We start from the raw sequence: 144,179 nt of genomic DNA, 5'->3' as shown, positions 1-144,179 counted from the left end.
GGGTGAATCAAATCTTTAGTGATTTAAAGCTATGATGTCAAACTCAAATAAAATTGGAGGTCACTAATCTATGCATAAGGATCCTTGCAGGCCTCTTATTTGAATTAAAATATAATGTTATCAGTATTTTAATGCATTTTATTTACTTTGATAAACATTTCCCAATTATAGTTTAATCTTGGTATTTCTCTCTCATCAGTTATGGCCCTCAGGCTGTGGGTTTGACATCTTGGATTTTAAAAGTTCAGCATATATATGTATCAAGTATCTATTATGGCAAATATTCAATCCCGAGACTGCAAAGACAAAACTGATTGGGTCAGGCAGATGCAATATACCCAAAGATCGGCATAACATAAATAAATTTAAGGAAAGAGTGAAGAAAGATGAGACAGACAGACTGTGTTAAACAACAATATCATTAATCATTTGAATAATTCAATCAATTTGGAAAGTGAGGGGATGGAGGTGGGGAATGAAACAGAATCTTGTCTCCTGGAAAATAATTAGCTGAATCAAAGCACTTTAGAGACAAATTTGACAATAAGGTGGTTTTTGTGGGTCATAGATCTCTTTGGCAATCTGATACAATCTATGAATCCATCAGAATATTGTCTTTCAATGTTTAAAATTCATAAGGTCATAGAATTAACCAATTATACTTGAAATAGTTATCAGAATATTAAAAAATAATTACATACCTTAAGTTAAGAACCTTTGATATTGTATAGGCTCATCATTTAACATAGAAGAAAGTGGAAACTCAGAGAAATTTACATAACTTATGTGAGGTTATGCAAACATCAGATTTGAAGTCAGCTTCTATGAATATATAGATATATCTCTTTTTCCCCCCTGCATCATGATGACTGTGATCTTTATGTGACCAATTTGCTATATTTCTCCTCTGCATCTCCCTCTCCCCATTTTTGGATTGAACTTCCATATGTTTTTTGAGTCTGTATAGAGAATGACTTTTATAATTCAGAGTTAAAAATAAACCACCTTGTTTTCTACGATTAGTAGGCTGATACGTCTAATTTACAAAAAAAGGAAAGAAGTCACTATAAAAAAGACGGTCATTACAAAATTCTGCCTCCATTGATAGGAATCCAATCCATTTCATTGTTAATAGTTCTTCAAACTATTATGATTGATGTTTTTAATTAAAATTAAAAAAGAATATTTAAAGTATGTAAATATACCAATATATTTATTGTTTATAAAACAGAGCTAACTTTACAGGCTCGAGATTTCTAATCCAATCTTAATTAGTTAGTAAATGGGAGAGATGTGAAAAGAGTTGTGACAGGTGAGGATGAGGCAGGAAAGTATTTCAGCATAAAATTCAAAAGACACATTTAGGGAGAGCTAGGTGGTGCAATGGATAGAGCACCAGCCCTGGAGTCAAGAGGACCTGATTTCAAATTCGACCTCAGAAACTTAACAATTACCTACCTGTGTGGCCTTTTGCAAGTCACTTAACCCCATTGACTTGAAAAAAAAAGAAAATGTTTAGATGGGAAGGGGAGGAATATTGGGATATAGTTGATTTCAGAAATGTCATATAAGATTTTGATAATTAGATGAATTAAAAAATAGGTTTTCAGAAAGGTAAATAAGGTTAGAGAAATAAAAATCTTTATCAGTACTTTATATATCAGAAAAGAAGATAGAATGATATTTTTTCAAATACTGAAAAATGGTTAAGAAGGTATGTTGTATTCTAACAACTGTTTTTGTCACTTACCTGTTAGAAAGGAGGTAGATTAACAAACTAATTTACTTTTTTCAGATAGTATAATATTACAATATTTTGAAGGGGCACAATGGCCATCTTACATGTGAATCACAAAGCTATCCTTACTGTTGGACAGCTGCCAGGAACACATGATAAGTTAGACCATAATAGAAAGAACTTGGCATTTTTATATAATGTAGAAAAATCTAAGTAGTTTCTTGTTCTTCCCTCAACCCATGATAGCATCAAGCAGAGAGAAGAGTGCATGATGTTTTAGCAGTTAAATAAAAACCAAAGACAGCTTCAGGCTCTCTTGCTTCAACTCATCAGGTTATATCTTTTACTTCTAAGACTTCAAGTGAGGGAAATAAAAAGGCTAACTTTTCTCTATTCTAGCATCATGATTATCAAGTTCATAAGCCACTCGTTCACGGGGGCTCAACTAGACAAGTTTGTGCCTTGTATCCTGGCTACTTTTTTATTTTGATGTTTCTTTCCTTAGCTTGTCAAATATGCATGTAACCCATGATGAATGTCTTGGAGTGGTAACCAGAGGTCCACATAATCCACCCCAGACATTTAGGAGTATAATCACAAATAAGAGAATTGATCCAAATCTATCTCTTCTATCAGTAGGCATATACTAACAATTCTTTGGTCAGTTAAGAGTCAATACTAAAAGCAAATACTAATTCCAATGCTCCAAACTACTTTATAATATAATGAGATTTAAGCATCAGTCTATCAACACATTCTAACAGTTGTTATAAATTCTTACTGAATTCTGTTTTTAAATGTTAAATATGTTCCCCTAGTCTTCTATGTTTAGCATTACTTTTGTATGTGCAAATCAATTACCTGTCCCAGAAGAAACTCGAATTGTACATGGCCTAAGTCAGTGGTATCAGAATCAAACAGAAATAGGGTCAACTAATCTATATGTTAAGGATCCTTGTGAGCTACATATTGATTTAGTTTTTAAAATGTAATGATTTACTGCAACTGTGCTTATTTTGTTAAATATTTTCCAATTGCATTTTCATTTGTTTGAACTTCTCAGAAATGTTTCAAACTACATATCTCTAGCTACATGTTTGACAACTCTGATCTAAGTTTTAAGTCAATTTGTTCCAGGGATGCAGGGGTTTAACGAATGAAAAAACATGAGATCAGGGAGCCTAGCTCACACTGCATTAGGGGACAGTCTCCTCAGAACTAAATTCAATCCAAATTCCATTTTGGAGGACAAAATAGGAGCAATATCCTAACCTTAATCAGTCCAGAAATGGTTTCTTGTTGTTTAACGTGACAAGAAGATGTCATTCTCCAGAAATAATTTCAAATATTTAATAAAATAAAAATATATAAATAAACCCATTGGACTAAAATTATTTGAGTATTGGAAGTCAGTTTGAGGGCTGTAAGCTAGGTGATATATTAAAGTATTGATATTGGAGTCAGAAAGACCTAAATTCAAGTTTGGTCTCAATCCCTTCTCTCATGTCTCTCAATCTTCATTTTCATTTTTAAAAAAATATGACAGTAATAGTCATTTATCTTAAATAATTATCAAATGATATATATACATATATACACATATACATACACATACACATATATAACACTTTAATTCTGAATAAATGGTAGCTGCTATTATTGTTATTACTTTATAAAAACTACTTTAGGAGAGAACAGAATCGGAATATTAACACCTCAATCATGTGTATGTAGACTTAAATCCATGATATTATGCCTCACAATTATATAACAGAAATATGAATGACTTCACTCACAGTGTTCAAATTTATGACTGCTATGAAAAATTCTCTAGATGATTGCATGCATTTTAGAAACTCAAATAGAATTTTGCTAAAATTAAATCATAATTTTCTGACAAATCCATTTAACATTATACATGCTTTTGATAGAATTTCAAAATTGAATGTTTGCCTTTTTTTTTCAAAATGAAATAAATGGAATGATGGTAAGCTAAATACAGCAGTTTTGGGGGATTTTTTCCTTAAGATTCAAATATGTAAAAGCAAAAAAAACATCTTAATAAAACAAACCACATTATAGCAACAGGGGAAAAAAGAAATATTGACATTTCAAATTCAAATACTAATAAGAGGAAGAGTGCTATATTGTAAACAGTATTGAATTTTGAGTAACTGAACCCAAATTTGAATCTTGGCTTTACTATTTATTGTCCCTTATCCATTGAGGCATTAGTTTCCATTTTTTAAAGTGGAAATATTAAGCAACCTCCAACATCAAATGAGATATTATTATATAAAGTGATTTACAAAATTTAAAACCTGTAGTCACTTAACCCTGATTGCCTCACATCCAGGGCATCTCCAGTCATCCTGATTGATATATGGCCACTGGACCCAGATGGTTCTGGAGGAGAAAGTGAGATTGGTGATTTAGCACAACACCCCCTCACTCAAATTCAATTTACATGCCTCTTATGTTGTCACCTCCCTGATGTCATAGTCTTTTTCAAGAACAAATTCCAAACAAAATACAAAAAAATACAAATCCAAAAAGTCCAAAAAACCCACATCAATATCAGTTTCCTTGCTATCTTGAGGAGACATGAGGGAAGAGAGAGGAAGGGGGAAAAAATCAGGAGTCAAAATTTTACAAAAAAATGAATGCTGAAAATTAGCTTCATTAGAATAAATAAATGCTATTCAAATAAAAACCTATAAGCCCCAAATTTTTTTTCAATACCTAAGCCCAATGCATGGTACTTTCTTAAAACATGAATAGCAATAAGAACAAATTATATTTAAACAAACTTCCAAAGAACTTAGCTGGAGAAATAAGGGGGATTTAATGATCTTTCAATATTTGTAATCACTTTCAAATGACAGCATTGAATTGTAGATTCATTTCTAACAATATGTAATTCATTGTACCTATCATTCATCTCACAACATCAACATCTTTTCTTCCTCTTTGTGTAACCTATGTTGCCATGGAGATGAGACACTAGCAGATGCCACCTCAGAATCCACAGGCTAGTTTCATTTTTAAGAGCTTGAACTTCTGGGCAGCCTGTGAAAATTTATGGGAAAAACATATGAGAGAGAAAAGTCAGTAAGGGGGAAATTTATTATCTCTATTAGAACCATGTGGATAGGCACTGATGTTCAGATACCCCACTTCTGGAGAGAAACCCATAAGTGACTCTTGAAGTTTTTGTTGCAGCAAATCAGTTCACTGCTTTGCAAACTATGTTTGGTGAGCTGACCCAAGTGCTTCAGCATACATCTCCCCCAAACTATAATTCTACTTCTAATCCTTCCTTCATCTCTTTTTTCCCCATTCTTCCATTATTCCCTATGGATTTGTTTGGGGCTATTTAAATAAATGGCACAAGTGGCATTATAACCACAAGTGGTTATAATTTGAAGTCTAGTCCTTTCATCAGAGAGTGGAAAGCCTCATGCCTGCCTTCCTAGGAGGCTAGAATAGGAGAAGGGCAGACAGGGTCCAGAACTAGAAAGAATGGGTGAGGTGATCTTCCCTCGAGTTTTGAGGATGGAGAGCAGGTTATAAACTTACATCTATTTGCTACCCTTTACATATTTCTACTGGAGGATAACATAGTCCAGGACAGACATTGAATTCCTAATTATCCCTAATCTGAAGAGTAGATCATATCTAATGTTCACTAGTTTAAACCCTTCTTACCAAGACACTAGTTACATAAAATATCATAATGAATAACCACAGTGAGTAAACAATCCAAATAATATCTGAAATCAAAATAGTTTTGTAGATTTAAAGGTAACCATTTACTTGGGCAAATTAGTCCTTTGTAGAGTGAGATAAGATTTCACCTCAAGCCAGGAGAGAGGTGTCCTCTCAGCAGTTTCTTGAGTTCTATTGCTAAATATCACAATATATAATGGTGTGCCTTACTGTCATACATATGTTTACTCCAAACTGCTATTTACAAGTTTTCATGCCTCTCTGTCTCTGTCTGTCTCTGTCTCTGTCTCTGTCTCTGTCTCTGTCTGTCTCTCTCCCTCCTCCCTTCCCCCTTCCTTCCTCAGTCTTTCTCCCTCTCTCTTCTGCCTCCTTAGAAGTCCTATCTCAAAGTCTATCTCGAGCCAACAGTTGTCCCTTATCTACTTGGCATTCTTTTTTACCAATCAAGAAGAAGAAGAAAAAATGTTGATGTTGTGAGATGAATGATAGGTACAATGAATTACATATTGTTAGAAATTAATCTACAATTCAGTGCTGTCATTTGAAAGTGATTACAAATATTGAAATGTCATTAAGTCCCCTTATTTCTCCAGCTAAATTCTTTGGAAGTTTGTTTAAATATAATTTGTTCTTATTGCTATTCATGTTTTAAGAAAGTACTGTACATTAGGCTCAAGTATTGACAAAAATGCTTTGGCTTATAGGTTTTTATTTGAATAGCATTTAATTATTCTAATGAAGATAATTTTCAGCAGTGATTTTTTGTGAAATTTTGACTCCTAATTTTTTCCCTTCCTCTCTTCCCTCAGTCTCCTCAAGATAGCAAGCAAACTGATATTGATTAGCTTTCAAATCACTGTCAATAAAAAGAATCACATGATATATGTATATATATATATTTATAATTGGCATTTAATCTTTGTTTTATGGTTAACATTAGCAAATTTAATGGTATTTTTTGAAGGAAGGGGGAGAAAAGTGAAAGGTTTGAATCTGGGTAGGGAGCAAATAAAAATAAAAGAGACAGAAACATCCCAGTGTGGGGTGACAGGGAAATGATAGCTATAGTAATCTCCCTTTGGGGATCTCAAATACTTTGAAGGCAATTTATGATAGTACTTTCAAGTTGGCTCAAGTTGATAAAGAAGAAAGATTTTAGTCAACGAGGGATTCATAACTCAAAGTGGAATAAAAGCCCTTAGAGGTAGTAATCAGTTTAAGAGTGTGCTCTGAAGGTCCTTTTTTTGGATTATTTCTTTGGCCGATGCTTACATTTAAAAAAAATATTTTCTAACAAGTCCTCCAAATTAACATTTTTTTGACTGTTACTTTGTTTTTTATTAAAGATATTATTTGAGTTTTACAATTTCCCCCCAATCTTACTTCCCTCCCCCCACCCCACCCCCCACAGAAAGCACTCTGTCAGTCTTTACTTTGTTTCCATGTTGTACCTTGATCCAAATTGGGTGTGATGAGAGAGAAAGCATATCCTTAGAGAAGAGAAGTCTAAGAGGTAACAAGATCAGACAATAAAATATCTGTTTGTTTTTCTAAATTCAAATTAACATTTAAATGAGTATTCACATGAGAGGATTACCTTCACCCATACATATCCTTTTTTATTTATTCCATTTGGGAAATGCATTTTTTTCAATTTATGATTAGCTATATTGTCCTGATCACCACTCCCCAATATCTAACCAAGTTTCTGGGTTCAATCACTATCCAATTTCTTTCCCATCATTAAAAGCTGCATTCCAAAAGGCTGTTGGATTAGTTTCAGACCACCATATGGCAGAGAGGAGGTTAACTCTTTGGCCAGCCCCCAGAGGACATTCTGTTGGAAGTTTTTTTTTAACTGCATCTGCCAGAAAATTGCCCACACTTATCATGAAGGCAGTTTCCAACAAGGCAAGGATTCTTCATGATAAAAGGAATCAGAAAGTAATCATTTGAACTGGATAATTCACTTGTATGCATAGCATCCAAGTAGAGAGTTAGTGACACACAGTAAGGCTAATGAGTTAATAATTCAGAAACCATGAAATGAATAATTAACATATCCCATTTGAACCCCAGAGCTAAGATATCTTTCCAGAATAAGTCACAAAAAACGAAACTCAAATACTGTTTTATTCCTACAAGCACTTCTCTCCTTCCCTGGCATGTTTTACAACTGGGTCACACAAGTGCCTTTTACCATTTTGGGCTGTGATATCTACATGTGGACATGTCATCTGATGTGGTCTGGGTAAGTTTTTAACATTTTATGACAGTATGCCTTGAACATTATCTGACTGTAAGAATATTTTTTTTAAAAAATCAGGTAATTCTGGGGCGGCTAGGTGGCGCAGTGGATAAAGCACTGGCCCTGGAGTCAGGAGTACCTGGGTTCAAATCTAGTCTCAGACACTTAATAATTACCTAGCTGTGTGGCCTTGGGTAAGCCACTTAACCCCATTTGCCTTGCAAAAACTTTTTTAAAAAACAGCTAATTCATATCCCTTTATTTTTTAAACATTTTTCACATTTATGTCAAATTGGAATTGATTTAATTAAGTCGGGCTTTGATATATTTAGTACCACAGAAATTTTCCCAGAATCCCATTATTGACTTAAAGGGCAATGTATAACAGAATGTTAATTAACTTCCTAAAATTAACTCTGAACGACTGAAGTAATCAATTTTGTCAGACATTAAGAGTGTCAGAATGGTCTCTGAACCTTTTGTGGGTACCTTTTAACATAATATCAAATCTTCTTGACAAATCTCCAAATTCATTATCTTCTAAATTCAAGTCATCCAGAAATACTTTTAAAAAAAGAACAAAAAAAGCTTGAAGTTGCCACCAGTGAAGCAAAGGGGTTCTCAACGGCTATGCCAAATTAGCACATGCTCCCAAAAAGCAGAAAGATTTTTTTAAAAAGCTAGGTGATTCCTATCCTCTTAGGAGCTCACTGATGGTCAGTGTTGATAGCTTTGCTTAGTTTTGTTTGCTTGCTTGCTTTTGCTCATAGGAACTTATAAACCATTGGCTAAAGTAAAGGCATTATATTTTAAAATGCCAGACAATGAATCTGAATTGATGAAATCATGTTCTTTAGAAGAACAGAAATATATATTAAAATAGGGGTTGATGCCAGTTATAGAATTTGACATTAACTATTTTAGTACATCTTTCAGCATCATTAAAATCATAAAGTTAGAAAAATTAGAAAACATATATGTCAACACCTTCATTTTAAGATTAAAAAAATAAGCTCATTAAAGTCCCCAAAATGAGTTCACAAAGTAAATTTCTTAAAGTTATACAATAAACTAGGCAGTGCTTCTATGAACTTATTAGAATTTATGTGTCTGAGAGAGTCATGATGTAGAGTAGATGGAGCTATCCAGTTGAATGCTCCCAATATTCCTCACCAGACAATTTTAGAATAATATCTCAAATTGAATTCCCTAGTGACAAACCCAACTAACAGTCTGGGTAAGACTTTTTTCCCTAGCCTAAGACAACTTAGGAGTCAGCAGGAGAAATCTGTGTAGGGTCCTGCCTAGAAACAACACAAGCAGCAGACTTTGGAAATAATTGTAACGCTGATGATAGTGGCTTTGGGAGCTATTAGCTGAGAGAAGATGAAGAGGTTGAACAACTGACCCAAAAATATTTATAAGGCACAATTTGCTGGCACTAGATGCAGGCCCCTTTTGCATTGTCCAATGGTAGCTAAAGTTTGCAGTCACAGGGTGAAGAAGAGTAAGAGTTTTGTGGCTGCAGGTGACATGGGCCCCTCATGGCTAAAGGAACAGTGACCACAATTCTAATTGGTAGATCCAACCCTATAAGCACCAAAAATTTAGAGACCCTGAAGACTAGCTTTGAAAAGTATCTGAATGGGCGGCTAGGTGGCACAGTGGACAGAGTGCCAACCCTGGAGTCAGGAGTACCTGAGTTCCAATCTGGCCTCAGACACTTAATAATTACCTAGCTGTGTGGCTTTGGGCAAGCCACGTAACCCGATTGCCTTGCAAAAACTAAAAAAAAAAAAAATATCTGAAGCTTTGAAAAGTACCCCACCCCCACCCATACCCTGGCAACAGAACCCAACTTTAACATACAGTCAAAAATCAATAAATAAGCAAGAAAAATGAGCAAACAATAAAAAAGGATGCTATCTATAGAAAGTTACTGTGCTGACAGGGAAGATCAAGAGAGAAATTCAGAAGAAAATTAAGTGCAAACAGGTAAATGAATGTCTCAAAGAAAAGGAAAAAATGAGAATTGGGCAGAAGGTGAATAAGAATTCTTAAAAGAAGTCAAAAAGGATGAAAAAATCAAAGAAAAGAGGAAGAGGAAAAATGAGACTGATTCATGAAAATTATGACAAAAAATCAATCAGGCATAAAAAATACTGAAGAAAATAATAGCTTAAAAATAAGAAAAGTCAAATGGCACAAAAATTCACTAAAGATAACTCAAAAAAGTAGTATGACTAAATGGAAAATTCACTGAAGAAAATGATTCCTTAAAAATTAGAACTGAGCAAATGGAACCTAATAACTCCATGATACATCAAGATTAAAACAAAGTCTGATGAATTAAAAAAAAGAAAAAAATGTAAAATATCTCACTGGTGAGGAAAGATAATTTAAGTACTGTTGGAATAACTACAATAATTGCTCCAGTTCCTCTTCCTTTTCCTCCTCTTCCTCCTCTTCTTTCTCCTTCTCCTCTTTTCCCCAACCTTCACCATTAAAATCTTCCTTTCTTCTCCTTTTCCTGCTCCTGACACTGCTGTTTTCTCCCCTTTTTCTCTTGGAGCAGACCATCCTGGAGCCACTTTTGGGAAACAGTGGCCGAAGAGAATCCTGGACTCAATATGGCTGATGAGAAGTTAAAAGGAGTCAAGACTGAAAGCAATGACTATATTAATTTGTAAGTGCCAGGACATTATAGCTCAGTGGTGCAGTTTAAGATTAAGAGGCAAACACCACTAAGTAAATCTTATTGTGAATGACAGGGTTTGTCAATGAGGCAGATCAAATTCGAATTTGATGGAAAACCAATCAATGAAACAGAAACACCTGCACAGTTGGAAATGGAGATGAAGAAGTAGTAATGTATTCCAGTAGCATGCAGGAGGCTTTTCCAATAAAAAGAACTTATAACTCTATTCTAGATCTGTGCTCCAAGAAAAAACAATAACACTAAGTGTTGTATTCTTCTTAATCTTAAACTGCATCACTGAACCAACATGCCCTGACACCTTCAAATGGAGATGGGGTGAGGGGAGAGAGGAAAAAACAAACTGGTCTTATGAAAAAAAAAAAAACCCTCTTTTTTCTCCATTAGTGGCGTGCTCATTCAATTTTTATCTTTATATTTCATTGTTATTTTGCTCTCGTTGTTTAAAAACAACAAAAATAAACACAATCAAAAATTCCTTGCATTCTTTGTATGACTAGATAATATCAATGATTTTTCTTCCATCGTTGTAAAACCAGGATTGATTTTCTTTCTTTTTTTTTTTTTGGTTTTTGCAAGGCAATGGGGTTAAGTGACTTGCTCAAGGTCACTCAGCTAGGTAATCATTAAGTATCTGAGGTCGGATTTGAACTCAGATTCTCCTGACTCCAGGGCCAGTGTTCTATCTACTGTGACACTTAGCTGCCCCCAGGATGGATTTTCTAACTTTTTTTTGCACATAACTGTTATAAGTAGAATAATCTTTGTCCCTTAGCAGGAATACATTACTATAAAGAAATTGATCCTAGATAATTTTCCCTTTAAGTCAAACATCTTGTTGTTTAAATAAATTTCCTTTTAAAATTATTTCAGATTTTAAATATTTGAATGTTTTAAGGCATGATCAAATAAAGAGACTAGACATTCAATTTTAAGAAATTATCAAGGAAAACTGCCCTGATATCCTAGAACCAGAAGGTAAATTAGAAATTGAAAGAATCTACCAATTGCCTTCTGAAAAAGATTTACAGAATAAAAACTCCCATTAATTTTATAATAATTTTCTAGAAATCTCAGTTCAAAGAGAAAATATTCTAAGTAGTTGGAAAGAAGTAATTAAAATATCATGGAGATAAATTCAGGATCGCACAATATTTAATAGTTTACAAGGAGTAGAGGGCTTCAATATTATATTCTACAAGACAAGGGAGCATGGTTTATAACTAAGAATAGTCTACCCAGTAACACTAAGCATAATAACTTCTGGAGGGTAATGGAAATTTAAAGAAATAGAGATCTTTCAAGCATTCCTGATGAAAAGACCAGAACTGTATAGAAAATTTGACATTCAAACCCAAGACTCAAAAGAATACAAAGGTAGACATAAGAAAATTATAGGAATTTAATATGGTTAAAGTGGAATGTTATACTTGTAACTCCTAAGAACTTTATCATTAGTAGGGCAATTAGAAAAAGATATGGACAGAAGGCATGGCTATGAGTTGATGATTATTATGGGATGATCGCAAAATGAAGACATAAAACTACTTTAATTCTTAAAGAGAAAGCTGATGTGTGTGTGTGTGTGTGTGTAATCCCTTCAAATTTTAGCATGATGGTGGAAGTTAGAAGGAGTATACATTGACTAAAAGCATGGGTATAAGTTGATTATGCTGGGATGAGCTCCAAAAAAATGAAGAGGTAAGAAAGGACTTAATAGGAGAAGGGGGGAAGGAAAGGATGAGGGAAATTATGTCACATAAAAGAGGCATGCAAGCACTTTTTCTGTGGCTGGAAAAATGGTTGAAAGTAAAGATTTGATACACACTTTCATCTTAACATGATCAAAGAGAGAATAACATACAAAATAAGTTAAGTATAGAAATCTATCTTACTTGACAGGGAAGTAGAAGGGAAAAGGGATGATAAAAGAGGATAAATTAAGGTAGTGTTCAGAAGCAAAATAGACTTGAAGAAAGGGGGGAGAGAAAGAAAGAGAGAAAAAAGGATTAAAAAAGAATGAAAAAGGATAAAAAGAAATACACAGTCATGAAAATTATGATTGTAATTGGGATGAACTATCCATATAAAAAAGCAGACAACAGAATGGAATAGAAACCAGAATCCATCAATAAATTGTTTAAAAGAAATACACTTAGAACATAGAGATGCACACAGAGTTAAAATTAGGGGCTGTAGAAGAACTTATTATGTCTCAGCTAAAATTAAAATGTTTGGGGTAGCAAACATGATCTCAGTCAAAGCAAAATCAAAAAAAGACCTAATTAAATTAGATTAAAAAATGAAACTACATCTTCCTATTAAAAGTACCATAGCCATTAAAGTATTAAAGTAATATCAATACTAAATATATATATATATATATATATATATATATATATATATATATATATAATTATAGTTATAGGACCCAAATTCTTTAGGGAAAAATTTAATTAGTTACATAAGGAAAAAGACAGTAAAATTATGTTGGTGAGAGATCTTAATTTTCCCCTCAGGGAACTAGATAAATCTAAAAATAAAATAAATGAGAAGTTAAAGAGATGAGTATAATTTTCAAAAATTATAAATTATGGACCTTTGGAGAAAATTGAAGGGAATTTTTAAATGGTCAGTCTTTTTAATAAACAATATATGGCACCTTCACAAAAACTGATAATATAGGAGTCATACATACCATACAAACAACTGCTGGAAAGCAGAAATAATAAATGAACTTTTTCATGCCAAAATGTAATAAAAATTACATTCAATAAAGGGTCATAAAATAGATTAAATTTGACTGGAAACTAACAGTAATGATTGAGTCAAAGAACAAAGCTAGGAAACAATCAAAAAATTTCATTAAATAAAATGACAACAATGATACATATACCAAATATGTGAGACATAGTTAAAGCAGTACTTAGAAGAAAATGTATTTCTCTAAATATATTATTAAAATAAAGAAAAAGCAGATGAATGAATTGGGAATGAAATTGAAAAGTAACTAGGGTAAAACAAACTTAAAATTCTTCAATTGAACACAAAATGGAAATTATGAAAATCAAAAATATTAATAAATTTGAAAGTAAAAATAATTTTACTAAAAACAAAGCTAGAAGCTAGTTTTATGAAAAACAAAATGATTAATTTGATTTTTAAAAACAAATATGAAAACCAGAAATATGAAAAATTACCAGTATCAAAATGGGTAAGGGAAAATGTACTACCAATAAGGTTAAAAATTAGAACAAATAGGACCTAGTTTATCAGCTTATATACAAAATACTTGGGAATTTAAATGAAATGGATGAATATTTTTTAAAATAATATATAAATTTTCCATTAATACTACATAAGTTATTTCAAAAAATAGGTAAAGAAAGAATTCTACTAATTTTTTTTATCACACAAATATGATTCTGATAGCTAAACCAGAAAGAGCAAAAAACAGAGAAAGAAAACTACAGACTAATTTCCTTGGTGAATAATGATGCAGAAAATATTAAATAAAATACTTTTAAGTATATTAGACCAATATATCATGAAGATCGTACACTATGACTTAGTGGAATTTAATGTCAAGAATGCAGAGCTGGCTAGAACAACTGTATTTTACTGATTATGGACTATATTATTACTAACCAGAGGAAAACAAAACAAAACACACAAAAAAAACAACCCTTCCAAATCTGATGAACTCTTTTAAAAAATCATCTCATATGTATCTCTTTCCCTTAATCCTAATGGTCGGATTTGAACTCAGGTACTCTTGACTCCAGGTCGGTGCTCTATCCACCGCACCACCTCGCTGCCCCACTTTTTTTCCTTTCTAAAAGATGAAGGCTTTTTGGCTAGTGTCATCACCATGTAGAAACACTTGATTTTTGTGAGCTTATTTTTGTAGCCAACAAGTATATTAAAACTATTGTCTCAATTATTTTCTTTGTGAATTCTATAAATTTTATAAAATAGTCTAATCATGCTATCTCTAGTTCTTTAAGCCTTTAATTTATTTCTTTTACCTTTGTTAGCACTGGAGTAGCACACTCTTCAGGACTAATTCCCTAAATCCTATTCACATTGATAGTCTGAGTCTCCCTGGAGTGGTTTCTATGACTACAGACAGCTCTAGGGATAACCTAAAGCACCAGATCTTTCGCATTCTTGTTTATGAACCCGAACTGATGTGCTTCTCATTAACATGAATCATCAAGACTCAATTTGAATTGAGAAAAAGGTATCAAGTAATATTAGGAATGGCAGTTACCAACTCTACACATGAAGCATACTCAAAGTCCTTGGGGAGAGTGATCTCAAACTTAAGTTACAAAGGTAATTAAGTTCATGGGTAGGGAATACATCAGACAAAATGGTACTTCACAAATGGAACTACCAAAACAATCCCCTTAGATTTAGTTTTTGTGTTGTGTTCCAAGGATCAGTGCCTTTAAAGAGACAAAGTTAGGGTACTTTTTGACATGGGGAAGGGGAGGGAGTCACTCTATGAGCTGCTGCCTGCAGGTTAACTATTCTCTGTCTTTGTGTTTGTTGTTGGAGTGTTCTGCTTTCTGTTCCTGATTAAAGGTGTTGCATATTATTGAGACAATTATTTTGGATTTAATGACACATAATCTACTCATTCTGTACCTTTGTATTAGCTATCCTCCATGACTAAAATATTCTCCCTGGTTACCTCTGTCTCTGAGTCTTTCTGCATTCCTTTAAAGCTCAACTCAAACCTCAACTTCTACAGAACTGCTCTATCTTCCTCAGCTATTAGTGATTTCTTCCCATTAACCTACTTTGTTTATATATATAGTATGTACCTGCTTATTTATATGTTGTTTCCCCATTATATGTGAGCACTCTGAGAGCAGGGACTGTTTGTTTTTCTGTTGTTATCATTGTTGTCTTTTTTGTCTCCCTAAATTTATCATAGGGTATGGCACAGAGTCAGTTTTGATGTTTGTGGATTAACTCAGCTTCTGAAAAGCTGAGTTTGGGCTTCCTTTTCTAACTCATTTCTATGTTATTGCCTTTCAGAATCTTCACACATTCATTCTCTCTCTCCTTTTTTTTTATCTTGTGCCTTACTGTTAGAAATATCAAGTATTTGGGGCAGCTAGATGGTGCAAGGATAGAGCACAGGCCCTGGAGTCAGGAGTACCTAAGTTCAAATCCGACCTCAGACACTTAATAATTACCTAGCTGTGTGGCCTTGAGCAAGTCACTTAACCTCATTTGCCTTGTAAAAATCTAAAAAAAAAATCAAGTATCTGTAATTTGTAATGGATATGTTACACGGTTAGAGCCAATTTACCAATATAGAAGTTATCATGTATTCAAATCATGCAATTCAATTTACCAACTGCCCTCATCAAAGTCATTTCTTTTTACATTGGCTATGTCATTTCATCTCTAAGACTATGTACTTACAACTACCCTTCTGGTTTTTAGTGACCCCCAGAGGCATTTGTACAAATCTACCTTCATGTCTCCTTTTTCTTTAAATTCAGCTTAGATAAATATACTATCTTGTGAATTTTTGACATCTCTTTAATCTCATAACTTTGATTTAGTTTAGTTTAATTTAATCCTTAATTAAATCTTTCATCTTTTCCATTAAAAAAACACCTCTAAAAAGAAATAATTAATTTAATTCTTTTCTTGATAATTGTAAATATTTCCCTTTCTTTTACATTTGTTATTTGAGGTATTTACAATTAAAATATGTTCATACTGGAATTTCTTTTCTTTCTTTTTTTAGGAATATGTTGAACAACCACTTTTTATGGTCGAGTTGAATCAAGATTTCAAGGAATGTAATTTGAATGGCAGTCTGAATTCTTTTGCTTTTTGACATATACAATTAAAATTTCTTCCTGTAGTTTCTATAAGGTATAGGAGAATTTTAGGAATTTGAAAACTTTTTTCTATTTGAAGTCTTTCATTCAGATGTTTATAGAATTTCTTGTTTTCAATTAGAATTGTTAAATTTTATCAATATGTAGGTAGATTGATATTTGAATTATATTTCATCTTACTTTGTTTTAGTTTTCTGCAAGTAATATCGATTTTTAGATTACAGCTTTCATTTCTGGATTTGAAATTATGAATAGTTTTCTTATTTTTTCCACCTATTGATATTCAACTGTTTAGGTCTGTCATATTCTTCTGAGAAAGCAATGATGTACAAATTTGTCTTGGTATCCATCTTTGAACTTTACTTATATAAAAACCCTATATTCTTTTAACGTTTTTGAATTTACTACTTTATTTTCCACCAAGTTAGTGTTTTTTATATCTCAAATAAATCATCTTCCCACTTCTCTATGAAAACAGTGCACTAAGGATACAATTAAAAATCTTCCAATTGCTATTTTTCTCCAGCTATAAATTAGGACAAATAATTTGTTGAATTTATGCTATTTTGAATTTTTTTTCTTAAATGACTCTAGAGTTTCTTAATGTTCTCTTGGTAATCTAAAGGATACTGCATTTTATTGGAAATTAGTTTGCTTTGTTTTATAATATAATTTAAAAGAACTTTGTAATCTCTTTGAAGATATGGATCCTTTTTTCATAGATTTCAGATCCTCTTTCTGGATTTGCCTTTCTGTTTTTATTGAAATGTTTCTTGAAATTTTTTGATTCAAGTTTTGCTGTTTCCCCCACTTTATGTTCCCTGTCGTTCAATTTCTGACTTTTCCTTGCTGACTTGGACATTTTGGGACTGAACTACAAATATATTTCAGCGTCCTTCATCAGTGGAGAATTATTTGAAAATTATCCTGAGTATCTGCCCTAAGTAACCTCTAGAGGACCCAAGCTTGCTCCAACTTGGTTTCAAGCCCCTATCTCTCAGGACTAGTGTATATCCCTACTGATTCCAATTCCTCTTTTGGCTCTCTTTTTTGCTTTTTTCCTTTCTCTTCCTGAAATAAATCAACATCTGTCACTTTATGCAGAGTTCAGGAATTTAATACTGGGAGAATAGAGGAAAGATTTTCCATGTAGATGCTCTAAACTTAATAGTATTTTATCTAGGGAGATTTGGGCAGAGATTGTGTTGTGTATATAAAGTCTCTGCAACCAGAAAGTACTTTAATCTGGGCTCTACACAAGTTTTAGGAATAAATTTATGTTACCCTATAATGTACACGGCGGTTGGTTAGGGAGAAATGAGTGAATGATTTAAGGAGAAACATTTGCCAATATTAATTCAAAAAGATTTTATATATTGGAATACTTCTGTGTGCCTCTCATTCTCTGTCCTTCTATCTCTGTCTCTGTCTCTCTGTCTCCCTCTGTCTCCCTCTGTCCCTCTCTGCCTCTCTCTGTGTGTGTCTCTGTCTCTGTCTCTCCTGTAGATTCAGATGTATTTGATCTATATTTTACATTTATTCTCATATGTACATGTGTGCATGCATGCACCAGTGCCTGTCTATTCTTCTGTGTGTGTGTGTGCATATATTATATATATATATATATATATATATATATATATATATATATATATATATATGTGGGTGTGTGTCCTTGGGAAACTTGGAGAAAGGTTGGTCCATCATCTTGAGCTACTCTTTGGGGGCAGCTAGTTAGAACAGTGGATAGATAGAGTATCGGCCCTGGAGTCAGGAGGACCTGAGTTCAAATCCAGCCCCAGACACTTAATAATTGTCTAGCTGTGTTTGACCTTGGGCAAGTCACTTAGTCCCATTGCCTTAAATATTTTTTAAAAAGTTGTTTTTTCATCAAACCAGTGAATTTACAGAGAAGTACAAATCTAATATCATAAAAAAATCTGAGTAGCTCAGTCATATCTAATAGACAATGATAAATATGAAAAAGTAACTCTAATTGAGTTAATGTGTACTTCCTTATCTTGTCTCACCCGTCTTCAAATTTTGCTCTGGATTGCTCATTCATGTGTACATGAAGTCTCTACAGGAAGAAAGGACTAAAATTGGTCCAGGAGAGTTCTGGAGCCTGCCTAAACTGATTTATGAGAGCTGATTGTTAAATTTTCAGTCAGAGCATTTAGACTTCAAAAATTCACAACACACAGCAGCAGTTAGATGGCACATAGGTTTGAGTACTGGGCTTAGAATAGGGAAGACTCATTTTTCACAAGTTCAGATATGTCCACAGACACTTATTAACTATGTGAACCAAGCAAAACACTTAACTGTTTCTGCCTTAGTCCTTCATTTAAAGATAAGCTTAAGAAGGAAATGGTAAACCAATTTAGTTTCTTTGCCAAAAAAATATCAAAATAGGATCATGGAGAATTGGACATAACTGAAATGACTCAATAATAACAATAACAACAAGCAATTCATAACTTGATTAATTCATTTTGCTGATTCTCAATGCTTAAGAAAGTAATGGAGAAAATGGTAACAAATCAAAATAAAATTGAAAATATTATGAGTATATATATATATTTTTTTTTCTTCTTCAGAGATTGTACTATTGCTTCTGTTCAATATGTCTATCAAATCTTCTCCACACTAGATAATTAACCTTCTCATCTCCTTTATTTCAGAATGGGAAAAAAAAGAATGAATTAGAATGAGATTATAGGGGGATATTTAAAATATTCATTACAAGTGGTCATTTTCCTGTAGCAACTACTTCATAGTGTTGATGGGAGTTATAAATGAAGTAATGAGTGAAATGCTTTGTTAAAATTATATAGAGAGAGACATATATATATATATATATGGACATATATGTGCATATATATATAGACATTTATATGGATATATATGTACATGTTTATATATACACACATGTCAGCTTTCTGCAAATCTGCTTTAAATAAATTAGATCGAACTCAATTTTATAATTTCCTCAGTTTTAAAATAGTGGGTTATAATAACTCCTTTCTCACAGTTATGTTGTGAAGATGAATTGAAATATTTGTAAATTACTTAACAAAGTTCCTAATACATAGTAAGATCTTAATAAATGCCTATTCTATTCTTTTATCCCTTTCTTCTCTTTAATTTTAAAATATGGTCATGATATTTGAGTGGAATGCTGGGAAAGAGAGAAAATTAAAGTGTCCTTTGCAGTTATAAAACAGGTCCTGGGTACAATAACACAATGAAATAGTTCACAGAGCTCACAAGTCACAGATAATCAACAATATATTGGAAAAAAAGACAAGGGTTGTGAATGAATAGAAAGCATATTAACCACTATTTCAGAATGAAATAGCAAGAAAACTGAATCTGGAGACAGGATATGATTTCTGCTCTCAATTTTGATTATTCCTGAATGATGTGAGGCAAGTTGCTTAATTTCTTTGAGCCTCAAGTGTTATCACATATAAAATAAGGGTGCTGGAACAGAGAATCTCTGAGGTATCATCCAGTTCTAAATCTATTATCTGTATCCCCATTTTTTTTTCTTCAAATGAAGAGGTTTTGCTGAATTACCTATATTCATTGAGACTAGAGCTGGTAATTATTGTGATTTTTACCACAAACCATGACTTTTGCTTCAGTTGAATGTCATTAGATCAAGACAGCTCAAAACAGCTTTTCCTTGCATTTTCACTGTACTTCCAGAAGTATGTAAATTGTTTTTCTGATAACTCAAAGGTCAGTTTTTTGAAACAACTTGCTCTTCAGTATCATCTATTCAATACTCTCTCTGTTGACAGCTTCAAACATTTTTCCTCCTTTTGTCAATTTTGGGTAAATAGGTTCTCATTAGTTCCTTCATAATTTCTTCTTAAAAACCCATTTCCAGCTTTTTCCTTTTTCCATTCATGGGTAAAATGGCATATTGTTGTGAAAACTGATTTTTATTGTCTAAAGATGATGACTCATTCTTAAATCAAAAGTTGAATTGGATCATTATATTGCTAAATTCTAAATGGACTTACAAGGTAGGTGTTATTCATTCATGCATGCTGTGCATTTGTCCAATAGGGCTAAAGGTCATTTTCTTAACAGTCAAATATATCCCTTTCAGGGGAGATAGATGTTTATTCATACTGGTGCCTTTTATTAGTGAAGGAGGAATGAGAAGAGACAAATTAGGAGAAAAGGGATTGTCTATTATTCTTAACCAAGCTTTTCCCCCAGTCTGACCCTGGCTATAGGTATACACTTAAATCTTGATTGAAATGATATAAAATCATGCTTTTTAAATTTAGTTAAGAGCTGTTAACCATAAAAACATAATGTTCTCTTTGATGGTAAGGAAACAGGGGCGGCTAGGTGGTGCAGTGGATACAGCACCAGCCCTGGAGTCAGGAGTACCTGAGTTCAAATCCAGTCTCAAACACTTAATAATTACCTAGCTGCATGACCTTGGGCAAGCCAATTAACCCCATTGCCTTGCAAAAATCTAAAAAAAAAAAGTAAGCGAACGATGATTTTGAATTATGTGATTGAGAGGCACCTACATAATGTTATAGAAAATCCAGATAATATATAAAACATAATGATGACCATTAAAGTCCAACATTTGTCACTAACATTAGTATAGCCCTGGAATTCTTGGAGACAAAAAGAGTCTGCATACAATCAGACATGATCCCGCATAGAAGGGAAGCCTCCATTCAAAACAATGACCTCTGAGACTGAAGAGAGCTTTTCCCTTTGCTGATGGAAACATAAACCCCTATGTAATATATTTGGTTTTTATTAAAGAAGCAATTTGTCCAAAGAAAATGTCCATAATAAGAAAAGATGATTCCTTACAACTAAAAAATGTAAATTAAATATAAAAGCTACAGGTGAATAATGCATGAATGATCTCCTGAGCTTGTAATATTTCTGGATTCACATTTTCCTGACTAGGCTAATTTTAAAAGCATACATTACTGACCATCTCCCTGTACCCTTCAGATTTTAGTGTTCACTGAGTTTCAGTATCTGATGGCTAGCCATGTAACTGCATAAAATTTAGAATTCACAGGTCCCTTGAATGAAGATTATATCATAAGGTGGATGTGAGATTGTTTTGGCCTTGGGCCATTCAGAATCAACACTGATCTATTCTAACTTGTGTCTGCACTCCTTGGTACCACTGAAACAATCTCTTGAGCTTATGATATCTGAGCTACAAGTGGATTAAGTTGATCAGATGTCTCCATTAAACTCAACATTAATATGATGCATCCCTAAGAAAAAAAGGGTCACTTGGTTGCCTAAATCAGATATAGTTGATGTCAAAACTCTATGCTGATTAGAAAAGAATTAGGTCCCCGAGTGGCCCGTTCACTTTCATCCTGAATGAGATAGGAAGACCTAATCTAAAACAAAACAAGTAAAATCTATAAGTCTTTAATGTCAAAAATTTCACACAATTGGAAGAATGGTCTATTGAATTATCAAAGTATACTGAAATTTTTCTCAACCCTATTATTCCAACAGTTCCATGTTGAAACTAAATACAAATCCAACAAAATTTGTAGGGTCCAACTAAGGGGCCTCTCCATAAACAGTTTCTAGGTGGGTTGTCTTCAAATCTTTAAACACCAAATAAAGCAAATACCATGACAAGCGTCTGTATAACACATAATTCAAGGGGTGGCTAGGTGGTGCAGTGGATAGAACACCGGCCCTGGAGTCAGGAGTACCTGAGTTCAAATCTGACCTCAGACACTTAATTACCTAGCTGTGTGGCCTTGGGCAAGCCACTTAACTCTATTTGCCTTGCAAAAAACTAAAAAAAAAATAAATAAATAGAAAAGACAACAACAATATGCATGGGTTTTTAAATTTTTCATAAATTACTTTGTCCAGTTTGAATGTTAAAAGAAAGTATAAAATCCTCTGTTGGAAACTGAGCAAAACATGTGCATATTATTATGGCAACACTCCTTCATCACCACTTTTTTTTAATCAGTGTTCAAATGTTTCAAACATCTTTTGCAGAGAAAAACTAATCTTGTTTCAAAGTGCTAAAGATGTTCAGAATTCAGTAGCTTTTTCGATATATATATATATATATACAAAATGAAATGAACAGCAAGAAGCAGTACAAAAGGCATCCTTTCATAGATGTTTCCATTTCACATCAAATCAAAAGCTGTGACAAGTCTATTTCTATTTACATATCCTTCACCATCACATATTTACATTATCTTCACTTGAAAGAAAGCATCAGAAGAACATTAAGCATCAAAAAACACAAGGATCATTTTCACTGATGGACAGTTGAAATATAACAGGAAAGATGAGTTTAGCAATGGTATCTCTGAAATTATTTTGACAAACCTATGACAGAACTATTCTGTTCCTTGATAGACACACATAATCCATGAAATCTATTATTTGATTCCTTGGTCTTCACCACATCCCTTTCAGGGCTGTCTTTCACCAGAAATCAAATCCATCTAAATGGCAAACAAATTATCTTTTTTTGAATGTCTTTACTATCTTTTGTTTTTTTCAGATACAACTTAACTATTTCATCTTGCTGGTTTCTATTTTAGTTAGCATAAATATTCATGCTATAACAAACAAAGGACCTTAGAGATCATCTTTTCTAAACTTTTTACTTTTCAGACGAGGAAATGGAGGGTCTGAGAACCTTAATGACTCTTCTAAAATCATACAAGTAGTCAACAACAGAGTCAGAATTTGAATCCAAGGCCTCTGATTAGACATTCAGTGCTCACTCCACTTTACTACAATGTCTTCCAACTGTAACTTTCTAATTATATCAATAATGAATGATGTTCAATTATCATCAGATAGCAATCATTTGAATTTTGCAATACTGAAAACCATTTTGAGGGTTGTCACAAGATATCTATGAGACCTACCTATCAAGCAGATCCAAATAGCTTTGTTCTTGTAATTGATTCTCATGCTATTGGTAAACAATAGAGTACATTATTTCCCAACATTTGTTTGTGTGGTGAAAGAGATTCTGCATATGCATCTAATGAAATTCATATATTAGAGTACTTGCCATTTCTGTAGAGCCCAAGTACCAACTTTATTTTACATTTTTTATTCAGCAGAAAGAACACTGCAAAGTATAGTCTTAGTGATATGATTCATGAAGGCTAGGAGCTTTAATTCAGAATCGAAAAATAATTATATTTCCTGTCTTGATATTAATATCTAGTGATTTGTGTCCCCAGCTAACAATGAGAAGCCAGCATGAGACACCAAATCTATAGAAACCTGCTGGTACTGAAAAAAAAAGTCTGCTTTAGCAAAGACAGTCTCCCTCAAAACAAAGAAACATACCTTTTCCATTCAAAAATCAAATCACTTTTTTTTCAGAGGAGACACAAATTCCTGTGTTCAAATGAAACTAAGTCACGCTGAGAGAATCATAGTCACCTCCTAAATCTCAGAGGAGTTCAAGAGTGATGCCAAAATAGCTGGTGTTAAATTATGCAACACAGATAAACATTGACATAGAACAAAAGCTCTGAAAGTCAATGTGAAGGTAAGCCAGAGGGGAATATTGGCTAGATAAGAGGGAATTTTGAACAAACATTCAAGTCTGAAAAAGCACACTATAAGCAGGGGAGAAGGAAACCGTAGGGTACAGCAGCCTGGTTATAAAAATTTTGATGCATATGAAGTCTGTAAGCATTGGAAGACTACTTATTCAAAGAAAAAGAATGACCTTTAGTCACCATAATATTTGTGGTAGTAAAGAACTGGGAAAGAAGGTAGATAGATGCCTTTTAATGGGGATGACCAAACAAGTTATGGGGCATGAGTTATTGGAAACAGATTGTGCCATAAGAAACAATGCTTTTCAAAAACATCAAAATACATGGAAAGACATGTGAATCAAGGTCAACTGAAGTGAGCAGAGTCACATAAACAATCCAAGGAATGACTATGGCAATGAAAAAAGGTGGAAAATGATTCAAGTATAATTATGATGTCTGCGGTTAGTCCAAGAGAAAAAAAAAAAAGAAAACTTTCTTCCTTTATTTTCAGAGGAAAGGGATGATGTGTGTCGAACACTTTTGTGCCTTTAAACTCAGCTATTGTATTGTGTTGTTTAAATTTATTGAACTTTTTTTTTACTTCTTGTCTATTTTTCCATTTAGATATAGCTTTGTCAGAATGGGGAGGGAGGAGAATATGATGATGTTTTCCCTTCATTCTCGAAGAAGACCATGACATCAGGGAGGTAATGCCATGACAAGCACATGAACTGGATTTGAGTGAGGGAGGGCTGTGCTACCAACTTCATCTTCACTTCTCCTTCAGAGCCATCTGATTCCAGTGGCCAGATATGAATCAGGATGACTGGAGATGACTCTGGATGGGAGGCAGTCAGGTTTAAGTGACTTGCGCCCAAAGTCACACAGCTAGTAAATGTCAAGTGTCTGAGGCTGGATTCAAACTCTGAAAGAATAGGTATATAAAAACAAAAGGCATGGGCCATTAAAAGGATTCCCCTGCATGGTAAGGAATTGAATCATTTTAGTTTTATTATAGACATTTAGCAATAATATAAAGGAAGAAGAGGAAATTGATACTCCTTGATACCCAGAGAAGCAAAATGATTGATGCAAGATCACAAAGGCGGTAAGAATTCAAGCCAAGATCACAACACATTCCTTCTAATTTCAAATATAACACACTTTCCATTATACCATGTTGCCTCCCTTGAAGTTAGAAGACCTAAATTAAAACAATTAATCTTTCTCGATCTCAGGGAAAAAAAAAACAGATTGTATAATACTGAAAGTTTCTTCCGGGTCTAAATTTTAATCATTCTTCTCATTCCTGTTCATCAATGGATTTAAAAATATAAAATGAATTTGGACTAAGTGCTTAAGGCCAGAATATGCCCAACAATTTCTTCACTTCTATCTGATATAAGCCAGGTAATTTGAATGATTGAAAATCTTGTCAAATCATTAAACAAATACTATTTTTAAGGGTTTTTTAATGTTTTTTTAAGATTTCCCAGTATAATACCACATAACCAATTAAAGCTAACTTATTTATTTTATAAATACAGGGAACTCCAAAAAATTCTTCCTTGGGTAGAAATTGAATTTTAAAAAAAAATGTCTAATGTCTCTTTTCCCTTCTTGTAATATTTGAATTGTGTATGTGAGTTATATCTCTAACTCAGACTGCAATCACTTTTATCTAATTTTTTTGCTTTTGAACATAACAGAAAAATATAAATGATAAATATGGTTAAACATGAAAGTGACTAATTTATTTGAAACAATTTAAGTTTCATAATATAGTATATAAGCATTTTATTATGTTAAGTGTTTGTTTTGTAGTCTAAGCTACAATATTTTTTGCTTTCTCTAATTCTGTATCTTCCCAATTTTTCTACCTTTCCACAATTCTGTTATACAAATGTATGCAGTAAAAACTGTTTCCTTTACTGCAGCTTGCTTTATTTTTTCAATGGTGTCCTCTCTTTGTCCCCATTTTTTTGAGAGTCAATCAATATCTGAAACTACACTACCACTTTACTGATTAACTAGAAATTCAACTGAATCTTTCCTTGAGTTCAATCAGTCTCAACATGTTTGTTCCATAATGCTATTTTTTCCTCAAAAATAATGTCCTTTTAACATTGTTTCAGCATAAGTCACTTATAGATTTATTGTAAAACCTTAACATGTGATTCATTACCAAAAAATCTTGGATATTATATGAATCAATTCATGTTCTTTCAAATGAATAATTCTTACACAAGCCTTTTATAATACATCTTTAAAGTAAATTGAGGAATTGTGATAAATCAGAAAGCATTATTTGTTCTGGAATCAAAGAAATTGGGTTCATATCCTATTTCCAACATTACCTGTGTGATGTTGGGCAAGATTCCTTATTTCCCTCAGATCTAGTTTCTTGATTTGTGAAATGATATTTTTAGATTAAATAGCCTTGTAGGTCTCTTTGTGCTGTAAATATATGATCATAATGCTAAGTTGATTTTCTATAATTGAGAAAAGTTCTCTTTAGTTATTAAATTTCTGCACTTACCCTTTTGGTCATTCGTCAGCACTAGAATGAATATATGATGATACTGAGGACAAGACAACAGTCATTTATTAAGTGCACTAGGAACAATCAGCACACAGTGTTCATGGTGATTCATCTCTTCTTTCAAATTGCATATGATTCTTTCATATTTTGCCACAAGTCTTAAAGGATCTAATCTAAATTTCAAGAGTCCTTCTTAAAGAACTGAGAGAGAGAGAGACTGTCCTTTAAAGTATGTCTCTAGAAGAAGTCAAAAGAAAAATAAAGTATTGGAAAAAATGTGTTTATAATTAATTCCAAAAATTTCCCACTATTCATCTTTTTTTAACCTCTTTAACATCTGGACCCCAACCTTATTATATTGCTTAAAGTCCTTCAATATCTTTTGATGCAAACAAAACATTCAGAAGTCTATCTGTTGTCTTTCAACAAATTATGATTCTATATCTTTCTCCAATACTACTGTGTAGTATGTTGTCAGCCACTTCCAGCATATTTTTTCATAATTGATGAACTGCTCCATTCTATTTATGTCCAAAACTTATTCAAAACTCTATGGATCACTTATAGTTGGGGGGTTTGTGGTATTAAATGATCCAGAGACATTAAATATGAAGATATTGGTATTTAAAAAGGTAAGTTTGTTTGTCAGGAGGTAAGTTGACCATGTGGCTTTAAAATATTTATTTTTCAATGGTATTCTGGAGAGTGTTTAGTTTTTCAGATAATTTACTCTCTATAGTCTTCACATATTTTTAAGAATCCAGCATCATTATCATTCTTATCCATTTTTCTGGTTCAAGACTTGATTTTTCTATAATGAACAAAAACTAACTCCTCTACCTGAATTTGGGATTGTGTTTTGTCCTCTTTATTTACAGAACTTGGTCAGCAGTAGTCACTTTTCTTTCTCATGGCCTCATCAATCTATCTCTAGACTCTTCCAATTCCAAAATAGGCATAGGTCTTTTCATCTTAAATAAATTAGTAGATAGGTAAATAGATGGATGGATATATAGATAGATGGATAGATAGATAGATAGATAGATAGATAGACAGACAGACAGACAGACAGACAGACAGACAGACAGACAGACAGACAGACAGATAGATAGATAGATAGATAGATAGATAGATAGATAGATAGATAGATAGATAGTCTAAGTAAATAAGTTTTTGTGAACTGATCCAACCTTTTTGGAGAGCAATTTGGAACAGCACCTAAGGGGCAATAAATCTGTGTATATACTTTGATACAGAAATACTAGATGCTAGGTCTATATTCCAAAGACATCATAAGAAAGGGGAAAAAACCACTAGTACAAAATTAATTTTAGCAGCTCTTTTTGTAGGGGCAAAGAAATGGAAATTGAATGGATACCAATCAATTGGGGAATGACTGAACAAATTGTGGTCTGAATGCAGACCAAATTTTCAATTTTTTAAATACTTTATGCTTTATGTTTCTCCTCTCAATTTTTTTCCTTTTGTTCAGATTCTTCTTTCACATTCCAATGAATATGAAATATGTTTATCATACTTATACTTTATTAGATTATTCTTTATCTAGGAGTGGAGAGAAAAGCAGAAGGGAGAAAAATGTGGAAATCGAAAACTTATACCCCAAAAATGATTGTTGAAAACTATCTCTACATATAATAGGAAAAATAAAGAAATTTATTTCTTTAAAAATGTTAATGTTTTTCAAACCTATATTCCTGGTAACAAGTCTGATTGCTTACTATTGTAATCCCATGTGTAAATTGTCATCTCAGGAAGATAGTTGATTAGAAAGCCACTTCTTTTCAGGAAGGAAAGATTCTTTAGATAAAGATGGTATTCAGGAGGGGTAGCATTTGTACAACCTAAAAGACTGGTTTCCAATGAAGTTTAATGATTCCTTCAGTCTTTTCTATGTATAAATATTTCTATCTCCTTTTGCTCGCTTCCAAAATGATTTCCACCTACAAATTTTTTAGAATTTATAATTTATACTTTAAAAATCTTAGAGAATAAACTTCATATCTAATCTAAATTTACTTTGCTTTATTCTTAAATGTAAAATTTATGTTAATTCAGTAGATTGATATATACATATAGAAATATACAAAATACAAATATACATTATAGATGCATTATAATAAAATACACATATAGTATATGCATTATAGATACAGTATGATTAGACAAGGCTCTTTGACTCTTTTTATCCTCATAACTGTCGACTCACCTCTTGCAGTCATTTTAGTGATCAACTTCTTGAAAATTTCATTTGTACCCATATACTGGGAGTCAGTGCCTATCTGTATAGGAATTTATAGTAGTTTTAATTTTGATAGAATTTAGGAAAAGCTAAATTAAAAAAAAAACTCCTAGAAGATCACCCTGACTGATCCATTGTAGTTAATATTAATCAAATGTTGTTTCCTAGGGTCATACTATTCTCCCTAGTAATAGAGATTATGAAGCCCGTAGTATCTAACTATCCCATTCACTATCCTACTGTCCCATATCTCCATCCAGTGAAGAAGTTTGATGGTAGGTAGCAATTCATAGAAGATTGGGGGAACTCAATAAAGTTATTCTGCCCATTTGGATGATCATTCTTGACTTTTTAAAAATATGTCAGCTCACATAGCTCAAGCCCTTGGCAAGATAATTATTGCCAGTGCCAATTCCTATTTTCTTTATTGCTATGACTAATCCATTCAGGAGTAGTTTGCTTTTATCTAAGAAAGAGATCCATATAAATTTCCCATTTGCCCTCAGAGCTACTAGAATTCTACTTTATATTGTGACAATTTGACAAGGAGAAACCTGAAAGAAGTTCTACTTCTTGACAACATTTAGGTTTCCACATCATTGAACAACAGAGGACTTGAGCTGGGTCATAGTATTGCAAATATTGTTTGTAGGGTATGTTGGTGCCTATTAGAGCCATTATATGCCCCCTAACAATCTAAATAAATTAAGTTGAGAATGTAATGGCTATAACAAATTGGTGACTGAGTACATCGTCCTTTTCTACATGGAGACTCTAATGCTATGTGTAATAACAAAAGATCCTCTTAACTAAGAAGAAATCAGGTATTCCTAATCGATAATGATTCTTGGAGAAATGGACTAGTCTATCTTGTCCTTGACTCATTTATTAGGCAATTGGTTATATTGCCCATCTTCTCTCTCAAGACAAGCAGTTTGAACTCAATTCAGTTTATCATTATTTAGTGTTTCCCTATCACTTAAGTCTGCTATTGAAGTAGCCACTATAAAAATGCTTAAAGACATATTATGTTCCTGGTAGATCTCCCTATAACACTGTCTCTAATTAGGTAATCCACTTTATCGCCAAGAAGTTAGGAGACTCGGTCCATTACCATAAAATTCAGTGAGATTTCCATCTTTCATACCATCATAAGGAGACTAATATCATTGAGTGCTGAAAGTGAACTTTAAAAGTTTGGATTATAGATCATAACAACTCTTAAAGTCTTGGTCTTTGATAAATCAGTGCTAAACCAGAGAGGGAAGACTTTTCTCTATCACTGTAGCAGTTTCTCGGATCTAGACTTCAGATGAGTCTCTCTTATAGAGAAACCTGCCAGATATATAATTCTAGTTTATATTCTCTAGACCTTCTTCATTACTGCTTCTTTTGAGGTTTCTTCCTCTTCAAACCAGGGAAATCATCCAGGCCCCTTTTCAGACAGATTATTGTCCTTTCAGGATATTTCAGGGTATTTCTTTCTAGAAAGAGTCTAAAAGAAAAAAGGGATAGAATTATGGAAAAGGTCTGTTTTTTAATGATTTGTTTTTATTGTTATTCAGTAGTTTCAGGCATCTCTGACTCTTCGTGATCCCATTTGGAGTATTCTTGTCAAAATATTAAAATTAAAATATCTCTAAGAAACCACCTCATCCCTAGCAGATTAGCACATTTGACAGAAAAGGAAAATGACATATATTGGAAAGGATATGGGAAAATTAGGATACAAATGCACTATTTGTGAAGTTGTGGATTGATCCAACTGTTCTGGAGAGCAGTTTGGATCTATGCCCAAAGGGCTATAAAACTGAACTTGTCCCTTAACCCAGAAATATCACTACTTCATCTGTATCTCTAAGAGATTTTTATTTAAAAAATGATAAGAACTTATAATGTACAAAACTATTTATAGAAGTTCTTTCAGCAGTTACAAAGAATTGGAAATTGAGGGGTCCCCATAAATTGGGAAATTATTGAACCAGTTTTGGCATATGATTATGAATAAATGAAACTGTACTATGCAAAATAGTGAACAAAAAAAAAACCTGGAAAGACTTTTAAGAACTGGTGCAAAATGCAATCTATCTCTAGAGAAAGAACTGATGGATTTAGAATGCAGATCAAATAATACTATTACTTTTTACTTTATTTTTCTTGAGCTTTTTTTGTCTGTGTTTATTCTCATTATGTGACTAATATGAAAATGTACTTTGCATGACTACAAATGTATTGCTGTGGTTGAGTCATTTTTCAGTTGTGTATGTCTCTACAGGACCCCATTTTGAATTTTCTTTGCAAGGATCCAGGAATGATTTATCATTTCCTTTAACAGCTCATTTTATAAATGAGGAAACTGAGACAAACAGGATCAAGTGACTTGCCCAGATTTGAACATCTAGTAATAAGGACAGATTTAAATGAATAAAGAGGAATCTTCCTGATCTCAGGTCAAGTGTTCTAAACAGAGTTATCCTCCTACCTCTGCACAAGTTTAACTTTTATCAGCTTTCTTGTCTTTTCAGTGAGGGTGGTAGGGAGGGAAAAGTAGGAGAGAATTCAAAATTCCAAAACTACAAAAAAAAGTTAAAAATATTTTTATTTGTAATCGGAAAAATATTAAGAAATATATGGTATGTTATATTGTGAACAATCCTGCTATAGATAATAATTATTTTATTTCAATTCAGGGAACTCTGATTTTCCATAATTGTGCCATGAGATTATCTGAAAAGTTTTATACTAAAAGGAAAAAAAAAGAAAGTCTGACAGACATTGTAGGAGACAGAGCTTTGCCTGTATTTTTCTTGGATAATCAACATCTCTAAAAAAACATACTTAAAGCCTTTTCAAGGTAGAATACCTTCATGACAGTCCATTAATTCATCATTGCTATCAATGTACTTGCTCCTGCATTCCTAATCATTTCTGAATCATGATGAAAACAACATTTCCAAGTCTTTCTGACAGGTTTTCAGAAGAAATCACACATGCAAAAAGACATTGTACAACTGATGGGGGTAGAGTTGCTTTGTTGATTTTTGTTGCTTTGAAGTCATTTTGAATTCATTTATAAATTTGCAGCCTATCATATTTCAGTCATCACTTCAGTTTAGGGGCGGAACACCTCATGGTCTGCTTGTCATTGAGACCAAAAAAGAAATTAGAAATGGTATAAAAACACTTCCTTGAACAGAAAAAAGATAGAGACTGCATCTTGACTATATTTCCAAAGAATCTTTCCTAAAGCCATTACCTATCATAAATATGGAACTCAAGTTACTTCTACACCATTTCTTGACCTTCTTGAAAATATAAAGTGTCGAACATTTCCTTTTGTAACACTTTATATTCACTCAAGAAAGCAAATAATATGCAAAAGATGCCATTTGGTTGGAGCAGCCAAGTTTCGAATAATATATATATATATATATATGCATACAGATGATATCAATAATTTTATTCAATAATAAAAATATTACTAAATACCAAATATGCAATGGTACTTTAAACTAGCTACCTCACAAATTCATATGAAAACATTTTAATAAAATAAATCACTGTGTTAAAAATAGGTGACCATTACTGAAAAAATCATATTCATCTTCAAAGAATTCGAAAAAAGAAATAATCCTGGAAAAAGAAACAATCCTGTAATATTGTATTTGAAAGTCAATTGAATATTCTGCTACAAAATAACTTTTGAACTTTCTTGAAGCTAAAAGAACTTCATCTAAAAGTTTCCATAAAGTATCAGTGTAATTCCCAGAGCAGATTATTCTCAGTTGATTTTTGTTTTTCTGCTAGGTTTCTATATTTTTAGAGATTTTAGTTCCATAAAGATTGGCAATTAAAATTAAAATTTTAAATTTTGTTATTAAGTTCCTAGAGATCATTGTTTTGGGGCATAATCTGAATATTTAGCACAGATTATTATAATACTTGCCTGCCAGTACAATTCATTGGTTATCTTGGATATTTTGAGATATATTTTGATATATCCTAGTTTTGTATAGTTCATCATTTGTATGTACGTATATATGTATGTATGAATGTATGTATGTATGTATATATGTAAAAAGGAAGCTTCTGATATTTTGATTCTATTTTCTAGGTCATATTTTGCTAGTTACTGGGCAGATGAAAAACATTCCTATGATGTAGTAATTCCTAAATCCAGACTCTTCAAGGCTAATCCCTTTTTAAAATTACCAGTGAGTTGGTAACTCACTAAACTATCATCACAGATTCCTCCATTTCTTAATGGGGTACTTCTTCAATGACATGCTTCAGGTTTATATCGCATATGTAAAACATATTTGATCTCATTCTTCTGTCCTGGGGTGGGGGGGGGGGGCGGGGAGACAGGCATGTTATAAATTCTATCCAGAGATATATCACTAACATTAGCATTCCCATTAAATATTGAGAACTGGGTTTAAAGTCATAATAACCGAGTTTAAATTCTTCCTAAGATATTTCATAGTTGTGTGATTTCCCCCCTCAAAAAAAAGTCAAACACTAATAGGTTCATTTTCTTAATCTTTTTTATAGGTTTTTTTTTTTGTCAAGGCAAATGGGAAGTGGCTTGCTCAAGACCACACAGGTAGGTAATTATCAAGTGTCTGAGGCCGATTTGAACTCAGGTAACTCCTGACTCCAGGGTCAGTGCTCTATCCAGTGTGCCACCTAGCTGCCCCTCATTTTCTTAATCTTGAAAAGGTTTTACATGATAGCACATGTATAAATTATGTCAAACTGCCCACCATTGTCAAAAAGGGGCAGTGAGGAAATGAAGGAGAAAAATTTGGGATGCCAGATCTTATAAAAGTATATCCTAGGGGTGGCTGGGTTGCTCAGTGAATACAGCACCTGCCCTGGAGTCAGGAGTACCTGAGCTCAAATCCAGTCTCAAACACTTGATAATTAGCTGTGTGGCCTTGGGCAAGCCACTTAACCCCATTGCCTTGCAAAAACCTAAAATAAAAAGCATATGTTCAAAATGATCTTAATATATAATTGGGGGAAAATAAAATACTGTCAAGAAACAAGTTTTTTTAAAAAAAAAAAGTGGGATCAGAACAATTTTTCTTCCCATTTGCTTTTGGACTTTTTTAGACCTCTCCATAATGCCATCTCACTGGGTGCCCCAGTTTTTTCAACTACTTTTGTCTATTGTCTTCTCTCATTAAATTGTTAGCTTGTGAGAAGTCAGAGACTCCCTTCCAATGTTTTTCATTGATATTTGTATCCTCAAAATTTAGCATAGTACTTGAAACACAGCAGGTACTTAGTTGTTTGTTGACTGACAGATGAGATAACCAAGCCAGAATAGAAAGAGAAGAAAGAGTATAGGCACACACACAGACCAAGAGACCAAAAGTGAATTCTAAAGTGAGTAGAATGTGACTAAAATAACAGATTATTCCCCAGAGGAAACTGGAGAAATGTTATATTGAGTCATTTTTCAGTCATCTCAGACTCTTCCTGGCCCCATTTTTAACCCTGCAAGGATACCGAGGGATTTGCCATTTCCTTCTCTAGGTCATTGTATACATAAGGAAAACCAAGGCAACCAATATTAATTGATTTACCTGGGATGACACAGTTTGTGTCAGAGACAAATGAAGATGAATCTTCCTGACTCTAGGCTCAGTGGACCTAGTTGCCCCTTAAAAATGGTTACACGTGTAAGCAAATGATAATTATAATATTTATCCATGTGATGTGTGCCTTGTATGTAATTGCATATGTTTATTCTTACACATGCTAATCACTACTAATTATTACATAAGTCATTTTATAATGCTAGAACTATTGCATGTATTGTTGGTATAACTTTGTGAATGGTACTTATAACAATTAACTAGAAAGCTCAATTAATCATCGTGATTCTGCAAGATGCGACATGCGATTATGAAGAAATATTATTATTATGCTATAAGAAATTATGAACGGAGTATTTTCAGAAAAACCTGAGAAGATATAAAAACTGATACAGAGTAAAGTGAGTAGAATAAGGAGAACACTATAGGCAGTAATAGTAACATAACAATATTCAACTATGAGAGACTTAGTCATTCTAATCAATACAATGATTCAAGACAATCTTGAAGGAACCCTAATGAAAAATTCAAAAAATCTTGGTGCAGATTAGAGCATACATTTTCACTTTTTCTTGCACTAGAACTAATATGGAACTTTGTTTTCCATGACTTCACAAGTATAGTTGATATATCTTGCTTTCTCAATGAGTTGGAGAGGTGATGCATAGGAGAGAATTTGGAACTCATATTTAAAAAAAAAACTGCATGCCAAATTAAACCAAGTATTAGAATAAGGGGAATTTTGTTTAAGTGTATATGGGAAGTATGAGTTTAGAAGGTACCAGTTAATGGGTATGGTTGAAAAATCCAGACAGCCAAGAGTGGAGTCTTGAAGAACTGACCCCTTTCTCAAGAAAAATGGCCTCCTATCCTTCTTCAGGGTGAAAAGTTAATCAAGGTGGGAAAAGTCTAGAAAGTTAGGAGTGGAAATGGCATAGAAGTATCAAATTCATAATTTATCTCTTTTTTTTTTCCTTTTTTTTACCCCTGGAATTGTCCTAAAACTGTTTTTGATGCATTTAGAGAAGACTATGTTTGCATAAAGACAGGTTGAAAAAGAAACTTCTTATCAAAGATATAGAGAATTCTATTTAAATCAAGCAGTAGAATTCCTCTATTAATCTGTATATGCTATACCATATCAAGTGTTTTAAAAATAATTAGCAAATTATGCAAGAATGAATTCAACAAGGATTATATTGATATCAAATTTATGATCATGGGAGCTATTCATGAAGCTGATCTGGAAGGCAGAGATCTGCTACCCATGTGAGTATAAGAGTTGTTTGCATTATTAGGCACATCATGTATAATTTGTTAATGAATGTATATTTATAATCTCTACTTATTCTTCATTACCATAAAATGCATCAATGGATCTAGAAAGGATAAATAGTTAAAAATAAAAAAAAAAACTGATCAGTTGTTTCAAGTTTCATTTCACAATTTCATTTGCTTATATATGTTTAATTTTCATGGCCATATATTTAGTTCATATAAGGGTAGTCAATCTTCTGATTTTTATTCAATACATGTTTTATATTTAATCATCACTTATCACTTACCTTGAGTACATTTTGTGTGTGTTTTAACATAAGAGGAAATTAATACATTATTCCCCTCCTCTCTTTCACTCCATGAGGGAAAAAACATTAATGAAATGGAGATAGGACATAAAAAAATCTTTTTTATACAAATGAATCATTTTCAGTGGTTAAGTGATTTGGCTTGCCATTAGTCCCCTTGAAGTATTCAATCACACAGTACACTAACATAAAACCATCTTCAGCTGATGAACTTCAGAACTACCTATAGCAGTCTGTGCTGTAACAACTTACAAATTACATCTAAGTGGGTCTCTGAAAAGATTAAGTGGTTCTGTAAAGGGGAATCTAGTGCTAAAATTTCAAGTCAAATATAACCTGATTCAGATAAGGCCTTGGACTTTTTATACCTCTTAGGGAAAAAAAATTTATTCATATATGCCTTTAGGACATGAAATGCCTCTGGGTATACACATTAATAATGCATTGTTCTAAATCATAACTTGAATAATGGAAAAATTCTTTAGAAGAGAATATAATTAGATGATCTATTTTTGCAATGAAGTCCTCTACAGTAAGAATATCCAGTTGTTCTAGATTATGATTTAAAAGGATTCTCTCGAAATATGTTTGATCATATTAGGCATGGTCTAAAAGTCTAAGTTGAACCATCTGTATAAAAAAAAGATCTCCTATTTTAGAATTGATTTGATGATTGCACCTACAAATTATCCAAGAAAAGAGAAACAAAAATTCTCGTCAATTTTCTTCTTTTAAACAATCATTGGATGGACGACTAGAAGATATTTAAGAAACCCAACAATTGAGTAAAAAAACTACAACCTAGTCAAACTTTAGCATTACTAGAGCTTATCCTATAGCTATCAAAAAGATGGGAAATTAATTTCAGCTGAAATTAATTAAATTTTTTTCTAGTCTTCCTTCTTATGGAGACTTCCTTCCTTTTTCTTCTTTGCTCTTTCAAATCTTTTTGTTGATTCCTTCCTTACAATCTTTCTAATTTTATTCTATCCTTTTGTGAAAATTTTAAAAACTGCTTTTGTTTAAGCAAAGAATATTAGATTAGAAAGGATAGTCATTTTCTGTTTAATCCTTATGTCTTCCAGTAACACTCGAACTCCACACCAACAAGATAGAAATGAAATTTCATAGCTGCTTCATGACATCAAATTTCTGAATTAATTACAAAGGTGCTATTTTATCTTGAGTCCATAATGTTTTTCCTGATAGAAAGTGAATTCACAGAAAGTACTGTATTTTCTTCATTGATGACTTGAAAAAATTATTAGTGGGACTGCCATTGGTTATGGCTCTTTGTAATTTACTACAGAATTTTTTTTTACCAAGGCAATGGGGCTAAGTGACTTGCCCAAGGTCACACAGCTAGGCAATTATTAAGTGTCTGAGGCAGGATTTGAACTCAGGTCCTCCTGACTACAGATTGTTGCTATATTGATACACTGTGCCCTATAACTGCCTCCAACAACAGAATTTTTATAAGTTCTATACCAAAGATATTATGATAAATTCTTTTCTAATCTAATTCTGAATATATATATATATATATATATATATATATATATACTTTCTTTTTTAAAAAATGTTTTGAAGTTTTCAGAAAGGAGTGGAAAACTCTCCAGAAATAAATTCTGAGTACATAAAAAGAAACAATAAATGTTTGCTATGGAAAGTCATACCAACCTACTCATTGACCAACTTAGCTTTGAAAAACGTATGCATAACAGGTAGGATAATGTAAGAGGAATTTGGTCCCCATTTGCAGAAATGAAAAGATCCGAAAAGCAAAGTATAATGAGGCACAAATGGATTAATCATTAATGGTAACACCCAGTGATATCTTTAAAAATTTCAAATATGTTTTTGAGATATAATTTAAAGGAATAGTCATATTAAAGATACACACCGTGGTGAACATTGATTTACTAAATCCAAAATGATTTCAGAACTCAAGGAATTAAGAGGAGAATCCAGCATCTTATCCCATTTGTGGAGGGTAGGGAGAAGAAAGGGAATTCTCTGTCCTTTACCTAAATCTGGTATGACACTATGAATTGACTGTCCTAGATGAACCCATAAACTACTCATCAGATTCTGAGAGATTTGACTGCTTGACAGCAGAGCTATCAAAAAATATGGCAAAGATTAGAGAAAACAAAAGAACTACCATGGGACATGGGAAAGGCATTAGTTACCCTAATTTTCCAAAAGAAGAATAATTGGGAACTTCTGACTCTAGGCCAGTGAACTTGGTTTGGGACAATTCTGGAATGTACTTTGAAAGAATGACCATGTCAAACAAATCTTGTCTGGCAGTGGTTTGAAACAGGTAATATGTTATTAGTATCATAAATTATGAGCTTTCCTGCTTGCAAAGTTATTCACAAATAATATCTCATTTGATATCTTTAACAGTTGCCTCTGTTTGGTGCATTTATTATCCACATTTTATAGATGAGGAAACTGAATAGTAGAATGGCGGAATACCAAAAACTTTGCCTATCTAGAATTTACCAAGATATTCAGTCAAATATATCAAAGGTATTTTAATAGGAAAAGATGAAGAAATGTTCACAAGATGATAGTGCAATTAAAGAAGATTGAAATTATATACACAGTCAATTGATCCATTTCATCCTAATGGAAATGACTTATGCTAGAGAACCATGTGTGATTCTGTGATGATGACCACTTTAGTCTGAGGTCTGGATTAAATTCTTAGAAAACACATTTATGAAGAATTCAAAATGGATAATTACAGTCAGTGACAAATTTAGCACCAAGTCCTGTTTCTACTGCATGACACAACCTTATATATTTTACATCTTTAATTAAGTGACATTTTGTTTTATTCTTTTTTATAACATGATGTCTTCATTCAGAGAAAGTGTGTTATTTCACACAGAATAAGAATAAAAAATGTTTAAATTGTAACTGAATATATGAACCTGAAGAATGATACATACTCTGAACAAATATGACCTTGTTATCCTATTTGCATTTATATAAATTATTTCTTTTAAAAATATAGGGGGGAAAAGTATTTTCTTTCATTCCATAAATTTCCCATAAAAAAACCATCATTCTAATTGTGCATTTTTGGGTTGTACTTTCATCCTCTAATATATATATTTATTCATTTATTGGCAAATATGTGAATATAGATATGATAGATGTAGTTATGTTTTTATATGCACATATCTACATAGAATAAGTTCTATATCTATACATACAGAAAAGGATAGAAGGGAAAAGGGAGAAGAGGAGAGAGAGAGAGAGAGAAAGGGAGAGGAGCATGATATGTTCCATTTCTATCTGTTGACATTCTCCCTCTTCTTCAAAATTCAGCTCAAATGCCCTGTTCCCTGGCAAAAAAATGACCTATTTTCCTTCGATCTCATAGTACTACCTCATATTCTTTTAGCATATTTTGAGGTACATTATATTTATATTTACCTGTACCAGTATGGTACAATAAAAATTATAATAAACTACAAAACAATAAAAACCATACAGAATTTGGCATTCAAAGACTTGAACCCCCAGCTAGTATTCAATCTAACTCATGGTAAAAGTATCCTAGGTCTCATTTTTCTCATCTTTAAATTTTTTCATGCCTTTTTCAATGCAAATGGAATTTTCAGTGCTACCAAGTTTTCAGACATTGGGGGGGGGGGTTGCTCTCATTCTTCATCTTGACTTTGAAGTTTCTATTTAAGAATTGGATATACAAATGGTTAGATAATTCTGTTTCTTTCTTTCACCAGAGTATTAATAAGAGCAAAAGGTTTTTTGTCAACTCAGGTACAGTTAATGTCAATGCAAGATACTAATAACATGCTCATGGTCAACCTGATATAAGGACATTTACCTACTTGGCCTAATTCTCAAGGATTGAAAACCACTTCTTGCCTAAAAGTAAATAAATAAATAAACAAACCTTACCCACTAGCCTCCCATATCCTTGAACTTTTATCATTATTTAAAATAATCCTTCTAGTCTAATCATTTCTATCCAGAGTCTGCTTTTTAAATGAATATATACCCCATGGAAGGGAAGTTCATTGATTTGAATTGATTCACCATATTTATTGGAATTGATTTACCATATTCTTCTGATTTATCATATTCAAGGACACTAAATAATTGAGAGTTTTGGTTACATGTAAAGAAGAAAGGAAGAGGAAGAGGGGAAGTAATAGAATTAATTTTCAAACTGGCTGCACGGTTTTTACAAAAGGGCAGGTTTGATATGAGGGACTGTGACTATGATGGATTTTAAAAAACCTTGAAAAGACAAATAAAGTATGTGGAATTTGAGATATCACTCCTTTCCAACAAATGCAACCGAATAGGCATTAAGATGTACTCTGCCACCTCAGCCTCCTGATATCTCTGATCTTCCCCTTTGACCTGACCTTTTTGATTTTTCCTCCCTTAGAAGAGGTATTCAGATGCGTAGGGAATTCCTGTTAAGAAAAACTCCCTCTTATAAGAAAGAGTTATGCTTTTTAAATTTTTTTTAACAATTTAGAGTCTTAGAGTTCCTGATTTTAAGCAGGAATATTCTGTACCAAATTGTCTTACTATTCCATGTCTTAACTTTGCCAAAAGCTAATTATGCATTTTGTCAGATTGTTAATGAGCAGTGACCCAATGGCAGCTCAAAAGCTACAGGGTTGAATTATAATCTCCACAAGATTACCCATAGAAGCCTGAGCCAAGTCAATCACTCTCTAGGGGAACTAACATGGAAATACAAGTGTAGGTTGGGAGAATAGTTCCAGGGAGGTTTGTACATATCTAATGCTTTATGAGATAATATATATAGGTGTTTAAACCTCCTCCAAGGCTGTAAACTCCAGATAGACAGGGCTTTCCTCTTGTCTCCCTAGGTTTAGGTTTAACACGGTACCATATACATTCATAAGAAAATATCAAAATAACTTTTTTTCTAAATAAAAATGATAAATAGCATAGACAATAGGAAAACAAAGAACAAAAATCTGGAAGGTGAGAAGACATAAAAAAATCAAACTAAAATGTTTTGTCATTTTGTCATTGGCCATCCCTAAATCCATTTTTCAGTTTTGGTACTGATTTGTTTAGGAATTTGAAATTCATTGAATCCTGAAAGTATTCTCCCTGAAGACATCAAAGCATTGAGTCTGTAGGTCTAATGCATAAAAATCCTATCCTGGAAAGAATTGTTAATATTTCCATTTTATGAAGTAGGGAAGTGACTGAAGACCAGATGTATTTCTCAGTGTAAATGAATTGGCATTGCAGTTTATCATCAGTCTCTTGAGAGTTTGGTCAGCAGATAGCAGTTCAACAGAGCCTGATCAACCTGGGGGAGTTATTGAAATTGAATTACTAAAACTGCAGAACTAAGAACTGTACCTTAAAGCAAAGATAACTAGCTGGATTTAAGTAAAATTCATACTATTGTTCATTTAACATGCATTTATTATTTTTCTGCTATTTGTATATATGGGTGTTAGGTGCTAGGGAGGATACAAAGATAGACAGAGAGATCTATTATCAAAGAGCTTATATTTCTATATAACATCATCAGAAGAGAGGAGAATTTAGACTTAGAAGAGCTGAATTCATCTGCTTGGGTCTTTAGACTGAATGTAAAATGCCTAATAATTTTTGTTTCCCTTACAATAAATTGAGATGTAGTTCGGAAGAATATTCTATCTTAGATATCTTTCTATTCATATTAAATATTCTTTAGAGAACAGGTTCTTAAAGTGAAATGCTTTTTTAAAATCTTTTGACAATTTTACGTAAACATCATTTATTTTTAAGCAATTCTACATTTTATGTACATTTAAAAACAGTATTCCAAAAAGGGTTCGATAGCACCCAAAATAGTTCAGAACACATCAAAAGTTAAGAGCCCATGTTCTGGTCAAGAGCACTACAAAATAAGGCAACTTTGAAATAAATTACTGCCTAATAGCTCACCCTTTCACAAGAGAAACAAATTTTGATAAAACCTTCCTCTAATTGTTGCTTACCAGGAGCGTTGTAAGCATCTCCTGAGGACCTGGAAACATAGTTTACCTTTTGAGGGACAAGTATTCTAACTTGTCCCACAAGTCATGGAAAGACGACTGTTTACAAAAGGTGCCATTCACTTAATGGGAAAATAAGGTGAAATAGTTTCTCCTTTTTCATGACACTTGGGAGTTCCAGAAAGCAGGAAGGAGATGTCTCCTTTATCCTCTATTTTGAGTTGTATTGGTTTATGTGAATATTGAATGGGGTGTTGAAGGGATGTTGAAGGGATGAAGGGGAGAAGTGATCTACCCATTGCTATGGAAGGAGTTGTTTATCCTAGACTTGCCAAAGCCAAGGTCCTTCTTTGCCATTTCATGCATTTCCTCTCTATTCTCTTCTATTTAATTGCCCCACACCATACTTTAAACACCAGGCAGTTACAAATGCAATAATGAGGCTAAGCTATTTAAGTTGTATGTGGATCACCCTGGTTTCAGCTTTGATTTTTACATGTTATAGGTTCTTTGGACAATCCAGTAAAACTGATGGTCTTCTCAGAACATTTTTAAATGAATACAATAAAATGTGTAGCATTGTAAAGAAAACCAGTCATACTGAAATAGAGAAGTCATTTTTTTAAGGTCATGCATCCTAAGGTTAAGAATTTCTGGTACTGGTGACAAAGATTATGCCTATGTTCCAACTGCCTACAGGTCACTTTAGTAAACTCCTGACTTGGAGACTAGGGAAAGTAACAGCATTTTCATATCCTTTAAACTTTTGAATTAGAATATGTTCTTTTAATACTTAGTTTGCAAAATTACTTTTCATTGGAGTTTAGGGTTCAGGAAAGCTTATTGCCTCATTTAATCCTACCATATTTACTGCAGAGCTGCATTTCTAATCACAGTTATAAGTATATATCAGCTGGAGTTTATGATTCAAATAAAGCACCTGTTCTCCATCTGAAAACAATTGACTAAGCTAGGTCAGAAAGACAGGAATGGATAGGAATTAGGTAAAACTGATTCCCTATGCCTCACAAACCAATAATGCAAAACCAATGATATTCCAAGAAAGTTCTCTCTGGCCCCTTAAAGGGCATCCACAGAAATTACATAAAATAAATGCTACCCCTATTCATGTTCATGTTTCACACTCTCCATATGTGTGTGTGTGGGGGGGGAAACTTAATTTATTTCTCAGAAGATGTCAACTTCACAATAAACATACAGAGCAAATAGTAAACAAATGCGTTTCATTCAAATTTATCCAAACAAATAACAAGGTTTCTCTGTCTTTCTCTTTCTCTCCCTTCAGGACCTGAAGAGAATCTCACACAGTTAAGTTTTCTTTCTTAAAGATGAAAGGCAGAAGACCAGGATTTGACTTTTCTCAAACTCTGATTAACTCCATTCATTAAACAGGTGTGAAACATTGAATGATCAATTCCCCACCAATAAGGAAAGTCTTACAAAATGTGTTTTGAGTCACCCAATTGTGTATAAAATGAAAAAAATGTGACTTTGCATTTTAGTCATTCTTTCTGTTTTTCCTTCCATCTAAAAATCAATATCTCGAGGAGACATATTTGCTTGCAATAGAGCTTCCTATTAAAATAGCATGCTGGATGACAGTTGGAATACTGGTTGCTCAGACTGAAGAATGGAAAAGGAAAACGTTTTCAGAAAGATGCCTTACTCTTTGGAAAGGTAGCCACTCAATGAAAATGTTTTTCCCAGTAAAACCAGGCTGACAAAGTCAAGTATTTTGACTAAAGAGGACAGTGCTAACAATTGACCTTGAGGGGAAGAGGAAGAAAGAGAACAAGTTATTTAAATTTGTTTACCATTTCTTTCTAGTTCTGAAAATCCCTCCTAAAACATGTGGCAAGAACTACAGCACCTAAAGAATATGAAGAGTCAGTTTTCAAATGAAGAACCTTAAACTATCAACAACTATAAAGCTCTGCAACTTATTAAGATTTCAGTTAACTTTGAGGATTCACTTCATGCCCATCAGACTGACAAACATGACAAAACAGGAAAGTGATAAACATTGGAGGAATTTTAGGGAAACCTGGTGCCCTGTTAGTGGAATTGTCAATGGGTTCGACCTTTCTAGAAAGCAATTTAGAACTATGTCCACAAAGTTACTAATCTGTTTGCGTATCTAGAGACTTACTTAAGAAGGAATCAAAGAGGGAAAAGACCAACATGTACAAATATGTTTATAGCTCTTTTTGTAGTAGTTCCAAATTGGAAATTAAGGCATCGCCTTAACTTTGGAAAAGTAGATAAGCAAATTGTCATATTGAATTGTAAGAAATGATGAAATGAACAGTTTCAGAAGAAAATAGTGAGACAACTAATAACTGATGCAGAATGAAGTGAGCAGAAATAAGAAAAAAATAAAATAACAACAGTATGGGAGAAGGGGAAACTTTCATATGAAATTAGTAAATCTTGGCCACAAAGAAATATTGTCATTTTTTTTGAATTAGAAGCAAATTTTGTATTTTTTTTGGATTGTTAAAGTGTTTTGAGTTTTTTTAACCTTCATTTCTGACAACAGATACTCCCTACATATGCCTATGTCCTTGCAAATACTGTGGCATTGTAGTCATATGGCTGACTATGGTCCAATACACTTGCCTGTGGGGGAAGAGGGCAGTTACTCATGCACAGTAGATGCATAAGCTAACACCAGGTGTTAACCCCTCCTATACCACATCTTAACCAATTCTTATACACTGCCTCCATTCCTCGATCCATAGATATGCATTTAAGGAGGATCTAGAGCTATACTTGTTCCTTCTGTCCTAAGGGACTGGGTCTTCTAAGAGCCTTGTTTACTACTGTGAATTCTTCTCCATGTGGTTATATCTCTTAAAGAATCTTTAATCATCTATAAGATGTTTATCTGACTAGATTTCTCTGTCACTTTTCTATTATTGTTTGCTGTAACTTTTAATATTTTTCTTTTTTTTTACACTTTCACTCCAGGGTCAGATGGTTCTGTGAATTCTTCACCACATGAACCTTAATTCTAGCTTAGGGACCCAGCAACACAATTAAATTGACAATGAAATGATCATGAACCAAAAGTCCAAATGACTTTAGATGAAACATATTCCTTATCTACTATAAGAGATGCAATGGACTTAAAATGAAAAAGGCATAGATACACTGATAAGACAGGATAGATAAGATAACAGAGATTTGTTTTGCTGGAATCTGCACATTTGTTTTATGGGAGGAAATATAATAAATTCCTATAAAGATAAAAGAAAACTAAAGAAATAAGCAGTTAGTTAATGCTCCAAAAGAATATCAAGTCATTCAATTTTGTTTTCCTTTTAATGGGAAACTCTTTTGGGGAGCTGGTCAGGAAAAAAAAAGCAACAGACAATTTCCTTCTGTAGCCCAGATTATATAATACCTTCCTCTTTAACTACATGATGAATGTTTTGGGGGGAACAAATAGAATTCACTTAATTCAAACTCATCCTCATGACTTGGATCCCCAAAGGGTATTTGCTGCCTCAAGGCTCAAGAAGAGATACTTGCTCTTATTCACTTCTGCTATTCTGTAGTTCACAATCTCTCACCAGTATGCTGTCCACGAAAAACATGCCAGCAAACACAATTAGCCATTAACATATACAGATGTCATAGAAAAAAGCAATAGTTGCAAAAATTCTACCCATTATCCTGAGTGCACTCTTTCACAGATCATATCTATGGGAAGAGTGGTTTCAAACTCAGAGTACTATGGAAATGAGAAACAGATCCATCAAGTGAAATTCAAAATTCCTACTGTGTGTAAAAGTCTTGTTTCTTTGTAAATCCTCACATAGCATCCTGGGGTTTAGCATATGTTAAGCATATTTTTCACCCAGAATTACCCACAGCTCAAATCTTGGATTCCAGGACCATATGCTAGTTTATAGTCTCTCAACAGATCTTGTCTCTGATGTCAGCAATGGGGTGACAGGACCTCAGTAACAGACCCCTCCCCCCCAGTAAATCTCTGCCTACAGGCACAAGACAAACCTGCATGCCCCTGCTTAAGACTGAAAAGATTGTTTCTGAGCTATAACCCCTCATCTGCTTATCCCTGATTACCTCATCATCCGGCATCTTTGTCTGTTTAAAAGTTCATCTCTTTTTCAGTTGTTTTCTATCTCCCTTTGGGAGACCAGTCAATTACTGAGGGAGCATGATCTACCGAAACAAATGCCCTTCACTTGACCAGGAGAAAGTCTGAACCTAAATTCTTTCTACTGAAGTCCTGTTACTGAAAGTACCTCAGTTTTGGGTTTGTTTGTTGTCATTGCTTGTTTTGTTTGTTTTGTAAAGTACACCCAAGCCTTTTCCAAATTCTGGGTTTGGCCCTTTAAAGTCCCTGGATGTATGTCTAACTTGTTTACCAAGTCAATCTTAGTGGATTTTTTCCAACTCAGAAATTCATTCTTTGTAAAGAAGTCATCTATTGTGACTGAAATTTTACACTTAGTTTAACACCTTTTTACTAGAGGAAGATTTCCTAATTATGACTAAAATCTATAATTTCAAATTGTAGGAGATCACACACACACCCTTTACATATTCATTTTGCAAAGGGTTTGCAAATTTACATTGCATTTACACTAAAATAAGTTGTAATAAGAAATTTGGAAGTATCTTTTGATTTTATTAAATTTTTTCCATGACTACCAAGAATGCCAGCACCAATTTCTAAAACAGAGCAAAACAAAACAAAACACATATAAACACACACCTGAAGACAAGAATCATTTAGATTATCATATTTCTCCATGTATAAGACACACCCTTTTTCAAAAAATTTGGGGCCTAAAAACTAGGAGCATCTTATTATATGATGGATGTAAATTTTTTTTACTTGCATTTCCTGTTTTTTCACACTTGTCTTTGCACTCATTGTTTCTCATTTGTTACCCATGTATGACATTTTGCCATGTTCTGCCTAGAAATGACTCAGGAAAGATTTTCACCCATGGCTGAATTCAAGTTCAAAGTGATCGAGTTTGCAAAAGTGAATGGAAATGATGCTGCTGAACATCAATTTGATCCTTCTCCAACCGAGAAAAGAATCTGAGACTGGCTACAGGAAGAAGAAACCCCTGAAAATACACAGCAGAAGAAGACCATGAGAGGCAAAGCAGTCAAATGGCCTGAGTTAGAGAGGGGAGTGAAGAGATGGATTGAAGAGCAAAGGCTCAGTGGGATTCCTGTGTCCACAAAGACATTTCAGCAGAATTGCTGAAGAAAAAGAAGTGACTGATTTCAAAGGAGACAACTGGTGCTTCAGGTTCATGAAATGGAATAGACTAAGCATGCGTCCACTGGCCCAGGGAGTGCTTGTGGTCAACCCTAGACCAGAGCACAGGCAGGAGAGATGGCAGAATCTCTCCTAAGATAGTGATTCATCATCAAACACAGATGAAGTTGAGCTCATGGATAGGAGTTTTGACAGGAGGAGTTGTGTGAATTTGATGATGAATAAAATTTGAGTTCAATAACTATGTAATACATTTTTTCATATTTAGGGCTCCAAAATTAAGGTGCATCTTATACATAGGAGTATTTTATACATGGGGAAATATGGCAATTATTATGGGAGTGACAAGAGCTAGGAGACAATTTAGATCAATTTTTCTGTCAGGGGTCCCAAAGAAATCAAACTTTGATGATCTGAGAGAGGTATGATATATGGCAAGATATAGAAAATTTGACTTCCAAGTATAACCTACTCTCAGAGTAGATTAGCAGATTAGAAGTAAGTGTTATAGAGGTCAAATGATAGCCAATCGGGGAGTGGAGGGGTGGGGGGTGGGGGGGCATAAGTGATTCTGTGCCTTTTTTCTGGCATTATGTTTGGTTTATTTGCTTGAGTCAATCCTTGAACTCGCCTAAATTTCCAAAACACCAGAAGGATAAATACCAACAATGATTCAGGTAAAAGATCCTGAAACAAACAAAACAAATAAACAAACAAACAAACAAATGAATGAATGAACAGATAGATAAATAAATTGATAAATAAATAGATGAATAAATAAATAAATGAAAAATAAAAAGATCCTGAAACCTATGACCAAAACCACAAATTCTGTTTTTCTGATGAACAGTGCAAATCTGCTTCCTCTCTCAGTTTAAAATGCAAACAAGGTTGGAATTACTGAAAAGTAATTAATAACCTCTAGGTAATGCTTTCTGTTCCTTGCCTCATTAGCCCATTTCATTCCAAATGATTCCTACAGAATAGTAATCTCTAATAACCCTACTGTTTAAGGTTTTTTGAGTAATTCATCTGTAAAGACAATTTCACCAATTCTATCCCCCCCCAAGGGATTTTCAAGTTTGTTGTGTGAATTAAAGATTATGTAATTAATGGTATTTTATAAAACTTAAAAGTCTACTTAAATGTTATTATTACCTTTCATTACAATACATTTCATAAAATCTTTAAGGTGGAAAGTATCTGATGATTTTTAATCCCCATTAATGATAACTGGATGACATATCTTGGAGGAGGAAAATTCTCTTTGCTTTGTGGAAGTTTTAGCACAATTGATTAGGTGGAAGCTGCCCCTCCAGGCATATCTTCCTGGGTCTGTGTCCTAGGAGGTGTGTCTGATTTCCAACCCCAGGCTAAATAGAGGGTCATTCCCTTGATGGAGGAAGAAAAAAAATAGCTTTTCAAATCATACCTCTGATAGAGAAATTTATAAAAACCCAGTTTTAAATCTCCAAAATTGGGAGGGTCTGGTTTCCTAGATGCCCTCCTCCCCCACTTGCATAATCACCCAACTTCTAGTAATAGAAATTAATAAACTTGTATGTTAAGTAAATTGTTTTGCTCTTTCTTGAGGTCCAATTGAGGGTTAATGTCCCTTTTAACAAACTCTGAAGGTTAACACATATTTAATTTAATTATTTTTAAGACAAAACTCATAAAGTTGTCATATCTTACAGGTCTTCATTTTATATGTGTGGAAACTCAAGCCCAGGGCCAAAGAACAATTTGTCAGAAATCTAGGGAGAAGAGCCTGTGTTTAGAATCCAACTTAACTCACAACCTAATTTGCCCCATATGCCTGAAAATCTCTAGCTAAATTTACTTTTCTGATATTTAGAATCTAAGTTTTCTTACATTTTCAGACAGATCTCAGAAACTCAGATAATTACAAATAACAAAACATATTTTTTAAAAAGATATTTTCTTAAAAATTGATTGTTTCATTTGGAGTGGTTCCTTCCTATGTTAATCCCTCATTCCTCAGGAAGATTGATTTAGCATTCTGAAAACAAAATTTGAAAGGTTTTTTTTTTAAATCAAATCTTAGATGATAATATAAGAGCAAAAAAAGAACCATTGTATCATTATTCAGCTAAGACTTTTCAACCAATATAAACACCCCTAATGGCCTTCTTAAATCATATTTTTCCAGTCAGATTATTTCACCTTTCCACATACAGTTTTCATCTTTAAAAAAAGAGAGTGGGGGAATGGGCAGCAATAATTTTCCCAAGGCATTTTAAGTTAAATGCAGTTGCCCAAATAAAATCATTTATAAAATCTTTTTCTTGTACTAAGAGAAGGGTGAAGAAAAGAAACAGTTCACCTGTCATTTCCCTGCTCAGTAAACTCTAGTGGCTCCTTATTAACTCTAAATTCAAATACAAAACCTCCTGCTATTTAAAGTCCTACTCATTCTGGCTTCAACCTACCATTTCAGTCTTATTTTATTTTACTCCTCATCACATATTCAATAGACTAGGCAGATTTTTTATTGTTATTCATACATAACGATTATTCTATCTCTGTACCTTACAATATTTTTTATCTGGCTCTTTGGTAATATTTGTCATTTTAAAGGGTATGAGATGACACTTCAAAGTGCTATTAGTTTTCATTTCTCCTTATTATTGATTTGAAATTTTTTTCATATAGTACTTATAGCTTGTATTTATTACTTTGAAAACTGACTGTTTATATCCTTTTACCATTTATCAGCTGGAAAATGGCTCTTATTCACAAATTATAATCAGTTACTTATATATCTTACAACAAAGACCTTTAGAAGAGAAACTGACTACAAAGATTCTTGTCCAGAAACTTATTTTTATGAAAAGCAAACTTAATTTTTATAATAAAATGTTCAACTTTTATTATTTTTATTATTTTTAAATTTTATTCATTCTTCCTCATCTATGAGTCCAAAATATAATTTCTTCCTTGCTCCTCTAATTTGGTAAACATGCAACCTTTTTATGTAGGTCAGGATCCATTTGGAGCTTATTTTGTTTATAATATGAGCTTTTGATTTAAATCCAATTTCTGCCACAGAGCTGTCAGCAATTTTTGTCAAATAATTAATCTTTCCTCCCCCATTAACTAGGATATTTGTGTTTATTGGTAGTATCTTTTGCTTATGTTGTATACTTAATCTGTTGCATTGATTGCCTTTGTCTCTCTGTCTCTCTCTTTGTGTCTCTGAATTTTTCTCTCCCTTTGTGTCTCTTCTTTCTCTCCCTCTCCCTCTGACTCTCTCCCTCTACTTCTCTTGCTTTTTTTGTCCTTCTATCTGTCTCTCTTTGTCTTTGTGTCTCTCTGTCTGATGGTTTGTCTATCTATCTCCTACCAAATCGTTTTAATGACAACTGCTCTATAATATAGTTTGATTTCTGGCACTTGTAGACCCCCATCCTTCTTAAAGTTCTTTCAATGAATTTGCTATCTCTATAAAATCTTTGGTGGTTTGATTAGTTTAGCAATGAACAAATGAATTAATTGATTTAGATAGCATTTTTAATATATTGACTCAATTTATGCATTAGAAATAAATGTTTCTCTCGTCATGTAGGTCTAGATTTATTTCTTCAAAGAGTGATTTACAGTTGGAGTTCCTGAGTGAATCTTACACAGACATACTCCTAAATAATTCATATACTCAAAAGCATGGATAAACCCAGAGTAGTTAATAAAGTTATCAAGGAAAAGAACATTGCTAATGATGAGAGGACACCCAATATGTTGCCTTAGTGTATTACTATACCCTTAAGTGTTGTTATATTATCTTTCTATCTCTGCCCTCTTTTCTTTTATCCTTCTCAATCAGAAAGTGGCAAAGTCTATATAGATTGCCCAGTCTCTGCTTTCCAAGTTGACTTGGGGTCGGGCAGACTTTCTCTTCCATTTTGTAGCTTCACTCTTGCTTCCTCCTTCCTCTCTCCTGGCATAGAGAAGCAAGGAGAGAATAAGTCAGCCTTGGTTAGGAGCCATATCTTCATTACCACAACCAATGAAGATGACAAGACAGACTTGTGATCTCTAGGGCAGTCCTCATATTCTATTCCAATTCTTCACTTGCTTCAGGCACACATTAGCTGTGTGACCTTGGTCAAGTCATTTAACCCTAATTGCCTTGCATCTAAGGTCATTGAGTTGTTCTTGCCATAGACCCCAATGGTTCCAAAGGTGATAGTGAGACTGGAGACTTAGCACCCCCACATACACACACATACACACATTCAAATCCAATCCATATACATGTTGTGGCATCACCTCCCTGATGTCATGGTCTTCTTTCAGAAGAAAGGACAAACATTATGATAAAATAGTCCGAGACTATGTCCCTGGGAAATTTCCTTGACCACCAAATCAGGAGTGAAATTCTAATAAATATTCTGTAAAATATAAAAACCTAATCAGAACTCCATTCCCCTTAAACTATACAAGGGCAGCTCTGACAGTAGCACTATGTAACATAACGTAAAATGAATTCCTTATGTAAATGAATCAAGATTAACAATAGAAATAGGAAGGGGAAAATTCTTGTTAGAGGCATAGAAAATTCTAGGACAAAGAAAATCTCCCAAGGCTGACAGAAAAGAGAAGACTATCTGAAAGAAGCAGTCTCAGCCTCTCATCTGCTCTGTCAAAAGGAATGGTTGTGTGGAGGGTGCTACTCCCTGGTAGCCCGTGATTGTCTAATAATCACATCTGACCTCCCTCAAATAGTAATGCCTCTATTTCCTCTCTCTGTTCCATCTCTCAGTGCCCCCAAGCTCCTTGTGATCCCCCTGTCTCTTTCCTTCTCAACCCAAATACCACTCAGCAGTGATAAAATAGCCACCTTCTCTAGAGCAATCAAATTTTTCTACCAGATTCATAAATTGAACCAGGTGGCCTGACTTCTCTTCAATAGTCTTTCTGGGGGTGGCTAGGTGGTGCCATGGATAGAGCACTGGCAGGAGGACCTGAGTTCAAATCCGACCTCAGACACTTAATAATTATCTAGTTGTGTGGCCTTGGGCAAGCCACTTAACTCCATTGCCTTACAAAAACTTAAAAATATATATATTCTTTCTGAATCTCCTATCTACTCTCTATAGAATTTAGAAGGGTATTTATACAGAGAAATGATTTTTTAAAATTCTCAGTAATTTTTCCAAATACTTTAACTTTTTTCTTTGTTTACAATGAAATTTTCCATTTAATTGTTGAATTGAAATTTACTAAGTAGTTGCTGGGTATGATACAGGATACTGAAAAAAAATAACTTCCATAAAGGATAATGTTTCAAGGAAAAAGCAGACACACAAAGTAGTCCTGAATTTTCTTTCAATTTCATGACTAAAGTCTAGTTCAAGGGTCACCATATCTGATGAATAAATCCATTAAGAAATTGTCAATGAGGAAAATGTTTTATTCACTTTACTTTGAATCTATAGGAAAAAAAGCTATGATTATCACTGAATAAGCTTATGAGTTACTATCTGATACACTTACCACAAATGACTTAATCGTTAGAACAGATGCTTCTGAGCTTGCAGTCATAGATTTAAATCCACTAGGGAATTTTGAACCTATCGTTAGCATTTATTGATTACTCTGATTAGTTAATCACTTAATTAAGAAATAGATAACCCTTGGAATTTAACTATTTTGGGACACAACTTTCCAAACTTCAAAAGAGAATTATTGAATCATTTGAGGGAGGAGAGGGAGAGGTGTTTTTGACTTCATAGAGAATTTATTAATTTATTTGTTTTAATAAAATTAACATAAGCATACAGAGAGAGGCAGTGGTTAGTAGATAAAGAGAGAACTGGGTTTATGTTCTGTCTCTTCCACACTGTTCCTCTCTGGGCCTTCATCTCTTCATCTCGGAAATACACAATTTTAACTAAATCATATCTAATATTCTTTGCAGTTTCTAATCTAAGTCAGATAATACTTTAATCTAGTTCAAATGACTCATGATTATCATATGTTCCTCAAGGCAATGCCTCAAGATTTTAAATTGAAGAATAGTTGGGAAGAATAGAATGTGTTCAGCATTAGTGAAAGTAATTCTATTTCTTCACCTTGGGCTACCTAAATCAATGAAATCACCTGTGGATCCCTTTTCACCATGTATATGCATGTTTATGTGCCCAATATGCATATGAATGCTGTATTTGTGTATACGTGTGTGTTGTGTTATGTCTTTGTGTGTTGCACATAGATGTCTACAGGTCTATACATGTATGCAAAGTTTGCTCGCAATATGTGCGTTGTATTATGCATGCACATGCATGTGTGTATATGGGGTCTCCTCACCCATGTAGCAAGCATGTATTCATGTGTGCCCACATGTGTGTTTTATGGGTGTGTTGTGTTCTGTATGTGTATTGCATTGTGGTATGTATGCATGTATATGGGTTGTGCATTATTGCATATATGTATTGTGCTGTGTATAAGTATAATTGCATTGTATGTATGCATGCATGTGTGCATATGCACTGCATTTTATATGTATGTTAATGCAGGTGTTGTCCACTTGTCTTTCATGGTTTGGGGCATGCTTTATGTTATGTTTATGTGTGCTTATGTGCAAGTGTATTGCATTGTATATGTGCATTATGCATGTGCACATGTGTCTTGTGTTCATGCTTGTGTCTTGTCTTTAATACGTGTGTATGACTGTATGCATATGTGTATGATGTGTATTGTACATGGGTTTGTATCTGTGATTGCATATATTTATATGCATGTGTATGTGAGTGATTGGGTGTATGTGCAAGTCTAAGTGGATTAAATGTGTATACATACATGTTTATTGTGTTTGTCTCCCTGCACATATGTTGTATGGCATATATGTGTGCATATCATGTGTCTGTAGTGTGTTGTGTGCTTCCTGTGCATGACCATTGTACTGCATGTGTATAGGTGCACACACTCGTGTGTGAATGATGCAAGTGTGTATGCATGCCTCTGTATCTGTGCATCTGCATGTTGTCTATTGCACACATATGCATGCATGCATGTTTGAGTGAGTGTGTGCATGTATGTATATATAAATGGGAGGGAGAATTGAGGGAGAATTTACAGAGCTTGCTTTAGAAGCATGAAGAACTGAATCTAAGGCCTCCCTGACTGTACATCACCTTGGGCAAGTCATCTAACATTTAGCCCACCCACTCCACCCTCAGATCTTTGCACAATTCTCTAAGACTTTTAAATTACAGAGAAAGTACTGACATACTTGGTTAAGAGAGTCTCTTCATCCAAGAAAATCCCTGTACTGAAGAAATCCCAGAATCCCCTGTATCCCAAGAAGGTTGGATTTGTGACAAACAAACAGGAAAGGATTTTCTAAGCCAAAAGTTTCTTAAAATGATCTAGAAGATACAATTTTAGTGCAATTTCTGAAACTGACTTTGAGTTCATTATTCTTCATGTTTTTTAAATATGGAGAAACTAAAAGGCCTTTTGTTTTCATTGTCCTCCCTTAAAGAAGCAGTGAAACATCTCACCACCACAATGGAGAAATATTTTCCTGAAGCCTAGAAAGGCTTTGAGTTGCTTTGCTCCTAGAACAATTAAGCTATCATTTGTATTCCCAAAGGGCCTCCTCTTTTGCAAAGAACACCGACCCTCAAGGGAGGGATGAACATCCCAGTTCAAAGATAATGGATGGCGCATTATGTAATGCTGTAAAGTATGAATAAGATATAAGGAGATGGTTCCCTCTGTCAGCCGGATAGGTCTGTACAGCAAACCCAAAGGCCCTTTCTTTCCCGGTGAGCTCCATCAACCTCTTTGCTTCATGGCATTACCAAGCAACTGGTTTCAAACAGCACTTCAAGAGCTCTTTATAAACAGGAATTAAGTGAGTCTGTTTCATTTAATTTCATTTAATGTAAGTGAGCTTCTAAAATTGCCGCGTGCCTTAGCTCTAATGCAGAGATTGAAGTAAGGTTGGCGGATTCGTGGCTCACTGTTTGAAGTGGGCTCTTTGCTTATCTGGCACAGTGCAGGCTTCAGAGACAGCCCGGGGAAACAAGCTTGCTCATAAGCCAGAACTTCTGGAAGATTCTTGTCTGCTCTTCTCAAAGGGGGTTGGGGTCCAGAGAAACAGAATGGCATGGACCAGAAAACTAAGTCTGCACTTGGTGCCAATTTCCAGGAAGTCAGTGGGACAGAAAGTCCCAGTGTTGTTTCACTGGTGAATTTGACTCTCTCCTCTCATCTATTTTTAATTGAAAATGATCCCCAAATGTGTTATACTAGAAACTAACATTCCCTTAATGGTGTCCTTCTTAGTTCCCATCAAGTTTTTGTGGTGTTTGTTTTTTCAACAGAAAATAAGCATTAGTGGCAATCAGAAAATAAGGAAAGCTAGCTATGTTTAATTATTAGGGCAACCATGAGAACACTTGCCTGGATTCTTACATTCTCCTGTCTCTCCTGTGACTCTGCTTTCCTATTCTTCCCCCTTGCCTCTCTTCTCCCGCCTCTGTCCAATGCATATATCCAGGATTAATGGATAGAGTCAAGCTCAGATTGGAGAAAATCTTTCTTCAGTTTTCTGTTCTAACATCTCCTGTCAGTGTGACCCTAGCTGAGTCATTTCATCTTTTGGTAGCCAGATCGACTTCCTAATATATAACTTAAAAAAACAGGTACATTGGAAGAGGAAATGTCTTGCCTGGGATTTCTTTTTAACAATGAAATCCCTGCTTTAGACAAAAACAAAAACAAAAATATCCATTTTGGATAACCTCTTTTCCAACTCTTCATAATTTCCCACTATGATTGTCTCCTTTATCAAATTTAAGACATACTAGAGAAGTGATGCTCTAGAGAAGCCTTGGAGGAGGGCCTAATAAGACACTTCATTTACTCTTTCCCTCCTGCTAACTACTTGAGTGTTTTCCCTATTCTAATCAGACAGGTTGTGGCTAAATACAGGTAACCTTAGGACATATAAGCTCCTACCTCCCTGTGCCTCCCCCCCTCACCCTGGCAAGGTGCCCAGGCCATGGTATCAGAACCCAGCAGTACAGTCCCTTTTAGAAGAAAAGCACAGAAGAGAGGCAATAAACAATAAATGAGAAACTTTGCCAATGTACTCAAGAGACACCAACTGAATGACTTAAACACTTGAGAGAGCAACACTATTAAAAATAAGTTGGCTCAAAGTACATTGCTTTCCCTGTGCAATGATGTTTTTTACCCCAAAAAACCTTCCAAAATCCAGAACGAAAATAGGAAAACAAAACATCCAAGGACATGAGGCAGAACTGTTCTTTGAACAATTTCCCTCCTTTGGAGTTTGAGTACTAATTAATATACACAGCAAACAAAATTCATCTATACTAACAATAGATGAGTATTCAGGAAAAAAAAATCATTGTTACAAATTAAGTGTGAAGCAGTAGAAAAAAATGCAAAGGACTAAAGGCAGTGATTTGAATCTGGGAATCTGATATGATTTTAAAGATCATTCTTCCTCATTTAAAAATGAAGATACTAATTAGAAAGATGGGCAATGACTTAACAGAGATTTTAGCAAGTAAAAGGAGTGGAATTTGAACCAAAGCCCTATAATTCCCAACCCAATGAATGTCCTTTGATTTAAGCATCTCTTTGTGTTCCTCTCCCACCTGATGATGTTTCTTTTATCATGGTGTATTAGAATCAGACTGGCTTAGAACCTCTTTTCCAATCTTCCAAGGTCCTTCATTTTCCAAAAATGACAAAGTTCTCCTATGTGCTATCACGTTCTCTCAGTATAGTTCACTTTAGATAGGTGTTCAGAGGAAAGCAATTTGAGTCAGATAATTTACACTCATATTTGAACAAATGGTTGTCCCAAATTTATTTTAGAAATATTTGCTTTTTTAGAAAAAGAACTTTTATTAAACTAACTTTATCTCTACTTGAATAAAAGAGGAAGATCATCCTAGAATGAACTTGAGCAAAGTTGTTATTTCACTGGATGATAGTTTCTTCATTAAAAAGGGGCAGGGGGGGACTAGATGGTCTCTAGCAAATATCCTATTCTTCTCAAAGAGGCCTCCTGTTCTTCCTAGCTGCTTAGGTTTTCCTCTCTCAGATTATTTTCCTTCTATTCTGAATGTAATATTTATGCATCTCTTATATGTATACATATATATATATATATAAATATACATACACATGTGTATGTATGTCATCTCCCTTGCTTGTATGTAAGCTCTCTGAGGCAAGAAATATTTTTGTGTTTTTGTATTTCTTTTAATCTCCACATCTTAAAACATTTCCTGAAACAAAATAAGCACTTAATGAAAACTTATTAATCAATTCAAGTGAGTGTTGATGATCATTAGATTTTCATCTACAGACTAAATGCAACAAGATAAAAGGCTGTTTTAGGAGAAAAAACTCATTGAAAGGTTCATTTTAAGAAAGACTGGATAAGAAGTAGAAGAGAATTAATATCAAGCAACAACTGATACTTTAGCAAGATATAGACTATGCTAGATCCATCTTTCTTCTTCCTCTGTGGTATATACTCCTATATTAATGTACAAATTAGAATTTCCTTACCTTCCATAAGTAAGGATTGGCAGAAATATGGAAGGTTATGATATAAGATTTTTTCATAAAATACAATACCCAATTTATGCTAAAACAATAAAGTAATAGTATGAAGAATTTTCCTAATATAATAAAAATATATTGGAATTTAAAAGTAATCATATAGATAAAGAGGCCTAGTAGAGATAATCCATCTAAGGTGGAATTGTCCATTTTTTCCCATGACTCTTCAACATTAGTATAGTGATACAATGATAGGGAAGTGAAATAGATTAGGCAAATAACAAAGAAGTCAAACTATTCTGTTTAGAAATAGCATAATGGTTTATTTAGAAAAGAGACTACAACAATTAATTGACAATTACTAATTGAACTATGTGAAAAATACTCTAAATCACTAATAATTAGATTATTCTAAGTTCCTATCCATTGAATAAATAGAAGACAATGTATGTTGATTCATTATATAAAAAATGAAGTTATTTAACAAACAGTGCCTCTAAAATAAGGAACAAGATAAAAAAGATTTTTTTTTAGTAAATATATCAAATAGAGCATGGATAGAGAGCTGAATTGCAAGCAGAAACCTGGGGTCATGTTAAGCCTCTGAGGGTGAACAGTCTTGTGAACTAGAAGAAGTTGCTTAAAGCTTTGGTACTGAGGTCAGGTATAGGAGACTATAGATGGCAGAGGAGTTAATCTGCTTTCATGAAGATAGTACTCCCACATCTGTCACTTTCCTATCATAGGTTCAGGTTCTATTCCTATTACAAATAAAAGCTGAAATCCGTCATCTATAAGGAACTGAAAAAGAGGTTAAGCTAATTCTATTTAGAGATTATATAATGATTTATTTAGAAAAAAGACTACAAAAATTAATGGACAGTTGCTAAATGAATTATGTGAAAAATATCCTAAATTAGTAATAATTAGACAATTACAAATTAAAGCAACTTTAAGATTCAATCTCACACCCATTAAATTGGCAAATATGACAGTAATGAAATGATAAATGTTGAAAAGGTTTTGGCAAAACAAGCATATTAGTACAATTTTGCTATAATCCAGTAGTGGCATACCAAAGAGATGTGTAGAAAAATATTTATAATAGGTCTTTTTGTGGTTCTAAAAATTAGAAATTAAGGGAATGTCCAGCTATTGTGGAATGATTTTGAAAACTTTTGTAGAAGAGTATAATGAAAAATTATTGCGTCTCAAGAAATGATAAAATGGAAAATTTGAGATTAAACTAAGAATCTATGAAATGATACATACTGAAGCAAGAACAAGGAGAATGTTCTCCAATGACAATGAACTTTGATCACTAGAATGATAAAAAACAGAGTGCTACAGATGAGACAAATCATATACTTCCTCCTGCCAAAAAGCAGATACTCTTAAAATGCAAAGATATACAAACATTTTTACACTTGACCAATGTGGAAATTTGTTTTGTTAAGTTTATGCTAAGGGTTTTATATTTTGCTGTGTTTCCTTTCTTTTATTTGGTTCAGTTGGGGCAGGATGGAGAGGGAACTATGGATAATATATTCATGTTAAAAATGGTTTTTTTGAGAGTTGATAAATGTTTTCCATAATGCAGAGGTATGTAAGATAAATCTATAAGACAATTATTTGAATATTTATATAAGTCAAAAAAAGAAGATTTTTTCTAATAGCAGAATGTATATAATACTTGTATATCAAGTTTTATATATATATATATGTATATATACATTCACAGTTAACATAAAAATCTATAAAATAATTTTAATTTATTTAAAGGAAAAATTACAACTATACAAAGATGTCTAATGTTCAGGATTAGGTTGCACCAACACAGTAAAAATGTCAAAATTATCCAAATTAATGAAATAGATCTAATATAATTGCCAATAAAAATACTTCATAAAATTAGATAAAGGCATAAAAAAATTCTAAGTAAAAGAACAGGAAAGAATGTCAAGAGGATGTTTTGGTTTGTTTTGCTTTTCTTTTGCTTATTTTTTTGTTTTTAATGAGAGGAATATTTTTCTGGTCCTGTCAGATTTCAAATTATCATATGAAGAGTAGTATCAAAATATTTTCTATCAGCTTAAAAAAATAGATCAAGGAGCCAGTATTTATAATTAGAGCCAAAACTAATATTGAAGACACTGGTGTTTAAAAAGCAAAATATTATAAATATTTTGAAGAAGAGAATACATTAAAAATTGGGGGGGAATTGATTAGCAGTGTAGTAAAAAATTAGTATCAGTTCAAATACATTAGAATGAAAAAGAGAATTAAATATTTATTCTAAGTTCCTTTCTACTAAATAAACTAAAGAAATTTCAGAAGATAATGTATGCTGATTTATTATATAAAAATAAAAAGCTATTTAAGAAACAGTTCCTCTAAAATAAGGATCAAGGTTATAAGGATACGTTTTAGTAAATATATCAAATAGAGCATGATATCATGGATAGAGAGCTGCTCTTGCAAGCAGGAACCTGGGTTCACGTCAAGCCTCTGAGAACTTTGTGAACTTGTGAACTCAAGCCTTGTGAACTTCAGCAAGTTGCTGAAAAGTTTTGGTTCTGAGGTCAGATACGGAAGACTATAGATGGCAGAGGAGTTAATCTGCATTTATGAAGATAGCTTTCCCATCTGTCAGTTCTATTCAGTCTCTGTCCCTATTGCAAACAAAAGCTGAAATACTTCATTTATAAGGAATTGAAACACATGTACAAGAGTGAGATAGATCCTCGATTAGATAAATGGTCAAAATATTTAAGCAGATCATTCTTACTAAAAGAAATGCCAATTGCCAATACTCATTTGTAATTTATTTTTAATTGTCAAATGAAGAGCAAAAGGCCAATTAACTCAGATTTATCACCTTATGCCCATTTAATTAGCAAAGATAGTTAAAAAGAATTCAACCCAATATTGTTGGACTGTAGAGAAACAGCTATACTCTTATCCATGTGGAAGAGAAATATGTTTGTGCAATCATTTTTAGAAAGTAAGAAGCCAGTTTATAAAATGAACTACAAAAAAGTCCATATATTTTAACCCAGGTTTCCACTAAAAAGCATGATATCATAAAGGTGTTATTTAAATATAAAATGAAATGAAACTTTTTAAATGTAGATGTCAACTTTGTTTATAAAAAACATAAGTGCATAAAAAAACTATGGCCCCATTTGATCAATCAATAAATATATATTAGGCTCCTGTAATAGCATTTGTGGTACTCTGCCTGTTGTTAGAAATACAAATATAAAGAATGAAATCATTTCTTTTTAGGTTTTGTTTTTTTTTTTTGCAAGGCAATGGGCTTAAGACTTACCCAAGGCCACACAGCTAGGTAATTATTAAGTGTCTGAGGTTGGATTTGAACTCAGGTACTCCTGACTCCAGGGTCTGCCTGAATGAAATAATTTTTACTCCCAACCAGATTACATTTTATTGAGGGAAACAGTAACTATACATAAGTGACATAAAGCATAAATTGAAAAGAAATTTATACTAAGTAATTTGGCAGGGAGAACATTGTAAATTAAAGAGATCAAGAGAGTTTCCATGAAGAGGAAGCTATTTGCACTGCTTCTTAAATGAAGAGAGAAAGACTGGGAGGCAGAGTTAAGGAGGGGGTGCATTCCAATCATGTGGAATGGCCAGTATACAGCTCAGAGAGTGGAAGAATGATGTGTGAAGAATAGAGAGAAAGCCAACTTCCCAAAATACAGTACAAAGGGAAATAATGTCCAATGAAGTGGAAAAAAGGTTGAAGCCAGGATGTGGAGAACTTTAAAAGCCAAACAGAGATTATGTTTTATCCCAGGCTTAAGAGAAAACTACAAGAGTTGACTGAATAGAAGAATCAGATGACAGCACTTAAATGGATAGACACAAAAGATAATGAAGAAACATTATTGTGCCATCCAAAATTATGCCAGAGTTCATATAGTCCAAGTTTCTTATCTTCAAGTAAATAAATTAAAGATCAGGGAGTAAATTACTTCATCAAGAATATAGTAACCAACGGAACAGCTAGGTGGTACAGTCAATAGAGCACCGGCACTGGAGTCAGGAGTACCTGGGTTCAAATCCAGTCTCAGACACTTAATAATTACCTAGATGTGTGGCCTTGGGCAAGCCACTTAACCCCATTTGCCTTGAAAAAAAAACCTTAAAAAAAGAATATAGTAACCAAATCCAGGTCTAGAAAATTTATCCTCATATAATTAATAGATTTTATTTTCACTTAACATCATTTGCTAGAAACTAGCTTGACTGCTATAGTAGTATCCAAAAGGTTAACAGGGCAGTTGATGGTGACCAAGAACATGTAGGCAAGAAGGATCTTGGTCCTAGACATATGGTTTTTATGATACCAGGAACACTCACACTAACTTTGAAACTTATGCTTTCTCTCAGAAGGCATCTAGGTGGTTCACTGGGTAGAATGCAAGGGTCTGAGCTTAGGAAAACCTGAATTCAACTCTGGCTTCAGACACCTGCTAGTTGTGAAACCTTGGGCAAGTCACTATTTGCCTTAATCTACTGGAGAAGGAAATGGCAAATTACTTCCATATCCTTTCCAAGAAAATCCCATGAATAGTCAAGCATGACATAACTACTGAACAACAGGATATTTTTCATAATATTTTCATATTTCATAATATTTGCTCAATAATCTAAAGACTTTTATACTTGGAATAATTGTTTGTAAAGGTCAAACTGAGATAGGAATGGGGAGGAGAGATAAGAGGAGGAAAGCAAATTACCCTCTTTGCTTTGATTCATTGTATGGGGTAACAGATTTGTGCCATATTCTTCCTTGGGTAAAGGCTGATATGCTTTGAATGTTGAGAGGAGAGGAGGGGAGGGGAGGGGAAGCAGCATTGATAAAGTATCTACTAGGGGGCCAGGAACAAATGTCATATTTGAGCCTCACAATGACCCTGGGAGATGGGTTATATTACTATCTCCATTGTACAGTTCAGGAAACTGAATCAAATGAAACAAGCACAAGTTAAATGACTTGACCAGGATCACACAATTATTAAGTGTCTGAGGACAGATTTAAAATCAGATCTTCCTGAATTTTACCATTGTACCACCAACTTCTTCTTTGGTATGCAAGCTACTGATCAGCCTATCTATGAATATCTGGAATATTAGGAAAACTTATAGAACTATAGCGAAGTAGTTGTCCTTGGGGCCATCTTTTACTATATTTACGATGTTATCTCAAGGTGAAAAGAATTGGAGAAGTAAGCAGGTGGAGCAGCTGCCTGATATCTAACCCATCCCCTATTTCATTTTCATTAGGTACTAAGTACTATGCTTTCTTATTTTCTTTTTGTTTCGTTTTAGCTCTTACTCTTATTGGTATTGGAAATAGGTGAAAATATCTTGTCTCCAGTCATCCACACTCAGATATGCCCCTGTCACTTCAGATAACATGGAAAATTCATCATTGGGGACATATTCTTCTGGTAACAGTCATATTTTGTACAGAAAGGTATTTCTCAACTGCATGCTGACCCAGGCAGCTCTTTTTTGTGACTTTGACTCCATCTAGCTAATAAGTTCACCCCTTCAGTCTAAGGTTCATTCATACCCAATTCAGACTTTGCCATTATTATGAAGCCTCTTCTCTCATGGATATTTTCATTTTCTGAATTCCTTTAGCTTTTAGATATAGTATCACAATTTAGTTTATCTTTTAATTCAGGTTATCTTTTAATTCAGCTTTTAAAAAATCTAAATACCTTTATTTCAGGCAACAAAAAAGGCAACATCAATTTAATAATATAATTGAACAAATCTCATTGTAACAGTAAGCATATTCAATAGTGTAAATAAACTTTCATAACTTGATCATCACATCAACTGAAAAAATATCAATTTGATGCAATCTACAACAAATTTATAATTCTTTATTTAAGGTCAATATTGGCCCAAGGAACATTTTTTCAGATGGATATCAGTTAAACAAAAAGTCTTTTAAGATATATCATTCACTATTGTGATCAAAATACCCCAGATTAAGATATTTCAAGATCTTCAATACTACTTTGTGTAGAAATTAGTACAGTATCCCCTTATCATGATAGACTAATGATCAATAAAACGTGTCTATTTCATGACATTTACATTTGGATAGAAGGAAAGAAGGTAAAGTTGTGGTTTCATAATAAAAGAGAACATTATTTTACATCATCTCTTCAAATTAGAGTTCAAAGATTTGCCTAGAGAACTGTAAGGTTACATGATTTATTTAGAGTCATAGACAGGAAGTATCAAAGATAGAACTTGAACCCAGGTAGGTCTTCCCAGCTTCAAGACCATATCTCAGTCTATTGTCATATTATTTCCTATGTTCATGTATACTGAATAAGAAAATGAAGTTTTCTCATAAGTAAGTTCTCTGGAGCCTGTATGAGGATGTGCCTTCCTCATGAATTTACCTCCCCCCCCCACCTCTGGACATGCAATAGGTGATTTGGCCGCATTCCAAAGATTCCAAGGAGCCAGCCACTCCTTGGAATACAGGTAGTACTGGGGAGAACTGGCTATTCTCACAGTATTGACTTTATTCAAAGTAAAACCTTCTGGCCCCCTATGGCATTTCCTTGAAGTCTTCAAACTGGTAGACTTGTAGACTTTTCCCATATTTCTGTTAAAGGAGCTCGGGAATCCCTTCCAACTAAATTAGCAATTAGCCTTCTTTGTTCTCCACTGATAAATACTCTGAGGCTCCAAGCCTTAGTGGGAATCTCACCCATGGAGAATTTTTTCTTCCTGGGACTTTCTTTCTTTCTCTCTTTCTTTCTTTCTTTCTCTCTTTCTTTCTTTCTTTCTTTCTTCCTTTCTCTCCCAATCGGGACTCAAAAGGCTGAAAAGAACACGGGATTCCCCCAGCCATAGACTGTTCAGAGTTGGTGCTCCCCTGAATTGGTGATGTTATCTTTATCTTTTTCTTCTACTTTGATCATAGTATTACTAACCCTTTGTCTTTAATGTATTAGTTGCTGTATTGGATGTTATTGTAATCAATCTATTCCTTGTGTTGTGTAATTAAAATACTTTCATTCTCAGGAGTATCAGCGAGAGTGTCATTTGCAGGAACAAATCCGAACCTCATTTAAAATCACAATACATATACACACAAATATACTTATATATTTATAAACATAATTTATAGTCAGTAAACAGAAGCATGCTTTTAAAGAGAGTTCATCACATATGATTAACAATTTTCTTCTAATGATGTTCAAGTATCAAGTATCAAGTATTCAAGTATTCTCTCTTTTAAAAAGTTCCTCAACTGTAATAAAGCCCTGAAAATCTGCTGACTTTGTAGTTTATGTCATTATATCTCTAAAAAGACTTCTAAAGAGGATAGTAGTAAAGCCAGAAGAAGGTTATATTGGAATAAATGTATGATACCTTATCATGCAGGTCATTGTTAAAAGGCTGATGAGTAAGCAATGATCAATACCAATCTACAAAATTTCTCAAAATTGTTGGAAACAGTACACATGATAGGGCTCAAGTAGAATGTTATCTATGGTGCCTAGTAAGGAAGACTCAATGACTAGAAGAGTGGTTCTTAAGCTTAATCTTTTTTTTCCTATCATGGACCCTTTTTGAATTTTGATAAAGGACATGAAACTCTTCTAAAGATAATGTTTTTAAATGACTGAAACAAAAAAAAATAGGTTTACATAGGAAAAAATTGATATGGATATGTGTATTTATATACGATTTATAATTACATAAATTTAAATACATATTTAAATTATATTTATTATAAATACATATTTATAATGCATGTTTTTATAAAATATATATTTAAAAATTCATATGCCTTACTTTAAAAAGCTGCTCTAGAGAATCACCTTGGATATGGTCTTAAAAATAAAAAGGAAAAGAGTCAGTAACTTTGATTATATATATTTGAAGACAAAAGTTTACAATGAGAAGGTTTACAAAGGTGTAATTAAAATTGTTCAATTTGTGCAGATGAAAGACCAGTATTACAAAGGTCACCACAGTGGGGTAGAAATATAACACCCGTGCAGTCAAAGAATAATGGTAGATTTTTTTTTGTTTCACCTGTGTCCTGGAGAAATTGTGAGACATTGTTTGTGAGATGTTGAATTCCAGAATCAGCACTGAGAAATTAAAATGAGGTCAGGGAGACAGGTTGGTCTGAAAATCAAAAGGAAAAGCGATCTCTCATCTGCTAGCCACAGAGTTTAATACAAAAATACCACTGTCAAGAGATGACCAGAGAAAAAGATGTGTTTTCTGTTCCTAATATAGGATAGATAGTTTTATTAATATATATATATATATGTATATATATATATATATATATGTATATATATATATATATATATGTCAAATACATTTGAGATGATATTTCCATTAAGTTTGGAAGAAACTAGTATTTGGAAGGAACCAGTATTAAGAAACAATCAGAGGGGGCTGCTAGGTAGTACAGTCGATAGAGCACCGGCACTGGAGTCAGGAGTACCTGAGTTCAAATCCAACCTCAGACACTTAACAATTACCTAGCTGTGTGGCCTTGGGCAAGCCACTTAGCCCCATTGCCTTGCAAAAAAAAAATAAATAAATAAAAAAAGAAGCAATCAGAGATACAATACTGAAGATTAAAGACAACATTTTGCTGATAGAGCATTAGATATTCAATGAGCAATAGATACTTTTGAAATAAAAACAGAGATTTAATATCATGGGGAAAAAATGAACAAGAAATATATTAGCAGAGTACAAATTTGAAAGTGAGATAGACAAAAGCCTATGTCTGGAAGAAACAAAATAAGTTATCATTTTTTCAGCTATATCTCATACTATATGTTTCTTCCCTAAGGATATGATTTCTCTCTCATCATATTCAACTTAGATCAATGTATATTATAGGAATGTTGTAAAGACTAACAAACTGCAATTTGTGGAGGGTAGGGGGAGGCAAGCAAGATTGGGGGAAAAGTTGTAAAATGCAAAATAAATAAAACTTTTCTAAAATAAAAAATTACTATTAGGTTAGGAGGAAGGAAAAAGGAAATTTATATGATAACATGTATTTTAAAAATAACATGTGGTAAATATAGATTTGTAGCTTCATTTTCAATCATCTTTCTTTATTATACTATATTATGGAAATACTTGTTTTTTCCATAAATTAAAAATGAATTAAATTTTCAAAATACTATTACAAGGTGCTAAAAAAGAGAGCATCACATTTAAACTACACAATCAAGAATTACTTCAAGTAAAGCAGATGCAAGTTTACCACCAACTGTAGAGTACCCAGGTTCATAAAATGGGATGGTTGAACCTAAGGCCACACCTTTCCAAGAGCTGTTAAGTCGACTAGAGAAAGGAAATGAGAGAAAGTTTTGAAATATTGATAGTGAGCTCAGAGCCATAAAAACTTAAAATAACTATATTTATAAATAGATTAAATAATGATGTGTCAGGAACTCTATCACCTCCAGTTACATAGTTACTTATAATGAAATTTTGTACTTTTTGCTTTGTTATGAATATTATTCCATTTAGCTATTATTATTAACATTAGTCTTTTATAATATTTTCATAAAATTTACATAAAATATATTTAAATGATTATATATATTTATCACATATTATAATATCATTGTAACACTAATATGGGATTATGTACTACAAATTATCTTAGGGATATCAAAAATTTTTTGCCTCGAGGAGAATTCAACCTGTTTCAAAAGACTCTTTTACAAGAATAATAGGTATTGTTGCTGTAACTTTAAGAATGAATAATGAACTACATTTTTGGAGAATTTAGGGCATCAATTTTTGAAGAAACTGAAAAAAGAGATTTAATGAAGAATGTTGGTTTAGAATTAACTAAACAGACTTTTTTCATTATTGGAGAGAATGTGGATAAGATACAAAAAGGATAAGACTCTCTTGATGAAATGGTTTGTACTTTTATCTTGTGACAAGAATGAAGAAAATTCCTAAAAAATTACTTTGGCATCTTCATTGAAATAAATAAAAGGTAAAACTGTGCTTCCAGAAATAAAGTCATCTGTAGTTACACTATTGGTGACACATACATTAACTATTATTGAGAAAAGAGTTTTTTCCTACTTTGTTAAATCTGGACTATTTAAGGTATTTGGGTAGGGACTCAGCTTAGGGGACAGAAATGACAGATAAATATTAGCATGTTACTAATTAATAAGCATGTATAAAAACATATCCCTGTACCCTGTATCTTGAGATTATGTTATCAAATATGGTCATCAACTAGCAGACTGAGGGTTACTCCATAAATAACCTTGCTATACAGAATATTAGGAGTTTTTACTTGGTTTTTGATGATTTAAGAAGGTTGTTTGGGCATTTTGTGATGATCTCAAACTTATCAACATACCTAGTTTTCATTGCTATTCATTCCTGATAAAATTGTATAAATCTCATGAAAAGAATTTTCAAATCTGAAAATTTCCTCCATAGAACATTTCAAACATTTGTTCTAATGACTAATAAAATTTGCTTTATTTTCTCTAAGGTACTCATTTTCATAAATATTTTATACTTTTTTGGATTGACAAAACTATAGATAGACCAAAATAATGATTTGTATATCTACAAAGTGTTCTGAGAGGTTATTAGAATTAGCAAGTTTCCCTGTACCTGATTCCTTAATTGAAAAACAATGAATACTATTGCTAATAGATATTTAAGATATGCCTAAATTTCCCTAAATATTAGGTAAAAGTAGTTTTTACTAAAACAAATAAAGGCAAACAAAGCTAAAGCCATAGGGCTGGATCTCAAGGGACAATGTACATATATACATTAATGTACATATAAGATATATAGAATTAGATGAAGGTAGACTGAAAAGTAAGTGTATTATTAGCTGAGGAGGTCAGGAAAGGCCTTCTACCAAAGGTGGGATGGGGTGGGGGGGGGGAGGTGAATTGAGTCCTGAAGGAATAGGAAGAAAACTAAGGTAAGAAGGTAGAATACAAGACATGGAACAACCTATTGGGAACACTGAAAATACACTTGTGCACTTGGAAGGTAGTTATGATAAGGAGGAATAAAGAATAAGGAACAGAGAAAGCTAGAAACTTCCCAGAGTGTGAAGAGTATTAAAAGCATTTGACTTTTTTACACCATCATTCTAGATGATGACATTCAATAATTGTGAGTACTTTATAAAGAACTTTCTAAGAATCTATCTCACCTTAACTTCTTTCTTATTTTTTCATTAGATTTGTGTAGTTCTATAAGTTGACTTCCTCAGCTATTCCAATTTTTTTACTTTGTTTTGTTTTTTCCAGGTAATTCATTCCTTCAAGTTGTTAGATACTGTTAATTCAGTACATATCTATTGATAATATGCCAGTTTCTGAGGTACCTTCTTCGTATAAAATAATTTTACCCTTAACTCTTCTAATAATGTCTGTTTTCAGCGATGGAATTTGACATCATGATTGTTAAACAGCCTGTTTTGGATGCTCATGTTTCTAATACTGTTCCAATCTCTCATTGTAAACATTGTTTTAAGTTTGTTTCTCATAAAGCATATATTGTTTAATTTTGCTTTACAGTTCCTTTTTGCTAACCTTCCCCATTTTGTAGGAATGTCCATCTCCCAGTCATTTTCTGATGGTTAATTATGCTTTTCATCCATTCTATCCTGTTATAATTAAACATTTCTTTACTTCCAGACACTCATCTTACATGTTTGTGAATTTAAAAAGTGGTAAATGAAAGGTGATGTGATCATTATTTGTAAACTATAATTGAAGGAAATTGATTCTAATTCTCTGTTCTTCCTGTCTTTAACCAACCCAAACCCAAAGTATAGTTCCTAATGTATTATTATTCTTTTAATACCTATCCTATTATATTATTAGTCCTCCATTGTTGAAGTTTGTTTTTCTTTTGTCTATTTCCTTCCTATTCTCCCTGTATTCACTTATTTCCCTATTTAAGAGAATGAATTTCCAAATAAAATTCTGTATGCTCTATCTTCTTTTGCTCAGATTTGATATGGTTGAAGTTCATGATATTCCCAGTTTTTAACATCCCCACTTCCATTTTTGTGTATTTTTAGCACATCTTAATTATAATAAACAATAAATTCCTCCTTTGTCTTTCTAATTTCTTCTCTAGAGTATTTTTATTTCATTCTTTTTCTCTCTTTTAAAATAAAATAAACAGAATAAAACCACATCCAAATGCTGAATTTATTTTTTTCAAACTTCTCATTAAGACCCTTGGGAAAAAAAAGTGATATATTGAAGGCACAATTGTCTCTTTTGTTTTTTTTTTCCCCTAACATTTGATCTTCATTAAACTCTTTTAAATTATGCAAATGTATTTACTTTGCTTATGCTCATAAGATCAAAAAGCCATAGATTTACAGTGGTGCTATACTTCATTTATTAAGGAATAATAAATTTTATAACTTTTTAATATCTTTTAAAAGTTAAAGGTAATATAGTCTCTTTTTGTTTCCATCAGTTATTTTATAAGTTTTGGCATTGCTAACAATATTTTTACCCACCTTTTTAAAAATGTTTATCATCACACCACACTTCTAATACATTGAATATTAAGTATCCTGCTACAAACAATTCACTTTTTCAATTTAGTTGTAATTATAGTTCATAGGTTCACATTCGAATTGAAATCAGGCAAAAGCTGAGAGCCATGAAAGCATGTTCCTCTCCCTGTCTTCAATAATTTTTTAAACCTTTTCTTAGTAAATTCATTATTTGCAGAATCAAATATAAACTCCTCTCTTTTGCTTTCAATGCTCTTCACACTCTAGGAAGTTTCTAGCTTTCTCTGTTCCTTATTCTTTATTCCCCCTTAGCATAACTACCTTCCAAGTGCACAAGTCTATTTGCAGTGTTCCCAATAGGTTGCTCCATCTCTTGGAATCTACCTCCTCTCCTTAATTTTCTTCCTATTCCTTCAGAACTCAATTCAGGCTCCCCCATCCCACCTTTGATAGAAGGCCTTTTCCTGACTATCTCAGCTACTAGTACACTTACTTTTCAGGCTACATTCATGTATTCTATATATCTTACATGTACATTAATATTCACATTGTCCCTTGAGACCCAGTCCTGTGGCTTTAGTTTTGTTTGCTTTTGTTTGAGTAAAAACTACTTTTCCCTAATATTTAGTCCTCAAGTCTTTGCCAATGACAAGCTTTTTTATTTTTATTTTTATTACTATTCTTAACAATAGTTACCAGCTTTGTTTATATTCTTTTTAATTTTTCTTCTCAACCTCAACCTCAAGAAGCCTATGTCAAGAAATCAGCTCAGTAACAGCTGCTAGCCTCTGCAGGTTCTTGTTTTTGTTTTGTTTTGTTTTGTTTTTCCCTTCTGAGGGTTAATTAATTTGGTTCACAGGAGTGGTAGTCTGTCACTTTATATTTTTGTTTGTTTTCGACAGTTTTTTTGTCTTTTCTGCTTTAGTAAGACTGATCTTTCAAGATGGGCTTAAATTGAGATCCTTGAAGCATTTGACTTTTTTTATACCAACAATGTGAGTTCTTGATAAATTATAACTTTTTGATACTTAATCTAGTCTTTGTTCAGTTTCAGACTTCAAGATATTATAATTGCACTAAGACTTTTGGGTCATGAGACATGTGAAATAAAATCCAGTGCTTAATGGACAAAGAATTTTTAAGTAAACGATGCAGAACTTCTGATGTAGATGAATGGAAGAGAATTTAAGTGAGTATAAAAAGGAATAAAAATGATGAAGGATCACAAGTCAAGCTTGTTATATCACAAGCTTGAGTCTTCTTAGCCCTTCAGTTGCACAGACAAATGCAAGAGGTAGCATGGGCATAAGACAGGATGCATACTTTGATGGCGAACATAGAGCTCTGGGTCTCTGCTACTTAACCTATTATTGTTGCTAAACAGATCCATCAGGACTGAGTATAAGGGGGACTCAATCTGTCAATAGCTGGGCTGTGATTTCCTTATATCAATCACAAAATCATTTTGACACGGAAATGTTAACCTTGCATATATGGAATCGGTGAAGTTTACTAAACTGTTGACAGAAGTGGCTTATAACCCTTGCCTAAATGAAGATCCTTCAAGCAGTTATTAAAAATAGAAACTTCATGGTATATAGATTAGGTCAGTCTGTGATTAAATGTGGATTCATTTCTGTAAGTTATTATGTTAGCTGACAGAAAACAATGTGGATTCATCAGACCAAGCTCAGGTGTTTTGAGCTTGCCTTCAGTCAATAAATACACACATACACACACACACACACACACACACAGTTTTAAAAAAAATTACATATCCCAAGTACTTCATAGAGCACTACAGAGCTGAAAAGATTTCAAAAGCCATCAAATCCAACCCTCTTAGCTTACAGTTGAGAAAATTGAAGACCAAATTAACTGAAATGAAATTGTTGATTAGCATTAGTTAACAGAGCCAGGATTTGAGTAAGTTTTACTCCAGATTCTGGGATCTTTCCATTCCTTTTATCTCTCCTTCCCATATTAGGACTCTTTAAATATAGGATTAGATTTTAAAAAGAAAAACAAGAGGCAAAAAATATTATAAGAATTAAAGAAAACATGATTTTACTCTGCAAAAAAATTGAATTAGATTATTGCAAAATGGGGATGAGTGTGATTGTATTCTGTCTCACTTTTTCTCTTGCTTCTATTTCCATTCCTTTTTCTCCTCCTACTTCTATTCTCCTTCTCCTCTTCCATCATTTTTTCAGACTCTCTTTGAAATAGCTTGAGAATCAAAATTTCTAGAAAACACTTTTGATCAAAACCAAGAGATATCAAATGACAATACCTGTAGTACACAGACAGAGTAGAGTTTTTCAGGGACTCGGGATCTTCCAGTTGTAATTTCAAAAAGATTAATCAAAATATCAATCTACACATTAAACTGAATCCAAATGTATATTCTCCTTGACTAACCTTCATCTGACACAGTTTTCTTTCCGAAACCTATTCATCCCTTCTCAGAGCTTCTGCTGGAAAGAAATGCAACAGGATCCAAGGGATTATATCCAAGAAAATCAATGATGGCTTGCTGTTTTTGACCACATTATTATCAATTATGCTGAATTACTGAACTGCATATTAAAGGTAATACCAAATTATTGCACTTGGAGATTTAAGAAGTAATATGTAATAAACCTTTTTCGTGCCTAAATACTTCAGGCTCAAGCATCAGTCTTCTGTGATTTCATTTCGACATATTGAACCCAAAACTGGACTACACCCCAACATTTTTATCCTTCACCAGTAGGGCTAGAATTCTTTGTCTTTTTTCATTCTCAAATGTTTTCCAAAATGTATGCATTAGAGGTGAAGATGGAAAAAGGGGGACTGGGGGGGGGGGGCTTAAGGATCCATATGGGTTCATTTTGTGAAGAATTCACCAACTCTCTGACTCAGAAGGGTGGGAAAAGGTTAAAACTTCAATTCGCAGGTTGCGCAAAAGTTTAGAAGTTATTACAGAAAGGTCCCAGATGACCACAAAAGTTAACAGGCTAAGTTCTCTGGAGAAATAGCAAAATAGTGAGTTTCAATAGAAGTAAGAAGAGCGTGGAGAGTTTGGGGAATCAGGTTCCCCAGAGCCATTTGACTTCCCATAGTAAGACAAGCAAGCAGGAGATTAGTAGTAGAGAAGAGCAAAGAGCAGGGGTAGAGGATCATGCTCCTCCAGAGGGGTCTAGCTTCAAAATATCCAAAGCAGCATAAGTAGTAGACCAGATAAATAGTAGGGAAGGACAAAGGGTTGGGGGATCACAGTCCCCCCAGAGCAGGTGGTCCTCCAAAGGCAGAGGCATTGAGTTTTTAAGAAGGATATAGGTTAAGAGGAGATATGCTAATAAGGGACAGAAGCTTGAAGAACAGAGATGAAGTAATGGGAGCTATAGCTCAAAGACTTAATCCCTTCAGGCTAAGACAGGGACCCATTGTATTATTGATAGGGGCTTGTCTTTTGACTTGGAGGAGCAAAGTACTTTATGAAAAGTTCTTTGACCTCTTCTCATAGCTTAGACAATGGGATGGGGGTGGTGGCAGGAGGAGATACATGGTCAATTCAGAAGGTACAGATTAATAACTATAAAATGTATTTCTCTGTCCAATAGTTCCACTACTTCAGAGACATGTGAAAATATTGAATATGATGATCAAATCATAAACATTGCTAAAATAATTATCCACCTGTGTTGCAAAAGAGAGACTTCTGGGATTTTCCTTCATGACATCTGTCTTTCATTCGTTTTTGGTTTGTTTTCAGTTTTTTGTGTGTCACTGACTTAAAGTGACTTTCCCAAGGTCACACTGCTAGTAATTATCAAGTGTCTGAGGTCAGATTTGAATTCAGATCCTCCTGACTCCAGAATAGGTGCTCTATCTAGGGGTGCATCACCTAGCTGTCCCTCCACTTAATTCCATTTCCATTCTTCATGCTATTTGTATTGCTACAAGAGATAAAAATAAAGGAAATAAAGGAGCATCTTGCTTGAATTAACAGTTCATAATCACTAAGGATTAAACAATCAACAACTTTGTCACCACAATCAAAACAATCAATTAGACTCTTGCTTATAGTCAATTATTGGTTTGTTGAAAATTCAAGATAGACTCTTTGATCCAATACATTTACTAAGTTTGTTTTTTGCTTCTCCTTACCATATGTCTGCTATTAGTTCTATTTCACTTCTGCTGAAGTTAGGGTAAGGCAAGTTAACATATGTCACTATGTGCTGAATTTCAAAAGGATGAATCTCTGGGCTGACAAGCTGATCAAAATTATGGCCCCAAGGGGGAACACCTAAAGTCAATCTATTTCTCAAAATGCTGGCTAAGTTCCCATGGATAGAACACACAAGCCCCAACAAGCATGAGAAACAGCTGACAGCTACAGCAAAACCAGACTTGAGCTCCACAGGAGTCAGCCACAGAAAGCCAGAGTGGCTTTGAAAGAGCTTCTGGTGAGAATTTTTAGACAAAAGCCCCAGACAGCTTGCAATGTTCTCATTATCTCCAAAACAAAGTGTGGTAATAAGTGTGCCTAAGTATGTACTGCTCCCAAAGTCTATGTGCTCCAAAATTTTCCTCTTCAAGTCACGTAGAATTAGAATAAATCACCATCTTTAAAGGGAAAGAGATAGGAAAACATGTCACCCCAACACCTCTAATTATATACAAGTTACTTGCAATAGCTATTTCCCCAGATGACATCATTATCATGATTGAAGGAGTTTCATAGAGTGTTAGAAGATATAATTACAAAACGTCCATCAAAAGCTTTAGGATAATTTTCTACTCAGATAAGTATGACTATTCTGTAGTTTGTATTAATCGCAATGCAGTTTGATCTTTAAAGTAATTTTGACAACTATGGAGAATTTAAACTAAGGTTATAGAAGAAATGTGAATGTGATAGTTTTTCATTCTATGGTGTTTGATTCCTAAGCAAGAGAGTGTGGGGAAGATGTAAAAAAACTATCTTCCAGTCAGCATTTTCCTTGAATCTTCACTTTTCCTCACTGTACTTATCCAAGTAATTGCAACATTTAGACATTTCTGCCATCAACAGCTCTTATATCCAACCCACTCTTTGCTCACAGAATCACTCTCTTAATTCTAGTTTTGAGTTCTCACCCAGACTATTATAATGGTTTACTAGATAGTCTCTGCCTCCCTGTGTCCTTCCAATAAGAACAATAATGAATTCTTCTACTCCATGTATTTCACCAAATCCCTATTGTTTCAAGATAAAGTATCACCTCCTTTGTTTGACTTTTAAAGTCCTTCACAGCCCATCCCTTACTTAGCTGATCAGAATTATTATATATTATGCCTTTTTCCTCACTCTTTAGTTCAGGAAAACAAACTTTCTATCAGTTCCTCTTACATAATTCTCTCATCTTCATGTTTTTTCATTGGCTATCCTTTATGTCTATAATTCGCTTCTTCCTCACCATTGTTTCATAAACTTGGTAATTTCCTTCAAAACACAACTCATGCATCACCTTCTAGACATCTTTTTCCTCATCCCCCAAAGGGATAGTGATCTTTCATTAATTATTTTATATTTAATAGGCATATATGTATAAACAGCATATATATGCATGTCTATATATAAATATCTATGTAGAACTCACATAGTTTTATGTGTGCATATACACCTATATATAGATACACAAATATTCATTTTATATATATATATATATATATATATATATATATATACATTCTGTATATATTTAGGTATGTGGATGTGGACCCCATGGTAGGTGTTTTTTTTGTTTTTTTTTTTTTTTTTTAGTTTTCAGCTCTGAAAAATACTACCAAAACAGTTCTTGGCAAGTCACTTTAGCTATTAGTATCCCAGGTAACTTTTTAAGACTACAATTTAAGAAGCAACTGTTCATTAGCATAGAGAAATGTAGTTTCCTCACTAAAAAATTCCTTACAAGAAGGAAATCACAAGTCTAGGCCAAAACAATACAAAAATATAGTGGAGTAAATGCAATTTGTAATTAATGCAATTTGGCTCTTGAAAAGTTGTGGGAAGAGTTTAAAACTAAATTATCAATAGAGCTATTTAAATATTACTCATTGAATTTTAACAAAGAAGGAATCTTAAAATTAATTTAGCCTAGTCTCTATATCTTGGATGATGCTATTTGGAGGCTCTTAGCCTCCACACATCTTACAAATGTGAGTGTTTAGATAGACCAAGAACCTCCAGATAGCATCATCCAAATATGGCTATCACGTACTATGAGCAAAAAAGATTTAATTTTGTTCAGTGTGGCTATACTTGCTCAATCACTAAAGTATAACCATTTGATATTGAGACCTCTGGGCTCTGTAATCAAAGAGCCTGTGTTCAAGTCCTACCTAATATCTCATGATCTTGGGTAAGTCAATTTAATCTTTCCATTCCTCAGTTTCAATTTGTTTAAAAGCAAGGAAATTGAACTAGATGATCTCCAACATCCCGTCCAGTTCTCCATCCATGGACCTGTGAGCCTGTCTTGTATAAGATCTTGTATTCCACAGAGAACACACATTTCCCTTTATGTGAAATCCTTCCTGAGTATTATTTCATCTACCGCCTACATTTCTATTCTAGGCCCACCAGAAAGTCATACCATTTCAATCAGCATTTGAGATAATAAGCTGTGATAATGCCAATTTGTAAACAGAGCTGTTTGGTAGGCGTTTTTGAAAGAGAACACTAACTTTCTTTTCAAAAACAAGATTTCTAAATTGTTGTTTTCAGAAAAACCTTCTGGCTTCATTTCCTTAAAAAGATACCATTCCACATATGAGCTGTCCAGTATAGAGTGCTGATATAAGCTAACCAGTTGTCTCTTGTTTTTTGCAAGAATGATGTTACATCATTGTTCATTCTAGTACCTGACCTCTATTAATTTTCTCCCTATTTATCCTGAAAATAGTTTTTATACATTTTTGTTTACATGTTTTACCTATTGGACTGTAAACTCCTTGAGGGTAGATAATGTCCTCTTTATTCCCAGTGCTTAAAACACTGTCTAAGTACACAGTAGGCACTAAATAAATGTTTCTTGATTTCTCTTTATCATTATATTACTTTAGAAAAGAAAAGCAAACTATGTAAAGGTATTCAAAACCATTCTATTATTAATGGTACTGTGATCTCAAAACATAGCATATTTAGTTACTGCTTGATAGTCGACTTTGTTTTCATAACACTCCTAAAACAAAAATTTTTTACAAAGCACATATAAAGTAAATACATTTCATTGACTGAATCAGACCTGAGTTCTAATAATTTCTAATAATAGTCATTTCAGTATAATATCCAAATGTTCCCACAAAGCTAAAACAGGTTGTGTAGCCAGATTGAGTATGCAGATACCAGAGAACTGGTGATATTTGTCCTCCATTCTCAGAGAAGACCATGACAACAGGAAGGTAATGCCATGACAAGCACATGAACTAGACTTGGGTGGGGGGAGCTATGCTAAGTCACTGCCTCACTTTCTCCTTCAGAGCCATCTGGGCCCAGTGGCCAGATATAAAGCAGGATGAAGCTATCTGGGTTAAGTCTTTTGCCCAAGGTCACACAGCTAGTAAGTGGCAAATGTCTGAGGCTCGATTTGAATTCCCATACTCCTGGATTCCAAGGCTAATGCTCTATCTACTGCATTGCCTAGCAACCCAGAGAAATGAAAGAACTATCTAAAAGACATAAGCTATTCACATTTTCTGACAAATCAGAGAGCAACATAGAGAAGTAATAATCTAAAACTCTCACAGGGCTATCCAAAACTTTTGGTAGTGAGAGTTCATTGTAGTTTTTGTTTAACTTTTGTTGACTTCTAATAGCAAATATGAATCTCCCAATTGTGTCAATGATCACTGGATAATGCCAACAACCTGGAGAGGAAAAATTGACATGCTTTGTGGAGGTTTTAGCATAATTGATAAGGCAAAAAATCCTAAGTTGGAAGGGTAATTCCTCCTGACATGTCCTTCTGAACATATATCCTGAGAGATGTGACTGATATCCCACTCCATTCTGATTTGAGACTACTCTCTAGATAGACTCTAAAGTTAGCTTTTCCAGATTCTACCTTCTGATACTAAAATTGGATAAGAACCCTTTCCAAAACATTATTTTGGTAACTGGTTTTTCTAGCTGGTTAAATTATTAAATTTTATGGGAAGAGAGTTTACTTTATTTTTATTCCAGTAGTCATAAGAAGGGATGACCAGAATATCAGTATACTGCCATTACTATCTGCATGATATTAATAGTTAACCTGTATAAAGTGTTTACTATGTACCAGTGCCAGTGTACTGTGTTAAGTGTTTTCCAATTAGTATATTATTTGGTCTGCAAATCAGCCCTAGGAGATAGTTATGATGATGATGATGATGATGATGATGATGTCCATTTTATAGATGAGGAAACAGATTAAATGATTTGTGCAGGACCATAGAGCTAGTATCTGAAAGCAAATTTGAACTCCGGTTTTCCTGAGTCCAAACACAACAATCCAACCACCATACCACCTAGCTATCTCTATTAATTCCCCAAATCCAGAAGTTTCCTCTTTTACCCTAAGTGCAATATCAATATTCCCACTCTTTCCTGTGTTGTCACAAGATAGGAGTGGGAGGAAATATTTTTGAACCTCTCTGTTAGCAATTTTCCACTTATTCTCATAGCATGTTAAGGGTTTTGTTGAAAGATGACCCTGGATGGAACTCATCTCTGGTACCATCCTGGGAAATAAGACTTGGGAGGGCAGGGCGGGGGGAGATGAGGGAAAGGGAGAGAGAACAGAGATTTAAATGCTTAATTAGACAGGTTCTAAAAATAACTCAGAAATCTGCATACTCTAGAACTTAATCTGACTCAACCTGTTTTAGCTTTGCTGGAGTTATAAAAATTTCTTGAGGGAAGGGATTTCCTTATTTTCCATTTATCTTTGCATATTGGTAAGGTGTGGCAGCCTGTGTTTTGCATAGGTATGCCTAAATATAACTCAGAGGAAACCAAGAATAAATATCTCAAGTCTCTCTAGAGTCTCCTTCATCCATCTTTCTCTAAGGGAGATTTTGCTTACTTTCAGGAGAGAAAGCAGTATATTAGGGAAAGACATTGGCTACTGTGCTTTTCTTCCTGACTAGAATTATACTTATCTGCCTTTTTAAATGTTACTTTAAAGAAAATAACTATAAAAACCAAACTGTACTCTTGACCACTTCCCCTTAGTAGGGAAGGAGTTTTTCAAAGCAGGTATCCAAGGACTGGCCCCATTTCCACCAGATGTTCCTAATGGACAAATAGCAAGAAATTCATTTATACAAAGAGATAGCAAAAAGCAATCAGAGAAAGTATATATAAAGAAACCGTATCCAAAGACAAAGATTGAATGAACTATCCCATTGAGAATGAGATTGCTCAACCCTACCAAGGGATTCCCAAATCTCATATAAGGCAAAATTTTCTGAAATCTCTAATGTAACAAACTGAGAATAAGGATATGATAGAGTTGCCAGTTCTCCTATGTGCCATCTTCTAACCAGAAAAGACTAAAACAGAATGTGGAACAGTGTGACTTCTGTATTGAAGATGAAAGCCAAATTTCTCTTTTTCTCAAGTTCTCACTAACTTTACCTTTCTTGCAGGCATGGGGCATAGAGTAATCAATCTCCACCAATGAAGCAAGTCCCATACAAATGGAGAGTGAGACTCTAGGTACATTTGTGTGCACAGTGCATGATATATAATAGACACTCAATAAATACTGGCTGACTGTAGAAGAAAGTATAGAAACAGAAAACATAACTATGTTCATACAATACAAAAAGCTATTTTTCTGAAGTAGAAAAAGTCAATATGCTTTCAGAGTCTGAAAGAGATAGCTCTCCATTACACATTGTTCCTCCAAAAGCAAAAGGTTTAGATTAGATCAGAAAGAAGGTATTGTTATTCATCCCACTGTTGCTATTTCCTTTAAGCAATAATTTTAGAGTGTATTTTATTTAAGCAAATGTTAACAGTACTTCTTAACATGATCAGTTAAATTTCAAACTACTGAGTAATAAATAGCTCATACTATTAGTGCACATTTCTCTAGTATTTTATATTTGACAGAGCATTTTTCTCATAGCAACACTGTAAAGTGCCAGGATTATTATCACCAGTTTTGAGATAAGAAACAGAGACCCAGAGAGATAAAATGATCCTCCCAGATTCCCATAGCTACTAGAGTTTAAACTCAGGTCTTCTAATTTTGTAATGAATGTTTCCACTTCACCGAAGACATTCACTTCATCAGTCAAAGTAGTTCTTTTATCAGATTTCTTACTAAAAGTTCTCATTCAATTCTTTTTGAGTCATGTAAGAAAGACTCTCTGTGACTCATATAGGGTTTTCTTGATAACTATATTGGAGCGGTTTGCTGTTTCCTTCTCCAGTTTATTTTACAAATGAGAAAATTGAGGTAAACAAATTTAAGTGACTTGTCACACGGCTACTAAGTGTCTGAGGAGAGATTTGAAAATACATGGATCAACACTTCTAAAACTTTCCTGGAGCACAAAGAGATGAGTGAGTTGCCCGGGGTCATATGGCTAAAAGGTCAGAGGTAAGACTAGAACCCATATATTCCTGGTTCTGAGGTCAACTCTCTTTTCACTACACCATATCACTTCTCTCTTAGTAGAGGCACAATTTAAATGCATTGATACCACTTACTTCATATGTCATCTTATTCAGTATATAAACTTAATTTAAAAAATAATAGAAAAATGTATACTGAAAATAGAAACATCTTAGTTGCTGTCCACCACTTTGCTTGCTATACCATTCCCCATTTTATATTTATTTGTTTGTGCCTATATATATTTTAACAGCTCTATATCCTAAGTTTTTTTGTGACAAAAAATGTCCATCACTAGGACTTCCTAAAAACACCAATGCTATGAAAAGGAGTACCCATTCTCTAAATTTTGTAAGACAACATGGGCTTAAATGGGCTGTACCATTTGCTTCCTATAGAAATTTGTTCAAACCCTTAACGTCTCTTGACCTCAGTTTACTCATTTGTAAAAGAAAGAAGTTGAACAAGATAGAAGACCCTTCTAGCTCTAAAGCTATGATCTTGGATTCAAACATGAAGTATTACCATGTTATCAGGCAACTCATTCTCTGGGGCTCCACCTTAAATAGGATATTTAACCTCTTTGTGTTATGAATCCCTTGGATAATCTGATGAAATTTATGATCACTTACTCAGAGTAATGTTTATAAATGCACAGAATAAATTACTTTGGATTACAGAGAAAACCAATTATCTCAGAATACTGTTATTTATCTCTCTATCTACCTATATCTCTCTATATAGCTATATCTATACTTATATCTACATCTGTCTATTTATTTCTATCTCTGGGGCAGCTAGTTAGCCAAGTGGATGGAGCACTGGCCTTGGAGTCAGGAGGAGAGGAGTTCAAATTTAGATGCCTGACACTTACTAGCTGTGTGACGTTGGGCAAAACACTTAACCCTGAATGCCTCACATCCAGGGTCCTCTCCAGTCATCTTGTTTCATATCTGACCATTGGATTTAGATGACTCTGGAGGAGAAAGTGAGGCTGGTGACTTAGCACAGCCCCCCTCACACAAATCCAATTCATGTTCTTGTCATGGCATCACCTTCCTGATATCATAGTATTCTTTGATAGTGAAGGACACATATCATCATCATCATCATCATCATCTCTATCTCTATATTATTTAACCTATATTTATATCTAAAAATCCATTTACATATAAAATTCATGAAATATTGCTTAAGAACTCTTTAAAAACAATGAAAGTATTTATCTTAATTGGAGAAAAAGGGGACATAAAGGAGAGGAGCAGCTGAGAAATCATGTTGTGGTTTTCTAGAGGGAAGCCTGAAAAATTTTTTGTGCTTTGAGGAACCCATGTGATCCCCAAAAATAGCAGGGAAAAGGCAAGATATTTCTGGGTCAAGATGCAGATGTAATTCTGTGATTTTGTGACTCTAAGCTTCAATAAAGGATGGATTGGATATAAGGATTTAAAATATTCTAAATGAGAAGTTATGAAGTTTAAACCAGCATGGTACCCAAGTGTCTATAGAAAAAAAGGATAGATTTAGGAGATGTTTGAGGGAAAATAATCCATAAAACTTGGTAAGTATTTGGATATGAGACATGAAGGAGAGTAAAAGAAGGAAAAATTTGGAGAAAAAGAACATAAAAACTGTTTGGACATGTTGAATTTGAGATGCTTATGGGCCTTTCATTTGGAAATGTCCAACATACAATATTGGGAATAGACTGTAGGAAAGAAATTAGGCTTGGGAATGTTAAATCTGGGAACTAGGAGAATATTATCATTAAACCCATGGAAGCTGATGGGATAACAGAGTGAGAACAGAGAGAGGAGAAAAGGGTCCATGATACAGGCTAAGATGGTACCCATTCTCCTTGTTCTCAGTAAATTTAAGTAACAGACTAGGGTACTTAAAGTCACTGAGCTCCCATACTGCTGCTTTGTTCATTGAGCCATCTGGCCTATTTAATTCCCACCTACTACTTGAAATATGTTATTGTAAAAATAAATGGGAAATTGAAACTAAGCAACATGAAAGCTGTAAACATAAAAACATGGTGTTAAGAAATACAAGTTCAAGCTCTACAAACAATTCCCTCCACATGGCATAAACTTAAGGTGCTTGTTTAATAAACTGAAATAATATAAATTTACAAATTTATTCAATATTTCTATGAGCCAAGAATCAATAAAAATACATTAACATTTCTTATGAACATATGAATCTGTGATGCATTCATGACTCTACACTCTTGAGAACGTTTAATAGAACTGGTGATCTGACTGCTAGTTTTCATGGATTCTGGAATTCTCCATCAGGTCACATGACATTTGAAAAAAGAAAGTATCATTTAATTTTCACTGTTAAATTGAGTGAAATATTCTGTGTAAAGTATGAGCAATATGGGAAGAATTGTTTATTTTCACATTAAAGACAGAGGGATGAACAAGTCTAGGACATTAGAGAATGTTCCAGGGACAGAGAGCTATTCAGTTCAGTTGAAGTTTTATTTCTGTGAATTGGAATAGTATAAGCTATTCATCTTGAATGCAATAGGCAGCCATGGCAGAATTTTGGGCAGAGGGGTGACTTGACTGCATCTCTTCATAAGGAAGCTTATTCTGGTAGCTACATGGAAAATGGTTTGGAATGAAGAAAAGCATGATGAGGAAATGTGCCAGCACATTGCGAAAACTCAGGCAGATGAAAATTAGTCAGTCAACATATTGCAGTTGGGGCTGTGCCTCAGTTGCTGACACTCTAAATGACAAGGTAACTGTACCTGATGGACATCATCTAGCTTTTACCCTCAGGACCAGCAGCACAGATGGTCTGCTCAATTCCCTACTCACTCTTCTGCCCTACCCCACAGGGTCCAAAACTTCAACCACTTAGAGCTCTGCTACTTTAATATCCTCTCCCAAACAGATTTCCCAGTGAGATGAGAAAGACTATGCCCACTGTGAAAATTTTCCAACTGATCTGGGAATCTATATCAATTTCAAGACAGATTTGGCAAATAGTGGCAAATATGACAAAAGAGTTGCCATATCCCCATCATCCATATTGAAGTCAGCCCAATCCTTCTTTAGTCCCCATCCTTCTTTAACTTCAATTCCCAATGACTCCTCTGCAATTTACTTCTACCATAGTGGGGCAGAAAGATGAGTACTAGAATCAGAAGATGTCAGTACATATCACCACACTGCTACTGACTATTTGTGGTATTAGACTAGTCACTTTAAGTCTCTGTACCTCAGTATCCTTACTTAAAATAAGGTGGATGACTTTATGTCTTCTTCTAGCTTTCATTTAATGTCCCTAAAACTCTTCTTATCCCACCATTGCATTTTCATTGAAAACCAGTATCACAGATTTAGAGCTGGAAGGGATATTAAAGATCATTAATTCCACTACCACATTTTATATGTGGGAAAACTGAAATTGAGACAGGCTAAACCCAGTGTCACAAAGTTATGAAGTATATGAGATAGGTCTTGAACTCGGGCCTTTCTAACACAAAATCTAGAGTTTTAGCACATCTCTTGGTCCTCTCTCCAAATCTCAGTGACCAAGGAGAGAAATCACCATGCTCTTTGCTCCCCAATTTTAGGCTCTCCCTTTGTCATCATAGCTCCCCAATCAGTTTCCCTTTCCTCCTTCAAAGTATACTCTTTCTTTTATTGAATAAATTATCCATTTATTGAATCTCTGAAATGATATTATATTTATAAAGTTCTTTGTAAACTTTAAAGCAATAAACAATATAAATACCAGATATGATTATGATCTTGATTGCTTTCATCTGTGGATATCTTGGCCATTTTAATATCTGGTTCATTTCGATCTCTAAATTCCTGCCTATTTCAGGTCACTTGCCTCTTACCCAATTTCTTAACTTCCCCAGTGCTTGGTATTCTTTCTCTCATTTTTTGTCCAACACAGAAGTAGAGAGGGCTTAGATGTGTTCCTTACCTCCCCCATCCCTGAATGGTCACCTGGGCAGCTGATTTTTTTTTCCCCAATTGCTGGAAGTTCTAATGATGACATTAATTAGACAGGTTCTGAGAAAAACTTGGCAGGAGTTGGAAGTTTTTATTTTTTAATTCTTTTTAAATCTGAATTTAAATCCCGCAACAAGACAATTTCCATATACACAAAATAATACAAAAAAGAGAACTCTATATGAAAATTTAATCTTCCTTTCTTACTGCTAACTTATTTTTTAAAAAGATACAATGGATCCCAAAGTCTTTATGTAGTCTTAGCCATTAAAGCTTAAAAATCTTAGGGTAGTTTTAACCTTTATAATAGCTAAATGTCTTGTAATACTTTCTATCATAAATTCTACATTTTTATTCAAAATTATCCTTCTTGTCTGTTTCCTTCAAAACTTTCTTCTCTTCTGTAAACTGAAAAAAAATGTATTTTTTTTTTGCATCATCACTTTTGCTAACTTCCCTCTCTTCACTTTTATCTCCTCTTCCAATTAACTGAAAATAAGGAAGAGAAACAATATTATAGTAATAAATATGATTAAACTGAAAAATCTATATAGTGACTCCCACCATAGGTCCCTACAGGCTTGGAACAAGTCTTTTAGATGATTGGTTGTGAGAGATGGTACAGATAACAACAAGATTTCCAATTGAGAGAATCAAATGACATGAAAGGAAAAAAAGAGTAAAGTTGAAATGATGAGTATGTAACAAGAGTTGTCTTGGATATAACATGTTATAGGATTTAAACCTAGAAGTGTTCTCTCATTCACAAGCAGAGAACTTAAAAGGTGGCTCAGTCCTAACTTTTTAATTTTACAGATAAAGAAATTGAGCTTGTGTTTCATTGGCATAGCCTTCTACTGCTATCAAACCTGGGTAACCTCCCCACAACTGAGAAACAGACCAAAAATCTAAAGGCATATTTTACTGAATTAATAGCACATATAGATATGTATTTAGAGTTTTAAAGTTTATAGAGCATGGCATTATTTCATTTCAGCTTCATAATGTCATTGTAAAATAGATACTCGTGGTATTTTGCCCCTTTTTGGCAACTGTGGTAATGTAAAAAGTAGAATTTGAACCCAGATTATTCTGAATTCCAATCCAACTTCCTAGGTACTATGATAAGCTAGCTCCAAGTAAAGTCAATATCTAGGTCTGGGAATACTAGGATCCTGCTCTTTTCTGTCCCAGGTCATCTCTACGTATTGTATTTAGAACTGTGCAGTCCATTGGATGAAGAATATTGAGATATCAGAGACATACTAAAGCAGGGCAACTGGGGTAGTGAAAGACCTTGAAGGCATGTTACACGGGGATCAGATTGAAGGAAATGAAGACACTTAACCTGGAGAAGGCAAACCAGTGGAGACAAGATAGCTGTAATCAAGTGTTTGAAGAGCTATTATAAGAAAGGAGAATTAGATTTGATCTTTTTTGATACCAATAGGAAAATGGTTGAAGTTGGAGAAAGACGACCTAGTGGGAAAAATTCCTTTATAAGTGAATCTTTTGAAAAGTTCCAGATGTACCAAGTTTTCACTGTCAGCATTATTTGTAGGATATGTTGCAGAAGAGATTCCCGGTCAGGTAAAGATTGAAATTTATGCTCTCTGAAGTCCCTTCTAGATATATAATTCTGAGTTTTTGTGAATCTGAAATTTTACCTGCCAATGCAATGCTCTATTTAAAAAAAATCCAACAATTTATAAAATAGAATAGCTATTGTGAGTCTTATTTGAATAAATTATGGAGAAAATATACTGGCAAGCATAGTTCTGGAAAATGAGGAAAATTGTTTAATATTTTATTAAGGCAATAAGATGTATATGACTACCACCCTATCACCTCACTACCCCCACATGTAAAATAAGCACCAGAAATCTGTCCTTTCAATGTATTAGTAGGAGGAAGATATAATGAGACAGTTTTGCATGGTTGCTATCTCACACCCCAGTACTGCCAACCTACACTGCCTGCTTTGTGTGCATTTTATGGTGGTTTTCATTTCTCCTTGGTGAGGTTGATCATACGTTTATCACAGTTTTACAATCCAAGATGTAATAAAAACAAAGAATACAAATAATTACTGGCTCCCTATAAAGAAGATGCTAAATGATTTTAATAAGTATTTTGCTCCTGCATTAGGAAATAGCTTGGCATCATAAAGATGGAAGCATCCCATGGTAGTTTATATTAGTTTCTACTCTAGGAACTGAACGTTTCCTTCTAAATTATAAAAATATAAGGAAGAGAAAAAAATGAATGTTCATTTCTAAAAAAATCCTTGGCATTTCTGAAGTGGTACTTATAATTAGTTTATTAATTTGAATGTCCAAATTAATGTCCCTATGATAGTCTTTCATAACAATGACAAAATTGACTGTTTTTCCTCATTAGATAGTTTAACAAATCCATTAGATTTGAATTATAATTTAATTATGCATAGTAACAGGTCAAGTATCTGTTTATGGTTTTTCTATAAGAGCTGGATTAAAAACTTGTGAAAAGAGAATTCTAATTTGTACTTAACTATTCAAATGCTGATGTCATTATTCCTCTTTGAGAATGCAGGATAAACAATAGACCTAATGTTATTCAATTACCAGGTTCCCCCTGGTCTACCAGAGGCTGCATGTGATTGCTCAGGTGATCCCCTGCTAAGTTAGCAACTCTCTATCAGTCTAATGTAGAGAACACACATGTAACTGCTCAGCTATCCTGTTCAAGGTCTTTTTATTACAGAAAAACATTTACATAAAAACAATTCAATCACAAAACGGGGACTTAATGCAAGATAGAGACAATTAAAACAAGACAACAAACTCGTTATCACTACAGTATATTCTAATGTATATTCTAATTCATGAGTTGATTCCAAAGAGGGCAACTGCTACTCACAGGTACTGGGGTATCATCTGATTCTCTGCACCTAAAATTATAACTCATCAACTTGGAAACTCCTCTTAACAGTGAATCATTGGGGCAGCTAGGTGGCACAGTGAATAGAGAACCAGCCCTGGAATCAGGAGGATCTGAGTTCAAATATGACCTCAGAAACTTAATACTACTGCCAGGATCAGCTCCGTGGCACAGTGGATAGAGCACCGGCCCTGGAGTCAGGAGGACCTGAGTTCTAATTGGCTTCAGACACTTAACAATTATCTAGTTGTGTGACCTTGGGCAATGACATAACCCCATTGCCTTGCAAAACAAACAAACAAATAAACAAAAAAACCAAACCAGTGAATCATTAGAACAATTAACTCAAATTAAGGTACTTGCTAAGATGGCATAGGAACAATAGTAGCTACATAATACTCCCCACACACAACCTAAACTGGGGCACACTTTCCCACAACTAAATACAGTACTCCTGAGATGAATGTGCTAAAAATTAAATTATAGTGGTGGTGAACCAAAAAGATAGAGAAGATAAGTAACCAAACAAAGTATACATTTGCAACTAGAGAATCCCAATGTCACATCTCACCATGGTAAACTCATGTATCTGCTTCCTAGAGAAAGAGGGCACTATTTGAACTGCACCCTATACTGCCACATCTTCTCCCTTCTATTCAATAAGTCAATAGTAAATTTTATTAAGTGATTACTATATTCCTTACAATGTACTGGCTGCTGGTGATACATAGAAAAGCAAATTATCCCTGTCTTCAAGGAGCACATAAATAGGAAATAATAAACACAGGACTTGGAATTAATAGGGGATTTGGTAAAGTTTTCTGTAGTAAGTAAAATTTTAGCTGGAACTTGAAGAAAGTCAGAGAGGAAAAAAGGATGTGAAGATGAAGAGAGAGAAAATTCTAAAATGGGAAGGGGAGTCACTAGATCACATGGTGCAGAGGGTGGGGAGAAAGCAAGGTGTAAGAAGATTAGAAAGGAAAAGGAAGGGGAACACAAAAGACTTTAAATTCCAAATATAATACCTTGTATTTGCTTCTAGAGATGGTAAGACCTATGCTTTGGGAAAATCACATTAACCATTGAGTAGAGGATGGCCTGGAATGTGAACAGACTTGAGGCAAGAAGATTCACCAGTAGGCTATCCCAACAGAAGTGGTGACATTCTACCTTGTGGCAGTGATAGTCAGAGAAAGAAGAGGGCACATAAGAGAGATCATAGGTAAAGGTCAAGGTCAAATCATTTTGAAAACAGATTGGATATGGGAGGAGTTGGGAAAGAGAGTTTAGATGTGAGGATGAAACCTAGGTTTGTAAGTCTAACTGTTTGGGAGAATGGTGGTAGCTTCAATAATAATAGATAAGTTTAGAAGGTGAGGGGAGAATTTCCCATAGCTCAGTTCTCAATTATTTATGTTTGTTCTCCCCGAATCAACAAGATTGTGTCTCTTTTCTTCTTTCAGGGGTCTTGTTCCTTAAATCAATGTCCTTGCTGAATCTCAGTTTGTCCGTCTGGAGAGTGAGTGAGTATTACTGTTCAATGACTTGATTGGCTGGAGTTCAATTATATTGCTTCTTTGGGTTTAGTAGTTTCACTTCACACCAAAAAAAAAAAAGCAACATGTCAAAGGGGCTGTGGAGGGGAGGACATTCTATGTCCTAAGAGATTATCATTGATATTCTTTGATAAAATGCTGAACTAGAGAAAGAAATGAAAAGCCACTCTAGTATCTTTGCCAAGAAAATTCCATATAGCATCCCAAAGGGTTGGTCAGAAATGAAATAACTCAAAAGCAACAATAGGAATCCCAGAAATTTTTTTAGAATTATCTTCATACAAAGATTTCCTAGGTAAGATCAACTAACTCTTCTCCCTCCTCCCCTCTCCTCCTCTTCCTCCTCCTCCACCTTCTCCTTCTCCTTTTCCTTTCCCTTTTCCTTCTTTGTCTCCTTCTACTTCTCCTCCTCCTCCCCCAACTCCTCCTCCTCCTTCACCTTCTTCTTCTTCTTCTTCTTCTTCTTCTTATTTTTATTCTTCTTGTTCTTTCTTCTCTCTTCCTATTCATTGTACTTACTTGCTTGATGAACTGCCAGGCCTGAAATGAACATATGTTTTTATCAGCAACTCAAAGCTGCTAATAGTCCAGAGCATTCATTTCATAGCAAAGTTGACTTGTTTCTTGGACATATAAAATTCTTCATTTGACTATAAAAATGTCCAAAAGTATCAAAAAGTAGAAATTTTAATGGTTTCCTGCCTTAGGAATTTGGTTCAACTCATGTAAAAAATTTAGTCCTTTAAATAAATATTGTTTTCATTATTATCACATATATGCCTAACATTGAATTTTCAGTTCTGATTAATTTTTTTTTTAGTTTTTTCAAGGCAAAGGGATTAAGTGGCTTGCCCAAGGCCACACAGCTAGGTAATTATTAACTGTCTGAGACCAGATTTGAACCCAGGTACTCCTGACTCCAAGGCCGGTGCTTTATCCACTGAGCCACCTAGCCACCTCTATGATTAATTCTTAAAAGTGTTAAAAGATTGTATTTTTTTAAATAAATGGTATTCTTGAGATGCAGCATAGCAAATAGAGAGCAGCCCTCAAGAGATAGGAAGGCCTGTGTTGTAATCCCTCCTCTGAATTACATAGGTTCTGTGACCCTAGGCCAGTCCCTTTAGGCTGCCTTTAAATAAGGCAAGATACACAGCTGGTGTTTTACTGCATAGATAAAGTCTCCTTACTGACAATTTCCTCTGCCAATAATATTACAGTTCAAGGCTTAATCTTATTCTTATTAAAATAATTTGACTTCATTTGACTTTGTTGTTATTGGACTTTTCTAACAGTTTAATAAAGTTCCTTTAATAAATAGCAAAACATTTTTCTTTAATTTTATATTCTATTATTGAAGAATTCTTCTTTCTTGGGTCTGAAAAATGATCTAATTTCTATTTCCCCCTCATTTCCATTTCTCAGTGGCAGTAATTTTTTTTTTTTTTTTAGTTTTTGCAAGGCAATGGTCACACAGCTAGATAATTGTTAAGTGTCTGAGGCTGAATTTGAACTCAGGTCCTCCTGAGTCTAGGGCTGGTGCTCTATCCACTACACCACCTAGCTGCCCCTAGCAGTATTATTTTTAAGACCGTTCCCCAATGTAGGGGGAAAAAAAGAGGATCCTGAATTTTAATTTCATTTTTTTCCAGCTATTCTCTGTATGGCTAAAAACCAAAGAATATGAGATTAAATCCACTAACTGTTCACCTAAACAAAGTATTAATTGAATGATATATGAACATAAACAGAAGCACTCAAAGCTTTGATATATGACATAATGAACATTTAGCTTTTCTTTATTATTTCTTAAATACCCACAGGATTACTGAATTTAGATTAAATAAAAATCTTAAGGCTTAGACTTTTCTTATTAAGGAAAAAAATTATTTCAAGGTAGTATGGTATAGGGGACAGGGAACTAGTCAGAGAATCAAGGACCAGCTATCAATTATCAATTATCAATCAGCTCAGTGCATAAAATATGAGGTATAGAGTGAGGAATATGAATTCAAATCTGGTTTTAGGCTAACTGTGTAACCTTGAGTAAGTCACTTAACCTATGTTTGCCTCAGTTTACTCACTTTAAAAATATAGATAGTAATAGTACCTACTTCCCGGGGTTTTTGTGAGGACCAACGGAGATAATATTTGAAAAGTGCTTAGCACAGACATAGAACATCATGAATGCTTAATAAAATGTTTATTTTCTTCCTTACTGTCTATCTAATATTATGTGTTGTCTTCCCAAGACTAAAATTATAGAATAACCTGGAAAGATTTGCATAAACTGATGTTGAGTGAAGTGAGCATTATATACACTAATAGCAACATTGGGTGATGATCAACTATGATGAACTTGCTTATCTAATCAAAGACAATTCTAAAGGACTTGTGTTATACAATAACATCCACATCCAAAGAAGGAACTATGGAATCTGAATGTAGACCAAAGTTTATCATTTTCAATTTTTAAAATTTGTTTTAGGCTTTATGGGTTTTTTCTTCTCTCATGATTTTTTCCATTCCTCTTTTTTCTGATCCTTCTTTCACAATATGATTAATATCAAAATATGTTTAATATAGTGATGCATGTATAACCTATATCAGAATGTCAGGAGAAGAGGGAAATGAAGGGAGGGAGGGAGAAGAATATGATCTCAAAACCTTATACAAATAATTTTGAAAATTATCTTTGCATGTAGTTGGAAAAATAAATTAATTAATAAAAAATTATAGATAAATTGCTGATTTGAATCAGTACAGGAAGTTATTTTCTACTTATAAAAGAGTTTATCTTTCCTCCCAACCAAAAAAAAAAATTAAGTTTGAACTATAAAGTGTGTATGTGTATGTTTGCGTGTGTATCTGTGTGTGTGTGTGTATGTGTAGTATAACATTGCAGAGCACTGCTCAAAAGCTAAAAGAAAAAGGGTGCTCACCTTATAATTATCATAAAGGCAATAATATAGAATAAAGACAATACCTGGAAGTTGTTTTACCTAAATGAGGCTTTGTTAATATCACTTCTCTTCCTTCAGACCCATTCATTTGTTTAGGAGATCAAAAGTATCTCTGGCTTATGAAACAATGTTATGAATAATATGGAAATATGTTTAGCATAGTTATATATATATAACCTATACCAGATTATTTATTGTCAAGGGGAGAAGAAAGAAAGGGATAAAAATGTGGAACTCAGAATCTTACCAAAAATTAACGTGGAAAACTTTCTTTGCTTGTAGTTGGGAAAATAAATAAATACATTTATTTATTTTAAAAAATAACAAAGTACATGATATTTTTTTTAAAAAAGGAAAATTAATATAAGTTCGCAGTCTCAGAAAGGTCTTTGTTTTTCAGTGGGGAAGTACTTAAAATTATGCTTTCTGAGTAGTTTTGGGCAAGCTGAATGGATAAAACACTGGCCTTGGAGTCAAGAGGACAGGAGTTTGAATCCAACTTCAGATATTGGACAATTCCTACCTGTGTGACCTTGGGGGCAAGTGATTTCACCCTTATTGCCTTGCATCCAGGGCCATTTCCAGTCTTCCTGATTTATATCTGGTCAATCTATCCAGATGGTTCTGGAGGAGAAAGTGAGTGACTTAGCATAGCATCCCTTCACTACAATCCAGTCCATGTGTTTGTCATGACATCACCTCCCTGATGTCATCTGTTTTGAGAATGAAGGACAAACATCATCAGCAATCAGAGGCACAAGAATGTTCCAGCCAAAAGACACTAACATTGGTAAACAAAAAGTTAAGGTTGAAAAAGAATTTTTTAAAGACTGTTAGTACTTCTTAGAGGATTTGTTAGTCTGTGTTCTGAAAATATTGCCCTTTTGGAGAAGAAAATCTTAACATTTTCAAGCCTTTGGGAAGAGAAAAAAGTAAATAAAGACTTTCTCCTAGTCTGAGGTATGTGAGGTATGGATCTGGTGATTAAAGTTAAAAAAAGAAAGAAAATAAAAGAAACTATATAGCCTAGTATTATCCTCTGGAGGAAGAGATAATAATACATCATCGGGAAATCAAGCTGAAGTCAGAAGGAGAGAAAAGTCTATATACTGCTATCTACTATGCTACCCCTGTAGGAACAGTGATATGACCCTGGGAAGGCCAGTAATATATTGTATGCTGAGGTTTTCCTATATCCAACAGAGAGTATATGCAAGATGATGTATTTATCATGAGAAATAGGTCTAGTATCATGAACTTAAAATAAATAATTATCATGGAATAAGATGGAATCAAATCTGAAGTTTACACTTCCTCAGGATTCCTCACAGATCTTTCACTAAGGAGATCACCCAGGGAATTCACATCACCATTTTTCACCTGGCCACTCTCCTAAACTCCATGATTTATAGAAACTCTTCATCCTATGACCAACTCTGAAATTCATACCTATTTAGATTATTTTCTATCCCACCATTTCCTTCCAAAGATGAATTTCTTCTTAGGACTCCATGTTAGGGTCATGCCTGAGTCAACCATGTTTCATTCCCTTCCCCTTGCCAAACTTTGCCACAATACATGCATATCTTTTTTCAACTTCTTCAACTTTTTAGCTCTCTTTTATGAGTAACATCCCCCACTAGATTGTAAACTCCTAAATGGTAATAACTATCTTTCTTTTTGTTTATATTTAAGTCTCCTGCCCTTGGAATAATCATGATCATATAATCAATGTTCTTTGCCATGTTTTACCTTTGAGGAAAGACCATATGTGAGGTTGGGTACCCCATCCCAAGTGATTCATCACTAAGGAGTTTAAGTTGCAAATCTAAATATGTAAATATAATATAAACAAAAATCCTAGATAATAAATAACAACTGAGAATCACAAAATTTTTAAAATTATCTCAATTACTCCAAGTGTTAATAACTGTATTTCTGATTTTTATGTTATATAAAATAAATAAGTTTATGTCATAAACTTTCTTGGTTTATGGATTTGTTATACTGAGAATTGTTCTGGAAATTCATTACTGCTACATTATCTGAGCCTACTTCGTACCATATTGTTACCACATTGGTCTTCCTCCTCCTCCTCCTATCACAACTGGTTCCAATAAGTGAACTTTCAGTGAACTTTCAGGCCAACACCATTTTTATGACAATTTCAAAATGATTAAAATATCCATTATAGCCTTGTTCTCTATTTTTCTTATTTCTAGCAACTTTAAATATATTGTCTGGATTTTAGGCAGAGAATCTAGATTTGATTTCTGGCTCTGTTAATATAATACTAATACAACATTGAAAGATGAGTGACGTCATCAAGCCATTGTTACCATGACTGATCACTGAGGTCCATTCAAGCTCTCAATCTACAGTTCTATGAACTTGCCCAAATCAAAAAAGAAAACAGATCTATATCTTCCAACTTTTGGTCATGGAATTCTTTCCAAACAAGACCAACAGTTCAAATCTGGGAGAGATCTTAGAAATCACCTGGTCCGATTTTCATATATTACTAAAAGCTCATTAGTATAGGATTCTCTATTTCAGAGACAAAGTCCTACCCTATGAGGGGGTGGAGTGAGAAGGTCTCAGCATATCCGTGTTGAAATTTTCCAAAAGAAAATTTTTTCAACTTTTCAGTGCCAGTTCCCTTTTTAGGATTTGTGAAGTTTCAAGCTTTGGTTTTTGTTGTTTTTATTGTTTTTATTTTTTTTTGAATTATCAGTTTTTAAAGATAAATTTCATTTATTTAAGGCAAAGGGGTTAAGTGACTTGCCTAAGGTCACACAACTAGGCAATTATTGAGTGTCTGTGGCTAATTTGAACTCAGGTTCTCCTGATTCCAGTGCCAGTATTCTATTCATTGCGCAACCTAGATGCCCTGAATTGTCAATTTTGAATTGAATTTGCATTGAGTTGCTTTCAATTTCGATAGAGAAGACCAAAGAGGACAGCCTTACTTCAGGTTGTAGACATGAATAGAGTTGTCAGTCTTTATCATGTCCCTATTCTACTTTGCTACTCTAGAGATATTAGGGAACTTCCCCATGGATCAAATTCAATCTCCCCACTCTTTCAATTGAATTATTTCACTCCTTCATTCTCTATTGTCTGGTCTGTATTCTGCTGTATCTTCCTGTGATATCATTTGTCCTCTCCAAAAACGATGGACAAAAAAATGTAGAGGTAGGTTGCTTAGCTCTGTTAGGTCTAAAACTATACCAAAAAGTGTCAGCCATCAAAACTGCCTGGTACTGGTTGAGAAATAGGGTGATGGATCAGTAGATTAGGATAAGTTCAAAAGAAGCAGTAATAAATGACTACAGTAACTACTGTTTAACAAACCCAAAGACTTAGTTTCTGGGATAAGAACTCACTATCTGACAAAAATTATTGGGAAAACTATAAAATAATTTGGCAAAAACTAGGCATAGATCCACATCTCACATTCTGTACCAAAATATGGTCAAAATGGGTATAAGATTTAGAGATAAAGGACAACACCATAGATAGATAAATGAATAGACCAATAAATTATTCATCTGATTTCTGGAAATGGGAGAAATTTATTACCAAGCAAGAAATAGACTACATTAAGTATTGCAAAATGCATTATTTTGACTACATTAAATTAAAAAAGGTTTTGCACTAATAAAATCAATGCTACCAAAAATGGTAGGAAAGCAGAAAGGTGAAAAAGAATCTTCATAGCTCGGGGTTCTGATAAAGGTCCCATTTCTAAACTATATAGAAAACTGCATCAAATTTATAACCTTACAAGTCATTCCCCAATTGATAAATGGTCAGAGAAAATAAATAGACACTTTCAAATGAAGAAATTAATACTATATTAATCACATGAAAAAATGCTTCAGATCATTCTTGATTAGAGAAATGCAAATTAAAACATCCATGAGGTATCACCTTACCTCATTGTCAGATTGACTAATATGATCAAAAGGGAACATGATCAATGTTGGAGAGGCTGTAGGAGGATTGGGATGTTGATGCATTGCTGGTGCAATTGTGAATGGATCCAACCTTTCTGGAGAGTAATATGGAACTATGCTCAAAGAGCAATAAAACTGTTCATACCCTTTGACCCAGCAATTCCAATTCTAGGCCTGTATCCAGAAGAAATCATAAAAAAAGTGGAAAAGTCCTACATGTTCCAAAGTATTTTTAGCAGCTCTTTTTGTAATGGCAAAGAATTGGAAATTGAGGGAATGCCCATCAACTGGGGAATGGTTGAACAAGTTATGGAACATGAATGTTATGGAATATTATTATTCTATAAGAAACCATAAATAGTTGAACTCTAGAGAAGTATGGAATGACATACAGGATCTGATACTGAGCAAAGGAAACAGAAACACAAGAATATTCTACACATTAACATTATGAGATGATCAATCTTGATGGATGCAGCTGCTCCCAGCAGTTCAGAGAGCTAGGACAACCATATTAGATGAGGTATGGGCAATGTTATCCCCATTCAGAGAAAGAAAAACAAAACAAAACAACAACAAGAAAAAACCCCTTCAGAATCTGATGATCATTATAACCCCTTTTTAAAAATTTCTCTTATGTATTTCTTTCTCTTAATCCTAATTCCTCATACCAAAAATGACTATTCTGTAGAGGTTTAACACAAATGTGTATGTACAAAATTAACCCCACTGTTCAGTGACGAGGGGAGGGTGTGGGAAGGGAGGGTGGAAAGAATTTATGAAACTTAAAAATATACATATGCATATGGATGAATGTTGAAAAACTTTCATAACATGCATTTGGAAAAACAAAATATCAATTAAAAAATGAAAGACAAATAGCCATAGCAACTTTCTTTGACTTCTGTATGCCACAATTTGGATAAATGCGTTTCTTTACTATTTGCTATGTGTGTTCATTATAAAATTGGTATTTAATAAGAAAGGGGTCAAACCTTGGCTATGAGGCTTGGGGTATCCCTTCCTTTTAAATGGATAATGTAATGAGAAGTTAATGGATGGAATGTGTTCATATCCCCTAGATTAATTATATGTAAGAGAATAAAGAGTTATATGTCTAGCCTAGTACACTTGCTCACTGAGAAGAGAATAGTTATCTTCGATTTCAACCTTCTGCTTCTCCTACTGGTAGGAAGGAGAGTCTCCCTTGAAAAAGGGTGTGAGAGAGAGAGAAGAAGCTAGAGAAGTCAGTTCTATCTTCCTTCAAGCCATAATACAGACCTTCATTTCTACTCTTATCCCTATAGAAATACTTTGAATCCTCAAAAGATGAATGACCTGCTTGAGGTCAGAATGAGTAACTAGCAAAGCTGGAATTTGAACCAAAGTCTTTACTTCCACTAATTTATGATATGCTGCCTCTTACCAAAGTGGAAGTCATTAATTTGGGAGTATTTCCTAATGTTGCATTTTGGTGATTTACATTCACTATAGCATTTTCAATTTTTTTTTGTTATGAATCATACTTTCTCTGACTTCACATCATATAAAATAACTTCCTAAACTGTGCATCTGTTTGAACATGCCATTTCTAAAATATCATTTCAAAGGAAGTGATTTGGTGGGGCTACTTTTTTTTAACATTCCCCCAGTATATGAATGAAAGTTGCAGAATATGTTCTAATAATAGCTCACATTTATATAACATTTTAAAATTGAAAAAGTGTTTGATATGTGTTATTTTATTCAATCTTAGATCCCAAACCTGTGAGGTAGTTGCTATCATTTTTCCTATTCTACTGATGAGAAAACTGAGGCTTATATAGAGTCACTCTCTCAGGGGTCATTCAGCTGGCATCTAAGGAATTAGAACCCAGGTCTTTCTTATTTTAAGTATGACTCTTACCTTATGCCAAAAACACCCATCTTGCTTCACTGTAGTTATTTTTGGGAAAGTAAGAGTATGAATTATAGATGACCTGTTAAGATCCCATTATGAGTCTTAGTCCAAACTTTAGACTTTTGCTAAATTAAATCATAATTTTTAACTCTATATTTATTCTGTAGGCAGTCTAAAGACAATCATAGATTTCCAGTAATATTGCATTATATTTGTATACCAAAATCTGTTCCCATCAAGGGGCAACTATCTTTTTTATGTTATAAAAACTGACCTCTTTGTGGTATATAACCAGAAGAGGAAACTTTGGGTTAAATGCTATAAGCATTTTAACTACTGTCTTTGAATAATGCAAAATTGTTTTCCCAGATGATTAAACCATTCCATTGCAACATTAACAATGAATTAATGCATATATATATATATGTATATATATATATATATATTTCTACTGCCCTCTAATTTTGAATAAAATCATATTCATCATCTTTGAGAATTTGCTGGGTGTGAGATGAAAATGTAAGGTTATTTTGATTTATATTTCTCTTGTTAGTGATTTGAAACACTCATTTGGTTGATATTAGTTTGTAATTGAGAATTATTTTTCAATATCTTTTGACCATTTTTCTGCTGGGGAAATGAACTTTGATTTTAACACTTCAGCTGTAGATACAGCTTGTGTATTAGACCCTTAGCAAAGATACTTGATACAAATATTTTTCTTGTCTGTGACTTCTATTTTTAATACTAGGTGCATTAATATTCTTGCAAAAACATTTCAACTTCAGGTAATCAAAGTTATCCTGTTTAGCTTGTTTAATTGGCCTTATCTCTTGTTTGCTTAAGAATCCACCCCCTAAGGGCCACTAGGTGGTTCAACATGGAAAGAACAGAAGGCCTGGAATCAGAAGTACCTTAGTTCAAATCCAGTTTCAGACATTTATCAATTAACTATCTGTGTGACCTTGGGCAAGTCACTTAACTCCATTGCCTTGCAAAAAATAAAAAAGAAAAGAAACCATCTCTTCCCATAGCCATAAAAGTTATACAATTAGCTTACTTTCTAATTTTTAGTTATTATCATCTTTATTCACATCAGATTGAGAGTAGACCTCCCAGTCAAGAAATCATATTTCAAAATCCAACACTGATACATATTACTAAGTCATGTAGATAGTGACAACCTCATTGGTGGATGGCATTTCTCATCTTGGTGTTTCTTACATCAATGAAATCTATTCTTATCCCTATTTCTGATATTATTATCATTCAGATCAGGTATTCTCCTTTATAACTGTATATATTTTCAGCATTTTTTAACTTAAAGAAATTTCTTCCTAATTTCAAAAATTATCTACATTATCAACATTCTTCCCTTAATTCTATATGGCATTGTTATGTGCTATTTCCTCAACTAATGAAATAAACAATTTAACAATAAATAAGCAAAAAACTGAACATTTAAAAAAACTAGTAAAAATGCTTTAAAAAATTTCTTTTTTTCCCCATTTTAATGATTGTAAGACCAGGGAAGGTAAATATTTGCCTAATTTGATAAAACATCGTTAGAACTATAAGCCCTGGCATTAAACCAGATTTCACCACCCAAGTGAGTTTATTGAAACTATGAACTGGAAATAGAAATGAATTTGCAATTTGTCCAATATCTCAGCATTAGTTCAAGGTTAAAAGCACAATTTTAAGGGTGGATGGATTTTGAAAGGACTATAATAAAAGGATACTATTTAAAGTTTTCAAAATTTCTACAGATGAATTGTTAATAATATGATGAACTGAAGAAAATATTCAGAAATTTCTAAGTGATAGAAATGTAGATTAAAATTCTTATGAGAAATCCATAAGCTAAGAGTTGTCAAGTCAATAAAAATAAGTGTTTCTGATTCCCTTAGAGAAATTCACCAAAAAAAATTATCAAGTAAGGAAAAAAAACTTTGTAAAGTATAACACATGAAGGGAATGTTTAGATGTTAAAAGTGCATGAAGTTTTCAATGCTCTTCACCTATGTACAGGACTATATGTCCTTTCACAGTTAATCACTGGCAAATAGATACTGTTTTTTGTCTCTGTGGGGTGTGTGTGTGTGTGTGTGTGTGTGTGTGTGTGTGTGTGTGCGCACTCACGTGCTTGTGTATGTGTTTCCCCTAGTACTTTATTCATAACTGACATTAATTGGTGCCCTGGGCAGATTCCATATGCAAAAGGATTCCCTAAAGATAGGGAGGTCTTTCAATCACTCATATTCAGGAAGGACATTGTGGTGATTGCATCAAACACCAGAATATTACAGAGTCTTATCACTAATATTGCTGATTACTCAAAATCACTTTGTCAAATGACGCAACCAAAGGGAAAACAAAAATACAAATAAAAACATACAAACAAAAACAAGTGGATTGATAGAAGATTGTTCAAAATATTCCAGCAGTGTGACATAATGAATAGGACACTGCACTTATATTCATTAGTAGCTGGGTTTAAATCTTGCCTTAGTTAAACACTAACTGCATGATCCTGGACAAATTCTACTTTCCTATGCTTCCATTTCATATCTATAAAATGAGAGAGCTGGGTTATATGATCTCTGGTTCATTGATCCTCTTATCATATGAAATATGATTAGATAAAAAGAATCTACTGAATGAGTAGATGGACACCTGCAAATGTTTTATATTTTATTACCTTCAACTATAATTGTTCTTCTCGTTAAAACCTTGGCAATTGTGGCAATGACTGCAATGCCTATTCATAGAAATTTTGATTCAATTTGCTCCTTTTTGTTTCTTTTTGTTTTATATTAAGGCTTAATGTGTCACTAGATAGACTTAATAAATTAGATAGATAGATACATGATAGAAAGTCATCAATATTTTCCATCATTTTTGCCATATTTCATGGAAATATTAATGTTATATTTTATATATCTCTTATCTTTCAGTTACATTTGATGACCAGTCTAATTCTTTTTTTCAATCTTGCAGTTCCTGGTTTATATATTTTATATCACCTAACTCTATTATTCCTTATTGGCAATGTGCTACAGTCAACTCCAGATCAACTTATGTTTCTCCATTGTTCCATGGATTAATTATAATTATAATTAATATATATATAACTGTCAACCACTTCATATTCTATGGAAGCACCAAAATAAATCTCAGTTATCTGTTATTTCTCAATTTTATATATATATATATATATATATATATATATATATATATATATATGGAAATCATCTATTAGATATAATTGACCCATGAATGTTGCTGATATTACCAAAAAGTTATAAAAAGATAAAAGACTGGGAAATAGGACCTCAAGGGATACCTATCATTACAGATTGGGACATTTGTTCATGATGATTCTAAAAAAGATATGTAAAAACAATAGTCAGACTAAAAGAAGGAAAGACAAGAGAGAGAGAGAGAGAGAGAGAGAGAGAGAGAGAGAGAGAGAGAGAGAGAGAGAGAGAATGGAAGAAGATGCTATGTTTAGAAACCTACAACAGATATTCCATGAAGAGAAGTCAAAATGGCAGCGAGAAGCCAATCATTTGACTGAACTTTCCCCAGTTTCCCACAGAAACAATGTTAAATCGAGGCTCTAAAATAATTCTGGAATGAAAAAAATTCAGGAAAAGCTGAAGTGAAACAATTATCCAGATTAAGATAACTTAGAAGAATGTCAGGAAAGGTCTGTCTCATTTGTGCAAAGGGGGAGCATATCAATCAGTGGAGGTGATGCTCAGACAAGCTTGTAAGAAACTCTCAATTAAAACATAGATAAACAACCAAGGGATCATGGTTCTGGCTTAGCAGGCCAACTGTGTGAACCCCTGTTTCAATGCAAAAGGTAAACTAGAACCCAAGATACAATAGACATGTCAATGTTGGGCCACCCTAGTACAGTGGATAAGCAGCCAGCACCAGATATCCTGACACAGAAAGTCAGTGACCCCTCCTAGTATAAGACAGTGTCCCCTTCACCCCAGAAGCAGAGTTCAACTTTAAAAGTCTCTAAATGGGCTAAAAAAAAACCCAGAAAAAGCCCTATATCGATAGAAAGATACAATGGCGATGGAAAGTTCAAAACGTAAAATCAGTAGAGGACAACAATGTCAAAATTTTGATATGCAAAGCTTCAAAGTAGAATATGAATTGATCTTAAGCCTAAAAAGATCTTTTGAAAGAATTCAAAAAAAGATTTCAAAAATCAAGTAAGAGAGGTAGAAGAAAAAATGGGGAGAAATATTATGCTAAAGAATTATGAAAAAGAATCAACACCTTGGAAAAAAGGAAGCACCAAAATTGATTGAAGAAAACAACTCTTTAAAAAATTAAAAATGGTCAAATTGAAAAGGAGGTAGAAAAGTTCATTGAGGAAAACAATTCCTAAAAATTGGATTTGGAAAGTGAAAGCTAGGGAATCTTTACAGCATTAACAATCAATTAAAAAAACTCAAAAGAATGAAACAAAATACTTAACTGGAAAAAAATGAATGACCTGAAAAATTAATCCAGGTCAGATAACTTAAAAATTATTATAGTATCTGAAAAACTATGATTAAAAAGAGAGCCTTTTCAACATCTTTCAAGAAATTATCAAGGAAAATTGCCCTGAAATTTCAGGATTAAAATAGTCATTGTAAGAATCAACCAATTATTTCCTGAAAAAAAATCTCAAAGTGAAAACTCCCAGGACTATTGTAGACAAAATATAGAACTATCAAGTCAAGGACAAAATACTATAAGCAGTCAGAAAGAAACAATTCAAAAAATCAAGGAGTCTTGATTACACAGGATTCAGCAGTTTCTCCATCAAAAGGTAGGAGAATATAATATTCCAGAAGGAAAAGGGGTTTGGATTACAACCAGAATTAACTATCCAGCAAAACTGGGTGAAATAGGGGATTTTCAAACTTTCCACATGAAAAAATCAGAACTAAACAAAATATTTGGTCTTCAAATACAAGATGCAAAAGCAATATTAAAAGGAAAACAGGAAAAAAGTACAACATGGTATTCAGTACATCCACATATAGGAAGATTATACTTGTAACTCTCAAGAATTGTATCTCTATTAGGGCATGTAGAAATATACTTTAGAGAGTGAAGCATAAATTGACTGTGATGCTATTAAAATGTATTAATTAAGTAGTAAAGAAAAGGGTTACACTGGAAAAGAGTAGGGGGTAGAATGGATAAATTATATCACAACAAGAGGCATGAAAGGCCTCTTATAGTAGATGGATAGAAGGGGGGAGGTGTCAATGCAGAAGGCAGAAAGATTAAATGCATTCTTTTCTGATTATGATGCAATAAAAATTACATACAATAAATAATAATGAAACATAGGTTAAGAAATAATTATAATTTTAATATATCTAATTTGTATTTTTTCATTCATATGCACATGTATATTTTTAAGTTACAAAATTTTCTCCCAACCTCCCTTCCCACTCCCATCCCCTCAGCAGCGAAAAGTTAGGTTAGCATTGAACATACATATTTTTTGATAAACATATTTACAAATTGGTCATTTTGGCATGAGGAATTAGGATTAAAGAAAAGAGACAAAAAAAGAGAGACAAATAAGATACATTATAAACTACAAAATAAATGATTTGACTATATTATTTTTTTAAATTACACTAATAAAATCAATGCTGCCGAAATTATAAGGAAAGCAAAAAGCTGGGAAACAATCTACACAATTAGGAGTTCTGATAAAGGGTTCATTTCTAAAATATATAGAGAATTGCATCAAATTTATAAGGTCATTCCCCAATTGATAAATAATCAAAGGATATGAATAGACAGTTTTCAAATGAAGAAATTAAAGCTATATATAATCTTATGAAAAAATTTTCCAAAACATTATTGATTGGAGAATTGCAAATTAAAACAACTTTGAGGTATCACCTCACACTTATCAGATTGACTAAGATGAGAAAAAGGGAAAATGATCAATACTGGATAGATTGTGGGAGGATTGGGACATTAATGCATTGTTGATAGAGTTGTGAATGGATCCAACCTTTCTGGAGAGCAATATGGAACTATGCCTAAAGAGTAAAAAACTGATCATACTTTTGACTCAGCAATTCTAATTCTAGGTCTATATCCAAAAGAAATCATAAAAAAAGGGAAAAGTCCCAGATGTTCCAAAATATTCATAGCTTTTTTTTGTAGTAGCAAAGAATTGGAAACTGAGCGGATGCCCATCAATTGGGGAATGGCTAAACAAGTTATGGTACATGAATACGATAGAATATTATTGTTTTATAAGAAACCATAAAGGGTAGGACTCTAGAGAAGCATGGAATGACTTACGGTATCTGAAACTGAACGAAGGGAGTAGAACCAAGAGAACGATATACACATTAACAACAACATTGTGGAAGCAACTCTTCTCAGCAGTCCAGAAAGCTATGAACAATGTTATCCCCATCCAGAGGGAAAAAAACAAAACAAAACAAAACCGTTCAGAATCTGATGAACACTTTATAAAAATTATCTCTTATGTATCTCTTTCCCTTAATCCTAATTCCTCACACCGAAAATGACTAATCCATAAAGATGTTTATCAAAAATATGCATGTACGATGCTAACCTGACTTGCACTGTTGAGCAGATGGAGGCGGAAAGGAAAGGTGGAAGGAAACTTTGTAACTTAAAAATATGCATGTGCATATGGATGAATATTGAAAAACTGTCATAATATATAATTGGAAAAATAAAATATTGATAAAAAAAACTATGTGAAACAATTAACTTTAGCAAAATTTCAAGAAATGAAATGAATGCACAGGAATCATCAGTATTTATATATACTGCCAACAAAGAAGGAACAAAAGCTATAAAGAGGAATTTTATTATAAAAACTATAGAAATATAAAATATTTGGCATTCTACCTACCAAGACAAAGTCAGGAATTATATGAAGACAATTACAATATACTTTTTACACAAAGTCAAATATACACAATAGGAAAAATATCAATTGCTCCTGGGTAGGCCAAGTTAGTATACTAAAAAATCACAATTCTATATTAAAACTTAATTACTCAGTGCCATAGCAATCAAACACCAAAAATTATTTAAGAAAGCAAAATAATTACAAAATTCATCTGGAGAAGCAAAAGATCAAAATATCAAGGGGATTAATGGAAAAAAATGCCAAAGAAGGTAACCTAGCTGGACCAGAACTAAAAACCACATTATAAAGCAGAAATCTTCAAAAATATCTGGTACTGGCTAAGAAATAGAGCAGAAGGTCAGTGGAATAGTTAAGTTCACCAGACACTATATGACAATAATTTACTGTTTGATAAACTCTAAGACTTCAACTTCAGTGATAAGAACTCACTATTTGGCAAAAACTGCTGAGAAAACTGGAACTAATATGGTAGATTACTTAGCACAGACCAACATGGTCTTCATTTCTTATATAGCATAAACAATCATGTGCCCAAGCACTGAGCAAACAGGTGAAAGGGAAACTGTCTATCCCTTCAAGAAGCTTACCTTCTGGGTCAGCTAGGTGATGCAGTGGATAGAGCACCAGCCCTGGAGTTAGGAGGATCTGAGGTCTCACCCTCAATAGCAAGAAAAGGTTGAAATGAGTACAAGATTTAGACTTAAGGGGTAATACCATAAGTTAATTAAAAGAGTAAGGAATTATTTATCCTTCAGATTCATGGAAAGGAGAATAATTTATGACAAATCAGAAAAAGAGAACATTATGTAATGCAAAATGGATAATTTTGATTTAATTTACATCAAATTGGAAAGTTTCTGCACAAAAAAATATTTTATACAACCAAAATTAGAAGAAAAGCAGAAAGTTAGAAAACAATTTTTATAGCTAATGCTTTTGTTAAAGATCTTATATCTAAAATATAGAGAGAACTGAGTCAAATTTATAAGTATATAACTCATTCCTGTAATACATGGCCAAAAGATATGACTCAGAAGTTTTTAGACAAAGAAATCAAACCTATCTATAGTCAACTTTTTGAAAAAAGTGCTTTAAATCATTATTAGTTAGAGAAATACAAATGAAAAGAACTCTGAGGTACCACCTCACACCTATCAGATTGACCAAAATGAAAGAAAATGTTGGAGGCTATTTGGAAAAACTGGGCCATTGATTCACTGTTGATGGAGATGTGAACTGATCCAATTTTTCTGGAGAACAGTTGAGAATGATGCCCAAAGGACTATAAAGCTGTGCAAATCCTTTAATGCAACAATGCCACTGTGCTATTTTCTAAATAAATCATGGAAGAAAAAGATCCACATGTACAAAAGTATTTAAAGCAGTTGTTTTTGTGGTGGCAAAGAATTGGAAATTGAAGGCATTGCCATCATTGTGGGATGTGCAGATGACTTTCAGAAAACCTGGAAAGACTTACAGAACCAGGACACTATATACATATCTATATCAATATCAATATCAATACAGATATCTAGTAACAGCAGCATCGTATGATAATTAATTAATATTATAGACTAAGTTTTTCTCAGAACAAGACCTCTCCCAAAAGACTGCCGATGCAAAATGTCATCCACATCTAGAGAAAGAACTAGAGAAATCTGAATACAGACAAAAGTATACAATTTTCCCTTTTAATTCTTTTTCTTTCTTGTGGGTTTTTTCTCTTTTGTTGTTTCTTCTTTCATAGAATGACTAATATGGTTATGTGTGTAACATGATTGTGCATGTATAACCTATTTCCAATTACTTGCTATCTTAGCATGGGGGGAGAGAGGAAGATAGAGATACCTTTACAAAAATGAATGTTTTTATATAAATATTTAGTTTTCCAACTATATGCATGGCAATTTTTATCCATCTTTTTTTCAATGTTTTTCATTTTACAATTTTTCTCCCTCCAACCCTTCCCTCTCTCCTCTCCCTGACAGAAAGCAATCTGATATATTTACATTTGTAAATATACTAAACAGAGATCGACATTGAACATGCTGTGAGAGAAGAATCATATCCAAAAGAAAGAAGGAAAACATGAGATAACAAAATGTCATAATACATAATATAAAATTTTTAAAATTCAAGATAATTTAAAAAATTAAATGATCTTCATTTAAACCCCACAGTTCATTCTCTGGGTCCAGATGGTATTTTCCATCACAAGTCTCTTAAATTTATCTTTGATTATTGTACTGCTGAAGTGAACAAGTCCATCATGGTTGAACATCACCCCATGTTGTTAGCGTGTACAATGTTCTTCTGTTTCTGCTCATTTCATTCAAAATCAATTCATGCAACTCTTTCCAGGCTTCTCTGAAATCCCATCGTCCTTGGTTTCTAATTGAACAATTGTGTTCCATCACACACATATATACCACAATTTGTTCAGCCATTCTCCAAATGATGGACATCCTCTCAATTTACAATTCTTTGCCATTACAAAAAGAGCTGTTATGAATGTGAGTGTTTTTTACTCTTTTTCATACTCACTTCAGGATAAAGAAGTGGATCAAGGTAAGTACATTTGTTTTTTTCTTTGGGCATAGTTCCAAATCGCTCTCCAAAAAAGTTAGATCAGTTCACAACTCCACCAATAATGCATTAGTGTCCCAATTTTCTCTGCATACCCTCCAACATTGATCATTATCCTTTCTAGTCATATTGGCTAATCTGAGAGGTGTGAGGTAATACCTCAGAGACACTTTAATTTGCATTTCTTTACTCAATAATGATTTAGAGCAATACAAAAATGAATGTTGAAAACTATTTTTACACAAAATTGGAAAAATGAGTTAATTTTAAAGAGGGAGGGAGAGAGAGAGAGAGAGAGAGAGAGAGAGAGAGAGAGAGAGAGAGAGAGAGAGAGAGAGAGAGAGAGAATTAGGTCCAGCTCATCTCTCCAGGATCATATCCTTGCCACTAATCAATTTGAGTTTGTCAGCATTGTATAGGTGAAATGTATCATAAATATTTGCTCCATAAGTATCATAAAATCACTTTGAATTGTTATAATCAGTATAAAATTGAATTTCATTTGCCCTCTCCTGCATTTCTCTAAGCTTTTGAAGCTTTACTTTTAATGGAGTTAAATGGTACCTTCTTAAAGATAAATAAACCATCTTTCTGGAAAATCCTGAGAAATTCTCATAGCTATTGTTGCTGTTATTCATCAACCTCTGAATTTCCTTCTCATTTTATTAGATCCATTTTGATGTTTCTGAGTTTTCTTGCCCTGATGATAAAATATGGTTTTCTACACTAAATCTCTGAAAGTTTCCCATTTCTTTCCTGTAGTTTTGTCTGCTCTGATACTGATCATATTTTAGCTCAGCTCTTCCTACAAGTTAGCAGCAAACTATTCACATACAAGAGAAGTGCACTCATCTATTGACATTAAGTCTTTTGGTTGTCATTTTTCTTTGAGACTACCACTTTTGTTGATTGTTAATATTTAGATTGGAGAGGATGTCTATAATCAGTCCAGTACTTGGTGCCATTTGTTACAATTTCGTGCCTCTTACATCCTATATGTCTTTCCTCTTATGATGATATATTAACTGCCAATGCTTGCTGCAGGGGTACATTCATGAAGTTGTTTGGTTGGGTTTTTGTTTTTTTTTTGCATTTAAGTAAATGGGTTTAGTGTTGATGATAAAAAGGTCAAGAGATGTCCAAGTCTTCAGTAGTAAATGACTATTCTGTGGCTCTTTCTAATTACATATATTTTTTTAGTTTTTTGCTAGGTAATGGGGTTAAGTGGCTTGCCCAAGGCCACACAGCTAGGTAATTATTAAGTGTCTGAGACCGGACTTGAACCCAGGCACTCCTGACTCCAGGGCTGGTGCTTTATCCACTGTGCCACCTAGCTGCCCCTCTAATTACATTCTTCCCAAAGACTCTTTATTTGCTAATAGTCTATGCCTACTCTGGCAGTAAAATTACCCATATTTATAAAACTTGTCCTATTTTGGCACATTGATGATGAGAATCTCCAGGTCTTTGGACAATTTTTCTTTGACTTTCTCTGTCAACATGGGGTGAGAGCAAATGCACTGATAATTGTAGAGTGATTCTTTCAAGTGAAAATTATGTTGTTGGGGCAGCTAGGTGGCACAGTGGATAGAGCACTGAGGACCTGAGTTCAAATGTGACCTCAGACACATAATAATCTCCTAGCTGTGTGACCTTGGACAAGTCACTTAACCCCATTGCCTTAAATAAACAAAAATATTTAAAAAAAGTTAAAAATTGTATTGTCATTATTCTGTCATTCCCTCCTTTTGGTAGACATATAAGCTTGTTGGCTAACTTAGCTTTGATTGAAAACCCATGCTAGTTTCTTGACTCTCCCTATCATTCTGACCACTCCAGGAGCACATGGATCCAGCTCCAACATCAGTAAGATGATTTCATTTGCCATCCTTGTTTTACTCAGGGATGCTATTTGGTGTGATACCTACTGAGTTCTCTCAATAAGAGCTGTTCATCTTTCAGGTCCACTGAATTTTGTGTTATTTATAACTGGATGTGTGCATTACATGTACCAATACTGAGTGGAATCATCTTTGCAAAAAATTTGTACTTTTTTTTCTGTTTCAACCACAGTGTAGTATTTATTCCTATCCATGTAGGCAGGGCAGGGTTGGGTAAAGCAGACAATTCTTAGGGCACCTTTTCTAGACCCTTCCTCACACCAATAAAAGAATATTGTGACCCTTAAAAAAAAGAGTGCTTCGATATCCATAGGGCTGCCAAATTCCACTGCTGGAAAATGGAAAAATGGAACAGTCTTTTGACTCATGTGTAAATTGGGTTTAAGTGAACCGTAGTTGTATGAAATCCTCAGTCACTCTCTTCCAGAGACATCAAAGTCCACTGACAAGACAATGGCCCAGGATACAGTGGATGACCTTGGCATCTTAAATTTTTAACAAAATTCAGCCCTCCATAGCACCTGCTTCAGCCACCTTCTTGAACTGTTGGAACAATTTGTTCAAATCCATTCTTCCAGCTAAGTCTTCACATGATTGAGATAGATTTCCCCCCATTTCCAACCCACCAAGCACTTTGATACTTCTCGTTTCCCTCAACCTGGTTTAGCCGATCTGATGGAATGGTTGAGCAGGGTGTGGCTGCTGTACTTACCACACAGCTTCTTGGTACCACAGTTGAGAGTTGAATGATTCAGGTGGACACAAAAAGTGGAAAGGTGCCTTGAAAAAGGGCTCAGCATCCCTCATACCAGGGGTACTAGTCTTCCTGGAAAACCTACAAAGCCCTGACAAGCAAATATAAAATTTTATTACAATTACATTATAATACAATTGTATAATAATTACAAGGTTAATATGCCTGTAGATATTTTTAATATGAATGTGTAATCATATATTATATACATAATAATATATGACTACACATACACATACATATATATATATATATATATATATATACATACAAACTTGCAAAGTAGCTAAATATTACTAGGGGTAGGAGGATAATAGCATTTTGGGATTTCAAGAAAATTTTCATATAGAATATGCTGTCTTAAAGGAAGGAAAGGTCTCTGTTCGATAGGATGGGGGAGCAATGTTGACCAGACATAGCAGGTAAGTAAGACATTCTAGTACAAAAGAATAAAATTAGGAGTTGAAGTATCTTACTTAAAGAACTGAGTTAAAGCAAATTTGACTGGATTAAAGAATGTGGGAGGAAATGTAATATCCAATTAGGGAGGAAAGGTAGTTGGAGCTAGGCTATATTAGACATTTAAAAAGTTAATTAGAGGAGTTTAAGCAACAGTCTGGAGTTGGTTGAGTAGGAGATAGGCATGGTCAGTTTTTTTTTATTTTGGCATTTTTTTCAGGATAAATTGTCTTATCTTGTTTATAATATCAATTTAAACTTTTTCGTTTTAGAAAATACTTTTGTTTTAGAAAGCTCTTGCCTTATTTCTTCATTGACATTGTACCTGTTCAGTTTGGTTTTTTTTTATGTTTTTGCTTGTAGATATTGTCGATCAGTATCTTCTTGGTTTGTGTCTTGGGCATCCTTGATACCATATTAACTTTTTTTTATGAGAGTCTTCCTCCCTACCCCTGTCCTTGTTCTAGTCTTAAATTCCAAACTGAAACTTTATATTGGGATGAGGTTCTGCATACATCTAGAGGGAATGTCAAGATTAATCTTTCTTCTTAAATTCTCCCACCTCCACCTTCCCCATACTATCAAGGATAACTCTCCTGGGCCCTAAAGTTCACAGTTTAGAAGTCATCCTAGATTACTGTCCCTCACCCCTAATCTAATCTCACATCCACCTAATCAACAAGGTCAGTGGATTTCATCTCTATAATATGACACTGACTTTGACAATCTGGTACAGGATCCTCAACACCTCATGAAATAATACTGCAATAGCCTTCTGGTGGGTCACCATACCTCAAGTCTCTCCCCATCGCAATCCAATCACTCAGTCACTAAAGTGATTTTCCGAATATGCAAGTCCACACTCAGTAAACTCCAGAGGCTCCCAATTGCTTTCTAGAGCATATACAAAATGCTCTCTTTTGCATTCAAATGACATTCATCACCCAGCCCCCATCCTACTTTTCTTTGATACTGCTGCCCAACAGATACTCTATGATATAATAGCATAGATTCCCTAGTTATTCCTTGAACAAGGTACCCCATTTCTCAACTCAGGGTCATTATTGGGTTCCTCCCAAACCTCTCCTCTACTCTAACTACTATTCTGTCTGGATTTCTTTAAGTTCCAACTAAAATACCACCTCCTACAGGAAATCTTTTCTAATCCTTCATTTCCAAAATCTTTCTACTGTTAATCATTTTCTATTTCTCTTGTATATAGTTTGTTTTATCTGTATATACATATGTGTTTATGTGTGTATGTATGTATCTGTGTGTAAATGTGTATTTATGCATATATATATATATATATATATATATATATATATATTTGCATGTTATCTCTCCTTCCCATGATTGTAAGCTACTTGAGGGCAGGGACTATCTTTTGTTTCTTTCTGTATGCCCAACACTTATCACAGTGCCTAACCCATAATGGAGACAATAAATATTTATTGAATTGAATTAAATGATTGAATAGTACTGATGTGTAATCCCTACTTTCTATGTGAAATGCAAGCAGTGAGCTTCAAGTATTGTTGAGCTGCCCTTATCTGGCATACCTGTTTGCTTTCCACAGCATCTGTTAACAAGTCTCTGAAGGTTCAGAACAGAAGAGAAGGTATTCTTTTGTCTGAGCTCTCTGTTCTGGTTACATTGCTGAAAGGTCTCATGCTAGCCATGCCAACAGGCCCTCCAAGGTTAGTGCCTCACAGCTGCTGTTTGATTCTATCACTGCCCTTTACCCAGAAAATCACATCACTCCAGGTCTGAATTGCATCTGCCACTGCCCTCTTCACTAGGAAACACAGCAGCAGGTCAGTGCCACATCTAGCCACAGGTCCCTTCCTCAGATTTGGCTAGATTTACAATTTGCTTTGGGGTCAGATACCGGCTGCTGCTATCTAGCTTTTATGTCTGCTACCCAGTCCTGGTTGAATCTATGACAGCTTCTTGTCCTGGTACACAGACATCCATTTCAGTCCTGTACAACCTGAAACCTAGATCTGGAGCCATAGACACATAGCCACAGACACACATGCCTGTTGTTGTGTTCCTAATTCCTGGGCTGAAAAAATGATTCACATTTCCTTGAATGTTCTCCAGATCTCCATAATCTCATGCTCTTTCTCAATTTTTCTTTGAGCAATTGTGAGTGAAAGCTGGGTTATAATGCTTCCCTCTATTCTGAAATCTTGGCTGGTCTCCCAGCATATAGTTTTTAATATTTCCCTACCTTGAGTAAGAGGAAATACAGTGGGGCAGCTAGGGGCACAGTGGATAAAGCACTGGCCCTGGAGTCAGGAGTACCTGGGTTCAAATCTGGTCTCAGACACTTCATAATTAGCTAGCTGTGTGGCCTTGGGCAAGCCACTTAACCCCATTTGCTTTGCAAAAAACCTAAAAAAAAAAGAGGAAATACAGTTGTATATGTGTTTTTGCTTGTGGTTTTTTCGCTAGCTAGTTAACTTAATTGCTGATATCCGGAAGGATATAGTTTTGGTTTCTATTTAAATTATTTCAATTCCTATAGAACGTAAAGCTTATTAAATGATTCAATGTTTATTTTTGTTGTTGTTGTTGCTATTGTTGCTAATTATTTTGGTGAGGCAATGGGCTTAAGTACTTGCCCAAGGTCACAAAGCTAGTAAATATGAAGTGTTTGAGGCTGGATTTTAATTCAGGTTTTCCTGACTCCAGGGCCCTGAATACTGAGACTATGATATGTAAGATATTCTGTGATCCAAATTAAGAGCACTAAAGTCAATATTTTTGCTAATGAATTTGGCCCTAGTTTTTGACTGAAATCATTGACAACTTTCCAGGACTATGGAAAAATCTAAAGTTCTCTGATAACTTATTTAAGCCATAGTCTTTATTTTCTTTATTAGGTAGTAACTATTAATTAATTATTACCTAGTTTCATTTCTCTATATAAAAAAAGTTTATTATCTAATCCTGTTGCTGAAAGCTCATTATATCCAAATTCCTTAATTATTTTGTCATCGTTTTACCAATCTGTCTGAACTTCTCTAACTCTGAATGTCAAAGCTTTCTGGGTCAATTCAAAGAGTTGTTTACGATTTAGAGCTTTGTTGGAGAAACCATGCTGTGCAGGGTTATGAAGGAACTCTTGGTTGTAAAAAATGTAGGACAAAAGTGTTTGAAGCTTCCCAGATAGAATCCTAGGCATGAATAGTAAACAAGAAGAATCAGAATAAAAAACAACTTTCTTTGTTCATCAAAAATCATCCTTTATTTTTTCTATGCTTCATTTAAATTAGATAATATCATACTGATATTTATCTTTTTATATCCATTATAAAATGCTTGAATACTTAGGACAAATATCAGATAATTATTGTTGCAGATTCCTGTTTTCTTTTTTTCATTTTATATGTTTATAGATCTGGAAGCTCTATTATCTCTTCCCTTTAAAACGAGATGAAACCCTAAGTGTTTTAACTTTCTAACAAAACAGAATCTGTTTATTGAATCTTGATTGAGTCACAGAAAAAAAAAACTTCTAATGAGTAAGTACAGAGTGCTGAGTGTTATTTCTATAAGCAGCTCCAACCTGACCTATTTAAATGTAGATGCCCCCACAATGGGAAATGGATAAAGGAACACACATTGACATGAAAGCTGTTTATTTCCTAATGAACTTTATCTTATGTAAATCAAATCCCACAAGAGAGAACTTAGAGGCAATCTAAAATTGCCTCAGCCAAGCAAGCTTGTTTTTGCCAAGTGTAGAGATATGGCAACCAAAGATAACATTAGTTTAGGATATAAAGTTGTTCATAATATGTAATCCAGGGATAACATGGAAGACATGGAGCAGCATCTAGAAAACCAAAAGAAGCAGTGTCAAGAGGGAAAAATAGATTTCTAGAAAGTCTGGCAAGAGACCTAGACAATAAGGATATATAAAGATAAAACTAGGAGGACAATGAACATAGTAAAAGAGAACAGAGAAGATATGTCTATCTATGAGAAATAGGTATTATCTAATAAGTAGTTTAGTCTTAAGGAAAACAGGAGAAGGGTTATGTCTGTTACTTACTCTTACCTTACTTATCTCCAGAAGGGGTATCTGGATAGAATTAAATGCACTCAAATATTGGAAGTCTTGAGGTATGGTTCAGAAGCAAAGTCACTTATGTAGTTGCTGTTAAGGAACATGCTAGTGCTAACAGTCATCAGCTCAGCATCTTCCTACCAAAAGCTAGTTTCACAAAAATCTGTGAAAAACAGGGTGCAGCAAGTGAAACCATTTGTCTAAGTGTAAACAGCTTTGATCAGATTCAGTCTGCTTAACATGGAACCTGCTATTTCTTTAACATTATGAAAGTATTTGTGCTTATTTAATCATTTCAGTTGTATCCAATTCTTCATGAACTTATATGGGGTCAACAAGAAGCTTTCTATGTCTGACAATGTGACTGAGATAGCATACTTTGATTGCTTGCCTGAGTCTTCAAAAGTAGTATGTCTGAGCTCTTTATTCTCTTTTCACCATCATTCTGCAGAGCTAATAGAAGTTGTGCCCATGCCAGCATTGATAATAGGAATTATATCAATGAGAGCATGAAGGAACTTTCCCTTTCCCCTATCTTCTCCTTTACCCTAGCTCCAAAAATAAGTTATAAGTTAAGAAGAATAGAATGTGCTATAAGAAAAAAAAGCACTCTTTAGATGAGCTATCAAATCAAATCAGATAAGAATCCAATCTCACACAAGATCCATTTTAAACTCTCTAGGAATATAAGCTAGAAATCAACAACATGTTGAGAAGCCAGTTTCCTTGTGTTTCTGTCAACTTTTGTTTCTCCATATAGCCCTTTCCTGGAGAATTTCTGTAATATGTTTTTCCTCCAAGAATCTCTGTCCCCAGTGTAGTAAATCACTTAGGTATCTATGTAGTGCCAACTCGATATTGAATTGGAAGTCACTTCTTCCACATATAGAGCAGAACTTAAAATGTCCAATTACATAAAAATTTCTAAAACAATGGTTTCCCCCATCCATGATAGTAGAGGCACTCCCTCTGACCTCTAATATAGCCATTCCTAATGTGATGGATGAGGAAGTAGAAGCACCACTAAAGAAAATGAAGATTAGTGGAATAACTGGACTAGATCACTTTCCCCCAGTATAGGTCTGTGTTGGACATAAGATGATTTTTAAGATGCTGATAGATCACTTTTCAGGATACTGAAAATTACTGAATTAAATTTTAATTAAATTTAAATTATTTTTAAATATTGAAATAGGAAATAATGGGGGAATGGACCTTATATAATAAAATGAGATAATAAAGACTGGATTAATAATTAGTAAATCATATGAGGGCATGTTTGATGAACATAAGAAATAAATATAGGCAGACAAAACCATATATATATATATATGCACATATATATGTGTGTGTATGTGTATGTATATGTGTGTCTATAGATACATGTGGATATATATGGGTATATAGATTAGAGATAGAGATAGAGATAGAGATAGAGATAGAGAGAGACAGAGACAGAGACAGATACAGATAGGGATAGAGATAGAGATAGAGATAGAGATAGAGATAGAGATAGAGATAGAGATAGAGATAGAGATAGAGATAGAGATGGAGACAGAGACGGAGACGGAGACGGAGACGGAGACGGAGATAGAGATGGAGATAGAGACAGAGACAGAGAGAGATTAGATATAGACATAGACATAGACATAGACAGACACAGACAGACAGACACAGACACAGACACAGACAGACACAGACACAGACACAGACATAGATTAGATAGATATCGATATCGATAGATATAGATATAGATATAGATATAGATATAGACATAGACATAGACATAGACATAGACATAGATATAGATATAGATATAGATATAGATATAGATATAGACATAGACATAGACATAGACATAGACATAGATATAGATATAGATATAGGTGTGTGCATATGAAAGTATATCTATGTGTATGTTTATGTTCTATGTATTTAATGCCCTCCTCTTTCTCTTTCAGTTTACAACATTACCCTCCTTCTTCAACTTCTTCAACAAAGTTCAGGTGAAGCCACCTTTCCTTCACTCTCTGTCTCCATACTTAATTGGATTCCCTCACTCTCTGGATAGAATTTTCCATGTCCATCAAAAAATTTAATTCATCCAAAATATCACTTAATACTCATCTCCTCCCGGTAAATTCTTCCACAGTAATCTTTCCATTGTTCTGACTTCCATCAACGTTTATTAACGTATTATCTTTACCTATATACTATCTCATTTTTTTCTTTACTTGTTTTATTTCTTTGTGTGTTGTTGTTGTTTAGTCATTGTTCAGTCATGTCCAATTCTACATGATCTCTTTTGGAGTTTTCTTGACTTTACTGGAGTTATTTGCCATTTATTTAGCCACTTTGCAGATGAGGAAACTAAGGAAACTTGCTCAGGTTCATATAACTAGTATCAGAAGTCAGATTTAAAGCAGTCTTCCTGATTCCAGGTCTAACACTCTATCCAATAAAACACCTAAATGTCTTATTTCTTAATATCTATACCATAAGTTTCTTGAAGACAGGGACTTTGGGTTCTCTGTTTTGGGGGGATAGTGCCCTAGCATTTTAATGCCCTCTTCCATGGAATTAAATTTAAAAAATCCAGAAGATGTTCAATAAATAGTGTATTTTTATTTTTTAAATTTATTTATTTATTTTCATCCATATGCACACTTTTATTTTTAAGTTAAAAAATTTCCCTCTACCCTCCCATCCCACCCCCTCCCCTCAGCAGTGAGCAGTCAGGTTAATAGTGTTTTTTAAATTCTGAGTGTTTGTATAAACATATGAATGTATCTTCAAAATTCTTAAAGCATGAAGACAATAAGTTCAGTATGGTGTCTCAAAACTCAAAACTCAATTAAGATATTGAGAGATATTTTTCCTGGTTTAAGTATAAAACAAAATTTCAAAAATTCAGCATTACTTTATTTTCAGATCAGAACTTTCTCTTTCCCATTTCCTGTCCTCCAAGAAAGCAAAAACAATGGTACAAGCATATGTGGTCAAGCAAACATCCCTCAATGACTATTACAAAACATAAGCATAAGTTTGAATGTCTGCATCTACCAATTTTTTATTTGTAAGTGGGTAGCCTGTTTGACCATGAGTCCTCTTGAATTGTTTTCTTGGTCATTTTATTAATCGTAGAAGTCAAGTCTTTAAAAGTTAAGACTAAATATTGAAGTATATTAATCTCTAATTGTTCAGAAATTCTATTATTTCTTCCAGATAGGTATTTCTTTCAAATCTTCATTGACATTTTCAAGAGTTACTATAGTCAAATTTTCATTTCTTTGTTGTCAAATCAATCATTCATCAGTAGTCCGTTTGAAGACTTTCCTGTTTGTCATTGATTACCAAAGATTTAACTGACCAATTGTAAATCTCAAGAAAATAGGATCACATCGAGATCATTTTGATACTTTAGATTAGACTCTAAAAACATTTTTCTATTTGTACCTGTTTTATCAGCTCCAGAAACAAAAGCTGGTTATACTTCTTTTCAAATATTTAAAGATGTACTACAAGTGATCCTTAAATATTTTGGCCACACAATAAGAAGGCAGGACTCATTGGAAAATTCCTGGATGTTGAGAAAGCTTGAAGGCAAAAGGAAAAGGGGATGACAGAGGATGAGATGGATAGATAGTATCATGGAAACAATGAAAAAGAACTTGGATGACCTGGAGAGATAGTGGTGGATAGAAGGAAGAGTCTGGCATGCTTTTGTCTCATGAAGCATCAGATACAATTGAACAACCGAACAACAAATACTTCAACGTCTGTCGTGGAAGAAAATGTAAACTTAGCCTCTTTGCTTCAGGGGCAATAACTGGAAAAAAATGTGTGACAATTAAAGGACGTAGGATCTTGTCTGTCCAGTTATTAGAACTAACTATCATATTAGCTCATTAGGTAGAGTACTGAGTTCTCCACTCAGTGGTTTGACCACAAACTAGAGTGTCTTTTGTCAAGTATGTTATAGTGGAATTTTTTTTTCTTTGGGAAAGGGACTCAACCAGAAGAATTCTGATGTTTTTCCCTATTCTACATTATGACCTTGAATTCATTTCATTGCTCATAATGAGTAGTAGATTTTTCTACCAGATTCACATATAGGTCTATTAAATTTCAGCTTATTTATTCTTGTTCACTTCTACAGCTAAAGCTTATTTCAAATTTTGTCATTTATCTCTACTTGATAGTTATCCACTTCAAGTTGAAAGTTATTCATAAAGTCTAATGTATTATGCATTCATAGGAATGTAATATTATGAAACATAATGGTATAAATATTATAAAGTATACATAATAATGTAATTATTACTGTACTCATATAAGCTACTAATAATAATTGATGCCAGTGAGATAGGGATTGGTTCCTATTTATTACTGAACATAATTGTGCTTCATTAATTGCCTTTATTACATGTAAGGACATTATCCAGACTGATATCAAATCAGAAATGACTTTTGGTATTATGCAGCTTGTTGAATAGATGAATCACTTGATGATCTATCTAATAGTTTATCCCACCACATTTTTACAGTTTGTTATAATTCAAGTTTATACTTCCTAAAGTCATGTTAAACTACATCTAATGCTTCTTTCTCCTTGATTTATTTGATTTATTCTGTCAACTGAGAAGGATCAGATGTGACTGTAATAGAACTATTCTTTAGAAGGCCATCTTATTTACAAGAATTGATGTTCCAGCTATTTGAAAATGAAGTTGATATTGCTATAACATGAAGGACCATCCATGATGTCTCCATTTTAAAAGATAGGCTTCACATTCGTCCCATGAGTTCTCAAAAGAGTTCCACAATAATAAGTTCAGTCACTGTTTTCTGTTGGCTAGTGTTTAACTCATGGTCTGTGTATTTAAGTATCATCATCTTGAAAAAGCTTTTACAAGCCCTCTCCATGTTTCTTTATAGTCTCTGCCCTTTCGACTCATTTGATTCTGATTCTAGTTATCAGATTACAGTTGACCTTTTCTATGAAGAGTACAATAAAATGAAAACATTAAAAACTTCTTTTAAATATCCTTGGTTATTAGCTTTCTTCTAGTGTAGGGTAATATTATTCTTTATTCTCCTCTTGTGGTTAATATATTTAAAGAACACTTTTGTATTTTCCTTGGTGTCTTATCCAATTTGCATGTCTTTATTTGGGTGTTTCAAATTTCACTCTTACAAGTCATCTATATTCTTTCTTCACCTCCTTAATCCAGTTTAGAAGATGTGATATATTTTTAGCTTTTATGTATCTTTTTTGCCTGTATAAACTAGGTTGTTCTCTACCTTTCCTTTACAATGCATAAATGTATTGAAAAGATGCTTGTCTTAACAACTATGGACTCCCAAACATCCCACAAATCCAATTCTGCTACAATCCTCAAAGGCCAGCTATGCAAACCTAAATAGCTGCCAAAAATATGGAATTTTCACAGAATCTAAATGAACTGAACTCTATATTCCTTTAAATATCAAAAAGAGTACAAATAATATTTAAATACATTTAAATGATCATGACATCATAATATAGTGATCAATAAATGGTAGAAAAAAGCACCTAAAATGAACTTTTCTTTTCATGACTAAATCACTAATCTTTTCATCAAAGGGCTGTGAGCTTCTTGGAAGGAGACTAAAAGTCTAGAAGATTTAGGCTTTTCCAAAAGGCAGGATCATTATCACTAAACATTAGACTTCAAAAACAAGTTGCATTACTTTCTACATTTTTTTCTTAGTCTACATTCCATAGTCACAAAGATCATCCACATTAATAAATTACTTTGATCCATGGCCCCACAATAATTTGGACACATGACATGACTCTACTGGGAAGTCTTAAGATCCCTTTAGAAGTTACTTTCCTTAATCCTACCCACACTTAATTTTAATGTGTCCCATACAGAAAAAAAAATTTAAACTACAACCTAACAAGAAAAACAAAACAAAACAAACAAAAAACAAACTGGTAACTAGTCTTGGTAAGTGCCGGAATAGTTCAAAATATATCCTGTTCCTCTTCTGGAGTTTTAGGATACAAGCATGTCCCTCTAATTCTCTTTTATCATGATTTTCTTGGGATTTTTATGGGAGTTGAGTACAAATGATGGTAAAGAAGATGGTAAAAAGGAGATAAGCTGAATTTGGAGACAGAGAATTTAGAGTTTAACCTGACTCGGCTATTTTTTCCTTGTGTGATTTTTGATCAGGTCACTTGATCTCACCCTATCTCCATTTTCTCATTTGTAAAAGGAAGAAGCTAAGGTAGAGATGCCTCATAAAGTCCTTTCAGCTCCACATCTAGATGATGTTCTATATCCTTTAGTTTGTTCTAAAGCAGATTAGGTATTTTTATAGGACGAAGAGATAGAGAAGAACAACAACAAGCAGCTCCTCTCAGCAGTCCAGAGAGCTGGGACAACCGGATTAGCCTGGCTACGGACTATGTTATCCCCATCCAGAGGAAGAAAACAAAACAAAAACGTAAAAAATACCCTTCAGAATCTGATGAATACTTCGTAAAAGTCATCTCTTATGTATCTTTTCCCCTTAATCCTAATTCCTCATACTGAAAATGCCTACTCTGTAAACACATTTACCAAAAATATGTATGTACAATGCCAACCTGACAGGGGGGTGGGAAGGGAGGGTGGAAGGAAAATGTGTAACTTAAAAATATACACGTGCATATGGATGAAAAAATGATTAACAGAGAAATGATTTTTTTTTAAAAGAGCCTGTTTGGTTTTACTTTTGCAGAGACAACAAAAATAGACTCAACGAGACCCCTCTTGCACCTACTTCAGAATTCCATTCAGAAAACTACTCTGCCAGATGCATCAAAAGTCTCGAACCACAAGGATGTGAATACAACATTTGACCCAAAGAGGGAGGATCTGACCTGATGAAGACTTGATGTTAAATGAAAACTCTAAATGGTTGAAGATGATGACTTTTTCCTGGAGATAATATAAGTATCAATAAATTTATCTTATAATGTAGACACTTTGACTCATTGCCTTGGAGTGGTCTCTCTCCTCACTCCACATCTTGTCTTTCTTCAAGTCTCAGATAAAATTCTTCCTTCTAAAAAAGCATTTATTAATTCTTCCTATTTTCAAATACTTCTTTTTGCTTGTTATTTCCTATTTATATTGTATATAGCTTGTCTGTTCAAAATTATTTGCTTTTTGTTTCCTGTATAAATTTATGAGCACTTTGAGGGTAGGCATTGTCTTTTTTCTTTCTTTAAATCTCAAGTATTTATGGAGACTGGGCCATATAGGTTCATAATGAGTGATGTATGGTATGATGTGACTAATGGATACTTTGTGAAAAAAACTTTTTTGCTAGAAAATTAAGTTTTTTAACACAAGATATCTTTGGTTTTCCATAGTTTGACGAAATGCTTCTTGTCATTCATATAGGGCGTGTTTTGGATCAGTCACATATCCATAATAAAAGCAATCTTTAGAAAACAAAGATAATTGAGAAAAATATAATCAAAATCATCTTACCTAAGGAATCTTATTCCTTGCTTTTTCCTCCTCTACTCCATTTGCATTAAAACCAACTTTCTCAGCCATGGTAGGGTTTAGCAGTTTGTTCCAAGGAGAACTTCTGAAATGTTGAAAAATGGTTATACTAAGAGATAGTTATCAGATCTTTCAAATCCCTCTTCAAGTTTCAGAAACTCAAGACTGAAACTCTGGTCTGGTTGAAGAAGACATTGTTTCAAATCCTGCCTCAGATGCTCATTACCTGTCTGACCTAGGACAAGTCACTTGACCTCTTTTGGGCTTAGTTTACTAAACTAAAATGACAAGGTTGGACTGGATGGACTTTAAAGTTCCTTCCAACTTTTAGTTTTTGTTCCTATGATTCCTTGGTAAAACAGAGAATTGAGATTAAAACTTAAGTATACAGAAGCTTATACTTCATTTCTACCTGAATGACAGTTTTGCTCCATGAAATTGGCAGTTGGAAAAAAGGACTCTCCTTTTGGGAAAGAAGCTTCAATTATAGCCAAGGATCTGAGAACTCAGACTCCTCTTATACAGTAGGACAGATAAATGTTTTTATCCACAAGTCTATCATTGTCTATAGATATGCCCTGACTTGTAAAGGAGCTGAAGTTTTTGACTCTGGGTTTTAAGTTAAAGGAGAGAAGGCAAAATCCACACTTAATTTATGGAGAAGAGATCAACTGAGGATTCCAGGGTCTGAAGCAAAGAAAAGTTCAAGACCATTGGGCTATGACAAATAGTGACATGGAGATGAATCAGTTGGTATCCTGGGAATGCCAAAAGAGGTATAAAAGAGAGAAAATCACTTTGGTAATTGAATGAAGGATAGATTGGAATGGGGAAGAGACTTGAGGTGTGAGTCATTGAGATATTAGAAGTAAGGACATTTGGAACAGAATACATAGATTTAAAAAATATTAGAATTGAGATGGTAATTATATTCATGGGGATTGATGAGACCATCAAGAAGAATAAAAGAAAAAGAAAAGAGGGTTCAGAATGGAATACTGAGGGACATCTAGCAATAAAGAATATCCTCTTCAGATGGCAAATGAGACAAAGAAGAAGCAGTGAAATGGGTAGAAAGAAAACCAGGAAAAAGTATCTAAAAACCTAGAGAAGAGAGTATTGAGCAAAGAGTGATCAATTTTATAAAAGTCTGAGGAGAATGAAGATTGAGAAAAGACCATTGGATTTTGCAATTAAAAGATTAGAGATAGTAAGATGTTAAGAAGAGAGTGAGGAGAGAAAGTGCTGGCAACTATTGTAGATAGGTTTTTTTAGAAGTCTTACATACATAACACACATATACATGCATAAATGCATTATATATAAATATAGATAGATAGTTATAGATATTTATATATGATAAAGGACAATAATTCACAGATATGGAAGAATCAAAAGAATATTTATTCAGGCCTGGGTTGACATAAACATATTTGTGAATAGTAGGAAATGGGCCATTAGATAGGGAGAGATTGAAAATAATTGAAAGATTGAGGATGACAGAAGCAACAATCTGTTGGAGGAAATGGAATGGACTTGGATCACTTAAAGAAGTAGAGATTAGCTTTAGTAGGGAATAAGGCCACTTCATCATGTGAAACATGGATGAAAGAGGAGAAAATGACAGAATGCATCTCAATGACAGGAAATGAGGAAGAGAGGAGAAAAGAGATTTTGTAAGTACTGGTCTCAGTATTTTTGGTAAAGTATGAGCATAGTTCTTAGTTGAGAGAATAGTGGAGGGGCAATAGTGAACAAGGAAGATTTGAGGATAAAGAGTTTTGGAAGAGTGAAAGAGTGAGTTGGTAAAAGAGGTAAAATGATATTGCCTAGCAGCAAGGAAGACCCAGTTGAGGTTTTGAAATATAAATTTGTAACGGACGCAATTGGAATGACTTTATGGTTTTCATTACTTTTGTTCAGAAGATTTCTAGGAGAGAAGACTAGGCATTTTGGGAGTGATCTTAGGTGAGGAGTGGTTGGGTATAACCTGTGCTATGATAATGGAGGTAGGCTTTCAAGAGAGGAGAAAATTATAGAAATGAAGTAGTTTATCAAGGGATCAAGATGGAGAGAAGAAGAGAGAGCAGTTAATGCAAGGACTAGTGTACCACCATTAAATAACAGCCATATCAGACTACCAGAAGGATCAACACAAAGACATAGGCAGGTACCTAACACATGTTCCCTGCGTGTCTGTTGAACTAGTTATGTTACTCAGGAGTGTCTCCACATGTGAAAAGTGACTCCCAATTTTATGAGGAAAATATCTTTTTTGCTATTTTTATTGGGTTGTTAGGTAGGTGCCTTTGCTCTGACCAGTAAAAGCAAATACACTGGCAGAAGCTTACAAAATACAGTTTTGAGAAGACATAAATGAACAGTGTACAAAGATCCAGGGAAATGTCTTTGGGTGGGGGGAAAATTCATCTGTGAGTCTGAAGGTACCCCTATGTGTAATATTATTTCTTTTTTTGTTCTTTACTACAAGTGTTCCTTGGCATAATAGTAGTTCTAGATTAGATTCTGAAAAAAAATAATTTTGTAGTAATGCATTTCTGAGATAGAAATACCACGGAAGATCTGACAAATAGATAGAACTATGGATATGTTATTAACAACTCCTTTCCTTCCTACTAAATTTCTTTCAATCCTTTCTTCTCTATATTTTTTTACTTGGGTAGGAAATTGTGAATGCATTTTTTTTCAAAGAAACTGAAGAATTCTGAGTTATCTCTGCAATCATAATGCATAAATGCATAAATAACCAAAATTTCTTTTGCATTCTTTCACTTCTACCCCAAGTAGTAAGAATGAATAACTGATTTTTATTTCTTCTGGGGAATGGGGCAATGATTGATTAAAAAAATAAAAGATCAAACTAGGAAAAGAAAAATTAAATGATTTGGGCAATCTACAAAGTTAAAATCAGTATCTGAACAATCAAGGATTAATGACATACACCAAAAATTTTGGAATGACAAGAACAGAATATTTTGTATAAGTAGATACTTTAGTTTTCTGTTGACAATCTTTTGTTTTTCTATATATACATTGTGCAGATGTGTTTACATTTATATATGTGTGAATGTATGTGTGTATATATGTATACATATAAATCTAAAATCTTAATTCTTTAATTTTGTACATTTTTGATTTTCAGTAGATTCAGATTAGTCAAAACCTTAAGAATCAAAGTATCAACTGCTCACTAGTGTAAAATTTTCCAATACTTATTGCTTTTAAAGAACATTATGAAATTGCCTTTATCTTCATAAAGATTGACTCATTCTAGCAAGGATATTTATCATATTGAAGGGAGTTCTGTCTTTCATGAAAAATGATCTGATATGTCCTTAACACTATACACAGAAAATTTGCACTAATAGGGATCTCAGAAATGGCTTTGTAGAAGGAAAAAACCTATTTGGTCTCCCTTTTCCACCTGTCATGGAATGACTGAGCCACCCTCAATAATAGAGAAGTCAGTGACAATTTTGATTGGTTGTTATTCCAAGAGATTTACAGTTCAGACAGACATTTAGTAATACGGAAGAAGGAAACTACATTCACTTGCCTTCTATTCTACTGGTAAAATACAAGAGAATGATTTTTGGAAGAAATAAAGAATAAAATCTTCTTCCTCTGGAGCAATAGGTAACATTTTGAGTCTTAATAATACTATTTCAGTACCAAATTAGATAAAGAGCAAGGGACGATAGGTATCTGAGGACCCCCCCCATCTTCCCAAATAAGTCAGAGTCACCAGAATGACCCAGTCAATTTATAATCCTGAAATACAGAAAAATATTTGTTAATATATTAGAAATGGGAGATAGAAATGGAAACAGGGAAAGAGTGAAAGTGACAGTGAGAGAAATATATCACATATATATCATACACTACATATATATGTATATACATACATGCCCAGGGACATATTATATAGACATAGTCATAAGTAGAGATTTTATGTGTGTGTGTATATATATATATATATATATATATATATATATATATGCTTGTATTTATAAATCTATTTTAAATATATAAGCTGTATAAGGAAGAAATTTCAGGCTATTGCAAATTATTTTCCTTAATATTCCTTCAACCAGAGAGATGAATTAATTGGTCAAACGTAGAATTTTTAAGCTTATTTGCAACAATTTCATTGAAAAATGATAGCAACCTGACTGCTTAATTCTTATTGATAAATCTAAAAGTCTAAATTTATTATTTCCAGCTTGAAGAATATGTTGTTATTGTTTACTTGTTTTTCAATTGTGTCTAATTCTTCATGACTCCATTTGGATTTTCCTGGCAAAGGTACTGGAGTGGTTCAACATTTCCTTCTCTAGATCATTTTGTATATGAGGAAACCGAGGGAGATAGGATTAAATGATTTGCCCAGAGTCACACAGTTAGTAAGTAGCTGAAACTAGATTTGAATTCATGAAGATGAGTCTTCTTGACTCCAGGTCCAGCATTTCATCCACAGCACCACCTAGCTGTCCCATAGAATATGTGTAAAATGAACAAATTCTGGAAAAGATCCTTAATTTAAATGAATTAGAAATTTATTTATTAGAATAATCTAGATTCCATCCCAGTCATACATTCCATACAATTTTCCTTTGTGTATTTTTCTTTCCTTTTTGCCTTCTTTTTCTTTTTCATAGCTATGTGTTCAGTGAGTAGAGTTCTGAACATGTGGTCCAAAAGAGTTGTGTTCAAATCTTTCCTTTAACATTTATTAACTATAGGACTATAGTTATTAACCACTGTGTGCCTCAATATACTCAACTGAAAAATGAAAATAATAATAGCATCTCTTTCACAGTGTTGTTGTGAGGGTCAAAGGACATAAAATTAATAAAGTGCTTTATAAACCCGCAAAGTGCTAAATAATGCTTGGTATTCTTCCTCCTAATTCTCCATCATCATCCAGCAAGTCTAGTAGAATGTTAATATTTTTAAATATTAAAGGTAATCAACCTTGTATGTCTCCTTTGGTTCAACTCTGGACCAAGCCATTGGTTAACTATGATATCTTCCCTGTATAAACATGCCAATAGATAAATTTTATAGGTGGTCCATCTAAATCAATGGTCAACATAATTGGTCAGCAGATTTTTTTCATTCACTTGATCTTTTCTATTTTAATATTCAGGCAAAAATCTTTTGGGTGATCACATATCTCTTTCTTGAGGTTCTTTAAAGTTCAGTGTTTATTATTCCTGTGCTTGGGTGCAGTTAGAAATATGTCATCTCGGGGAGGCTAGGTGGTGCAGTGGATAAAGCACCGGCCCTGGAGTCAGGAGTACCTGGGTTCAAATCTGGTCTCAGACACTTAATAATTACCTATCTGTGTGGCCTTGGGCAAGCCACTTAACCCCATTTGCCCTGCAAAAAAAAAAAAAAACCTTAAAAAAAAAGAAATATGTCATCTCCTAACACTGTTCTAGGGAATCTCTATTCAGCTTGAGCTCTGTTCTGGTTCTCCTAAATCTCAGTGATAAACCATACTTCTTCACGTGATCAGAGATGATCATTATTTGTTTTGTCATATCATTCAAGGAATCATTAGGTGGAAATAGAACCTCTGAGGCAGCATTTTAGTATACTGAATCAAATGCTTGGTCATAACCAATAAATAATAAATACAATGGAATCTTGTGGTCTTGTTTCTAAAGTACAGGTTTGATCAAGTCACATACATTCATTCCCCACTCACTAAACTCCAGTTGACTCCTTATCACCTCCAGGATCAAATTCAAAATATTCTCTTTGGCATTCAAATTCCTTCCTAATTTAGTTCCCTTAAACATTTTTAATCTGCATATGCCTTACTCTCTAATAAATCATCTTTGATTTAGTACTTTGACCTCCTGGCTCTGGACATTTCTTCCTAGCCATCTCCCATGCCTAGATTTATCTCCCTCCTCATTTCTATCTACCTACCTACCTTCCCTAGATTCCTTTCACAGTCAAAGAAAAGCCCATTATAGAAAGGCTTCCCCAAATGCTCTTGCTTCTTACTCATTTTCTCTCTTATTTATTACTTATTTATTCAAATTGAGCTTGTCTGTATATCATGATCTGCTTGTTGTCTCTCCCAAGAGATTGCTTTCCCAAGGTTTCTTTAAATTTATTTTATCCTTTATAATTTCTATTTGCTATATGAGATAATACTGATTATAATCAGTCATTATCCTTTGTAAAATTTTGCAAATGAATTTACAATCTAAGCCAGTGCTACTTTTGACATCGTTCTTTGACATTTGGCAAATAAGTCAAATATTTTGCAAGTTGCTTGCTAGTTCTTTTGTTATAGTTTGTTATAGTATTTAATGTACATTGTTTAAATTTCTTTGAAATTTGAAACATAATTTCAAAGCACTATTTCTTACAGCATTATTGATAAGTATTTGCAAAACAGACAACCATGAAAATAATTGGAGTATATAGAGTAGCACATGTTGTCAAGGCGCTAAGTGAAAGGGAAAAGATATGAAGAACCTGACAAAACTCTCCAAACCAATTCTGTAATGTAATGTCTTCAATGCAAAAGTGGGAAAAGCTGAGGATGAACTGGAATAAATGGAAATAAGAGAAGTCATCACCTCAGAAATGATACAAAAGACTTCTGTTTCTATATCATGAAAACTTTCTTCCAAAATTTTGTGAATACTAAATAATATCAAAAAGAATGCAATTGACTACATTTTATTTTATTTTTTAAAGTTTTACAATTTTTCCCCTAATCTTGCTTCCCTCCTCCTAGCCCCCACAGAAGGCAATTTGTCAGTCCTTACACTGTTTCCATGGTATACATTGATCCAAATTGAATGTGATGAGAGAGAAATCATATCCTTAAGGAACAAACTCAAAGTATAAGAGATAGCAAGATTAGACAATAAGGTATCAGTTGTCTTTTTCTAAATTAAAGGTTAATAGTCCTTGGTCTTTGTTCAAACTCCACAGTTCTTTCTCTGGATACAGATGGTATTCTCCATTGCAGACAGTCCCAAATTGTCCCTGATGAGCCAGTCCATCAAGGCAGATTATCACCCCCATGTTGTTGTTAGGGTGTACAGTGTTTTTCTGGTTCTGCTCATCTCGCTCAGCATCAGTTCATGCAAATCCCTCCAGGCTTCCCTGAATTCCCATTCCTCCTGGTTTCCAATAGAACAATAGTGTTCCATGACAGACATATGCCACAGTTTGCTAAGCCATTCCCCAATTGAAGGACATTTACTTGATTTCCAATTCTTTGCCACCACAAACAGGGCTGCTATGAATATTTTTGGACAAGTGATGTTTTTACCCTTTTTCATCATCTCTTCAGGGTACAGACCCAGTAGTGGTATTGATGGATCGAAGGGTATACGCATTTTTGTTGCCCTTTGGGTATAGTTTCAAATTTCTCTCCAGAAAGGTTGGATGAGTTCACAGATCCACAATATAATAGCGTCCCAGATTTCCCACAACCCTTCAAATAATGATCATTATCCTTTCTGGTCTTATTGGCCTGTCTCAGAGGTGTGAGGTGGTACCTCAGAGAAGCTTTAATTTGCATTTCTCTAATAAGTAATGGTTTAGAGCAATTTTTTCTATGACTACGGATTGCTTTGATCTCCTCATCTGTAAATTGCCTTTGCATATCCTTTGACCATTTGTCAATTGGGGAATGGCTTCTTTTTTTTAAATTTAACTCAGTTCTCTGTATATTTTAGAAATGAGTCCTTTGTCAGAAACAATTGTTGTAAAGATTGTTTCCCAGTTTGCTACATTTCTTTTGATCTTGGTTACAGTGGTTTTATCTGTGCAAAACCTTTTTAATTTAATGTAATCAAAATCAACTAGTTTGTTTTTAGTGATATTCTCCATCTCTTCCTTAGTCATAAACTGCCCCCCTTTCCATACATCTGACAGGTAAACTAGTCCTTGTTCTTCTAGTTTGCTTATAGTATTGTTTTTTTTATGTCTAAATTCTGTATCCATTTGTATCTTATCTTGGTCTAGGGTGTGAGGTGTTGGTTGGTCTAATCTAAGTTTTTCCATACTAACTTCCAATTTTCCCCACAATTTTTATTGAAGAGAGAGTTTTTATCCCAATAGCTGGACTCTTTGGGTTCATCAAACAGCAGATTATTATAATTGTTTCCTGCTATTGCACCTAGTCTATTTCATTGATCCACCACTCTATTTTTTTAGCCAATTTGAGACAATTTTGATGACTAATGCTTTATAATATAATTTTAGATCAGGTAGGGCTAAGCCACCTTCTTTTGCATTCTTTTCATTTAATCCCTGGAAATTCTTGACTTTTTATTTCTCCATTTGAATTTACATACAACATTTTCTAACTCATTAAAGTAATTTTTTGGAATTTTGATTGGTAGGGTACTAAACAGGTAGTTTAGTTTTGGTAGAATTGTCATTTTTATTATATTAGCTCAACCTATCCATGAGCAGTGGATGTTTGCCCAGTTATTTAAATCTGATTTCATTTGTGTGAGAAGTGTTTTGTAACTGCTTTCAAAAAGTTACTGAGTCTGTCTTGGCAAATAGGCTCCCGGGTACTTTATATTGTCTGAGGTTACTTTGAATGGGATTTCTCTTTCTAGCTCTTCCTGCTGCATCTTACTAGTGATATATAGAAAAGTTGAGAATTTATGAGGGTTTATTTTATATCCTGCAATTTTGCTAAAATTGCTAATTGTTTCCAGTAGTTTTTTGGATGGCTTCTTGGGATTCTCATGTCATCAGCAAAGAGTGAGAATTTTGTCTCTTCCTTCCCAATTCTAATTCCTTCCATTTCTTTTTCTTCTGTAATTGCCGAAGTTAACAATTGTAATATGATATTGCATAGTAGTGGTGACAATGGGTATTCTTGTTTCACCCCTGATCTTATTAGGAATGCCTCTAGCCTCTCCCCATTGAATATAATGCTTGTTGATGGTTTCAGATAGATACTGCTTATTATTCTAAGGAACAGAAATTGACTACATTTTTAAAAAATAGAAAATATTCATTATGATACCAAACTTTTCTCTGAATCAATTGTCTTTTCATAGTTAAGTCACCTATTTGTCATAGCTAGCATAGAAAATTATTATAAAGACTAAAGAATGGCATTAATAAAAGGTCATGTCACATAATGAGAATGATTCAATTCAAATTTTTTTTAATAATTGAAAATCAAAAGTGGGATGGGGATAATAGAGATGGGAACACAACTAGCTATAATCCTCTTCAGAAGTTGAACTGATGTAAATTAATTATTAGATCAAGGAGACCAAAAGAGCTTTAAAGTTTAGTAAAGAAACAATTAACTTACTTGACAGAAAAAGCTGCCAAAAGCAGACATTCTTTAGAATATAAACTTATATGTCAAACCTTACATAGAGAAGGATCATCAGTTTCTCTCATTTGCATCCTTTCATAAAGAAGAGAGAGGAAGTAAAAGGGTAAAACCACTACAAAGAAAACATGGGAATACATCTAATAAATGAAAGTCAAAATTAGGACCTTCAAGGATGAAAATGAAAAGAGAACAACAGAGGGAAAACAAATTTGCAAAAATTTCTGCAACACGTTTTCTCTTTAATATTGTGGTAGCCACCACACTTATGTCTTAAAATCTTAAATCATATATCTTAAAACTGAAGTGTATACAGAAGTAAAAATGTCACTAAAGAGAAGAAAAGGAAAAAAAAGACGCTGCCTCAAATATAGAGAGAATGTATAAGTGCATTGTAGGAATGATTTGTAAGATATTAAAGAAAGTGAGATACCAGGAGCAAGTCTGAAAATACATCAATAACTATGTTAAGTGCCTAGTTTTTCATAAATAGATACAAAATCTTTGTGACCTTCATCTTTATGCAAATTGAGGCCATCTTTTATGAGAAATTATCAGGAATAAGCAGGCTTTCAAAAACAGTAATCCTCCAGAGACCAACCATATCATAAGAGAATACAACATCCCATTATGCTTATTTGTTAATTACAAAATAAAAGCATTTTAATAAGTATAATAAAACACTCCCCAAAAGGCTCTTCATTCAAGATTACCTGAAATATGTAACAACAGAAATAACCCAGTTCAATGTCCCTTTGATAAAAATAAAAAAACATCATGCAAGGCATGCAGGGGAGAAATATACTCACTAAAAGCATTTTTTGCGAGGTCTGTTCATGGAGAGATTCTCTGAAGATGGTGAGGTCTTCCAAATGCTATTGGTTATTGACTCCAATATACCATCAAGACCCAATCTATCACACATGCTCTTCAAAAAGATCTGTAATCATTCAAAGAACTTTGACCTCATAGGAAAAGTCTGATGGCTAAAGAGTATCTTTTGATTAGATCTGGCTATCATACCAAGTATTTGTATCTGGGAAATCCACTACACATAGATGAGAAGCTGACCTAAGGTTTGAAAAGGAGGAAGAAAGTGGACTGGGCTGCCTTCATGAAATTTCAAAGCAATTTTAGTGATCCTTAAGCTCCACAACAGCAAGCATCCATCTGTTTAGAATGTTTTCTCCATTGTTGCTATGTCTCTGAGCCTTGGAACACCACTGCTGTAGAAGAACAAAAGAGGAGCATCACACCAATGGCAACATGAAGGCAAATGGTGTATTTGAATAAATTGTAACCTATATCCAAAAAAGTACAACACCAAAGAATTGTGTGACAGAAACAGTCTGAGACAGTTACATATAAGTAAGACATGGGAAACTGGAGCCAGGATGGCAAAGCAGAAGGAAGACTGCCTCCCAACTAAATTTCTACCTAAATATCTAGAAAATGCAATAGATCAAGTCCTGGTCTGTAAATTCAAAGAAAATCATAGAAAATATATTTTAGTAGCTTTGTTTACAATAGAGAACCAGATAAAAATTCTGTGGACATGGGAAAGAGGGATCAAACCTTACATAGAAGGATCATCAATTTCTCTTATTTTCATCCTTTTATAAAGAAGAGAGAGGAAGAAAAAAGGGGTAAAAACCACTGCAAAGAAAGCATGGGAATATATCTAATAAATGAAAATACATTCCAGCCTGCAAATTCAAAGAGGATTGAGGTTGTATAGGTAAGAAATAATTCCAGAACCATACAAAGTGGTCCAAATTTAGAAAGAAGAGAGAAGTACTGACTGATAGATCTGTAATTTATTGCCCATTCCCAAGAAACAATAGCTAGGGTCCATTGAAAAAGAAGAACTACACCTTAGGATACCTTTTTTGTTTGTTTTTGTTTTATTTGCAAGGCTAAATGATTAAAGGTTAAATGATTTTCCCAAGGTCACACAGCTAGACCGTTTATTAAGTGTCTGAGGCCGGATTTGAACTCAGGTTCTTCTGACTCCTATCCACTGCACCACTTAGCTACCCCTGAGTACCTTTTTCTGACAAGGAGTAATTATGAGTCTTATGATGAATACTGATCAAAGAGCAAGTTTGAAAGCAAACAGCAACTTCGTGATTCTGATCTGAGGATTTAAAAAGGGTCTCATTTCTGACCCCTAGTCCAGTTTACAATACTAGGAGTAGACCTTGGAGGTATCTGTGACAGCAGTAATAGAAGTAGCAGCTTCCAGGAACTCTCTGATCAGAGATAGTAAGGGGGTCAGATAATTAGTAAGAAAGGATTACACTTTGCAGTCACTGGGTACGGCTTGTGCCCATTGGTGTCTCTAACGTCCATATTTACTTCTATATTGTAGCAGTTCCAGAGCCGGAAGAAGAACGTGTATTGATTCACAAGAAGATAAAATTCCTGATCACAGTTCCAAGGCAGAGAGGAGCTTGTGTACCTGTGGCCTTTCCTGGGTAAAGACCAGAGCACAGACCAGAACAGCAGTGACCACAAACCTCCCTGGAACACATCACCTTGAAAGCACTAAAAATCTGCAGAGTCCCCTGAAGAGCAGCCCAATAAAAAGTCAGAAGCTTAGGACAGAGCCTCTTCATCCCCTGGTAAGGAGGGTTCTACCATAAAATTCCAAGTCAATAAATGGATTGGAAAAGTAACAAACAACAACACAAATAAAAAAAAATGGTCATAAAAGCTACTACAGTGGCAGAAAAGAGAAAACTCAGAAGAAAAAATTGTTAACATCCCTACAACCAAAACTTCAAAGAAATGAAGTTTGGGGATAGCTAGATGGCTCAGTGGATAGAGTGGTGGGCCTGGAGTCAGAAAAACTCATCTTCTGTCCTCAGAGTTGTGTGAACCTGGGCAAATTACTCAGTCTTGTTTCCACATTAGTTTCCTTATCTATAAAATGAAATGCAGAACGAAATGTCAAACGACACCAATATATTTGCCAAGAAAACCCCAGATGGAGTCACATGGAATCAGGCACAAATGAAAAACAACTGAAAAACAATAAAAAATCAACAAAATTCCTGAAAGAATGAAAGAGATGACATATAGAAGAAAAATTTAGAAAAGAAGTGAGTATGCTGCAATTAAATTTTGAAAAAAGAAATAGCAGCATGGCAAAAGAGGCAGAAAAAATAATGAAATAAACTAATACCTTAAAAAACAAAATTGGTTGAATGGTAAAAGAGGCAAAAAAAAAACCTGAAGAAAAAACTCCTTAAAAAGTAGAATAGCAAAATGGGAAAAGAGGTTTGAAAAAACTGTTAAAGAAAAGAACTCCTTAAAAATAGAATTGGGTTAAATGGAAAAAGGTACAAAAGTTCATTAAAGAAATTCTTTAAAAATCATTATGTCGATCAAACATTTATTTAGGGTTTTCTTAGCAAACAAACTGGAGTGTGATATACCATTTCCTGCTCCAACTCATTTTATAGAAGAATCTACCAAGGGCTAAGATCACACAGCTAGCAAGTGTCTGTAGTCGGATTTGAGCTCATGTCCTCTGATTCCAGGAATGGCTCACTATCCAATTTACCATATACCTATATTTAAAAATTAGAATTGGATAATTGGAAGCTAATGACATCAAAAAACAATAAAACAGGCTTTTCTTCCTTTGGGAAGCTAACCCATTCTAGCATCATATCCTAAATAAACTCTCCAGCCCCTATATCATTCCTCACTGTTTATTCTCTGATGGCTTCTCTTCCTTTGGGAGGCCAGTCCACTCTGGGGGGGGAGCATGATCCCCTCACCAAAATACCTCTCCTCCTCCTATATCCTTCCTCACTACTTTTTTCTCTCATGATGACTATTACTATTACTACTGTTGCTAATCTTTTTTTTCCCCTTAGATTCTACTAACCACAGCAATACCTAAATAAATGTTAGTTGTCTCTAAATCCTTCTGGGTCAGAGTTGGTCTTTTAGGTGAATTCTTTCACATTCATTCAAACCCCTGAAACCATTAACTGATCACATTGGTGCCCAGTGTGGGGTAGCCATCATTACTGACTCCAGAAATGCTTCTCAGGTAAGTCATTTCTTTTTTCTTTTGTTTGTGTCATCCTCTGTCCAGGTTTAAGTCCTGGCTGAGTTCATACTCTTCCAGAGTTCTGGGAGTTGCCTTGTAACTTTTTTTACCCTCTATCTTTGTGCTGGGGAGCTTGGGGAGATGTTTTGTTTTGCAGACATTCCAGAACCTCTCTTGGGATTGGGTGATGGATCTTTCTCAAGAATATATTTTTATGAAAGACTCTGTTCTCTCCCTCTTTGGGATGCTGAAGAGGTGAGATTTGTGTTGGTGATGAGGTTACCTCTAGGTTACAGGAGGTCTCCACCACCAGTGTCTGAAATTACTGGTAAATCATTTTCTTTTAAAGGCTTACAATTTAAACTTAAAATTGTTATGGCTGTGAGTAACATCATGAATCAATCTAAAACTTGAGAAATGGGACAACTTACATTCTTTTTGTCTGGTCCTCTAACTTGAAAGATTTAAAGCCTCGACCATCACTCTATTGTTTCTTTGTTGTATCTCTCCATCTTGATTAGCTGATTTGACTGTCTGTTGTATCTGTTGTCATGATTGCCAGTTCAGCTGCCTGTCTGTGTTGTGTACTCTCCGTTTCTCTCACCTCTGTCTTGGGGAATTGGGGAAACATCACTTTTCATTCCAGGCTCCTGAGAGAAATTGCACTGTGAATTAACTAAGATTCACAACTTGATCTCCCCCTCCCATTCTGTCCCATTGGGTCATGTGTCTCTCCCCATGCCGGTCTCCAGTACAGCTCTGTTTCTGCTTGGCCTCAGTTCCCTGACCTTCCCTTCCCTTCCCCCGCCCACCCTAACTTCCCAAGTCTGGACATGCCAAAGGGATGTAAATATTTTGAATTTATTTAATTTGGAAAACTATATTGTCATCACTGAAAGAAAGAAGAAATAGATCCTCAAAGACACATATAACTTGAAAAAAAAAGCCTAGGAAAGCAACAAATTAAAAGCTGTTCCTTTAAACAACAAAATAGAAATTCTGAAACTGTAAGAAGAAACTAACATAACTAAAAATAAAATAATCCATGAAATTAATATACTAGTCTTTAAAATAAAAGAAACCAATAACAATCGAATTTAAAAGAAAAAAAACAAAGTATTAGAATCAGAAATGAAAAACTAAATTTGAAAAAAGAAATAAAAGTATTTAGAAATTATTTTACCTAGTTATAATTTTAAAAACTAAAAATCTAAAGAAACATGAGTATTCACAACAAAATACAATACAAAATGCTCAGATTAACAGAAAAAGAAATAATGACAACCCAATTTCAAGAAAAAGTGAATACATTATGCATGAATTCACAAAGAAAATAATACTAGAACCAAATGTATTTAGAATGATTTGTCTCATATATTTAAAGCCAATCAATTCTAATGTATAAAAAAAGAAAAATTAGAAGTCCTATAAAATTCTTCTCTGATAAAAATGACATGATCTTATTTAACTCAAGAAGAGTCAAATGAAAATATAAAAATAAATCATGCGTATATACATTTGTCTTTATGTATATATATCAACCAATAGTTGCTTTTGTTGATCTGCTTTTCTTACATTAATGAAAATACAGGTTTTTTTCAAATTAAATAAAAATATTAGCAATCTGAGAAAAATATATTCTATAACCACATCAAATTCATACATGGAATACAGGACTGGTTCAATATCAGGAAAACTATAAATATAATTGATCCTATTAATAACAAAGAAAGCATATTGATCATGTCAATAAATTCAAAAAAAGCTTTTGTTATACTATTCCTTTTAAAATCACTTAAAAAGTTCAGTAATAAATGTATCTTTCCTTTGTAAATGAGATAGTATCTATTTAAAATACAATCTTACCATTTTCTGTAATGTGGATAAATTGTAGACCTTAGCAGAAAGATAAGATGGAAGACAAGGATCACCATCACAGGGTACTATATCCAATATAACACTAAAAAATCTCTTTTATAAAATGAGGAAAGGCTACCTCCCTAAAAAGGGGGACAGGAAAGAGACGGGAGGAGGGAGGGGACTGAATGGGACAAATCTCATTACACTAAGAGGTACAAAAAACCTATGGTAATAGCGGGGAAGAAGGGAGTAGAGGAGAAACACCTAAATCTTCTTCTCATCAGACTTGGCTTAAGTCAACCTACACATACTTAGTTAACTTATAAAACATCTAACCTTTCAAGAAGTAAAAGGGGAAAAGGGGAGGGGGGGCAGAGAAAGGGAAGGGGAGTGGAGGAAATAAGGGGAAATAACAAAAGGAAGGGAAGAGAACAGGGAAAGGGGAAAGAAAGGGGAGGGAGTGATATAGGAGGGCAAACACACTGAAGGGGGTGGTATTCAAAAACAAAATACTGGGGAATATGGATAAAGGGGGGGGTAAAGGGGGAAAAATACAAACAGAGGGAAGATAGCACAGAGGGCAATAAAGAATTAGTAATCATAACCTTAAATGTGAATGGGATGAACTCTCCCTTAAAACCTAAGCAAATAGCAGAGTGGATTAAAAACCAGAATCCTACAATATGCTGCTTACAAGAAACTCATTTGAAGCAGAGAGATACATATAGAGTAAAGGTAAAAGGTTGAAGCAAAATATATTTTGCTTCAGCTGAAGTAAAAAAAGCAGGGGTAGCAATCCTTATCTCAGACAAAGCAGCAGCAAAAATAGATAGCATTAAAAGAGATAAGGAAGGAAACTTTATCCTCCTAAAAGGTACCATAGACAATAAAGTCATTTCAATATTGAATATGTATGCACCCAGTGGGACAGCACCCAAATTCTTAGAGGAGAAGCTGAAAGAATTACAGGAAGACATAGACAGCAAAACTCTACTAGTAGGAGACCTCAACCTCCCGCTATCAGATCTAGATAAATCAAATCATAAAACAAACAAGAAAGAAATTAGGGAGGTAAATAGATTGTTAGAAAAATTAGATATGGTAGACTTATGGAGGAAACTGAATGGGGATAGGAAGGAATATACCTTTTTCTCTGCAGTACATGGAACTTATACAAAAATTGACCATGTACTAGGACATAAAAACCTAATGATCAACTGCAGAAAGGCAGAAATAGTTAATACACCTTTCTCAGATCACAATGCAATAAAAGTCATATGCAATGCTGGGCCAAGGAAATATAGACCCAGAACAAATTGGAAACTGAATAACCTCATCTTAAAAAATGAGTGGACCAAAAAACAAATTATAGAAAGAATTAACCATTTTATCCTAGATAATGATAATAATGAAACAACATACCAAAACCTATGGGATTCATTCAAAGCAACTCTCAGGGGATATATTATAGCTCTAAACGCTTATATGAATAAATTGGAGAAAGAGGAAATCAATGAACTAAACATGCAACTAAAAAAATTAGAGAAAGAACAAATCAAAAATCCCCAATCAAATACCAAATTAGAAATTTTAAAAATCAAAGGAGAAATTAATAAAATTGAAAGCAAAAAAACTATTGAATTAATAAATAAAACCAAAAGTTGGTATTATGAAAAAACCAATAAAATTGATAAACCTCTGGTCAATTTGATAAAAAAAAAGAAAGAAGAAAACCAAATTGCTAGTATTATAAATGAAAAAGTTGAACTCACCACCAATGAGGAGGAAATTAAAGTAATAATTCAAAATTATTTTGCCCAACTTTATGCCAATAAATTTGATAATCTAAGTGAAATGGATGAATATTTACAAAAATATAAGTTGCCCAGTTTAAATGAAGAAGAGATTAAAAACCTGAACAACCCTATCTCAGAAAAAGAAATTCAACAAGCCATTAGTGAACTCCCTAAAAAAAAAATCTCCAGGGCCTGATGGATTCACAAGTGAATTTAAGGAACAATTGGTTCTAATTCTATATAAACTCTTTGGAAAAATAGGGAAAGATGGAACTCTGCCTAACTCTTTCTATGAAACCAATATGGTGCTGTTATCTAAACCAGGAAGAGTTAAAACAGAGAAAGAAAATTTTAGACCTATTTCCCTGATGAATATAGATGCAAAAATCCTAAATAAAATCTTAGCAAAACTACTACAACAAGTCATCACTAGGATAATACATTATGATCAAGTAGGATTTATTCCAGGAATGCAGGGTTGGTTCAATATTAGGAAAACTGTTAGTATACTCAATTATATCAATAACAAACCTATCAGAAACCATATGATCATATCAATAGATGCTGGAAAAGCTTTTGACAAAATACAGCATCCATTCCTATTAATAACACTAGAGAGTGTAGGAATAAATGGACTGTTCCTTAAAATAATGAGCAGTATCTATCTGAAACCATCAACAAGCGTTATACTCAATGGGGAGAGGCTAGAGGCATTCCCAATAAGATCAGGGGTTAAACAAGGGTGCCCATTATCACCACTACTATTCAATATTGTATTAGAAATGTTAGCATCAGCAATTAGAGAAGAAAAAGAAATTAAAGGAATTAGAATTGGGAAGGAAGAGACAAAACTCTCACTATTCACAGATGACATGATGGTCTACCTAGAGAATCCCAAGAAATCATCTAAAAAACTACTGGAAACAATTAGCAATTTTAGCAAAGTTGCAGGTTATAAAATAAACCCCCATAAATCCTCAACTTTCCTATATATGACTAGCAAGAAACAGCAGGAAGAGCTAGAAAGAGAAATTCCATTCAAAGTAACCTCAGACAGTGTAAAATACTTGGGAGTCTATTTGCCAAGACAGACTCAGAATCTTTTTTGAAAACAATTATAAAACACTTCTCACACAAATTAAATCAGATTTAAATAACGGGGCAAATATCAACTGCTCATGGATAGGTAGAGCTAATATAATAAAAATGACAATTCTACCAAAACTAAACTATCTGTTTAGTGCCCTACCAATCAAAATTCCAAAAAATTACTTTAATAAGCTACAAAAAATTGTAAGTAAATTCATATGGAGAAATAAAAAGTCAAGAACTGCCAGGAGCTTAATGAAAAAAAAAATGCAAACAAAGGTGGCTTAGCACTACCAGATCTAAAATTATATTATAAAGCATCAGTCATCAAAACTGTTTGGTATTGGCTAAGAAATAGAGTGGTGGACCAGTGGAATAGACTAGGTGTAAAAGCAGGAGAGGATTATAGTAATCTGCAGTTTGATAAACCCAAAGAGTCAGGCCACTGGGATAAAAACTCCCTCTTTGATAAAAACTGCTGGGATAATTGGAAGTTAGTATGGAAGAAACTTAGATTAGACCAACACCTCACACCCTTTACCAACATAAGATCCAAATGGTTACAGGACATAGACATAAAAAACAATACTATAAGCAAATTAGAAGATCAAGGACTAGTCTACCTGTCAGATCTATGGAAAGGGCAACAGTTTATGACTAAGGAAGAGTTGGAGAACATCACTAAAAACTAGTTAGATGGTTTCAATTACATTAAATTAAAAAGGTTTTGCACAGATAAAACCAATGTAATCAAAATCAAAAGAAAAGTAGTAAATTGGGAAACAATCTTTACAACTAATGATTCTGACAAAGGACTCATTTCTAAAATATACAGAGAACTGAGTTATATTTTTAAAACAAAAAGCCATTCCCCAATTGACAAATGGTCAAAGGATATGCAAAGGCAATTTACAAATGAGGAGATCAAAGCAATCCATAGCCATATGAAAAAAATGCTCTAAATCATTAATTTTTAGAGAAATGCAAATTAAAGCTTCGTTGAGGTACCACCTCACACCTCTCAGATTGGCCAGTATGACCAGGAAGGATAATGATCATTGTTGGAAGGGATGTGGGAAATCTGGGACACTTATTACACTGTTGGTGGAGCTGTGAACTCATCTAACCCTTCTGGAGAGCTATTTGGAACTATGCCCAAAGGGCAACAAAAATGTGAATACCCTTTGACCCAGCAATACCACTACTGGGTCTATACCCTGAAGAGATGAGGAAAAAGGGTAAAAACATCACTTGTACAAAAATATTTATAGCAGCCTTGTTTGTGGTGGCAAAGAATTGGAAATCCAGTAAATGTCCTTCAATTGGGGAATGGTTTAGCAAACTGTGGTATATGTATGTCATGGAATAATATTGTTCTATTAGAAATCAGGAGGAATGGGAATTCAGGGAAGCCTGGAGGGATTTGCATGAACTGATGCTGAGTGAGAGGAGCCGAACCAGAAAAACACTGTACACTCTAACAACAACATGGGGGTGATAATCTGCCTTGATGGACTGGCTCATCAGGGACAATTTGGGACTGTCTGCAATTATGTTCAACCTTGAAGGACTTGCTCATCCCATCAGCGCAACAATTGGGAACAATTTTTGGCTGTCTGCAAAGGAGAGTACCATCTGTATCCAGATAAGGAGCTGTGGAGTTTGAACAAAGTACAAGGACTATTCCCTTTAATTCAGGGGAAAAAAAAAACCCAGATGTCTTTTGGTTTGATCTGGTTACCTCTGAGAATTTTGTTCTCTTTAAGGATATGATTTCTCTCTCATCACACCCAATTTGGATCGAGGTACAACATGGAAACAAAGTAAAGACTAATGGAGTGCTATCTGTGGGGTAGGGGTCGGGGGAGGGAAGCAAGATTGGGGGAAAACTGTAAAACTCAAATAATATCATTAATAAACATTCTATTGCTTTAAAAAAATGAGGAAAGGAAAAAGCACATTGGGGGAACAAGCAGAAGCAAAAGTAAACACAATTATTTCTTTTTGCATTTGGTTTTTACTTAGAGCACCTTTAAGAGTAAACTAAAGTGTTAACTGAAACAATTAACACCTTCATATAAATTGCAAAGTAGTAAGACCTGAAATTAATAAATATCATCAGCATTTTTCTGTTTACAACAAAATCCAGCTAGGACAAAGACTCTTTGTAGCAAATTTCTCTAATAAAGTTTTATTTCCAAAATATATAAGGACTTGCTAGAATTTTATAAGAATAAACAAATAGTCAAAGGTTATAAACAAATACTTTTTTGTTTGTTTGTTTGTTTTGGAGTGGGTGCAAGGCAACACAGTTAAGTGATTTATCTATGGTCACATAGCTAGATAATTATTAAGTGCCTGAGGCCAGGTTTGACCTGAGGTCCTCCTGACTCCAGGGCCTGTGCCACCTAGCTACCCCTGAACAAATAATTTTGAAAAAAAATTAAGTTATTAACAGCTATGCTGTTGCTCTAAAGCCCTAATAATAAACAAATGCAAATTAAAAGTATGAGATTCCACCTAATACCCTGGGAAAGCTGGGAAAGTTGACAATTAAAGATAAAAGACAAAGTTAGAATCACTGTAGGAAAATACATACATTAATTCACTGTTGATGGAGTTGTGAACTGGTTCGATAATTCTGGAAAACAATTTATAATTATGCACCAAACCTCTTAAACTGCACATAATTTTTTTATTCAATGATATCATTAATCCTGAAATATCAAAAAGAGGAAAGGAAAATATAGGTACCAACTGTGAATATATTCTCTTTTTTAGTAGCAAGGAATTCTAAGTTGAGAGCTTTCTACTCAACTGGTGAATGAATAAACATGATAAAGTATATAAATATTATTCAACACTTTTAAAAGAAATTATGAAGGGAATGGTTTCAGAATAACTTGGAAGAATATTTATGAACTGGTATAAAGTGACCTGAGCAGAAATAAGTGAATAATTTATACAATAACAACCATAATAAAAAAAACAACTTTAGAACATTTAAGAACTCTGATCAGTACACTAATCAACCATGAGTCATTATTAAGTCTTATTATTAAGAGATATTGTACTTAGAGTGAAGATTGAGACACATTCTTTTTTGGACAGGGTCACTGGAAGAATTCATTTTACTTGATTATAAACATTTATAACTGGGACTTTGCTCTTCCAATTGGGGAGCAGAAGATGGGAGAAAGAGAACACATGATTTTGTTGATTGGGAAAAAAAATTAAGAAAAGATATTAGGAGGAAGTAAGAAAGGCCTGTATTGCATTGGTTGGATCTCTGGTGAATTCAATAGTGGACTAGGTTATACAGGATAAGGAGACATGGGTGGATTTCTTTCTGTCTCTTTGTGGGGAATTCCAGAGCCAATGAAATCACAAATCCATTTGAATATTTTTTCATTACTATCTTTATTTCATAAATTTCAAAAGTA

The sequence above is a fragment of the Macrotis lagotis genome, chromosome 3 (assembly GCF_037893015.1).
Source record: "Macrotis lagotis isolate mMagLag1 chromosome 3, bilby.v1.9.chrom.fasta, whole genome shotgun sequence".
Taxonomy (NCBI): Eukaryota; Metazoa; Chordata; class Mammalia; order Peramelemorphia; family Peramelidae; genus Macrotis; species Macrotis lagotis.
This window is presented reverse-complemented; position numbering follows the sequence as displayed.